The 144,179-nt window shown below is 30.8% G+C and overlaps 10 protein-coding genes and 4 long non-coding RNA genes across 21 annotated transcripts; 7 read left to right on the top strand and 7 right to left on the bottom strand.

Annotated features, from left to right (window-relative positions):
• Positions 1 to 17,555: 17,555 nt before the first annotated feature.
• On the top strand, positions 17,556 to 19,345 carry LOC112755994 (uncharacterized). Its single transcript, XR_003179113.3, has 2 exons — positions 17,556 to 18,082; positions 19,009 to 19,345. It is a non-coding gene; the product is annotated as an uncharacterized lncRNA (long non-coding RNA).
• A 3,322-nt stretch (positions 19,346 to 22,667) lies between these two features.
• On the bottom strand, positions 22,668 to 28,517 carry LOC112755993 (endo-1,4-beta-xylanase 1). Of its 3 annotated transcripts, none has more exons than XM_025804367.3 (8): positions 27,861 to 28,451; positions 27,528 to 27,741; positions 26,419 to 26,786; positions 26,173 to 26,329; positions 25,667 to 26,019; positions 25,164 to 25,341; positions 24,547 to 25,083; positions 22,668 to 23,979 (listed from the first exon to the last, which is right to left on the bottom strand). In XM_025804367.3, the coding sequence occupies exons 2-8, from the start codon at positions 27,627 to 27,629 to the stop codon at positions 22,864 to 22,866; spliced, it is 2,811 nt and encodes a 936-aa protein (XP_025660152.1). In that variant the 5' UTR covers positions 27,630 to 27,741; positions 27,861 to 28,451; the 3' UTR covers positions 22,668 to 22,863. The 3 variants fall into 3 exon arrangements, with proteins under 3 accessions (XP_025660152.1, XP_025660153.1, XP_025660154.1); XM_025804368.3 differs by having other exon boundaries at positions 27,528 to 27,650; XM_025804369.3 differs by lacking the exon at positions 27,528 to 27,741 and having other exon boundaries at positions 27,861 to 28,517.
• Positions 28,518 to 29,783: 1,266 nt separating this feature from the next.
• On the bottom strand, positions 29,784 to 36,405 carry LOC112755992 (RNA pseudouridine synthase 3, mitochondrial). 5 transcript variants are annotated; one of them, XM_025804364.3, is made up of 11 exons: positions 35,471 to 36,164; positions 34,997 to 35,123; positions 33,537 to 33,883; positions 32,707 to 32,778; positions 32,394 to 32,552; positions 32,223 to 32,270; positions 32,057 to 32,137; positions 31,415 to 31,531; positions 31,169 to 31,270; positions 30,887 to 31,045; positions 29,784 to 30,629 (listed from the first exon to the last, which is right to left on the bottom strand). In XM_025804364.3, the coding sequence occupies exons 3-11, from the start codon at positions 33,870 to 33,872 to the stop codon at positions 30,255 to 30,257; spliced, it is 1,449 nt and encodes a 482-aa protein (XP_025660149.1). In that variant the 5' UTR covers positions 33,873 to 33,883; positions 34,997 to 35,123; positions 35,471 to 36,164; the 3' UTR covers positions 29,784 to 30,254. The 5 variants fall into 5 exon arrangements, with proteins under 5 accessions (XP_025660149.1, XP_025660148.1, XP_025660150.1 ...); XM_025804363.3 differs by lacking the exon at positions 34,997 to 35,123 and having other exon boundaries at positions 35,471 to 36,405; XM_025804365.3 differs by lacking the exon at positions 34,997 to 35,123 and having other exon boundaries at positions 35,503 to 36,114.
• Positions 36,406 to 38,870: 2,465 nt separating this feature from the next.
• LOC112755991 (uncharacterized) lies at positions 38,871 to 41,670 on the top strand. Its single transcript, XM_025804362.2, has 3 exons — positions 38,871 to 39,118; positions 39,797 to 39,926; positions 40,945 to 41,670. Exons 1-3 carry the CDS (start codon positions 38,983 to 38,985, stop codon positions 41,585 to 41,587), a joined length of 909 nt encoding a protein of 302 aa, XP_025660147.1. The 5' UTR covers positions 38,871 to 38,982; the 3' UTR covers positions 41,588 to 41,670.
• Positions 41,671 to 54,034: 12,364 nt separating this feature from the next.
• Positions 54,035 to 60,441, top strand: LOC112755988 (clathrin interactor EPSIN 1). The gene is made up of 11 exons (XM_025804360.3): positions 54,035 to 54,266; positions 54,396 to 54,447; positions 55,828 to 55,907; positions 56,030 to 56,108; positions 56,220 to 56,303; positions 56,419 to 56,564; positions 56,678 to 56,914; positions 57,646 to 57,800; positions 58,388 to 58,581; positions 59,131 to 59,674; positions 59,827 to 60,441. The coding sequence occupies exons 1-11, from the start codon at positions 54,226 to 54,228 to the stop codon at positions 60,048 to 60,050; spliced, it is 1,836 nt and encodes a 611-aa protein (XP_025660145.1). The 5' UTR covers positions 54,035 to 54,225; the 3' UTR covers positions 60,051 to 60,441.
• Positions 60,442 to 60,848: 407 nt separating this feature from the next.
• On the bottom strand, positions 60,849 to 65,764 carry LOC112755989 (uncharacterized). Its single transcript, XM_025804361.3, has 9 exons — positions 65,292 to 65,764; positions 64,413 to 64,720; positions 64,254 to 64,304; positions 62,860 to 62,953; positions 62,676 to 62,722; positions 62,013 to 62,229; positions 61,513 to 61,642; positions 61,369 to 61,411; positions 60,849 to 61,114 (listed from the first exon to the last, which is right to left on the bottom strand). Exons 1-9 carry the CDS (start codon positions 65,380 to 65,382, stop codon positions 61,040 to 61,042), a joined length of 1,056 nt encoding a protein of 351 aa, XP_025660146.1. The 5' UTR covers positions 65,383 to 65,764; the 3' UTR covers positions 60,849 to 61,039.
• Positions 65,765 to 76,820: 11,056 nt separating this feature from the next.
• LOC112755987 (protein EARLY FLOWERING 3) lies at positions 76,821 to 82,036 on the top strand. The gene is made up of 4 exons (XM_025804359.3): positions 76,821 to 77,465; positions 78,263 to 78,957; positions 80,549 to 80,600; positions 80,742 to 82,036. Exons 1-4 carry the CDS (start codon positions 77,259 to 77,261, stop codon positions 81,771 to 81,773), a joined length of 1,986 nt encoding a protein of 661 aa, XP_025660144.1. The 5' UTR covers positions 76,821 to 77,258; the 3' UTR covers positions 81,774 to 82,036.
• A 3,191-nt stretch (positions 82,037 to 85,227) lies between these two features.
• LOC112757878 (protein neprosin) lies at positions 85,228 to 95,623 on the bottom strand. The gene is made up of 8 exons (XM_025806429.3): positions 95,528 to 95,623; positions 89,484 to 89,546; positions 88,970 to 89,056; positions 88,276 to 88,563; positions 87,939 to 88,100; positions 86,958 to 87,011; positions 86,535 to 86,684; positions 85,228 to 85,611 (listed from the first exon to the last, which is right to left on the bottom strand). Exons 1-8 carry the CDS (start codon positions 95,621 to 95,623, stop codon positions 85,228 to 85,230), a joined length of 1,284 nt encoding a protein of 427 aa, XP_025662214.2.
• Positions 95,624 to 96,355: 732 nt separating this feature from the next.
• LOC112755986 (uncharacterized) lies at positions 96,356 to 101,607 on the top strand. Of its 2 annotated transcripts, XM_025804357.3 has the most exons (5): positions 96,356 to 96,675; positions 96,754 to 96,861; positions 97,731 to 97,781; positions 100,474 to 100,641; positions 101,253 to 101,607. In XM_025804357.3, exons 1-5 carry the CDS (start codon positions 96,574 to 96,576, stop codon positions 101,373 to 101,375), a joined length of 552 nt encoding a protein of 183 aa, XP_025660142.1. In that variant the 5' UTR covers positions 96,356 to 96,573; the 3' UTR covers positions 101,376 to 101,607. The 2 variants fall into 2 exon arrangements, with proteins under 2 accessions (XP_025660142.1, XP_025660143.1); XM_025804358.2 differs by lacking the exon at positions 97,731 to 97,781.
• A 9,572-nt stretch (positions 101,608 to 111,179) lies between these two features.
• On the bottom strand, positions 111,180 to 112,672 carry LOC112755985 (uncharacterized). The gene is made up of 2 exons (XR_003179112.3): positions 112,323 to 112,672; positions 111,180 to 111,463 (listed from the first exon to the last, which is right to left on the bottom strand). It is a non-coding gene; the product is annotated as an uncharacterized lncRNA (long non-coding RNA).
• A 1,009-nt stretch (positions 112,673 to 113,681) lies between these two features.
• On the bottom strand, positions 113,682 to 114,784 carry LOC112755984 (uncharacterized). Its single transcript, XR_003179111.3, has 2 exons — positions 114,498 to 114,784; positions 113,682 to 114,158 (listed from the first exon to the last, which is right to left on the bottom strand). It is a non-coding gene; the product is annotated as an uncharacterized lncRNA (long non-coding RNA).
• Positions 114,785 to 116,890: 2,106 nt separating this feature from the next.
• On the top strand, positions 116,891 to 120,179 carry LOC112755983 (glycosyltransferase BC10). Its single transcript, XM_025804356.3, has 2 exons — positions 116,891 to 118,098; positions 119,310 to 120,179. The coding sequence occupies exons 1-2, from the start codon at positions 117,577 to 117,579 to the stop codon at positions 119,946 to 119,948; spliced, it is 1,161 nt and encodes a 386-aa protein (XP_025660141.1). The 5' UTR covers positions 116,891 to 117,576; the 3' UTR covers positions 119,949 to 120,179.
• A 15,545-nt stretch (positions 120,180 to 135,724) lies between these two features.
• LOC112754231 (uncharacterized) lies at positions 135,725 to 137,538 on the top strand. The gene is made up of 5 exons (XR_011862027.1): positions 135,725 to 135,836; positions 136,182 to 136,306; positions 136,551 to 136,861; positions 137,055 to 137,187; positions 137,280 to 137,538. It is a non-coding gene; the product is annotated as an uncharacterized lncRNA (long non-coding RNA).
• Positions 137,539 to 139,536: 1,998 nt separating this feature from the next.
• On the bottom strand, positions 139,537 to 143,657 carry LOC112754230 (uncharacterized). Its single transcript, XM_025801801.3, has 7 exons — positions 143,504 to 143,657; positions 143,163 to 143,308; positions 141,331 to 141,429; positions 140,412 to 140,626; positions 140,169 to 140,232; positions 139,998 to 140,096; positions 139,537 to 139,808 (listed from the first exon to the last, which is right to left on the bottom strand). The coding sequence occupies exons 2-7, from the start codon at positions 143,298 to 143,300 to the stop codon at positions 139,638 to 139,640; spliced, it is 786 nt and encodes a 261-aa protein (XP_025657586.1). The 5' UTR covers positions 143,301 to 143,308; positions 143,504 to 143,657; the 3' UTR covers positions 139,537 to 139,637.
• Positions 143,658 to 144,179: the final 522 nt, after the last annotated feature.

Below are 144,179 nucleotides of genomic sequence, written 5' to 3'. Positions count from 1 at the left end.
TACTTCTCAAAAAGCTATTCTAATGCTTGACTTCTAAACACCGAATTATTTATTTAAATAGTTTAATTTTTATCTAACTTAATATAATAAAGTATGTTTAAACCTTATTATTATTATTATTGTAAATAATTTTATAAAATGTGAAATTTTTTTAGAAGGTTTTATGAGTATTATAAAAATTTGTAAGTCAATTTATGTAAATTAATTCAAGATACTTTTTATAATACTCATGGCATCTTTTAAGGAAGTTTTATAAAAAAAAAAATTATTGTAATTATTTATTTTGTAACGAGTACAACTAAAATTTTAATAACAATAATTAAATTAAACATAGTTACGATGAGTACTATCAAAATTTATAATGTATTCGTTACTAATCCATCACATAATAAAAATTTTCAAAATTTATAAAATGCAATTTTTTTCATAGACTCGTATTATCGAACTAATTGAATTCGATTTAGCATTGACTCCATATAGATATCATTGTTGTGTATTAAAATAATTGCATGAATTATATTTATATCGTAAAATTCACCTGGTTGGCTTGATTATTCGAAGCAGCCAACTTCGAACATACTCATGCACATTTTTGAATTACATATATATAATTCAAAGGAGTCAGATTCGAACTACACTTTGAATTGCTTTCCTCATAATTCGAATATGGCTAATTCGAACTACCTGTAACTTAATGCATGCATAATCGAACGGATTAAATTCGAATTAAACTTCCCTATTAATTTAAATTGATGTGATTCGAATTACTCTTGGTTTCTTAGTTTGAATTACAGAAAAATATGCTTTTGGAGAATCTTGTAATTTTTCCTAGTTTAATATTGTAATTTGTCCTAATATTTATGCTATTTTATTTATTAATAATTTTTGTTAAGTATTGAATTTGAGAATTTTCTATTATAATTAGGGTTTAGGATTTTGACTTAGCTTATACGAGTCCTTATATAAATATATGAGTATTTTTTATTTATTATGCTTGTACAATGATATTTGATTAATAAAAGAAATATTTATCGAGTTTATTTTTTTTTTATCTTTAGAAGCATTTTATTTTTGGTTGATATATGGTCAATATGAATTTCACTACTAATATATCTTTGAACTTTTAAGTGGAATTTATTTTTAAAGTCTTGCCTTTTTTTTAGAGCCAAATAACCTTATGTATGAATAATGTATTAATGTTTTCGTTTGATTTAAAGATAATTTTAGAAATTTAATATTAATTACCATCACAATATTTATATTTATTATATCTTATTTGTTAATATTCAATCATGCCATCTATTGAATATTAATAGGTAATTTTGTATATATAATATATAACTATACACACTATTGTGTTAATTAATATTTTAAAGTTAATTTTTTGTAAAAAAATATGATATAATTCTCAAAATAATAGCTTAGTATAATATATTCGGATTAATTTTTTTTAACACACAACTAGTAATTTTATATGAACTATTTTAAAATTTATCACATATAAAAATAAAAAAAAATATTTAGTACAAGTTTAGTATCTTTTATCCTTTAATTTTAAATATCTTTATCACATTATTAAAACTATCACTTCATTATAAAATTAACTTAGAGTTTAAAATTTAAAATTTAAGATTTATAATTTAAAATGTATAGTGATGGACAACTGGTGGCTGACAATAATACTAGTGGTGGCTAAAATTGTAGTGCTGAAAATTAAAGAAGAAAAAAAAGTAAAAGAATAATTTTTAAAAAATGTGGTTCTTATTTTTTTTTATTGCATTCTTTTTGTCCAATACTGTCGACTAAATTGTTGGTTGAATCGTGGTTCTCTAATATTATTGTATTAATGGATTTGTTAGACTCATCCAATAGCTGGACTCTCTCACATTTACCTCAAGTTACTATTTATTGAGTTTCATTGATTTTTTTGTGGTAAATTATTTTTCATTTTTGGTTAGTTTATTGTTAAACTAATACTACTAGGTTAGGACTTACCCATGGGCCATGCGCTACTAATTCTTTCATTATAATAAAAAAAAAAACAAGTATTAGAATTTGAATCTCATCTTATATGTAATAATTTATTGGCCAACAACAAATCTTTAAATGAAACTCAAATATACGTCAAATTAATTTTTAACTTATCGAATTATAAGATACTATAGACAACTAAAAAAAAACCAAAAATATTAGTACATTTTTTTTTTAGTTTTGGACTAAATCCTAAACCTTTACGAAAAAATATAACCCTAAAAAAATGAGTCAAATTGTGAAAGTGCAAAATGCAAACAAAGAAAATAATAGAATATTATTTATAGAGATTAAAAATATATTTAATTTTTTTCCATATTCTGGTAGATATATTATCCTTATTAAAAAAATACAATCTACATTCCAAATATATATATGTGAATTAAATTTTATCCGAAAATAAATATAATTAAGTTCAATTTTCTTTAAATATACTCTTTGATATGAGTTCCAAATAAAGAAATATATTATTATATCTTAGATATGAAAACTTTCTTATTTTTGTATTATTTTCCATTTTTTTTAATTGTTTGCTTTATTTTCCAGCATTCAACATAGTTGTTCTAATCTATTTGGCAATTTAACATTCCAATCTTTTTAACATTCATTTTGATTGCTGTTATTTTTTTTCCTCAATCATCAATCAAATATTATCATACCTAATAATTCTTACTTGGTATTTCTAAGTTTTAATATTACAAAATCTTCACTAGATATATTTATTTATGTCTTATAGATCCTCATTGTTCTTACGTATGTATATTATATTTTTGTAGAATATATTTCAAATCGGAAAAGTGAATCTAATCCTAAAAAACTAAGCATAATACTTGTTTTAAAATATACAAAATTTTTTACTCTCCATTATATATATCTACTCTACCATAATAGTTGTCCAATGCATTCTTATTTTTTGCTTTACAATTTTTTTCTACATACTTTTTTACTTAAATATTGAATATTATTCATCATGTCTGATCAAGAGAAGAAATACAAGTGTGACCAATGTGATGAAAAATTTTCTACCCCAAAAAATTTGCGTAACCACAAGAGCAAATCTCATAATCCAGTTATTTATAATCCAAGTCACTGTAATATATGTGGCAAATACTTCGACATTCCATCATTGTTACAAGTTCATATGAATGAAGAACATGGAATTTTCTATATACTTTTGTAATCGATAAAGTCTTTGAAATATACATATAAGTCTATAAGTTATATTAGAGTTTAGGACAATAGTTAATATTTATAATATTTTATTTATTACTTTGTTATGAATTTTCTTTTACAATATAGTTTGAAAATTATTATCTTATTAATTAGGGTTTTAGAATTTTAACTTATTTTATATGGATTCTTATTATGTATAGATATGTCTTTTTTTATTTGTTAAACTTGTAGAATTATATTTGATCAATAAAAATAAAATTTGAGTTTCAGTTTTAATCTTTATAAGTATTTTTTAGCTCTTGTTGATGTATGATCAATATAAATTTTTACTTGTAATGTCTTTGAATTTTTTAAGTGGAATTTTATTTTTTAAGGTTTTGCCTTTTTTTTAGAATTATATAGTAATATAGTATATTGTATCTTATTTACCTCTATTCAAGTTTTGCCTTTTTGGGACAAATGCCTCTGTTCAAGTTTAATGCTAACCTAACCCTACTTCATACAAGTTTGGTTAATTCTGAAAGAATTTCTTTAGTTAATTGAAAAATAAAAGAACTTGACCAAAAATAATTAAAACCAAAAATGTCCCTGGACCAAAACAAAAACCGAAAAATCTCGATTAAGATCTTGGCTGATTATAGTGGGGTTTTGCGTTGATTTTGTTTATTGTTCGGCCTTAGGGCATCTTCAGTACAAAAAAGAAACGGAAAATTTTTTTTTCCAAAAGAAGTGAACAAACAAAATGTGACAAAATACTAACTAACTTCAGTTTGTTCGAGCAGTTAGTTCACTCATCCACTTAAATAAGTATTACAGATTTAAATTCTATCTATCGGGATAGAGGAATTTGCATATTGAAGAGCTAGTAGCATTCGATTTCATTATATAAGTAAAATCGATCCACCAACGATCAGGACAATTTGCATATTAAAAAGCTAATAACATTTGATTTTAGTATATAAGTAAAAGGTTTAATTACTCTGTTGATCCCTATAGTTTCGCAAAATTGTAATTAGGTCCATATACTTTTTTTCCTTTTAATTGGTCCCTGCACTATTTTTTTTTCAATTAGGTCCTTCTTGGCAATAATTGGCTTAATTTTATAGGGACGTGCAGAAATTCAAATAAAAAGAAAAAAAAGTGTAGGGACTCAATTTAAAAAAAATTAGTGTAAGGACTCAATTAAAAGACAAAAAAGTACAGGAACCTAATTAAAAATTTGTTAAACTATAAAGACTAATAGAGTAATTAAACCTAAGTAAAATAATCGATCCACCAACGATCAGATAAAAAAGCGTTACAATATTGTAAAATTTAATGATAAGACCACATTAAACCTATTTAAAATTTTTGGAATAGAAATAGAATAATGAAAATATTAAGAACCAAAATAAAATTTGACCTAAACATTAAAAACCAAAATAATACTTTACCTTTTATTTTTTCAAATATAAGATCAAAATTTTCACAAATAACATCATTTGTTCTTAATTTTAAAATTACTCTTTGGAAACACTACAAGTTAAATTAACGACAAGAGACAAAAAATAAAAAAATAGAATATTTAAAAAAAGAAACTCAAATATTCCTAAAAGATACGAAGAAAAAATTCTCCAAAAATATATGCAAACACTTACATAAATTAAAATTGACATATATATATATATATATATATTATTAATAAGGACTAAAAACATATTTAATTTTTTTTCCTGCTGCGAGATATATTATCCTTTTAAAAGAAGGTACATTCAAAATATATACAAAGTAATTTTTATACTAAAATACATATTCATGTTTAAATTTATTTAAATATACGCTTTGATATACGTTCTAAAAACATAACATATATTACTATATCTTAGATATAAAAACTTTCTTATTTTCCTATAATCTTTCCCTTTTAAAATTATTTGCTTGTCATAACATTCTTTGCATTCAATATGGTTAATTATATATATATATATATATATTTTACTAATTTTTCAGATCTTTCTAACATTCGTTTCGATTGATTGTTGTTCCCTCAATCAATTATATGTCATCATAAGTAATAATTATTGCATAATATTTCTAAATTTTAATATTGCAAACTTTTTTATTAGATTACATTTATTTATATCTTATGTTCATTGTTCTTATACACTTATATTATATTTTTGCAAAATATCCTTTAAATAAAGAAACTAAATCAAATACTAAAAAAACTAAGCGTAACACTTATTCTAAAGCCTATAACCTTCTCTTATTCACACTATATATACCCATGATACTATATACATAATAGTTGTCCAATACATTCTTATTATTTGTTCTACATATTTTATTCTATATAATCTTTTACTTGGATATTGAACATTGTTCATCATGTCTGATCAAGAAGAGAAATACGAGTGTGATCAATGTGATAAAAAGTTTTCTACTTCAAAAAAATTACGCAGTCATAAGAGCAAGTTTCACAATCCAGTTATTTATAATCCAAGTCATTGCAATATATGTGGTACATACTTCGAAATTCCATCATTGCTACAAGTTCATATGAAAGAAGAACATGGCTATTATACGTTTTTGTGATCGATAATGTATAAGTCCATGAATTATATTAGAGTTTAAGATGAGAGTTAATATTTATGTTATTTTATTTATTAGGAGTTTTTGTTAAGTATTTAATTTGAGAATTTTCTCTTATAATTAAGATTTTAACTTAGTTTATTCGGATCCTTATATATAAATATATGAGTCTTTTTTATTTGTTATGTTTGCACAATTTTTATTTGATTAATAAAATAAATATTTATAGAGTTTAATTTTTCATCTTTAGAAGTTTTTTATTTATTATTGATATATGGTCAACATAAATTTTATTATTAATATCTTTAATTTTTTAAATGAGATTTATTTTTAAGGGTTTGCCTTTTTTTTTAAGAATCAGATAACTTTATGTATGAATAATATTTTTGTTTAGTTTAAAAGTAATTTTAGAATTTTAATATTAATTATCACCACAATATTCATATTCATTATGTCTTATTTGCTAATATTCAACCATGTCGTCTATTGAATATTAATAGATAATTTTGTATATATATAATATATAACTATACAAGCTATTGTGTTAATTAATATCCTAAATTTAATTCTTTATAAAAAAATATCATGTAATTCTTAAAATAATAACTTAGAATAATATATTCTAATTATTTTTTTTAACACATAACTAGTAATTTTATAAAAATTATTTTAAAATTTATCACATAAAAATTGAAAAAAAAAATTGTTTAGTGCAAATTTAGTATCTTTTATACTTCAATTTTAAGTATCTTTATCACATGACTAAAACTATCACTTCATCCTAAACCGCTAACTAATAATACCTACCCAAATATCTATGACTTGAAAGTAGAAAATTTAAAATTCGAAACAACTATCATAATATCAGAACCATGAAGAACTGGTCTTATTTTATTTTTCCAGAAAATATTGTCCTCAACGTTTGGGGTAAATCTTATTTGTGTCCCTAACGTTTAAATCGTTCTATTTGTATCTTTAACGTTTGTAAAAGTGATTCAATGTTATCCTGCCATCAATTACACATCATGAGCGTTTTATTTTGAGTTTTAAAAATCTCTTCTTGAAGTTAGAATACAAATGTTTGGGATAGCTCCAAAAAATAGCTCATCAAATGTTGAAACTAATTCCTACAACATTTACATAATTCACTTTTTTAGGGACATAATTGAATCTAAACACAAATAGTGGGTATAATATTAAAATCGAACACATCCAAGTGAAACCTAATTGAAAATGAATACATCCAAGTAAGAATAATTGAAAAATATAATTTGATTTGTTAGTATAATTGATAGTAGGATAACATTGAATCACTTTTATAAACGTTAAGGATACAAATAGGACAATTTAAACGTTAAGGACACAAATAGAATTTACCCCAAACGTTGAAGACAAAAACGATACTTTACTCTACATAATATTAATATCATTACAACATCATCATCTTTATGTTTCATCATATAAGGTTATGTATAAAGACAATAATATTTATTTAACAAACCATATGAATGAATGACAGAATTCAAGATCATACGTTATAGTTAATTGAAGGGTTAAGTACTGTTTTTGTCCCTAAGATCTGAGGTGAAAATTAAAATCGTCTCCGATCTTTTTTTGTTATTAAAATCATCCCCAACGTTACAAAACATTATAAAATCGTCTTTTTTTATTTCAATTTTAATTTTTTTTATCAAATTACCCTTAATAATTAATAAAAATAATATTAAAAAAAAAATCCCCCTAACCCAACCGAACCCCCCTCTGCCGCGTGTATCTCTTCACTTTCTTCCCTCCCCAACCCCTCCTCCATCCCCCTCACTTTCTTCCCTGCTCTGAACAAGCTTCATCGGCCCACCATCACCGCTTGCTTCTTCTTCTTCTTCTTCTTCTTCAGTTATGGCTCCAATGCAAACTAGGATTTCCAATTTCTCTTCAATCTTGAACAATAATGGTGGATTCAATGCTGTTCATCATCCACAACAGCAAGAACATCGGAACGATGCTTCTTCAACTTTTTCTTCTTTAATTTTTATTCAATCTTGAACAATAATGTTGGATTCAGCGCGGTCATCATTTACAACAACAAGCACATTGGAATTATTGGACCAATAATGGAATTGCTAGTAGTAACAACTCTTGCTCCCTTCTTTCTTCCTTTTACTTGATTTCTTGGATTTGAATTTGTTCTTTTTTTTTTTTCTAATTTTCTTTCTTCTGTATCATCTTTCTCTGATTCGCTTTTTCTTTGTTTCTGTTGTTGTTGTTGTTGATTTTGGGCAAAGCTAAAGTTAGACTTGTGATATTTTTTTGGTAGTAGAAAAAGAAAGGGGCAAGGCAGTGGTGTGATGGAGGTGGAAGGAGTGTTGAGGGTGGGGAGTAAATGACAGAAGTAGAAAATGGAAGGAAGAGATACTACAATTTTGAGTTCTTGTTCCCATTTTCTTCCGTTGTTCTCTTTCTCTCTTCTTCTTTCTTTTTTTTTTTCATTTTTGAAGAACATATGAGTTCTTTTTTAAATTTTTTAATTTATGTTGTTGCAAATTTTGGATATGAAATTATGGTTGATGATTGCTGAATTGTTTAATTTAAAATTTTTGTTGATTTATTTTGTGATTGTTGCTGGATTGTTGGTGGTTATGGTGTAGCGATGGTGATGGTGATGATAATGCAGAGGATAATGCAGAAGGTAGTGACGAAGGTGGAGAGACTTTTTAATTTTTGTTTAAGGACAAAATTGTCCGAAAAATTTTATTTATGGACAAAAAGACGATTTTATATAACATTTTGTAACGTTGGGGATGATTTTAATAACAAAAAAAAGTTGGAAACGATTTTGATTTTCACCCCAGATCTTAGGACGAAAACAGTACTTAACCCTTAATTAAATAATGAGAATGGTTATAACTTAGAAGTGTATGGAAACCGCTATTGGAAAGTCACCATTGTCAAGGACAAAGGTCTTGGAAACTTTCTTTGTATCATTGACAATATCAACCTTGTATAGTTGTATGTTCCATGAAAGCCTCTAATATAAGATATTTTAAACCATCATCACACTCTTAACTTAGATATCATGCAAAAAAATACATAAAAAATATCCCCCTTCTTTACATCTCTCACACACACACATTATTTTTAGCAAAAATCTTCATTGTATTGTTTACCTTCCAATTTTGGACCTAAACAAATGCTTCATCTAATATAATATTTTTAGTATAAGCAGTTTTATAATATAATATTAAAAATTTTGTTATAAAAAAAATTAGAATTTGACTTCTGTTGACCTCAAAAACAAAACATAAACAAATACCATGGAAAAAGTATTGGTGTCAACATAGACATTTCAATTAATAAAGTAGTTAATAATTGATAGTAAATTTAAAAAAATATCTAAAATTTAATTTAATTGAAACATAAAAACTTCAACTAAAAAAATATTTAAAAATAAAAAAATAAAACTAACTTTTCTACTTTCCACTATATATATATATAATTTTAGAGCCAAAATATGTCGTATGTCACTTTTTCATTACAATTAGAATCAAATCTTTTCCTCCAAAATTGAGGAATTCTCCTCTTTTCCTTACTAATTTTACAATCAAAATATGCTACATGTCACTCTTTCATTGTAATTGAAATTAAATCCTTTCTTCCAAAATTGAAGAATTATTTCCTCCTCTTTACTAATTTTACAACCAAAATGTATCACACGTCACTCCCTCGTTGCAATTGAAATCAAATCATTCCTCCAAAATTAAAAAGTTCTCCCCCTCCTCTCTCTTCCTTTCTCTATTTCTCTCATTCCTTCAATCACTCTATCTATTTTATATATCATTATCAATATCAATGATTAATTACTAATTTGACAATCAAAATGAGCAACATGACATTCTTTAATTATATTAAAATTAAAATTAAAATATTAAAATTGAAATTGAAATTGAAATATACATATATTATGTATCATATATTACTATCTAATTTAATAATCAAATATGCCACATTACACTCTCTTATTAAAATTGAGAGAAAATATTTTTTTCAAAATTAATAAACTTTCTTCCTAAATTCTGTCATCTACCTCTCTCCATTTTTCTATTGCTCTCTACTTTTTTTACTCTATATATAATTTATATTTTATATTTTATATTAGTAATTTGAAAAATCAAAATATGTCATCTGATATTTTTTTACAATTAAAATAAAAATGTTTCTTCCAAAATTAACAAACTCTCACTCTCACTTTCATTCTTCATCTTTATCTTTCTCTCTTTTTTCTCTCATTCTCTATTTTTCTATTTTGTCAAGGGTCGGAAGATTCATGATGGGGCGCTTATTGCATGTGAAACGGTACAGTGGATCAGAATGAGGAAGTTGAAAGCGGCAATAATAAAGTTAGACTTCCAGAAAGCATATGACAGAGTAAAGTGGAAATCCGTTGACCTAGTGTTGCAGAAGATGGGATTTGGATAGAGATGGAGGGCGTGGGTTATGAAGTGTGTGAGTTCGTGCTCAATGTCAGTATTGATAAACGGCTCGCCTTCTAAGCCGTTCAAGATGGAAAAGAGCTTTCAACAAGATGATCCTTTATCTCTGTTCCTCTTTATACTTGTTGTAGATGTGTTACATAGAATGCTTGAAGAAGCAGTTAGGAATGGTCGATTATCACCTCTGTTGGTTGGAAGAGATCATATAGAGTTGTCGCATCTTCAGTTCGCGGATGATACGATTTTGTTCTGCCCTCCTGAAGATGAGACCATTAAGAACTACAAGAGGCTGCTTCGGTGCTTTGAGTTGATGTCAGGTTTAAGTATTAATTTTGAGAAGTCGAGTTTAATTTCTATCAACTATGACGAGCAGTGGGTACGACGTATGTGTAATGTGTTAGGCTGCAAGCAAGACTCCCTTCCAGTTAAATATTTGGGCATCTCATTAGGCGCGAACACAAGATTGGTTAAGACGTGGAAGCCAGTAATAGACAAAGTGGAAGAGAAGCTCAGCCTCTGGAAAGCCAAGGTGCTCAATAAAGCCGGTAAGTTGGTGCTTATTAAATCTGTGTTGAATAGCCTTCTGGTTTATTATTTGAGTCTATATAAGATGACAAAGGCAGTTGCAGAGAAACTGATTTCTTTACAAAGAAGATTTTTATGGAGTAGGGAGGACGGAAGGCCTGGTATGGCCTTGGTGAAGTGGGAAGTGGTACATGCTCCTAAAAGGTTAGGAGGATTGGGAGTTGGAGACGCTGTAGTACGCAATACAGCCCTTCTGTTTAAAGAGTGTCCGTTGTGGAAGAAGGTGGTTTGCTCATGTAATAACTTGAATCCAAACGAGCTTCTATCCTCGCAGAGATTACCTATTCGGGGGTCCATGGAAGGACATTTGTCAACTACAGTTCAAAAATCAAGAAGTTAGGCAGAAGATGATTACTGGTTTGGCTATGGAGGTGGGGGATGGGAGACGTACTCGATTTTGGGAGGATATTTGGATTATTGGAGGGTCTTTAAAAGATCAGTTTCTCAGGCTCTTCTGTGTTTCAAACCAAAGAGGATCAGTGATTGAGGATTGTGGGTTTTGGGATAGGTTAACTTAGATATGGAACTTCCAATGGAGGCAAAAACTGTTCTAATGGGAGTTGGATCTAGTGAACCAGTTTCACAACACTTTGAGAGTAGTCAAACTTGTACTTGGGAGAGAGGATAGAGTTGTGTAGAAATATGATAGGCAAGGTGTCTTTTCTACTAACTCATTTGTACAGGTGTTACAGGTAGATATGGCTCCAGAGGATATATCAAGTTACAGATTTACTAGGTCTATTTGGAAAGGGCTTGTCCCTCCTAGAGTGGAGTTATTTGTTTGGTTTGGATTGACTGGCAGGGTCAATACGAAGGAGAGACTGCGTCGGTTTGGGGCTATTAACCAAGAAGATTCTCTCTGTGTCTTGTGTAAAATGGGCGATGAGAATGATTACCACTTGTTTCTTGGCTGTAATTTTTTTTGGCAGGTTTGGTGTGCTTGGATATCTCATGTTAGTTTGCATTGGATATACCCGGGTACAGTAAAGGAGCATTTCCAAAGCTGGACTGAGTTCTCAATTAACAAGGAGGAGCGCAAGAGATGGATGGTATGCTTTTGTACCATTATGTGGAACATTTGGTTGGAATGTAACCGGAGAATTTTTCAGAATAAAGAAAAAGGAGCACAGGAGGTTATAAGCTTAGCTGTTCAGAGTTACACTGAGTGGTTAGGTGCTGACCCCTTTAGTTGTTGATAGCAATGCCGGAGATGACAGAGGATTTTATGGTTAGATCAGTTAGTTAGGTTTGTTCCTTTATTTTGTGTCTTTGTTCTGTACTTGCTCCACTTCTTGTGTTGAGCTCCTTCTTTCAAAAAAAAAAAAAAAACAAAGTAGACCATAGTTTTATTAAATTTATATTTCTGTAATGTTATTACGGGTAAAAATACTAATATATATATATATATAGGGCAATTCACGTTGATAAGCCAAGGGAGGAAGAAATTTACACAAATCCGCCAAACCAAAATATACTTCATGAATCAACCAAATTACGTTTATATGTAGTTCGAATAAGCTAAATTCGAACTGCATTTACACATAATTCGAACGATGTTGATTCGAATTATACTCAAACGCACACACCACTAATTCGAATGAACCTGATTCGAATTACACACAGTAATTCGAATTACACTCACACAGGTTGCACATAGTAATTCGAATTGGCCAGATTCGAATTACTCATGATTTAATTCTGCCAATTCTTTTATTAAAAAATTAATAATTGATTAAAAAATTAATAATTTAAAAATTTAAAAATATATATTTTATTTCATGCATTAAAAAAAACTAACAAAATATTTAATTACGAGACTTTTTAAAATATTAATGAGCTATCAATTCGAATTTCATACAATACTCTTTTGCCCATTTATAATAGCTCATGAATATTTTTTTATAAAATTTTTTAATAGATTTATTTAAATTATACCACAAAAAAAATATTTTATTCTATACAAAATAATTTTAAAAAATGGCTTAAAAAATGTTAGGAGTACTATAAAAATTTGTAATGTCCTAATAACTTAGCACATTAAAGAAATACTCTACATAGTCAATAATAATTTAAAAATTAAAAAAAATAGTTATAACCAGTATTTACCTAAATTACTATAATATTACAAACTTTTATAGTACTACTAACATTTTTTAAGTCTTTTTTTTTAAATTGTTTTGCATAGAAAATAGCTTAAAATGGCTTAAAATACCCTTTATTCTGTACAAAATAATTTTAAAAAAATGACTTAAAAAATATTAGGAGTACTATAAAAGTTTGTAATATTCTAGTAATTTAGGTAAATACTGGTTATAACTATATTTTTTTTTAATTTCTAAATTATTATTGACTATGTAGAGTATTTCACATTACAAATTTTTATAGTATTCCTAACATCTTTTAAGCCATTTTTAAAAATTATTTTGTATAGAATAAAGGACATTTTAAGCAATTTTAAGCCATTTTCTATGCAAAATGATAAAAAAAAGGACTTAAAAAATGTTAGAAGTACTATAAAAGTTTGTAATATTATAGTAATTTAGTTAAATACTGGTTATAACTATTTTTTTTTATTTTTAAATTATTATTGACTATGTAGAGTATTTCTTTAATGTCCTAAATTATTAGGACATTACAAATTTGTATAGTACTCCTAACATCTTTTAAGCCATTTTATAAAATTATTTTGTATAGAATAAATGGCATTTTAAGCCATTTTAAGCCATTTTTTTATGCAAAACAATTTTTAAAAAATGGCTTAAAAAATGTTAGAAGCACTATAAAAGTTTGTAATATTCTAGTAATTTAGGTAAATACTGGTTATAACTATTTTTTTAATTTCTAAATTATTATTGACGATGTAGAGTATTTCTTTAATGTCCTAAGTTATTAGGACATTACAAATTTTTATAGTACCCCTAACATCTTTTAAGCTATTTTTTTAAATTATTTTGTATAGAATAAAATATTTTTTGTGGTATAATTTAAATAAATCTATTAAAAAATTTTCTAAAAAAATATTCGTGAGCTATTATAAATGGGCAAAAGAGTATTGTATGAAATTGGAATGGATAGCTCATTAATATTTTAAAGAAGTCTCATAATTAAATATTTTGTTAGTTTTTTTTTTATTTTTAAATTATTAATTTTTTAATCAATTATTAAATTTTTAATAAAAGAATGGGCAGAATTAAATCATGAGTAATTCGAATCTGGCAAATTCGAATTACTATGTGCAGCGTGTGTGAGTTCGAATTACTGTGTGTAATTCAGGTTGATTCGAATTAGTGGGTGTGTGCGTTTGAGTATAATTCGAATTAACATCATTCGAATTATGTGTAAATGCAGTTTGAATTTAACTGATTCGAACTACATATAAACGTGATTTGGTTGATTCATGAAGCAGATTTTAGTTTGGCAGATTTGTGTAAATTTCTTCCTCCCTTGACTTATTATGATATATATATATATATATACACACACCATAATAGTTGTCCAATAGATTCTTATTATTTATTTTGTATATTTTATTTTATATAATTTTCTTATGTTTATCATGTCTAATCAAGAGAAGAAATACAAGTGTGACCAATGTGATAAAAAGTTTTCTACCTCAAAAAGTTTATGCAGTCATAAGAGTAAGTTTCATAATCCAATTACTTATAATCTAAGTCACTACAATATATATGGTACATACTTTGAAATTCTATCATTGCTACAAGTTCAGATAAAGGAAGAATATAGCTATTATACGTTGTGATCGATAATGTCTTTGAAATATACATATAAGTCCATAAATTATGTTAAAGTTTAGGATGAGAGTTAATATTTATACTATTTTATTTATTAGAAGTTTTTATTAAGTATTTAATTTAAAATTTTTTTCTTATAATTAAGATTTTAGCTTAGTTTATTCGGATCCTTATATAAATATATTTGTCTTTTTTATTTATTATGTTTGCACATTTATATTTGATTAATAAAAAAATATTTATAGAGTTTAATTTTTTATCTTTAGAGTTTAATTATAGGAATTTTATTTTTTAAGGTTTTGCCTTTTTTTAGAATTATATAGTTTTTATTTTTTTTTTTCGCCATGGGTAGTATATTGTATCTTTTTTTTTTGTCAGAGTATCTTATTTGCCTCTATTCAAGTTTTGTGTGTTTTTTTTTTTTTTTTGGGACAAATGCCTCTATTCAAGTTAATGCTAACCTAACCCTACTTCATACAAGTTTGGTCTTATCCATGGCCCAATAATTCTGAAAGAATTTCTTTACTTAATTGAAAAAAGATCTTTGACCAAAAATAACAAAAAATGTCTTCTGACCAAAACAAAATAATGAAAAATTTCGATTAAGATCTTAGCTGATTGTAGTAGGGTTTCCCGGTGATTTTGTTTCTTGGTCGGCCTTAGGGCCTCTTTAGTACAAAAAAAAATGAAAAAAAAAATTCACAAAAGAAGGGAACAAACAAAGTGTGATACCTATCCCCAAAAGAAAAAAAAAGTGTGACAAAATACTAACGAACTTGAGTTGGTCGAATAATTAACTCACTCGTCTATTTAAATAAGTATTGTGAATTTGAATTCTGTCTGTCAAGAATGGAAAAATTTGCATATTGAAGAGCTAATAGTATTCGATTTCATTATATATGTAAAATCGATCCACCAATGATCAAGAGAAAAAGTGTTATAATATTGTCAAATTTAACGATAAGATCATATTTAACCTGTTTAAAAAATTTTAGAACAAAAATAGAAGACTTAAAATATTAAGAACCAAATTAAAATTTTACTTAAATATTAAAGACTAAAATGATACTTTACCTTTTATTTTTTCTACATCTACTACCTTATAATAATCATTCAACAAACAAAATAAAGTCAAACAATAGTGTTTTTATATGTATGATATTTGATACAATGAAGATAGTTTATATTAATGGAATGAAAACTATATTAACTAGCAACCAAAAGTAATTTGTTATTAACTAAATATTTAGAAAATGAAAACAAATTTAGCAGAGATTTAAATTGTCTAAATTAAGTAGATTTAAATTTTATTGTTGTGAGCATACCAAAAACGATGTAACTTATTGATCATCTGATAATATACCAAAAGAATATTTCTTTCCATATTTTGGTAGATATACATATTATCCTTATTAAAGAAATACAATCTACAGTCCATATATATATATATATATGCGAATTAAATTTTATCCTAAAATAAATATAATCAAGTTCAATTTTCTTTAAATATACTCTTTGATATACGTTCCGAATAAAGAAATATATTATTATATCTTAGGTATGAAAACTTTCTTATTTTTTGTATGATTTTCCCATTTTTTTAAAATTGTTTGCTTTGCCAGCATTCATCATAGTTGTTCTAATATATTTGATAATTTAACATTCGAATCTTTTTAACATTCATTTTGATTGCTGTTATTTTTTTCCCCTCAATCATCAATCAAATATCATCATACCTAATAATTCTTACTTGGTATTTCTAAGTTTTAATATTACAAAATTTTTACTAGATATATTTATTTATGTCTTATATATCTTCATTGTTCTTACGTATGTATATTATATTTTTGTAGAATATATTTCAAATGGAAACTGAATCGAATCCTAAAAAACTAAGCATAATATTTATTTTAAAATATACAAAATTTTTCTACTCTCCACTATATATATCTACTATACCATAATAGTTGTCCAATGCATTCTTATTATTTGCTTTACAATTTTCTTCTACATACTTTTCTTACTTGAATATTGAATATTATTCATCATGTCTGATCAAGAGAAGAAATACAAGTGTGACCAATGTGATGAAAAATTTTCTACCCCAAAGAATTTGCGTAGCCACAAGAGCAAATCTCACAATCCAGTTATTTATAATCCAAGTCACTGTAATATATGTGGCAAATACTTCGACATTCCATCATTGTTACAAGTTCATATGAATGAAGAACATGGCTACTAATTTCCTATATACTTTTGTGATCGATAAAGTCTTTGAAATATACATATAAGTCTACAAGTTATGTTAGAGTTTAGGACAAGAGTTAATATTTATAATATTTTATTTATTATTTTGTTATGAACTTTCTTTTACAATATAGTTTGAAATTATTATCTAATTAATTAGGATTTTAGAATTTTAGCTTATCTTATATGGATTCTTATTATGTACGGATGTATTTTTTTTTTTATTTGTTAAACTTGCAAGATTATATTTGATCAATAAAAAAAAGTTTGAGTTTAAGTTTTAATCTTTATAAGTGTTTTTTAGCTCTTGTTGATGTATGATCAATATAAATTTTTACTTGTAATGTCTTTGAATTAGTTAAGTGGAATTTTATTTTTTAAGGTTTTGCCTTTTTTTAGAATTATATAGTAATATAGTATATTGTATCATTTTTTTTAGCCATGGGTAGTATATTGTATCTTATTTGCCTCTATTCAAGTTTTGCCTTTTTGGGACAAATGCCTCTATTCAAGTTTAATGCTAACCTAACCCTACTTCATACAAGTTTGGTCTTATCCATGGCCCATTAATTCTGAAAGAATTTCTTTAGTTAATTGAAAAAAAAAAAGGAACTTGACCAAAAATAATTAAAACCAAAAATGTCCTCTGACCAAAACAAAAACCGAAAAATCTCGATTAAAATCTTGGCCAATGTTTTGAAAACCGGACCAAATCGGTAGCGTTTACAGTCCGGTCAGGCATGTAAAACCGGCGAACGAGAACCGGCCGGTTTAAGCAAAAAGGGGAAGCTCCTTCGTTTCTTTCTCCCGTTCTTTCTTTCAGTTAGAGAAATCACACAAACCCAACCACAGAACCCTAGCACTGTAAGCCTACACCACCGCCACAAGGAGTGGCATACTGCCGCCGTCCGTTGCACTCAAAGTTCGCCATCCGTCATCTAGCTTTCCTCGTACTCCAAGTCTTCAACCCCTGTTCGCTCTCACCGATCGCGGCTGCTTCCTCGAGCTCGGCGTCCGTCGTCTTTGTCTGCTCAGCCGCGCTTCCGTCGCCGTTTGTTTGCCGTTCACGTTCGCGTTCTTCGTCGTTCACGTTCGCTTGGCGTTTATCGTTCGCGTTCACTCGCTGTTCACCGTTCGAGTTCGCGTTCGTCTAGAAGCCACGTTGCTCTGCTTCAAACTCTGCGACCAACCCGCGCGCTCCACTCAGCCGTCGAACTGCTCTCTTTTGTCCCCGCCGTGAGTTCCCTAAACCCGCCACCAGACAATACACTCACACAACACCAATACTCTGCTTCAAACCCTGCAACTTCTGATTTCTATTACAATAAGGAATTATTTGATTTGGTAGTGTTTTGGATTTTTTCATAGACTGAATTAAAGTTACAATAGTTATGTTCTCTTTTCTATCACATTGAAATTAAACTTTGAATTCTCGTATTTCGTTTTAATTTTACCGCACTCAACATGTTTGATGAAATGCTTTAACCATATTTCTGGTTAGTTTTATAATTTCTTGCTTTTAGAAACTCAGTAAGTTGATTGCATGTGAAATTAGAATAATTGGATCATAGTAATTAGGAAATTTTAGGTGCACAAATAGCATCTTTGCAGAAAACATATTAGCATGATGATTCCACTTGCATTAGTGTTCTTCTGCTAAATTTTAACTGTTATTGTGAACTTGTTAATTTGCTAATTGTTCTTGTGTTCTTCTATTACTTTTAATTTTTTTTTGTTTTTGTTGTGATTTTCTTTTCTTGAATTTGTTAAGTTGATAATTTGCTGAATTGTTGGGCTGCTGTTGTTTTAATTTGTCAAATTGTTAGGTTGCTGCAACTTAATTTGTTGGATTTTCTATTTAGGTCTTGTTCTTGTTTATTTGCTACATTGTTGTTCTATATTTATCGTTTATTTGCTGGATATTGGTGATCATTGTCTTTGAGATTATTTACTATGCAGGTTTAGTGTCATCACTGTTTTGGAATGTTTTATAATGTACTAATGTTTGTTGCTGTTTTGTAATTGCTGGTTGCGGGTTTAGTGTGATTATTGGTTAATGTTTTGTAATGTTTCGTGCTGATTGTTGAGTTCAGATATGGTTGTTCATTTTGACTTGGATAAAGAGATTTATGGTCATTTTTTCCTGCCTTATACCGATTCAGATGATTATTTTCAGAGGATGAGCACTTATGTATCTTGAGAAAGACAACTTGAGAAACTGTCTTTCTGTGTGTTATGAGCATTTGGTGAAGCTTGTATTGTATCTATTCAAAGCTTAGTTTTACCAAATGGTCTTCAAAGCAACTCATCACAAAATGCTACTGCACAAATCCAAGTCTATTGTCTCTTAAAGCCTGTATGCACCTTCATTTGCTGAAACCTTTCTAGCACTAGTCCACTACCAACTTTGTTATTAATAATGTTATCAAATTTATTTATCGGAGTACTATGTTTAGTTTTTTAGTTGGATTTATGATAATTCATTTGATATTCTTCCTATTCTTGTTAGATATTTCTTTTAACATTTTGTGTACGGATGAGGAATTGTACTTGCTTGGTATCATGCTTTCATGTGGCAATTTTGCATTTAATATAAAAAAAGAAAAATCCTAAGAGAGTAATTCACGACTCCATTGAAAAAACTTCATACTACTTTATACCTTCAACTTAATACTTGCATATTTATATTTTATTTACAATTCTATTCTAAAATGGTTTTTCTGGTTGAACCACAGGTTAGACCGATTAGATCAGTAAATCAGTGACTAAAGCGATTTGATAACTGGTCTTGTTCTCAAAACCTTGATCTTGGCTGATTGTAGTGGGGTTTTCCGTTGATTTTGTTTCTTGTTCGGCCTTAGGGCCTCTTTAGTACAAAAAAAAAATCTCAAAAGAAGTGAACAAACAAAGTGTGACAAAATACTAATCTACTTGAGTTAGTCGAGTAGTTAGCTTACTCATCCATTTAAGTAAGTATTGTGGATTTGAATCTTATCTGTCAGAATGGAGGAATTTGCATATTGAAGAGCTAATAGCATTCGATTTCATTATATAAGTAAAATCGATCCATCAACGATCAGGACAATTTGCATATTAAAGAGCTAATAGCATTTGATTTCAGTATATAAGTAAAATAATCGATGAAAAAAAGTGTTACAATAATAGAACGCTTGAAACATTAAGAACCAAAATAAAATTTTACCTAAACATTAAGGAGCAAAATAATATTTTACTTCTTATTTTTTCTACAACTACTACCTTATAATAATCATTCAACAAACAAAGTAAAGTAAAACAATAGTGTTTTTTATATGTATGATACTTGATACAACGAGGATAGTTTATATTAATAGAATGAAAACTATATTAACTAGCAACCAAAAGTAATTTGTTATTAACTAAATATTTAGAAAACAAAAAAAGATTTAGCGGTGAGTGATTTAAATTGTCTAAATTAAGTAGATTTAAATTTTATTGTTGTAAGCATACCAAAGCATGTAACCTATTGGATCATTTGATAAAATTTACTTAATATGAAAATTATTTATCTGATTAATAATACATTTTTAGCATTGTTTTTCGTCCCATATTTTGCTAATGCGAAATCCAATCAAACTGAATATTCCATTGTCGAAGAAAGACTTCTGAATTTTAAATATAAGATCAAAATTCTCACAAATAACATCATCTGTTCTGAATTTTAAAATTACTCTTCGAAAATACTACAAGTTAAATTAACAAGAGACAAAAAATAAAAAAATAGAATATTTAAAAAAAGAGACTCAAATATTCCTAAAAGATATGAAGAGAAAATTTTTCAAAAAATATATGGAGAGACTTAAATAAATTAAAATTGGCATATATTTATTATTAATAAGGACTAAAAATATATTTTTTTTTTTTTTGGTTTCCCACGGTATCCCCCAACCCGGCAGGTCAAGGACTAATCCGTCGCGGTACTGAGCTCCATTTAAGGGTTTGCCGCTGGCCAATGGGTTGCTGCATGCACAAGGCGGGATTCGAACCCCCGACACTTGCTTAAGCGGACTAGTGAGCTAACCACTAGACCAACCCAACTTGGTTGACTAAAAATATATTTAATTTTTTCTTTCCTGCTGCTAGATATATTATCCTTATAAAAGAATGTACATTCCAAATACAAAGTAATTTTTATACTAAAATACATATTCATGTTTAAATTTATTTAAATATACGCTCTGATATACGTTCTAATAACATAACATATATTACTATATCTTAGATATAAAAACTTTATTGTTTTCCTATAATCTTTCCCTTTTTTAATTATTTGCTTGTCATAAAATTCTTTGCATTTAATATGGTTAATTATAATTTTTTTCCTAATTTAACATTTCAGATCTTTTTAACATTTGTTTCGATTGATTGTTGTTTTTTCCCTCAATCAATTATGTGTCATCATAACTAATAATTCTTGCGCAGTATTTCTAAATTTTAATATTGCAAACTTTTTTATTAGATTACATTTATTTATATCTTATGCTCATTGTTCTTACGCCCTTATATTATATTTTTGCAAAATATCTTTTAAATAAAGAAACTAAATCAAATACTAAAAAAACCAAGCGTAACACTTGTTCCAAAACATATAACCTTCTCTTATTCACACTATATATACCCATGATATTATAATAGTTGTTCAATACATTCTTATTATTTGTTTTACATATTTTATTCTATATAATTTTTTACTTGGATATTGAACATTGTTCATCATGTCTGATCAAGAAGAGAAATACGAGTGTGATCAATGTGATAAAAAGTTTTCTACCTCAAAAAAGTTACGCAGTCATAAGAGCAAGTTTCACAATCCAGTTGTTTATAATCCAAGTCATTGCAATATATGTGGTACATACTTCGAAATTCCATCATTGCTACAAGTTCATATGAAGGAAGAACATGGCTACTATACGTTTTTGTGATCGATAATGTCTTTAAAATATACATATAAGTCCATAAATTATGTTAAAATTTAGGATGAGAGTTTATATTTATGCTATTTTATTTATTAGAAATTTTTGTTAAGTATTTAATTTGAGAATTTTCTCTTATAATTAAGATTTTAGCTTAGTTTATTTGGGTCTTTATATAAATATATAAGTCTTTTTTATTTGTTATGTTTGCATAATTATATTTGATTAATAAAAGAAATATTTATAGAGTTTAATTTTTTATCTTTAGAAGTTTTTTATTTTTTGTTGATATATGGTAAATATGAATTTTATTATTAATGTCTTTAATTTTTTAAGTGGGATTTATTTTTTAAGGTTTTGCCTTTTTTTTTTTAAGAATTAGATAACTTTATGTATGAATAATATTTTCGTTTGATTTAAAAATAATTTTAGAAATTTAATACTAATTATCACTATAATATTTATATTCATTATATCTTATTTGTTAATATTTAAACATGTCGTCTATTGAATATTAATAGGTAAATTTGTATATATAATATATAATTATACACATTATTGTGTTAATTAATATCCTAAAGTTAATTTTTTATAAAGAAGTATGATGTAATTTTCAAAATAATAGTTTAGCATAACATATTCCAATTAATTTTTTTAACACATAATTAGTAATTTTATAATAAATTATTTTAAAATTTATCACATAAAAATTGAAAAAAAATTTGTTTAGTGCAAGTTTAGTATCTTTTATCCTTCAATTTTAAGTATTCACGTTATCAAAACTATCACTTCATCATAAACCGCTAACTAATAATACCTACGCAAATATCCATGACTTGAAAAGTAGAAATTCTGAAATTCAAAACAACTATAATAATATCAGAACCATCAAGAACTGATCTTATTTTATTTTTCCAGAAAACATACATAATATTAATATCATTACATCACACAACAAGGCATGTATAAAGACAACAATATTTGTTTAACAAACCATATGAATGAGTGACATAGAATTCAAGATCATAGATTATAGTTAATTGAATAATGCAGAATGGTTATAACTTAGAAGTCTATGGAAACCACCATTGGAGAGTCACCCTTGTCAAGGACAAAGGTCTTGGAAACTTTCTTTGTATCAATGACAATATCAACCTTGTATGTTCCATGAAAGCCTCTAAAGTTGTATTGACCTTGCTGATCAACATTTCCATGGCTATGAGAAAGCCATTCTTGCTTAAGAGCAAGGAACCTTTTTCCAGCTTCATTGATTTCACCTTCTGCATTAACCAAGTGAGAGTTGTCCCGGCTCATGAACAACTCCCAAAATCCCCACAGCATTAGGCCTTCGACGGCCGGGTGAGCCATGGCTTCCCTCAACATAACTTCCAAATCGTCTGCTCTAACATATTCGTTAGTCGACGACACATCTAGCTCGGTGAACCATATAGGTAAGCCAAGAATTCCCAGTTTATCAAGGGATGAACAAACGATAGGCCCAACCGGACTATCTATATGGCCTTGAATTCCAATTCCACCAACAGGGGACCCCTGTTCTTGCAAATCAAGAATATGTTCAATGTATTTTTCCGGACATGATCTGGTGTCACATCCATCTTCCACGTGATAATCATTCACGAAAAGGGTAGCGGCCGGATCAAGTTGATTCGCAGTCTTAAACATGTTGGCCCTTATGTCCTTACCTAACCTGTCCTGGTAAAATGAACCATGCAGCATTTCATTGTTAACATCATAGTGATTGAACTTGCCTTTATACCGAGTAAGCAGGCCGTTTAATCTGTTCTGGACGGCCGCCATGAGGTCAGTTTTGTTCAGCGCTTTAATCCATTGCTGGACGGTTCCATCCACTTCCCAGAAGATACAATGGCCGCGAGTTTCTATCTTGTTCTTCTGACACAAGTTTAAGAGATCATCTGCATCCTTGTAGTTGAAATTCCCCTGTTGCGGCTCGGTCCAGTACCATTTCAACTCATTACCAAACACAGCCCAGTTAAAATGTTTCACAAAGAAGTCTACAAAATCCTCATTGTCAATGTTCATCCTGCTGATGCATGTTCCAACTGGAAAATTATTCTGAATTTGTCTGACTTGCACTGAGGTTTTCGAGTAGTTGCTTGCATCCAGTCCGGAGAATTTCAGGGTAACATCACGCTTTCGGATCTGTAATGCAGCAAGAGGATACAAAGCAAAACTTTGAATTACATGTCTTCTCAATAAAAGAATGGATATGATTAAAATCTATATATATATATATGAAGCATTCAATTTTGATCTTTGTTTGTTCATAATAGTCGTAGAATTTAGAAATCTGATGCAGGTTCTAAAACCTGAAGTAATGGTGCTATATGAAACAAATCACTTGGAAAATCACAAAGGAAACAGAATAGGATAAGACATGGTATCAGAGCTTCTACGACAGAGAAGTCTAGAGTTCAATCCTTGTTATCCCCCAAAAAAGAAAAAAATAGCATAAGACAAATAAAAAGAGAAAAAGAAGGCCTATTCAAAAATTCAAGCAAACCCAAACAAAAAACTCTTGCTTGAGGATATGTGTTTATAACCGTTCATGTGTCTCATCCTATCAGCTTAAATTTTTGGAAGAAGTGGTTTCATGACATGACATGTCTATTTCTACTTTCACTTTTTTCTTCACAAAATTTTGAAACAGAAAACGTTATAAAAGAAAACAACAATGAAAATAGAAATCAAACAGGTCCTAGATCTTACCTTGTCTGTTTGAGACTTTAGATATTTAAACCTTGCATGTCTATCAACAGGAAAAATTTGAAGTCCAGCAACCATTAAGTCAACACCTGAAGCAGGACCTTGGACATAAACCATAACCTTTGATGGCTGCTTTTCGATTCTAAACGACCCACCGATTTCATGCCATCTTTGATCGGATACCTCAGTTTGTCCTCCATTGACCCACTGGTTGTCAACACCAAGGGCAACATTCACATTCTGTGGCCCGGATGATCCTGAACCAAGCCGAACCCAAGCCGATACTTGATAAGTCACAAAGAGTTTCAATTTATCAGTGATAGTCTGAGCAGGACCCATCCATGTTTGTGTGCGGTTTGTTACAAGTATGTAGCGTCCACTTAGAAGCTCATGTGGTCCTAGAGAGTCTCTTGCCATCGGCGGCATTATATGTGGCGAGCCGGTTTTAACACTCAATGTGCAGTTACCAAGGGGATACCATCCATTAGTGCCATCAGCCAGATTGCTGTTCTCAATTACATTAACCCCAAAAGCAACACCCTGCAAAAAACAAGATGCAATTAAAGTTCTTAAAATATTAGTGTGTATCATTCGTGAAAGAACCATCCAGAAAGTTCAACCTTTATGTCCGGTGGTGTTGATGGAGGTGTCTTAGGCGCACGCTTTACAACCAAACTATTAACAAGAATGTCAGTACCCGGCGGAGGACCCTCTAAATAAATTACCACTTTTGATGGGGATCCATTTAGAAGGAACTTTCCCTGCATATCAATCCAATCTTTGTCTGTTGCCTGCACACTTTAGAACATACTATCTTGGTTCAGCACTCGAAAAGAAATTAAGCGAGCCTCAAATCTCATTGTTGCGCAATATCTTTTATTGAATCATACTATAACAAATTCTGTTCTGTTCTTGTCATCAAGAATCAAGAATAATAACTAGGAAAACGTATAGTAATAGAAAAGGATAATTAATTCTAAATTTTGATTCATGAATTTCATAAAACTTTTCATTTCCATATTTTAACTATTTGTGACTGGTTTTAAACTTTCGCACTGTTTTGGTAACTTGTTATTCAAGCTACCAAACTAGGCGTGTATAGAAAAATAAGATAGAGACTAACTTGGCAATGCCGATGTACTGGTCTCGAAGATCTGATGTTTGGACATACAAAGTAGCGCGAACATCAGCAGTAGTGACATTGTTTCCAAATATTCGAACTGAAGTAGTGACCTCGTAGGCGAGCTTGCGCTGCACTCTTCCGGTGATATCCTGCTGAATTCCATTCCAGCTTTGTGTACGTTCAGTCGCTGATGCAAAGAACTTGCCAGACTTAGGTAGAATTTTCCCATCTCCCATGGAATCATGCAATGCAATCTTACAGCCTCTTCCGGACCAATTGTTCAAGCCATCATCAAATTGCGGGTTTATTACGATATTATCTTCTCCAGTAGAAACACATCCAGTTCTTGCAATCTTTTGAAAGAAGACAAAAACAAATCACAAATTCATAAGTTAGTAACAATTACATAGATAAAGAATGAAATGCAGATACCGCAATTTCATGTTAGCCGTTGAAACAAAAACCATGCTCATGTATCACTTAAGTTCCAATATACAACAACATACATTGTTGTTCGGATTTGAACAGCCGATCTCTACTGGGCGAATGAGTATATCAACTCCAGGAGCAGGTCCTTCCAAATAAAATACAACTCGTTTTGGCATAGTTGACAATGAAAATGTCCCTTCCAGCTTTTTCCAGTTTCCCCTTGTAACAGAAGTTCTGTGGAAAAAATGGTAAACAAAGAGAGCATTCTACTCTGAAACTCTTGAACAAGGAAGGTGAAACAACAAAACTATAAAATTATGTACCTTCCAATGAACAAGTAACTAGTAGCCGAATCGTGATATTCAAGTTTCAGAGTAGCTTGGACATCATTAGATCCCTGAGACAGGCCGGATATTCCAACAAGAGCTGAAACTATGTAAGTGGAGCCAATGGAAACTCTGCTTGTGATGTCTTGCTCGAGACCTTGCCAGCATTCTTTTCGGCTGGTGATAACAGCACAATTACCATCTGTCTCCATTGATATTCCTAATTGGGAAACTTCTTCAGCTGAAACTACATAGCCGTCGCAGCAATTGACATGCCAAGAATCCAACCCTCCGGAGAAGTCATGATTCAGTAAAATGTTAGCGGCATTGCCCCCACTCGGACCAGAGATGCTTCCCGCCATGATCTGTCACATAAAGCAATATATCAGGAGACAGCTGGAGCTATATACCAAGAAGAAAATCGCTGCTCGGTTGACCCAAACGCAATGATTTCAAATGCATATTTAACAAATTTGAAGGAAGGAACTTCCCCCATCTCTGATCTTCCATAAACAGCAATCCTAAACTAAAGTATCTAAACAGTTGTACATAATAATTTATACATATCATCAAATGTAACAAAAGAAACTCAACAAAACAAAGTAGCAGTAACCTACAATCTACTTCAGTGAGGGAAAATACAATGAGCTAAAATCTGCAATGAAGCTTGAAAATTTAACAACTATGAGGCAACAAAATTGTGCACTCTTCACTACCAAGAAAACAGCAACGGAGCACAATTCATTGAGATTAATGCAAAAGGACCCTTTTTATTAACAAAAGTAAAAAGCTTATTAAGGGGAAATGAATCTTTGATCAATTTCAACACTATAAGACACACCACTCATTAGGCTCTTTTTTCTTTTTCTGAATTATCACAATATCCCAGTTGGATGGGGCGAAGACTAGTTTGTCAAGCTCCATTTAAGGTTTACTATTGGCCAATCAGTTACTGCATATACAGGACAGAATTCGAATTCCGCCACTTGCTTATGCAGACGAGTGAATTAACTAATCGACTAATCCAAGTTCTGTAATCTAGTAGGCTAAGGGAGAAGTGAAAACTATGAAATGACATTAGTACCCCCAAATGCAGCCAAAGTTACCTGAGATTGAGAATGAGAATGAGAATGGTTATGGTTCCAGTGAGAGTGGGAGTGAGAGTTGAAGACACTGCTTGTGAAGAAGCAAGCACACAAACTCTTCATTTATATATTGCCACTGAGCCACTGTGCCACCAAATTTGAGAGTGAAGACTACGGAAAATTGGGGCCAACCAAACAAATTTTCTTCCCCAATTACCACTATCCAAAGTCCAAACTTTAGGATCAAAGAAATTCATAACAAATTTTCATCAACGACCCATCATTAAAAAAAAATCCCTAACACAGAAAAATAAATCAATCAAATAGAATAAAGGGTATTATGGATTATCTTACTTTTTTGCTTTGGCTTGCAGATTAGTAATGCTTGAATTGGAATGGAAGGCTAAGTAAGGATCTTGGGTTAAGGAAGGATAATGGTTTGGTTCCTTAATTTTGCACAAAAATGTATGATCCATTTGAGAGAGACTTTGATTGTAAGGATGTTGTAGTGTTAGGTGGAGATGGCTTTTCTGTCTGTACGTATATGACATAGTTTGTTCCAATTTTCTACGTACAGAAACATTGCAAACTGGAACTGAAGAGTGAAGATAACAATTCCAGCACACAAAATCCAAGAGTAAAACTCCTTTTGATGTGTTTGGTTTCTGACTTTTATCTTCTTTAAAGATAAAAATTAAAATAATGGGATTAACTATTTTGATTATTATTGAAAATATTCAAAATACATATTTAATTCTAATTGGAGCTGATAAAAAAAAATCAAGTCTAAAATAGAAAACTAAAAGGATCAAATAAAATTAAAAAAGAATTGAAAAAATACTTCACCTTTTCAAAAGAATGTATATATAAATTGGAGGTAGATAATAAATACCATAACAACAAAACGTGTAAAGAAGGAAGGAGTTGACATTGAGAACTCATGGTAGAGAAGGGAGGAAAAGAACTAGCCTAGAAGTACACTGATGAATGTGACGTGAGAAAAAAAAGTATAGAAAGAAGTAGGAGAGGTTCAAATGTTAAATTTGGATCTTCTAAATTTTGAATTTTTATTTTAGAGGGTAAAGTGTGATCTCACTTTTTTAGAATGAAATTCAAAAATTTAGAAAATCTAAATCCTTTAACATTTATCTCAAAACTAAAAACACCTATTTTGGATTGAAAAGGTTTTCAAAAGTTAAAATTGAAAATACTAAAAACATGAAAATAACGTTTTTAATTTGTTATGTTTTTTTGAAAATGTTTTTCGTTTCAAAATATTAATGAAAACACTCAAACCAATCAGCCTCTTAAATTTTTTATATTGTTAATAAAAAAATTTTTAATTTATAAATTTAACATGTATCCTTAAAATATAAAATAGATAAATTCATTAAAATAATGGGATTAAGTATTTTGATTAGGATCCCGCTAGGAGACAATTGACTATTTGTACAATATGTACAATGGACTATTGAGTTACAAAATGAACATCCCCCATACTAACTAGTATAACCATCTTCTCAAAAGCTTAAATTGATTTTGGTGTTCATCACCAAGGATCAAACTCTTGACTTTTCGGATCTAGCGTTCTAATACCATGCATGATACCACTCATCCCAAAAGTTTCAGCTGATGGGAAAGGATAACACTAATAATTATATTTCTAATATTTCCTAAACCTCCATTGTACACATTGTATAAATATTCCATTGGCTTCTCATACTTTCTCTTTTGATTATTATTAAAAATATTCAAAATATTATCAATTTATCATTGATAGGCTAAATTTTTCTGTCAGTTTAATAATAATACGTTAAAACAATTGAATAGTTAATTCACTCATATATTTAAACAAATGTTTTGAGGGTTCAAATTGCATCTCATGTGAGCAAATATGATGGTACAAAATTTTATGCCGTGTTATTAAGTAAAATAAAAAAAAATCAATTTGACTATTTTTTAAGAAACAATTTAAAACGTTTACATTTTTAACGACAGAACTAAGCCACACCGTAAGTTGTGGAGACCCTTTTCACTATAAACCCAAAAGATTTTACATGTAAATATTATTCTAGTAAATTGATTATAGTGATCTTTGTCTTGATCCCATGAAAACAAATCATAAGTATGAACCCTAAGAATACAAGACCACTGTTAAAAACTCTTACAGTCTTACTCCTGCTATGAAACTTACATTAAATAAAACCAAATTAGTTAAATTTCAGTTAATAACATTCAAATACAGTTGGTTTTATAAATAAAAACGAAAAGAGTATGTATCTGACAAACACATTACCATTAAATTTTATAAGATATAACACTAACACGAGAGATCAAATCCAATATTACCAATCAAAAGTAGTGTATAGCAATAAAAGGACAATTACTATGCCGAAATGCGATATTATTTTGGGTCCAACAAAGATGGTTAAGTTCCTTTTTTCAGCCTAAAGGTGGTTTTGGTCACAGTGATGCTCCAGTCCAAAAATGCTAGTTGACTTCTCACTTGATAATTTAAGAATAGTGATGTTATTTGAGCATTGAAAAAGGATATCATAGTAGATATCTAGGCCAATCAGCCTGAGATTCGAACCATAACCATCGTAAGTTTCCGAACTATACTCGTGCGAATGCATTGTTGCCACAAAGTGAAGATTGAAGAACAAGCCTTTCTCTTTCTATGGATGTCCACTTTGTATGTTCAAATAACATCACTCATGAGTTAATCAATTCCATCTTGCACTCTTATCAGACTAAATATGATGACATAAGATTCCAACTAATTTTCATATGCGATGGCATTGTTGCCACAAAGCGAAGAACATCAGGTTCTGCGCTAAGCGAACGAGGCAGTTCTTCTGAACTCTTATTGAAAACACGAAGAAACTTAGCTATGTTGGGAAGTACAAGTTCTCTGCAGTGAAGATGCAATAGGGGGACCTTGGATAATACACTTCCCTTCTGAACATCTAGGCCTTCTGGTCTCCTCATCTTGTATGGTTTTCCAGTCGTTGGCTCGACATCAACTCGGGGCATTTGTTTCCAACGACTGTGTACAAACCAACCATACTTGTAGTCGCCCACTATCGGAGTGCCAAGTGCTTCAGCACAATGGACACGCAACTGCATAATTGGGAGAAGAAATAACATGAACAAAAAATACATTGCTTAACTCAGCAAGATTATAGATTCACCATAAATTAAGGAGTCTGAATAATAAAGATTGCAAATTCATTTTTGACAATGTAAAGAATTCAACATACAGTTAACATCTGAGAATTCTATAAGTAACAAAAGAAGTCCGATTGTACATTAATAAGGATCATGCAATTATCAGTAGCTTCGTAATAATCGAAATTCCATATAAGCATCCAATATACCTGATGCTTCCGGTACGTAAGTGGTCGCAGCTCCACCCAGGAGCATCCATTTATCTTTGGACCAAGGACTCGATATTCAGTTACAGCCTCTTGGCGCGGTTCCATACTTGAATGGTGAGCTAATACGACCCTCTCTGTCTTCCCATCATCCAAGAGCACCTGAAACAAGAAGACAATGGAACAAAATCAATTTCAAAGTTGGAAGATAGCACTGACATAAAACATGACATTGTTGGATTAACACATATATAAAGAAGAAATTAAGAAAGAAAGGACATGAACCTTTCTAAGGGGAGCACAAATTACACCTTCCTTCTCCTTGGGAGTCCCTATGACTAGTGCCCAATACCTCTGATATGTAGATTCACATGCATCATTCCAAACCTATTTCAATTTTCAAATGAACCATAAATTAAATGTAAATGATAGGAGGTTGTTGATGGTGGGTATAAAAAGACAATATCTACATTCGCTAATAGAACACGAGGATTGGAAACAGCAGTTCATCACTTCATGTAAATAAGGCACCTTACTAGAAGATTTTGCATTGTTTATGTTACTGAACAGCCACTGCAGGTGAGACACACTTTCTTCTTTTCTGCCAAATAAAATGATGCCACTGGTCTCCCTGTCAAGACGGTGGACCTGAATTTCAACCATCAAAACTATTATGTTGAACAATAGTTTCAATAACTATCAATAAGTTCTAAATTACGATAGAGCAGAGATGAACAATACTCAAGAATACCATTTGTCTTTTGGCATATTATCGAGAGAAAAATTTCAGTTGATGAAAGAAACCCTTAGCAGGGCAACCTTCAAATTTGAAAAGCCTTACATTACAGCAAATGTCAAAGTAGTGATCCTTAAATTTGAAGGACAACCAGGTATTTTCAGTAACATGCTAAAGGCAAAACATACGAGGACAACCTAAAATCCTATAAGAGATAAAGGTCTTCCCTTTAAAGGGAGACCAGGGTAAGAAACCAAGAAATTGGCTTAACCGAGTCACTATCTATTCCTTTTTTTTTTTTTTTCGAGATTTTCTAAAATGGGAGGTACTACCATCTATTTACAAACAGAAATTTGCTTATTACATGATGATTCATTTTACTTTCTAGTACAAACCAATTTTTTTCAGTGTAATGATGCATGGAAAGAGTATTTTACCAGTTTAGGACCCTCATCATAATCATAGGATAGTGCTGCAGCTGCTAATGCATCCATGCTGTTATGAACTGGCAGATTCCCCTAAGAAGGTCATCAGCAAGAAATGAAAATCCCACTAAACTCATACTCAATGAATTTCTGTATATCTGAAAAATGGTTTACAAACCTTAACCGGCAATTTTGGGGGTTTATTTAGCACCATGATAGCCAAGTCCTTCGAATAATACATTGAACATAATATGCAATCAATAAAATATATTACCATGCATTTGAAGAATGAGAATAGTAAAAAGAAATTGTAAAATAAAATAATTTTGACATTGGATGCAAGACATGCCTTATAAATGACAAGCCTTTGCAGATACTTAATTTCATCAGCATTGGGATATAGTGTTCCACTTGGTATAGCATCATATCTTTTGGAAATTCTAGCCTCGGCAATTGACACAGGGATATGAATTCTTGCCCCTTGCTTCATTACTTCATTAGGTCTAATCTGTAGTGAAGCTGTATTGTTGTAGTATTATTAAACCCAAAAGCAAATCATATTATCATAAGCAATTGACTCAGAAAAATAAACATACATATATGAAACTATCAAAAGCAAAGTTTGTCATACAAAATGGAAAAGTACACAGCAAAATTAATACCTTTCGCAAGGGTCTCCTTGGCTCTTCATTCTGAGATAAATTATTGTCAGAAATTGGGTCCTCCATTTGGACCTAGTATAGGAGAAGTACAAATAAAGCCTGTGAGCACATCTTTTATTTTCCATATCTATTTCCGACCATTAAAAGAACTAAGAACAAAAACAAAGTGGAGGTAATTACTTAGATTAAACAACACTATTGTGCTTTACCATAAAACATATCAAGAGACACTTCAAATTAAATCTATGCTTTCCTAAAAGTTTTGTCCACAGTTTTTATTAAAGATTATATAAATGTTAATCATCACAGAAAGCATAGATCCAACTACCTTGTAACAACTTGTAAGTAAATAGAAGAACTTTGTAAGCATTTATTCACATTCTTGTAGCACAGCATGCCAACAAAATATTTATAAATGTGAACAAATCAATAATCTTTTTGGGGTTAAAAGATGTTCAAAAGCATCATATAAACTATCCACCATTCAAATATAAATGAGAGTAGTTTTTCATATTTAGAGATTAGAATAAAAGAAGAATATTACTAATACAAAGGCAAGAATGAACAAGAAGATAGAAAAATTAAACAAAGATTAAAAAAAAAGCTATCAGTGAAGCATAGCTTTTCAATTTCTCACCATGTCTAACAGGGAAAATCCAATAAAAAGATGATAAGCATTACACCAAATCGATGTTTAAAGACAAGTAAATTAAATCTAGGGAAAATTCCAGAAATTCATTGTCCACAATAAAATAGACAGTATTGCATCAAAAACAAAATGGAACAACAAGGAATGCAAATGAAAGTGTAACAGAGCAATGAATTCTTACAAGACCCTCCCTGAAATGAGACTCAATGACAGAACCCAATATGCCCTTGAAGTAATACTTGATCCAATTAACAGCAGTGACATAACCATCATGTTGCTGCCCATCTTGAAAACTTTCATTTGAGTTCCTTCCGGGCAAAGGGTGACCAGGAAAAGGTGGCAAAGACAGTAGCTGCCTCGGCTTCGGGCCTTCTTTCCGAGAACCCAAACGAGCAACGTTGTTGGACACCCTGATCACTGATTCAACAGGGACAGGCTTTGGAGGACGAATCCTAGAGTAGTGCCTCGCCACAAACCACAGCCATGAATGGCTACTGTTATTTATGTTGTTCAACATGGTTCAAACATCTGAAAAGGAGGAAAAACACGAGGTTTCAGTGACAGGAAATGGGGATTTGTAGTATTTTGTCATTGAGACTTTTTATCAAACATGTTGTATGCAACACATAGCAATGAGCTAAGTATCAGGTGATTGATGTGATTTTTCATCAAACAGATTGCATACAAAAACATTACCAACTATAATGAAAAAATTCGTTGAGGCATTTCAGCAAACATGTTACATGCAGTCAGCAAACAAAATTTTAAAAACTCGTTAAAATAATGAAATTGTGAGAGGATAGTAAGGGAAAGAGAAACAGTTACAATGGGACGATTAAAGAGAAGAATTAGATGAAGATGAAGATGAAGTTGAAGGAGAAGCATGAACTCTTGAAAATGCCGCGACCCGCAAATGTAACTTGGAAGAACTTGAATTATTATATTTGGTACTGTTAATTGGCATTCCCCTCTTAATTGTTATTTTCAATTTTAATTATTATTTTTACATGTAGATGAAAACGTGATTCTACCTTATATTTTTTATAATTAACTACAAATTTAAAAAGAAAAAAGTCCCCCCTTATTATTCACTCCTACAATGAATAATTGTTAATAAAAAAAATAAGTATAAAAAATTAATTTTTAATAGTTAATATTAAATATTTTTTATTATAAAAAAATTATTCTTGGATAATTTAGTTTTTAAAATTTGGAGGTGAAGGTTTGAAATTTAGATTTAAGATAAAAATAAGAAAAAAGGACAAATACTTTTTGAACTTTCATATACATTAAAAATAATAGAATTAGTATTGGGCTAGCTCAATTAGAGGATTATACTATAAATAAGAGAATGATGTAATAATATAGGGATATACATGACGTAATAGAAATTCTACTTTCTCTCTTTGACCCTAATACTAGAAATTTTCTTATACTCTCTAATTATCTCTAATTTTCTCTATTCTTGATACAAATTCGTATCAAATGGTGCTTTCAACACCTTGCCAAATTTCTATGGTGATTCACCGGACTCAATTTGGGATCAGATTCAAACTAATTTACAACGCTTGAATTCAAATTATCAAAAACAGACACAGTTACTTTAAGATATTAAAGCAACTTGCGCCAGAATTGTGCAACCTTGAACACTAATCAACATCTCCAACAGCATCTAATTGTCCAGATTCAAGCCAAATCAGCAGTAGGTTTTCAATCAATCAACAATACTTTAACAAATCCAGAAACAACAACTTCAACACTTCCAGTTCTGCAATTCCAAAATTCAGATTCGGTTTATGAGAATGCATGATTAGAGAATGCAGCGACAAGAATTCCAGAATCAGCAATGCATCCAAAACACACAGACGAAAAATCAACAGAGCAACAAATGGCAGCAACATCAACGAAATTTCAAGAAAAACAAGAGGCAGGAGTCTATGCAAATTCAGATCCAACTAGCAATTCAGCGACATATAACAACTATAGAGCACAAATTCAATTTCACAGGCTCAGTTCCCAATCCAACAAGTCCAGCTTGTGCAATTTCTGAAGAACATGTAAGAACTCATAATTCCAGAAAAATTGCTAAGCTCTCAAATAGAATCAGCAACTTACCAGAAGTTGCATATGCAAAATTCGAAAAACACCTGGATCTACAATTGGCGCATTTGGAGGAAACGGCTCTGGCCGAGGAGGAAGTTGCCGTCCGGGGCGGCGGAGCAGCAGCGGCGAGGTTGAATCGCCCACCGCCAAAGCCACCTTACTCGTTTATAAAGGCGGCGGTTGGCCTGGCGACAGCGAGCGGCGCTGGCGCGGCTTCAGTCCAGCACAGCGGCAGTGGCGCCGAGGACGGCGCCCTCACGAGGGGAGAGCGGACACTCGCGAAGGCCTTGGTTGGTGGAGCAGGGAGGGGGAAAGGCTAAGATCTTCACTCTCGTGGGTTCAGTCGCGGACTTCCGATGGCGGCTAAGCCACCACCGCTCATGGCGGCATCGTTTCCCTGGGATCGTGCTGCAGTGGCGACAAGCCTCGAGTTCTCCAGCGGTGGCGATATTGATGGCGGCACACGCGGTTGTTGGCTCGTTTCGCAGTGGGTGGCGGGCGAGGAAGGAGCAAGGAAGAAGCGCGAGGTGATGACAGAAGGGGAAGAAGTCCTGGCGGCGCCGGTAACCACAACCCCTGCTCCAGTGAAGGCGTGTTTGGGCGGCGAAGGAGTGGCTCACAGTGTTGGAGGAAGGTTCTGGAAGGAGTTTGAAGGTGAAGCCTTATGTTTTAGAATTCTGGGCTTAACTATATTTGATTTGGGCCCAAACTCTAATGCAGAACAGAATTTTGCAAGTAGTGTGCATGTTTTACAAAAATTTGGTATACAAACTTACTCTAAGTGGGCTCATGGAATTTTTTTACCAAGTTGGGTTGGTTTAGTGGTTAGCTCACTAGTCCGCTTAAGCAAGTGTCGGGGGTTCGAATCCCGCCTTGTGCATGCAGCAACTCATTGGCCAGCACCAAACCCTTAAATGGAGCTCAGTACCGCGACGGATTAGTCCTTGGCATGTCGGGCTGGGGGATACCGTGGAAAACCAACAAAAAAAAATATGTTTTGTCAGCAGTGGTTATAGAAAGTATTATTTTAGGATTGTTTAGTTTCTTTTAGTAATTATAATTAGTTTTTATAATTTTTATTAGGATTTATATTTTTCTGTAATTTTGAGTACAAGATTTTTGTTTTGGTTGTCTACGGTCCCAACTCGACAGGTCAAGAATTAATCTGTCGCGGATCTGAACTCCATTTAAGGGTCTGATGATGATAAAATTAGTATTGAGCTAGTCCAATTAGAGAATTATACTATAGATATGAGTATGATGTAATAATATAGGAATCTATATAATGTAATAAGAACTCTACTTTCTCTCTTTGATTCTAATCCTAAAAATTTTTCTTCTATTCTCTCTTATTATCTCTAATTCTCTCTATTCTTGATATAAATTTGTATAACAAAAATAAGTTGAATTATACATATTTATACACAGATTACATATATATTTATACATAGTAATTTTATTAAATGAAGAATAGAAAGTGAATTAGAAAAAAAAGAGCAAATATAAGAATATGATAACTAAATAAAAGTTATTTATTATGAAAAATCACCCATTTAAAATCATTTACCTATGCCTTCATTTTCTACATAAATCTGACGATTTACTAGAAATTACTAGTAATTGTTTTTTTTTTTTTTTGGTGACTACTAGTAATAATCGTTTTAGCTCAAAAAATTTGTATATGACATATTAGTAACGAAAGTCAATTCAGAACAAACGAACGAATAATATTGGACAAAATTTATTTTAAACGGGTGATTTATCTTATTTATTATGTTAATTTTTATAATTTTATTAAATTTTAATTAGAATCTTATAGTTTAAAAATTATAATTACATCTTTATATTTGATAAAAATAATTCAATTAAGTTTCTGTTAATTATTTTTTTTAAATATAAAATATTTACTTTTTTACTTGATATAAGATGAATTGTAGAATAATATTTTAAAAGTAAATATTCTAAGATTATTATATATTTTAATCTAAGGATTTAATTAAAAAATTTAATATAAAATAAGGATCTAACTATACATTTTTAAATTATGAGTAACCAATTAAAATTTTTGTAAAATTATAAGAACTAACAAAATAATTAATTAATAACTAATAATAATAATTTTGAATACTTATTTAAATTTATATCAAATCAAGATGCTTTTTTTAATCCGTGTATAATTATAATTATATTTTGAGTATAACGGGACAATTATTTGGGAATAAAAGTAAAATTGATCATACTATTAATATAAATTAAAAGATAATATTAATTACATATAACTATAAATTAATATAAACTAATTAATTTTCATGTTATCCTCGTATATATATTACTTTATTTTCACAATCCATACCATATATATATAACATATAATAACGATACATGATTGATTAATCATAATGTTTAATAAGTTCTTGTTACTTAGCTAAAATTTATTAAAATTAAATAGTCAATGTTAATTATAAGCTCCAATAATTGATAAGAACGAATTATTTGAAAAGGAAAAAAAACGAAAAAGAAAATTTGTTCTTTTTTTTTTTTCACCACTCGATCGCTGACTTATTCAACTACTATTATACGTACTATACTTAAATATCTTTTAAAAAAAAAAATAGGAAAAGAAAAGAAAGACGAATTCCAGACCAAAAAGAAAAGATAAAATGATTCTTTAAGATTTAAAAACAATAAATTACTTTTTAACAATTATATTTACAAAAGAGTGGTTAATATTAATTCTTTTATACAAATTTCATGCATATATAAAATATTAATTTTGGGAATCTTAATTAAAAAAGTTTCTCAATGAAGAGCATTATTCATGAACATATAGCCAATTCAACCACCAACTATAACAAGAAGATTAGAATAATTAGAACCGAAATTTAATTGTACCAAGTATTAATAACTTTAGGTTTCTCGTCATATTATCTATAATCTAATAATCTAATTAAAGGTAGAAACTCAGGTGCAGTCGATTTCACGTGAAGTTGATAGTTGAGAGTCGTTAGATAAAAATTTAGTCAAATCAGTCAAATTATCTAACCGCTCTTAACTATCAACTTCACGTAAAGTCGAGTGCACCTGAGTCTTCACCTCTAATTAAATATTCAATCATACTTCTTGTATATAAAAATTAATTATCAATTACTTATCATATTTAAAAATACATATTGAGTATCTCAAAAAAACATTTCATAATATTATAAATAAATTTAATTATTCTAATAGTTAATTATTTAATTAAAAGTATTAAATTAATATATAATATACAATAATAGCTTATTTAATAGTTGATATTTATCATATTTTTTTTAGTATTATACTATTTACAATGTCCTGTCCCCAATAGTTGACTGGGTCCCCCTCTAGGGTACCACCACCAACTTTATAAGTTATAACCACCTTCACTAGATAGATAGAAGCCTCAAATCAAAGGGTCACTATATTACTATCATTATTTTATTATTACTATTATTATAAATTATTATTGTTATTTCATTTGAGAATAGTATAGTGTTGCGGCCATGGGAAGAGCTCCTTGTTGTGACAAAGCAAATGTGAAGAGAGGACCATGGTCTCCTGATGAGGATGCAACACTCAAGAACTATCTTCACACTCATGGCACTGGAGGAAATTGGATTGCATTACCAAGAAAAGCTGGTTCTTTTTCTTTTCTTTTCTTTTTCTTAAATTGTTATGTTTCTGTTTGCATAGAATTTGAGTAGATCGTATATTATAAATTAAACTTTTTTTAAGAAAAAAAAATCATGGGGTGTTGTTTTGATCATTAATAATTTTGGTGGTGATCTTCTTTCTTTCGTTCTTGAGAAAGGAAATAAGTGAATTTTTCTCCCCTATAATGAACATTATGATCAGTGGGGATTGGAAGAATTATTGCTTATTAAGTGTAATTAAGTTAAAGGTTTTCAAATCTGTATCTTTAATTTGTCTCAATATTGTGCTTTGATTGAATTCAGTGTTTTACTTTGTAAATTTCAATTCAAATTGCAGAGGTAGGTGCATTCATCTTCAAACATATTTTTAAATAAAATTAGAATAAATTTCGAACAAATTAAAGACAGATATATATATATATATCATATCAAACACTACAAGAATTCCGACAGATAATAGCAGTTTTTAAAACGGATATATAGCGACGGTTTTCGACTAACGCAAAACGGATATCACATATACATAGATGAGATTGATCATGATATGATGAAACAAATATATGCTTTAATTTGATATTTTCTTCCCCCCCCCCCCTCTTCTAATTTTGTGTTATACAAATTAAAATTTGATTAATTGATGATGTGATATAATTAATATATGTAGGTCTAAGGAGGTGTGGGAAGAGTTGCCGTCTAAGGTGGCTGAATTATCTAAGGCCAGATATAAAACATGGAGGATTTACTGAACAAGAGGATCAAATCATTTGCACTCTCTATACTCAAATGGGAAGCAGGCAAGTCTATCTATAGCTTGTAAATTATTAATTTCATTACTACCACTAGTGGTATATTTATTAGTAATACTAAGAAGACAACAAAAAATTAGTTCAAACAGCTCAATTTTCTCTTATTTAGCATGTATTTATTTTAAGGTGTATTAAATAAAATAAAAAATAAAAAATTTTGATAGTTTTTAGCTAAAATTTTGTTTTTAAAAAATTTTCATATATTTAAAGACACTAAACTTGTTTATTAATTATTTTTTCTAAATCAAAAGCGTGTATTATAATAATAAATATGAGTTCATTTAAACAGACGATTTATGATATAAAACGTGACAATAATGAGACAAAAAATTCTCTCGTTGACTTTGTTGTGTATAATTTTTGAAAGAGTATTCGTTTCAAGATATTTATTTGAGGAAGGTTAGAGAGTCAGTAGAATTTATTTTTTTATTTATTAATTAGTTAATAATATTTAAAAGTATGGACTAAAAATATATTATTAAATTACTAAACTAAAATAATTGAATTAATTTCTAAAAGTACGTGCAAAATAAAAATCAATACATTTTGCTTGCTCTTGAATATTTTTCTATTTATTTTTCTGTATATATATTATTTATGTCTTGACATAATTACCAAATCCATTGTAAAAATATTAATTACTCAACAAATAAAAGAAAAATTTTAAATTTTCATGAGTTAGTTGAATGTTCCAAAAGCTTGATACTTTTACTTTTTTCTTTCAAATGCAAGTATAGTAGTTATATATAAATTCGGAAAAATTTCAAGTGTACCGGGAATACCGATGTTCCAATTTTTTTAACAGTTGATTTCAATTAATATATATTATATATATTTTTAATAATTTAAATCAACGGTTAAAACAACTGAAACACCGGTGTTCCTAGTATACTTGAAACTCTTCTTATAAATTCATTATTGTATTATTGTATGTCTATTGATATTCAAATTAAAAAAAAAAAAAAAAACTATGGGTATTCACATGAAACTTGTGTGCTTGTCCTAGATGGTCTGCAATAGCATCTCAACTTCCTGGCAGAACAGACAATGATGTCAAAAACTATTGGAACACCAAGCTCAAGAAGAAGCTAATGGCAGGAAAAGTAATTTCCCCTAATAATAATAATAATAATAAAACATTATTGACTACTCAACAAAACTCAGATTTTCAAGATAATAAAAATTGTTCACCACCCTCATCATCATCATCATTAGTGCATCTTCCAATTTTAAGCAATGATATTAATAATTTTAGTTCTAACCTAAGTCTTGACCTAATTCATCAACAACTCTATAGTCCACAATTTATGAATTTAGAAATTGATGGTGCAAATTCAAGGAGCAACAAGAACAATAATAGTAGTAATATTGAAGGTTCAACTTCTTCTTCATCACTTGCATTATTGGACTACAAGGGTGGATCATCACTTCTAGAAGAAGAAAAACAACATGGTGTTGGTGATGATAATGATGAATCTAATAAGGAATTCTTGATGGATTTAGGGTTTGATGGAGTTCCTACTTATTATGATATTGTTAATGGTCTTAATTGTCATGAGAGAGTAGTTGGTGAGTTTTCTCAAAGTATTAGTAGTTGTTGTTACTCTGAGTGGGTTGATTTCAACTGTGCTGAAATTAAGCCACATTGAGTAATTAAATTAAAAATTAATGTTGTATTATTGGATATACTCTTCTTTCTATTTTATGTATTTATGTATTTATTTTTGACAAATTGACATATCTAGATATATTCATTTTTTAAAATATATGTTAATTTTGTCTAAAGTGATGCATGTTTTATTTGAAACAAAAAAGAATTTGACTTTGTGGAATTTGTAAAAAGAAAAAAAATTAAAAAGCACTAATTATAATTAGGGAATAATAATGGAATAACACATGTATTGAAGGAGAGAACAAGCAATAAAAGGGAACATTTTTTTTAGTAAGTAGCACTATAGGTCAAAAGAGAAAAAAAATGAAAATTTATGGGCAGAAGTTAGTTGAAAATTATTAAATAATTTGATATATTTATTTAAATTATTATTTAACGGTTCTCAACTATAATAACTTTACATAAAATTAACTGTATCTGAGTTTTTAAAAGAAAAAATTAGGTTTAATTATTTTGTTGGTCCCTATAGTTTCACAAAATTTTTAATTAGGTCCCTATACTTTTTTTTCTTTTAATTGAGTCCTTGCACCAATTTTTTTTTAATTGGGTCCCTACACTTTTTTTTCCTTTTATTTAGGTCTTTGTACCAATTTTTTTTTTATTTGGGTCCTATAAAATTAAGCTAATTACTACTAATAGGGACTTAATTGAAAAAAAATTTGGTAGAGAGACCCAATTAAAAAAAAGTATAAAGACCTAATTAAAAATTTCACGAAACTATAGGGACCATTACAGTAATTAAACAAAAAAATTATTAAAGATTATCAACATGTAATGCATGCATGATGCTTTCTTCTCTTTGTCTTTTCTAAATTAAAGGTTCATCATTGATCATACATGATTCATGCATGGTGGAATGTGGGGTCAATGAGAAAATAATTAAATTCAGCGCCTATTACATTATATATAGGGAAACAAGTTGTCATATTATTCTGTCTCATTAAATTTTTTCAAAATATAATTATTATTAATTATTTGCCTATTTAAATTATTTGTTATTTGTTCTTGTTAAAAGCTTTTTTGTCTATTAATTTATTCTTCATAGCAATATCGAAAAGAATGACTAATATTCATGAAAGTCCGTTTTGCTATCTCTTATTTTTGTGTCGCATCATGAAAATATCAAATTAAAATAACATTTTATCATTCACCTAAATTATAAGTTTATTAAAGAGAAAAATAAAAATGTAGTCACCATCAAATTTACCATTTAATTAAAGCAGATAAAGAGCTTTTCATGAACTTTTGAAAGAACATTATTTTCAATTCAACGATATATATTACATACATATATACAAAAAATTAATTATTAAATTAATTATTTGATCCATATAAAATATATTTTAAAATATAATATATTAAAAATAAATTAATATAATATAATTCTTAAAGCTTTTGTTAGTTTGAACACATGCATGCACATAGACTTGAATAATAATTTTAATATAATATAATAATTTTAATGACATAAGCATGTTTGTTTGTTTGATCATAGTGGTCACGAAAGTTGCATGGGATGGTGGCCAATTCAAACCTAATAATAATATATAAGAATTGAATAATATTTAAATCATTTTAAATATTTATGTGATTATGTCCCTCTCATTCATGAGCCATAAAAGATTCTGTGTCTTTTTCTCTCTTTCCTCGCTTCTCTCGTGAAGGAAGCATTTCTAGCTAGCAGAAGCTGAAATAATATTCATTCATGTTGTAAAAAAAATAATATTAAAATGAAAAAGAAAAAAGAATCCTAGTAAGAGTTCTCCTTCCACTCGCATATAAGGATTTTTCATACACATGGATATCGAAATAATATATAATATTTTATTAATCCTAAAAATTCTTATTTTTTTAGAAAATTTAGAGTTTAAAATTAAGAGTTTATAATTTAAAATTTAAATAAATAAAATAATTTAAAAAAATTAGTTGAAAAAAATAATTTTTTTAATATTATTCTATTTTATATAAACGGGTGATTGTGCTATTCTTTAATTAATAATATTTTATTTTTAATAAAAAAATTATGAAAAATAAAATAATGAAAATAGGAGTAATTAAAAAAATACATAATTAAAAAAAAGAGTGACATTTTTCTATTGTAGGATTTGAAAAAATTACTCTACTATCTTATGTTGATTAAAAAAACTAATATAAACATATACTTAAAATTGAAGATATCAAGCTATACATTTTTATCAAGTTAGTATTGTTTCAATCAATTTAATTTGGACATTCTAAACATTCAAATTGCTCTCCTCAATTTTTCATCTCAGAATCAAATTGATTAAAATGATTTTTCTGCCGCAACAACTTATATATAATACGTGACAATTTAGAAACTAGAGGATTAACTTAATTTACAATTTAAAATTAGAGTCTAATTTTAATTGATTTAAAAATTGAGGAACTATTTTAATCGCTACGTAAAAATATGTCATCAATGTTATACTGAAAAAACATTTTTAGATTGAAAGATATCAAGCCTCTGAGCAGTGAAGCAGAGAAAGAAGAGAAGGGAGAGAGGAAAGGGAAGAGAAGAATTGAGGTTGAGAGAAAATCTTGAGAGTAATTTTGATATTGATTGAATTGCATCAACGGGGATTAGTTACACTGAATGATATATATATATATATATATATATAAACTTTAAGCTAACTAATTGAATGCTAAGTTGCTAACTAATCTGAAGTCTAGCTTGGCTAACTGCTTAGCTGAATCCTAACAGAATTCTAAGTTCCCTGAATGAAAGCTAACCATAGTTCTAACTTCCTTTCTTAACCAGAGTTAATCATTACTCTATCATGCTCCCTGCTTTCAAGTTCTTCTAATTCTTCTGCCAGTTTTAAGTCTGTTCTGCAAGTTAATTTTGCTGCATGACTCCATCTTCTAACTCTTCTAACTTCTTTCTTGTCTCTTCACTGTTGGACCCATTTTCTACCACATTTAGCAACATTCTAAACTTTAAAAATGGAGTGCTTAGCAGTACTTTTGTCAACACATCTGCTATCTGTACTGAGCCAAGAATATGGTTGATGGTGACTATCTTCTTTGTCACATAGTCCCTGACAAAGTGAATGTCAGTTTCAAAATGTTTTGATTAGTGTAGAATGGGGTTTGCTGCCAACAGAACTGTACTAAGGTTGTCACAATACATCAAAGGAGGGGCTGAAATGACAAATTTTAACTCAATCATCAAGTTCTTGACCCATATCAATTCAGCTACCAGGTCTGCTAAGGCTATATATTCAGCCTCAGTGCTGGATCTTGCCACAACTGTTTGTTTCTTTGCACTCCAGGAAATGAGAATTTTTCCTAAGAACACACAAAAAATTTCTGTAGATTTTCTATCATCTGGGTCACCCACTCCAGTCTGAATCACTATATGCAGTGATTTTCATGGAGCTGTTCTTATGCAGGTGTAATCCATAGCTACAGGTTCCACTGACATACCTTAAAATTCTTTTCACCATTTTTCAATGTTCAAGCAGAGGGTTTTGAAGGAATTGTGAGACGTTGCTAACAGCATAGGCTAATTCAGGTCTTGTAATAGTTAAGTATTGCAGGCTTCCTACTACTGGCCGATACATTTGGGATTTTCAAAGCTGGCTCCCCCGAACGCAGAGAACCTAACTAATGAGGGAGGGGAGTTTGACAAGGCTTGCATCCAACCATTCCAGCGTTGATGAGTAGGTCCTTGACATATTTTTCTTGACTGAGTGGCAACTCATCCTTGTTAATTTTTGAGACTTGAATCCCCAAAAAATAGTGCAAGTCACCCAAGTCCTTAAGTGTAAATTTGATGTTTAGTTGGTGAATCACGTGATTGATTTCTGTGTTTGAACTTCCTGTGATGATTATATCATCCACATACACCAAAATGAAAGTGCTAGCCCCTTTTGTGAACCTTGAGAAGACCGAAACATCTGATTTGGTAGCAATGAATCCTAAGTGATTGAGCATAGTAGAGAGCTTGTGATACCAAGCACTGGGTGCTTGCTTCAACCCATACAGTGCTTTTGTAAGTTTGCAGACGAAGCTTCCATCTCCAACTTCATAGCCCTAAGGTTGCTTTATGTACACATCTTCACTCAAGTCACCATGAAGAAATGTATTGTTGACATCTAATTGGCGAATGCTCCATCCATTCGCAAGTGCTGCTGTCAGGATCACTCTTATTGAAGTTGGTTTGACTACTGGGCTGTATGTTTTGGTAAAATTAAATCCAGGTCTCTGCGAGAATCCCTGTGCTACTAACCTGGCCTTGTGTTTCTGTAAGGAGTCATCAGCATTATACTTGACTCTAAACACCCACTTGCTTCCAATGGCCTCTTTCCCTTGTGGCAATGGTACCAGCTTCCAGGTTAGATTCCTCACTAGAGCTTCATATTCATTGTCCATGGTCTTCTTCCATTCAGGATGAGCTAGTGCCTCTCTGACATTTCTTGGTTCAACTGTGGCTTGTAGTGCTCTTGGTTTGAAGAGTCCGTGTTTATTTCTTGTGATCATTGGATGCATGTTGGTGGTGCTTGGCTAAGGTGGAGCTGTATCTAATATTACAGGTATCTCAATTTTTAGATTAGAGATAGGCATTGGAATTGGAATGCTGGATGGAGCTACAGGTATTGGTGATGTATGTAGTGGTAGAATGTCTAGTGAAGTAGTTTGCTGTGACATTGGTAACAAATGTTGATGGTGAGGTTGCTGAGTGCTAGGTTGTGGTGTAGGTGATGATATTTGGCTAGGTAAGATTGAGGGATTTGAGCATTGTGTGAGGGAGTTAGGCTGTAAGGCTGAATTGTTAGAAGATGTAGTTGGGTTTCGGTTGGTACCTGATGAAGGTTGGTGCTCTTGGGATAAGACTCTTGGTAGAAGAGGTATTCTTGGTGGAACATGGTTGTTGGTTTCTGAGTGATCTTTCTCTGATAGAGTGATAAGGAATTTTCCTTCTTTAAATGGGAATCTATTTTCATAAAAAATTACATCTCTAGTCAGCACTACTTTGCCACTTTGAGTAAGGCATTTGTACCTTTTATGAGCTGAACTATAGCCAATGAATACGGAAGGGGCAGAACCAAACTCTTGTTTATGCTTATTGTAGGGTCTTAGATGAGGGAAACAGAGGCAACCAAAGACTTTTAGGCTATCATAATTCGGCTTCTTTCCAAAAAGCTTCTCCATGGGTGAACAGTTTCCAAGAGTTGGTGTAGGGAGTTGGTTGATCAAGTTTGCTGCTGATGCAAAAGCTTCTGCCTAGTACTTAGTAGACATACCAGCTCCAGCAAACATTGCAAGTCTCTTTTCTACTACATGTCTGTTCTTTCTCTCCACTGTGCTGTTTTGTTGATGCACATAAGGGCAGGAGAATCTATGTACAACTCCCTGTACCTGCAATTCTTTGGACAAACTAGTGTATTCAGCAGCATTATCAGTTTGTAACATTTTCAATTTTGCATTTAGTTGCAGCTCAACCATACGTTGGAAAGAATTAAATACTGATTTAAGCTGAGATCTTGCTTTTATAAGGTATAGCCAGGTAAATTTTGAATATGCATCAATGAACAAAACAAAGTAGTGATTTTCATTAGTGTCAGAGGTGGGGGCAAGACCCCAAATATCAGAATACACTAATTGCAATGGTGCTATGTATGAAGAATCAGATACAGAAAAAGGTAGCTGGTGTGACTTTCCTATACAACATACTTTACAGGCTAATTTATTTGAATCAAGATGAATATTATAAGACTTTAGAACAGTTGACACTACACTATCGAAGGCATGCCCCAACCTATTGTGCCAGAGCAAGAAGCTGTCCTTGCTACACATTGTTGAAGCATATGCAGACTTGACGGAAGATTTGAAATTAAGGAATTTGTACATTCCATTTTCAACTTCTCCCTGGATAACTACTTCACTAGTTTCCAAAGATTTGACACAGCATTTATTAGAGTGAAACTCAAAGAACACAGCATTGTCACAGCAGAATTGATAGACACTCAACAAGTTTTTAGTGATATCGGGTACATGAAGCAATTTTTGTAGAATAAACTCTCTATTACTTAAATCAGATTTAAAGATAGATTTTTCAACAAGGTTAATTTGCAAACCTAAACCATTTCCTACAATTACTTGATCTGATCCATCATAGGCTTCTCCTTCTATCAGATTATGTTGGTCTGGTGTTATATAATGGGTTGCTCCTGAATCCAGGTACCAATTTGGGTCATGGATGGTGGATGGAGTTGCAAGCAGTGCCTGAGGTGGTTGAGGGGATTGACTTGCTTGTGCGTTTTGTGAATTTTGCATCATACCAGATCTTGAGCCAGCTCCATAGTTGTTGTCCCTTTCGTACCTATACCAGTAGTTCTTGGCAATATGGCCAATCTTGTCATAGAATTGGCACACAGATTTTTCATTGTTCACCATTCTTCCATTATTTGTCTCATCATTTTGACAAATCTTGGATTTTCATTGTAGTCCTTCTGTATGAATCTTGAGTTGTCATTGTACTGTGTAGCTGATTTTGGTGCATTGGTGTAGTAATGGCTTGATCTTGAGTAGTTTTAAAAATTGCCATTCTAAAAGTTGTCATTCTGAAAATTACTGTTTTGAAAATTTCCATTTGCATATCCTCCATGTGACCTTCCATATTGTTCATTAGTTTGAAACTGTGTTAGAGTCAAACCTGCTATTGTCATTATGGGAGAATCTTCCTCCTCTACTTGATCTGCCACCTCGATTTCAGAAGTCTCCACCTCTGAATCCTCCTCTAAATCCTCCTCGCATATGAGCAAGATTAGCTTGGACGAACGATTTTGGTTTCCTGAATCTTTCAAGCATGCTTTCGTGTGTCAAGAGTAAAGCTTCAAGTTCTCCAACTGTAATGCTTACCGGTCTTGCAACTACTGATGTGATTACAGATCCATACTCCTCCGTTAGCCCGTTCAGAATTGTGTTCATGTGATCGCTCTCTCTCATTGGTTCTCCAACAGACGCCAATGCATCTATGGTTCCTTTCAACGCAAGTACATATTCGTTTACCGAATTTCCAATCTTGATAGTGCTTAATTTGTGTTTCAATTGTATGATCTTTGCTCTAATTTGAGAAGTGAAATAATCATCTAAACTTTTTCATACCTCATATGCGTATACACACCTTACCATTTCTGGTGGTGAATGGCTTTCTCATCGAGGCCAGAAGCCATGATTTTAGCAAAGCGTCCTGTCACTTTCATATTGCAAATTCTGGATTCACTTCGCCATTTGCTTTGAATCCTACTAGTATTTTTTCTCTGGTTATGTGATGCAGCAAGTTGTGTCCTTCAATTGTAGATTCAGCTTGGTCTTTCCATTGCAGAAAATTATCATTATCGAGTTTCATTGAGATCGAAGATGTTGTGAAATTTGGTTGTTGCGGAGCTTGTTCTTCAGCCATGGTTATCGATGCAAGCTCTGATACCATGAAAGATATCAGACCTCTGAGCAGTGAAGCAGAAAAAAGAAGAGAAGGGAGAGAGAAAAGAAAAGAGAAAAGTTGAGGTTGAGAGAAAATTTTGAGAATAATTCTGGTATTGATTGAATTGCATCAACGGGAATTAGTTACACTGAATGATATATATAAACTTTAAGCTAACTAATCTGAAGTCTAACTTGACTAACTGCTTAATTGAATCCTAACAGAATTTTAAATTTTTTGAGTAAAAACTAACCAGAATTTTAACTTTCTTTCTTAACTAAAGTTAATCCTTACTCTATCATAGATGATAGAAAATCTCCCAATATAAATTTGTCCACAAACAGACTTTAACTATAAGGATTTTGTTATATAGCTTATGATGTATATATGTAGCCGCCATTTCATATATAAACTATGAACTTTAATTTTAATAGCTACTTAGGATTGTTATTAACAAAATCATATTTTTATTGTTAGCTATTAAAATTTTGTTGATAAACTATATTTGATTTTCTTTCATAAAACTTTTAATTCAATTGTTTAATAGCTAACAATAAAAATAGGTTTTTGTTAATAACAAGCTAATAATAGTTATTAAAATTCTAATTAATAAGTGACTAATTATTAAAAGACAGATATCTTACATATTAGTTAATTCATTAAAAAAAATAATTTGGGTTCATCAAATATTTAACTCACTCATTTATTTAAGTAAGCGTGGTCAGAAATTTAAATTTTGTCTTGTGTAAACAGTAATTTATTAATCAATAATAGATCTTTAAGTAAAACTCAGATCTATGATAAATTAATTTTTAGTCTATCGAATTAATAAATATTATAGACAACAAAAAAGAGTTAATTCATTAAAAAAATACGATTATAATATAAGTTCATATTAATATCTCATCATTCCTATCCCACTATATGTTGTTGTTTTTGCTCCTAGTCAAGACCACAGTTTATGACTTATGATCACTACATACATAGTTAATTATTAAATTAGTATTAAGTTTTTGGAATCTTATCTATAAATGGAGAAAATCACTCATAGTGGTAATTGTTCATGTGCCAACCAATATAATTGGCAGCCAAAGCTTACTAATTGACCATTTTCTTTATTCCTAGTCTTACTTTGATTACACTCTTGACCCATATTAAGGGGGTCATTGTTTACAAAATGGATAAAAATCAAAAGTTGAATTTGGAACTGACTTGTTTAAATTAAATTTATTATGAATTTTTTTTTATATAAAAAAAAAGATGCTTCCAAAGATGGCCAAAACATTTTGTTTGTTCTAATGTTTGGTTATGTCTATTTTGATAAAAGATTTGCTAGTCTTTTAATTTATTATTGTCCTACACTATCTTCTTCCTTTTGGCATTTTATGCATATGAAATTATGGATGAATATTCCTTCACAAATAGCTTTGATAAAAAAGAGACATATTCTTATTTGTTCTCAATAGGGTACACTTGTACATTTTTGCTCACTAAAGAATGCCTAAAGCATGCTTGTACTTTAATTTCATATAAAAAATGGGAAACAATATTTAATTAATAACCAAAATAAAAATTATATTATCTCATTGTTCTCAACTTTTATTATTATTATTATTATTATTATTATTATTATTATTATTATTATTATTATTATTATTATTATTATTATTATTCCATGTCCTTGATAAAAAAAGTACATACCTTGATCAGAAGTAAACTATTGTTTGCTCCTAGTCTCCTACCCCACAAACCTTGACAATTTGGTTGGGACAAAAGGTTATTATAGACCAAAAATATTGTCATTTTTATAATAGCTTTCTATAATAAATAAAGTTTGAATGCTTTTTAATTTTACCATGATCACATGCTAGAATAAGACATGGTTTTTATTTTTTATTTTCCATATATGAAGAAGACAAACTATTTGCTTGACTTCAAAGGAATTAAGAACTCTGGGAATCATGAGATAATGGGACATGACACGGATTGCAATACTTTTTTTTTTTTTTTGTTGACAAGGGATTATAAATTTATAATATTATTTTTTTTGGACGGGGGATTATAATATTCTTTCTTTTTTGTCCACCGGATTATAATATTCTCAAAAAATAGAAAATGTGAATCAATGGGCTTACACTCATGGCATCAGTTTTGGGCTAGTGATCTGTTCAATCATTATTGGGCCTAATTTTTTGTTTTTCCATCCAATAGATATTTGGACAAATTTTGGAGCATCTTTACATTAACTTCAAAGGACCAAGAGATGTCTTGACCAAAAAAAAAAAAAAAGGACCAAGAGATGCAACTGAAGTTTAGCTCAGATGGTAAATTATGTGTCTTTTAATATTCTGTATCCGGATTCGAACTTTGGTATATGCACCAAGTTGAAAATGAATCCTGTGTCACTGTAGTGTCTTGTCATGTCCTTTTCTTAAAAACAAACGCAGCCTTAGTGTTGTGTGGGTGAGGGGTGGCAAAATGGGTCGATCCTGTTGGGCCGATCCGCTAAACCCGCTAAAAAGGCGGGTCGGGCTAGAAATTGGAGCCCGCCCAAATTAAAAAAAACGCCAAACCCGCACCGCCAAATTGGCGGGGCGGGCCGGTCTGCCGGTCGAAGATTTTTATTTTTCTTTTTTTTAATTAAATAAAAGAGTGATTACTATTATAAAATTAATAATTATAGAATTTTTAAACATTTTTTTTTCATTTTTTGTTTTTATTATTTTTTGAGTTATTAACTTTATTTATTTTATTTTACAATTTCGTATATATGCTCAAATTATGTGACTTATTTTTTAAAATAAAGATGATTCTATTGATAAATATTATTTTGAACAATTTTATTGAAGTTAAAAATAAAAAAAATAATAAAAAATTATATTATAATTTGACTATTTTTCATTTGTATTTGATTTTTTAATTATTATTTTTGGTTAATTTTAATGAATTTTATTTTTCAAAAAAAAAAAGAGTCAAGCGTGCTAGCCTGCCAACCCGCCAATCTGCCATAAAACAGGACGGGTTAGCATTTTGAACCTATTTTAGTTGGCGGGGCGGGCTGGTCCGCCCCGTTTATGTGGCGGGCCTAGGCGGGGCAGGACGGGTTGAGGCGGGCCGGCCCGCTTTGCCACCCCTAAGTGAGTGTGTAATGTGAGTGTGGTTGTTCAATCTAACCAAAAAAAAAAAAAAAAGAAAGAGAATCTTATATTGAGTTTTGATTGTAAAGGGAGGATCTTAAAAAAAAAAAACTTAAATTAAACAATAAACTTTCCAGAACTTAATAGGAGTCAGTCAAAGCAAATAACGAAACACACTGAGCTAAGTATCATTGACATGTTTTTAACAATTGCCTACTATATATAATAAGAACTGAGAAGAGATGTAGTACACAAAATTTTATTCTCCAAATAACTTTTATCATGTATTTAGTATAATACATATGAAAATATATGAATACATGAACTTCTTTAGGCATAGAATTAAACATACAATAATATCCATTTTGGAAAAACTAATCTACTCTTAAATTGATAATACTATTTATTCAGTAAATTTTACACAAATAATTATTCTTATATTATCATATCAATGAAAATAACAAATTTTTTAATTTATTATTTAAAAAATCATTTAAATACATAAATTTAATTGGATAATTATATAAGATTATTTACACTATTAGGTTGTTAAAATTAAACTCATCAAAATGAATCATATTGATAATAAAATTTTATCAAATTAAAATAACATTATTACGGTCAGAGTGAGAATATTCATTATTTTTTTTATTTAACATAATAAAAAAAAAGGAAAATTGGCATGGTAGTGTGACCATATTAGGAGCTTGTTTGGGTGAGTTTCTAAAAAAAAAAATCTTTTTTCGAATTAATTTTTTTAAAAGATCTTATAAAAAAGTAAAAGTAATTTTATGTTTAGTTATCTTATGTAAAAAATCTTTTTATCTATCAATTATGTTTGGATATAACGATATAAAAGTACTTTTTGTTTATTTATTACATAAAAAGTATCTTTTTTTAAAGAAAAAACATCTTTTAAAAAAAAGATGTAAATTACAGCTTTTTAAAAAAAGATATTTTTTTATTTTTTTATACTTTTATTTTTACTACTAAAAATTTACCAAACACTCTAAAAAAAAATATTTTTTTATTAAATTTTTTTTTTATCAAAATAATGGGACTAAACAACCACTGGATTTAGGGCTTGTTTGGGTGAGCTTATAAGAAAAGATCTTTTTTCGAGTTATCTTTTTTAAAAGATCTTATAGAGAAGTAAAAGTAATTTTATGTTTGGATATCTCATGTAAAAATGTCTTTTTATCAATCAATTATGTTTGGGTATAACAATATAAAAGTACTTTTTTGTTTATTTATTACATGAAAAACATTTTTTTTTTAAGAAAAAAAGATCTTTTAAAAAAAGATGTAAATTACAGCTTCTCAAAAAATATCTTTTTTTAATTTTACTAGTGCTTTTACTTTAAATATTAAAAATTTGCCAAACACGTTAAAAAATAAAAAAAAATCTTTTTTTCATTGAAAAAAGATCTCTTTTTTTTTTTAACAAAATAATGACACCCAAACATGCACTTAAAGGGCTTGTTTGGGTGAGCTTTTGAGAAAAGATTTTTTTTCGAGTTATCTTTTTTTAAAAGATCTTACAGAGAAGTAAAAGTAATTTTATGTTTGGATATCTCATGTAAAAAGGTCTTTTTATCTATTAATTATGTTTGGGTATAACAATATAAAAGTACTTTTTTGTTCATTTATTACACGAAAAACATCTTTTTTTTAAGGAAAAAAGATCTTTTAAAAAAAGATGTAAATTACAGCTTCTCAAAAAAGATCTTTTTTTGATTTTACTAGTGCTTTTACTTTTACTACTAGAAATTTGCCAAACACATTAAAAAATAAAAAAAAAATCTTTTTTTTAATAAAATAATGGCGCCCAAACATGCACAAAAATTAATATGAATAAAAAAATTTGTTGCTACTCAAAGAACCTAAGCCATCGAAATTTTGCTGCAATTATATACAATAAGATATGATTTTTCATTCGTAACTTTCTTCTCTTCCTTTTTTTCTTTGTTTATTTATAAAATCACGCTGCGCTTAGATCAGATCCGATCTGCAACTTTCTTCGCCATGGATTTCATGAAGGTCTTCGATCAAACCGTTCGAGAAATGTGAGCAATCTGTTATATTTTTTTAAAATCTTCTTGTTATGCGAATTAATTCATGTGTTAATCTCTAATCCACGACGTTGTGATTGATTTTTTTTTCTTTTTTTTCCCTGATGTGTGTGTGGAAATCAGAAAGAGAGAGGTGAATCTGAAGGTGCTAAAGGTTCCCGAGATCGAACAGAAGGTAAAGTTAAATTCTAATTGCTGCTGTTTTGCTTGTTATTTGCGTTGATTTGATTGGAATGTTCATGAGATTGCTGTTTGATTTGTTCTTTTGTTTATCAGAAATATTTTTTCCCCTTCCTGAATTGAATGTGAATTGCGAGAGTGTGTGAATTGAATTGTGTTGTGTTGTTCTAGATTTGATTTGTATGTAAAATGCATATGTGAATGTGAATTGTCTCTGTTTATCTTTGTGTTCATGGGAAGATGGGGCAGAATTGTTGCATAAGTCTCGCATAGACTGTATAAAAAGTAGTGTTGATGAAATGCACGTTTTTGTTTAAAAACTCATAATTTTATGTAAGATGCTTGACAAAAATGTACTAGAGAAGCCAATTTTCTGTTTTCATATCATATTTCAGACTTTAAATAAGAAGTTGCCACTTCATTTTTTTCCCCAACTTTGTTAATTATAGAAGTCATGGACCAAGCAGCAACATTTTGAGGAATGTTTTTTTTTTTCATGTTAAAACTTGAAAGTAGAAACAGGCAACATAAAAACCAATGATGTTGCTTTTATTTATGGAATTTGTATCTCCTCGTTGCATAATCTGATCTGTTTAACATAGTAAGATGCTGGACTTTATTAAACCAAACTACAAGTCTACAGCCTTCTGGGAAACCAACTCAGGGAGTGCATACAGAGAACGAGAGGAATGAAAGTTATCAACATATACACCAATATGCCATATCAAAGTTAATTGCCTATCCGTTTGCATTTCATTGCTTTTCACATCTTGTTGGATATACAAATAGTTCCTGGTGGCTGGCTTTCACCAAATAGATCATTTACATAGTATGAAATTTGTAAACTGTCATTGGGCCTTCACTGAATAACTTCAACTTCCGGAAGAGTTGCCATTGGAGTTCTTACCTGACCCAATTTATGGAGAGTATGTAGTCTATATTCGTTTTCTCCACTTTGGGCATACCCAACCCAGCAATTCTATACCATTATTGGAACTTGAATTTTTTTAGTTGTAAGCCTCATTCATCTTGTGCAAATACACCAGCCTGGCGCCTTTTGTCGAGAAGATGGAAGATATCAGATATTACATAGCAACACTATATAAGAAAATTCTTGTATGGTATAAATTTGATAGGTAGTTATAAATTGTTCTAAGTTATGGTCATTCTTTCAGTTTCAAACTTAACAAATAACTTTTAACCTTAAAAAGATGGTGTTATAAGTTGAATTAAGCAAGTGATATGTTGTTGGTTTGTGGCCCTGCTCTGTAGATGTGTATGGTAGATTTGATGTATGGCTCCAACATTTGAATTATATGATTAATAAATCTGCTGGTTTTATTTATTGGAGTTCTTACCATTATTTATGATTTAGGTGTTGGATGCAACTGATAATGAACCTTGGGGTCCTCATGGTTCTGCACTGGCAGAGATTGCACTGGCTACCAAAAAATTGTAATCATCTATCTATTTCTGTTCTAGTTATATTATACTACTTTTAGAAGTTCTATTTTTCCTTCTTATTTAGAGGAAATTTAGTGTTATTCTTAAATTATTGCTTCTGCTATACTTTTCAGTACTGAATGTCAAATGGTCATGAATGTCCTTTGGACAAGATTGGCTGAAACTGGAAAAGATTGGCGCTATGTTTACAAGGTAACACTTTCTGCATAACCATGTTATTTTAAAATTTAAGTTACAAAGGGAAGGCCTTGCATTTTATTTCTTGTTACATCACACCCAATAACTCAAGTACTTTTACGTCAGGCATTAGCTGTTATAGAGTATTTGGTAGCACATGGGTCTGAACGTGCAGTTGATGACATTATAGAGCATACATTTCAAATCTCAGTAAGGATCCTTCTCATGTATTTGCTATTTTGAACTTGCAATATTTAAACAGACTGGCAATAAGAATGAACGATAAATTTTCTTACATATAATCCTTTACTTTGGATTGGTGAAGGCACTTTCTAGCTTTGAATATGTTGAGCCTAGTGGTAAGGATTCGGGACTAAATGTCAGGAAGAAGGCAGAAACCATTGTGGCCCTTTTAAATAATAGAGAAAAGATACAGGAAGTGAGAAATAAAGCTGCTGCAAACCGTGACAAGTAGGTCGAATATGTCACTACCTTAATCCCAGAATTGATTTTAATTAAACTATGATATAGATTGTGTTGTTAGTAAATAATATTCTTGTTTTTCTTTTGGATGAGTACTTTAGATACGTCGGAGTTTCTTCTAGTGGAATCACGTACAAGTCTGGGTCAACCTCATTTAGTAGTGGCAGCTATCAGAGCAGTGGTAAATATTCGGGCTTTGGTTCAAATGATGGTGATAGGTTTAGGGATAGCTACAGAGACAAGGGAGACTATGAAGAAGACAAATACACTAGAAGATCACGAAACATCGGTGACGATGAAGAGAACTCCTTCAAAAAGGGTACTGCACACTCTGTCAGGTGAGGCATATCTTACTGCTATTCTCGTCTGTAAATTACTTGTAACTGTACTTTATGTTTATGCCATATTATTGTCTCTACACATTGGCATAACCCTAGGTACTAGTTAGAATTTGGGGGAAATACTGAACTTAGTTTGTAAATTCAGTCATTATGGCATATATTTTGTTGTACTTTGTTTTCTGATGCTTCATATTTAGTTATTATATGTTAAGTTGCTGCCTGAAATATCTAGAATTGTTTAAGTTCCTTGCACTAAGGAATTTGTATGGTTTTGACTATTTTCCTTCAATGTTTTTGTTTTTCTTATTTTATTTTTTTTGCAGTTCTTTAGAAGTGTTCTAATAGAAATTTTGCCAGATAATATCCCAAAGGAATATTAAATCCCATCAAACTAAACTTGTTGGTTTGTATTAGATGTGTTCGGAAAATTTTATCACCTTTTACCTTTAATAATACAGGTTATGACTCAAATACTTCCATTGTAAAACAAATAAATAAGTTTGTGTATCAAAGCCAGACTCAAGCCTTTGACCTTGCATTTCTATTCCCAGTTTAACGAACTTGTTCTGACTTTTGAGAAATGAGAACTCTCTTAAATGGGACTCTTGGTCAATGGTTGAGATGCTCATCCCATTTCCCTTCTCTTACATGCATCAATTGCTCAGTTTTTTGGTTGCGTAGGGACATGCTATTTCCTCTATTCTAATTCCAGAATCTCTATCTTGCAGCAAAAGTCAGGAGAATGCACCATCCAGAGTATCTAAGTCATCTACTACTAATGCCCAAGATAATTACAGTTCAGTTGCTTCTCAAAGTTCAAGTGCACCTGCAAATAATACCGAGGATGACTTTGACGACTTTGATCCAAGAGGAACTTCTGCTAGTAAGTATTCCCATAAAGTCTAGTGCATCCCAGTTGCTGATTTTGTTCATTTAATTTAAATAGTGATATTAACCTGTTCCTTCAATTTAGATTTAGGATGAAACTAAAATTATGCACATTTTTCTGTTATGTATATGATAATACAAGCTTTCCAAGTAAAATGACTGGTCCGGTAGAGTGATTATCTCTATAGGTGAAGCTTGTTAGATTGGAAAAATGACAGTTCTAGTCCTACCCCATTTTGACGTAGTTTTCTTACTGCCTCTCCTGTTTTTGTTTCCTTTTAACTGGTCGCGGGGTTGGGGAGGATGGAGAGTGTGTGCTGGAGTCTGTTTCTTGCTTGTTTGATTTTCATAAAAGGGAAATGATGTAAAAATGGTGCAGTAAAAGTTCTATTCAAATAATCCCTATTTTTTCATTATGATCTGTTTATTCTTGAACTGTGTACCCAGTCCCAGAGCAGCTAGTGGCAGAAAATACGATAATCAATTTAACTATCCATTTGATGACAAGATCTGCCACAATAATAGTCATTTAATTATTCTTCTTCTCAATCTGTCAATGATATTGGGTTTTCATTCCAACAGAGCCTTCGGCTGGAAGCTCTAATCAAGTTGATCTCTTTGGACAAGATTTAATCAGTGACTTCATGGATGCTCCAACATCTGTTTCTACAGAAAAGGCTGCTGCTAATAGTGTTTCAGAGGTTGATCTATTTGCAGATGCTTCATTTGTATCGGCACCACCTAATGTGGACAAGGGAGCTAGTTCTCAACCTCAGGTTAGATTTCTTCACTCTTTACAACTGCAGTTGGTTTTCTCATGCCTGCACCAGCAGTTGCCTGCAGATTCAAAGGCAGGAACCTCTACTAATTAGTGGTCCTAAGCTCAGAACCTCTCTTCCATTATCAACTAGGATTGTTTGACTGAATAGTATTTAACTGAAATAAACATTATTGACCTGTTCTTTATTATGAATTACAATATCAATTTCATCTTCCGAAGTAGTATGTTAATGATATTCAACTGTACAAGTTATCTTGCTGAAATGATCAGGTAGGGGGAACCAATAATGAGTGGGATATGCCATCATTAACACTGATGCACAATTTTTGACATTATTCTGAATGTTCTTATTCATATCTAGATAAATTGCACTCCTTAAAAGCTTTAATGTGTGATTGTGAAGAACTGATGAGAGAGAATAATGTGTGCCTTGCCTTCTTTTTTGCACATTTTACTTCAATGTGCTGAAAATTTTTTTCTTTATTACTTTTGGCACATAGTTAATAATTTCTATTTTTTCATATCCGTGTTGACTTATGTATAGGAAGAAGTGGATCTATTTGCATCACAGCCAGCCATTCCTTCAGTTACACCAACAGTTGACTTGTTTTCCATTCCTAAACCAGTTGCACAGCCAGACAAGAAGTCAGGAAATTCTGCTTCAGCGAATAGTAGCACTTTTGATCCCTTTGCTGTTTCTGAACCAGTTGTGCATACAGATGCAGGAAATTCTGCTCCTGTGAATAATAGCACTTTTGATCCCTTTGCCATTCCTGAACCAGTTGCGCAGCCTGACAATAAGTCAGGAAATTCTGCTCCTGTGAACAATAGCACTTTCGACCCCTTTGCTGCTATTCCACTTAATAATTTTGATGGATCTGATGTTTTTGGTGATTTTACTTCTCAACCTGATTCAGCATCTTCACAGACCTCCAATAATGTTGCCAGTGACATCAGCCATGATAAGATGAGTGGTAAAACTTCAGTAGACTCTAAAGTTTCACCTAAAAAGGATCCATTCCAGGTGAAATCTGGCATCTGGGCAGATTCACTTAGCCGTGGACTGATTGATCTCAATATATCTGGCCGTAAGTTTATCATCTCAATATATTATTGTTTTTTATCTTCCTGTTTGTGCAACATTGTGAATACACATTTTGGTTTTCTTTCTGTAATATACCAATTGGTTGAGCAATTGAGTAGTTTCCATAATTTTATTTGTCTACCATTGTTTTTGCAGCCAAGAAAGTAAATCTTGCAGATGTTGGGATTGTGGGTGGATTAAGTGATGGATCAGATGAAGTGGTGAAAGGCCCTCCACCTTCATTTTACATGGGTAGAGCTATGGGTTCAGGTTCTGGTCTTGGTAGATCTGGATTCACTCCTTCACAGACAGAAACCGGAAATGACATGTTCTCAAGCCTTAGCAGCCAACAATATCAATTTGGTGGATTCCAGAAGTAAAATTCTCTGATTATATACTCATTCTTTGTGTGCCGGCATTACCTAGACTGTTGAGCTTCTTGCCATTGTGGGTTTTTGTATTTTGTTTATGTATATTTCTCACACTGCTGTGATTACTAAAGGGTAAGAATTTACTATTGTGTTTTTCACCCACGCTGATCGGATGCAACATCATCGTGCAGTGCCCAAAGATTTGGTGGTATTGCTTTGAGTTGTAAAATATTATCTTCCGACTTTAGGTTACTGTTTTTTTTTTAGTCCTTAAATTCGTGAAGATCAACTTAACAATTCCTCCCCTCCCTTTCTCTCTTTCCCCATGTCCTTTTTTTTTCTGTTCGTTTATGTTACATTGTAGCAAACTACAGTTGTGTAAGGGGTGTTTTTCTTCTAATTTCTGGTAATCGTCTGAGCTAAAACGGATGCTATCATTAAAATTAGAGACCAGTTGAATTGGCTTCGGCTTTCCACTACAACCAAAAAAGTATTATTATTATTATTATTCTATATATATATATAGGGGGTGCTTTTGTGTTTAGAATCAGTTTTTAGAAAAGTCAATTTTATTATGTTTTGAAGTTAGTAATTCTTAGCTTCGAATGAAGTAGAAATTTATTTGAGTATTTCTATATAAAGTCTATTGAAAGTTTATAAGAGTGTTATAAGAATTCTTCTTTCTTAAAACAAGTTTTTTTTTTTTTTTTTTTGAAATTAATGTTCGAAGCTCTTTAGAATATACTATATTAATGCTAAGTAGAGCTGTCAAACAGTAGTTTGAATCTGGTGAAACGAGAAGAGAAATGAAACAATTTTTGGCAGTTCTGTGATTGAAAAAATTTCAAAATGTTTGTATCCTTTCTCCCCGGCAGATGAAGGGGACAGGGGGTCGAAGGTATTTGATCAACTCCAACCCCCGAAATTCAATCCAAGACGCACTATAGGCTAAAAATTGTATGTATCAGAATTGAGATGCAGCCATAGCATTTTCCTCACTATATATCTATGATTCTACCCCTAATCAATGCCGCAGCTTTCAACACCTGCTTCACTGGTCCAATGATGAAGACCTACATAATAAAACACCAAACAACATTGAAAATTGGTAATATAATTTTTAATTTGTCATTAAAAAAATCAGCTGCAAAACAACAGCAGGTACGTACGTAACAAAACTCAAAAACCGTCTACATCTCGGCAAATATCATGTTCATCATTCATAAAAATAAGAGATAGACTATGAATAAATCAACAACCCCTGGATTGAAAAAAGCCAGGCACTGGGGAACTGGAGTTTAAGAATTGTAATGGCGAGTATACTAACCTTGTCAGGTGGGCCCTTCGAACCTCCAATGACAATTTCCGCACTGCAAGAACAAATGCATTTAAAATCAAAGTATTTAGTAATTCACCCACAAAAATTATTTGCTAAACCAAGGAAATGGAAAGCGCTCAGAAAAATTCGTACTTGCATCCCTCCTTAATTGTCAAGATTGTAGCCCCCCTTCTACCAATAACTCGTCCCATCATTCCTCGGGGAATGTCTACTACTGAAAGAATTTCTTCCTCCAGATCATTTCCATCAACTTTCAGCGTATCTAAAAGGGAATAAAAAACTGTGTTGCTTAGCAGTCAATATCATTAACAAATCATACAAGCATTCCAGACATTATATGTCTATATCCAATAAATTGACCTAAAGCATCACTAAACAATAATCCACTTGCATCAACATGTTTGTGTAGATGATGCAACAGAAAGTCCTCCATAATGGGAAGTGCAATATTCACCTATCATGGTTATTTCAACGGGCAAATTATTCCATCAACAGTAAGTAAAATTTAAATAGCATCAATGATATCATGTTTGAAATTAAGGTTGGCAATGTCAGGAAATAAAAGGCAACTGGGAATATCATGCATCCATGTAGTTTTTGTCATAGAAGGTTCTTGTCAACATTATCTAGACCTGGGATAGGAGGCAGAGATGGCCAATCAGCATAATCATTATTGTTCACACAAAAACATCGGCAATACAGGGCACCACGAACCGCAAGATGCCATAAGGACCGCTCATTCAAGTTCACCATCATTCGGTGATAAACATACAGAAGAAAACGGACATCATCAGTAGCTGTGCGGACCATACGTTCAGAAAAAGGTCTATATCTCCAAAACTTGGGGTCCTGAGAACACAACACATTGAGAAATAATATCACATGATAGATTAGTTCAATGACCCATACATAAATATTTTATAGGTGTAACATGCACATAAAGGAAATTCAAATATTGTCAAAAAGTTGTATCTCAAGTCAATCAAGTGACACCTCCCTTGATCAATGAGCCAGGGGTTGCTGGCATTGGGATTTGGCACAAGGGTTTAATCCCCAGATGCTCATCACTTCCTTCATCCCACTAGCCCTCCGAACAAATAAAAATCACATAATGATATGAATAATTATAATATAACTAAATATATTCATGATGCTTTACAGTTTCTTACTTTCTATAGTACAACTTTAAGAATAATATGATGAATTAAAACATTCACGCTGGACCAACAATTTAAACTTTGAAGTAGAAATGTGTAAATTGGATATGTCTGCACAACCAAGATTCTAAAACCAACCTGTCGAAGGAGAACCCGAACCTCTTCCTTCTCATCATATGATATGCCTGGATGCAAACACTCAAAGTGAATATGGAGGAATTAATTATAATTAAGAATTTATTAAGACAAATTGAATCATATCCATCCAGAGTAATATGGTCAACAATATATAGAAACGTGGATACCACGATATATATACTACCACAAAAACGTGGATCAGCTAGGAGGTCAACAAAAGAAATGTTGTCATCTCTTTTCCGCTTCCCTTCTTGCTCGTCGATCAGTGCATATGCAATCTGAACCAATAGAATAGGATAAAAAATTCAATATGTATAAATATATACCACATCAGCGTAAGTATCCTATGAAATCGAAAGCAAACACAAAGAATAAAGATCAAAGACTTCTAAGGATATATATCTGCAATATGATATGATTTCCATTTCCTGTTTCCAACTGAGAATTCATAAATTAAAATGGATCACCCTTTGATCACCCAAGGAAAGGGGCAATAAAAAAGAAGTCTGTGTTCAGTAGGGTGACAGAATCATGTGTTTCAACTTCAATGATGATTTAAGTCTGAGTTATAACTTGTAATATGATTTATCTTATGATTGTAGGTTATTTTTTTTATCTGTAAAGATTATGATAAATTATGTGTATCTTTTTTTTTTTTTTTTTTGTGATTGAATTGGACAGATAGACCCAATAGATTATGTGTATATTTGGGTGTTTGGTTATTATCCCACAACAATAGAGATAGGGAAGAGAAACAAAAGGTATTTGATTGTTGAGATAATAAACACTTGGAGACAAAAACCAGATGAAAAGGAACACAAAATTTGTATTCTTCCACTGGGTGAACAACATGGATTGAGAGGCAGAAACTAGGTTGATTAATAAAATTGCATTCCTAATACACACACACACACACACACACAATAATTTACCTCTTTACATCTTTTATGTTCTATCCACTTTAACCAAACATGATACAGATATGTACATAGTAGATATCCAATTCACTAACTGTAATCTCTGCCTAGGTGCCACCATCCAGTTAACATTGATGCCTAATGTATTCATAGTATGTATACAATAAGATGACAAGACGATTATTATCATCATGAAGCAAATTACTCACAAAAGTTACAAGAACCAAACAAACACAATTGACCAAATGATACTATTCTAATCATAAATGGCAATATTCTAACATGTTACAAAAAAGGACAGTGATTAGCAAACGAGTGATATGTAAATCTTAAGTTGATGTACAAACACTATCACACATGAGAGCAGACAATAAAAGTCAAGTGAAAATGATATAAACCTCATAAATTGAATGTTTTAATAATCATATTGTTGAAAGTGATCAAAGAGCATGAGAAGCTAAGACAGTTTAAATTAGATTTATTTGATTAAAGTTCAACTAGATTTATGATCACATTCAAATGAATCATATATAAAATAATAATAAGAAGTCATACACAAACCGTATATTTATAAAGCATTTGGGAAAGCATGCTAACGTTGAAGCAATTACACTGCCAAATTAACAAGACCTAATACATTGGCTGGGTCTGGAGAGTTCACCTGGGTATCCATCACGTTGTTCAGCTTGATGTCAAACTGGAAGTACAATGCCTAGAATGCAAACATTACCATTAAAGTTTGTTCTTACTTGATCAAAAGCATCTAAACTTCAACAAATAAAAAATAAAAAGCAATAAAGAAAAAAAGCAAGAAATCGACCTCACTATCCCTTTTGCAATCATGAATCACTTTTGTGATGAAATTGGACTCGAGCGCAGGCTTACAGGCTTTGATCAGCGCTTCCCCACCTTCTATTGCGTCAACCAAGTAAATGGCATCTGGGAATGCAAGCTGTATTAGACATAGAGCTCCAGTTCGACACAAGTCTTCGCCCTCACAATCAAAACCAATGATGAACTGGTGCTGCGGCGATGGTTCCAGAAACTCAGTTGGGAGTTGAGATGCAGTTGTCACAATATGGATAGGAACCAGAGCTGAATTAGATTCAACATTAGGAGGGCTGTCACCTAATTAGAAATCAGCGTTTGCAAAATCCAAGTCAATGATCTCGAATAACATCAAGAAGAGGAAAGAAAATGGAAAAGAAAATCACAGCAGCTCGATCAAAATAGTAGATTCGTGCAGGAATCAAGTAAAAATATTCGTGCAGAAAAGTAGTTACAAACAAACAGCAGCTCTATCAAACGGTAACCGGCCATTGTCTAAGTAAACAAACATCAAGAATATTAAAAGATAAAAAGAAAAATGCTAAAGACAAAAAAAAAAGGAAAAAAGGAAAAAACTCCAAGCAACTCGATCAAATAGTAAGTTAGAACAGAACGCAATCAAGCAAGAACGTTACAAAAGTACGAACAAGTAAACGCACATTCTGACCTGTAAATAAGCGGCAAAACGAATAAATATGAAAGATTAAAAAGAAAACACCAAATTGAAATTCGATAAGCACTCGGCACATTTTATCGGGGAAGAAAAGGCGTAATGAAGGAAAATCGGAGCCCTAGATCGATCGAAAAGGAGGAAAGTAGAGTAGAAGCTAAACAAAAGAGAATAAAGATAGGTTTAGTGGAGAAGACGAACCTGAAGGAGGAAGGGGAATGCGAGCGGTGAAGGAGGGAGAAGGAGTTGTAGGCGCGGAAGAAGAAGAAGAAGAAGAAGAAGAAGAAGCCATTGGTGAATGTGGTCGTCACATGAGAGGTTTCTCTCGTGAAATGAAATGGAAATGAAAACGAAATGAACGTTGTGTTCTCTGATCTCTCTTTCTGGCTTTTATAGGAGTCTTCAGAGTTGAGAGTAAATGAAAGGAAATGCGAGCTGAGTTCTCACTTCTCACTTCTCAGTCACTGCTTTGTGTTCTTCCAAGTCGTTTTGTTCTTTGAGAGGGCTCCGCAACTGTTTTCAAGGAAGAAAAAGAGATATTAATTATTAGGAATGCTTGTAGGAAAAACCAAAAAATATCTCATATTAGATTTACGGCTCATTTTTTTCCGTTTGGAAAAAAATTTGGTGTAGTTCATTGAAATAGGAGTGTGTTGGTGACTTGGTGTTTTCCACTCCTATTGGGTCAGGGCAAATTGCACATTTCATTAACCTTTTTTCTTTTTTGTGAAAAAATAACCAAATGTAGGTTACGTTTAGCATTTAATTTTTTTTTTTAAAATTTTCGTTCAGCCCAAAGTTTTATGCTTTTCTAATTTCTGAAATTTTTTATTTTTTTTGGCCCAAATGCAGCCTGCGTTTTGGATGGACAACGGCACAAAATTTTTTTAGGTCTCCAAAACGCAATTTGCGTTTCTGTGTCAGAATTCTTTTTTTTTTTTTAATTTCAAAACGTTGGGTGCGTTTTGTATAGGAAATAATATTTTATTCGAAAACCTTGCTTATAAATACGAAACACAACCCATCTCAAGTTGCTCATTTTCATTCTACTCCCATTCCTCTTGTTTTCATATATCTCAAACCTGAATTTTTTGGGCAATTAGTAGTGTCAACAAAATCGGATTAGGTGAGGTTGAGAGTATGGAATGTATTGCAAATATTCGAATGTATTATGACGGTGAGATTATACCAAACACACACGAATGAGTGATTTTTATTTGTGAATGTCCGTCTTCATTTGCTATTTCATGTACCATGAGTTTTGTGGAGTTACAAAATGATCTTTGTGAGAACATACAGAGTCACATTTTTAAAAGGGTGAGCAACATTTTGTACAGAAATCATGTACAAGTATTTGGTGGGCTGATGCAGTTTCAACTGATGTCCATCACCGACAACGCATGCATGTAGCGGATGTTCTTTATTTATCAACAAACCCGAGGTCACGTGCCGATTATAGAGCTGTACGTTGAGTTTGAACAGCATACGGGGATGGATGCGGTTGGCGACGATGTCAACGTTGATGTTGTGGAGTTAGATTGGGGAGAAGATAACAACGACAGTGAAGAGGAGTTTGAAGCCAACTATGAAGTCGATGACGAAAACGATGACGGAGACTTGGCAGGCAATCTGGCGGCACATGATGAGGCACATGCGATTGTAAGTCAGCACCCCTTTGGCGTTCCGTCTTTTATGCGGACTCTCGACCTCGAAGCCATGCGTGCCCCGGAATTTCCTGAGTATGCGAATATCGGTATGTTATCTTATGGTTATTAATTAAAGTTACAACTACTATTTATTTTATTTGCCTTGTCCGACTGGCTGTGGTTTGCATGTCATAGGTGGAGGCAATGCTGCGGCGGAAGATGGTGAATTTAGTGTCGGAATGGAATTTGGTTCCAGGGAGTCGATGATATTTGCAATCAAAAGCTACACCATCTATAGAAGAGTTGATTACACTGTGTATGAGTCCGAGCCACAGACATTCTATGCGAAATGCAAGGGTTATGGTGCATGGTGTGATTGGCTTATCCGAGCTAGTTTGATTCGAAAGAAGGGTTGTTGGGAGATCAGAAGATACAATGGCAAACACACGTGCACCATGGGCACGATTTCACAAGATCATGCCAAGTTGGACTCAGACACAATTGCAGAGGCTATTAGGCTGTTGGTCGAAGCAGATCTGTCGATAAAGATGAAGTCTATTATTGCAGAAGTTCAATCCAGGTGACCGCAAGGCTTGGTTGGCAAAGCAAAAATCTGTCACAAAAATTTTCGGTGATTAGGAAGTTTCCTACCAGACTCTGCCAGTATGGTTGAAAGCAATGACTGTGAAGATGCAAATGTCTCGTGTTCAAATTAAAACACTCCCCGTTTACCGTGAGAGTGAGGAGGTTCAAGGTGTAAGAGTACTGCACTGCGTTTTTTGGAGTTTCTATCCATGTATTGTAGCATTCAGACACTGTAAGCCTCTGGTGCAGGTTGATGGCACGCACCTGTACAGAAAATATAAAGGTGCACTTCTGGTTGCAGTTGCACAAGATGGGAAACAAAACATTGTGCCCATTCCATTTGCGATAGTCGAGGGCAAAATGGCTGACGCATGGGAGTTTTTCCTAACCAATTTGTGGAGATATATTGTTACCATCAATGGCGTGGGAATTATTCTGACCGTCATACCTCCATCGACGCTGCAGTAGCTCACAATAACAGTGCATGGTCACCACCAAGAGCGTGGCACATGTACTGCATCAGGCACATCAGTTCCAACTTCTTAAGGAGGTTCAAGACTCCGTATTTGCATAAATTTTTGGTTAACACAGGTATTTTATTTCGCTGTTATGGTTCTATTCAAAGTAATTTTGTAGTATCTGCTTATGATTAAATGAATTGTTGAACAGGCTATTCTAGGACGGAAAAGGAGTACAACAACAACTACCAGAGGCTAAAAGAGCGGGGTGAGGCATATACTCGATGGTTTGATGACATCGGTATTCAGAGGTGGGTGTTGGCATTCGACGGGGGTCATCGTTGGGGACATATGACGACAAACTTGGTAGAGTGTACAAATTCTGTCCTGAAGGGTGCACACAACCTTCCTGTGACTGCCATTGTTATGTCTACTTTCTATTGGCTGAACGAATTGTTTACTCGGAAGAGCACCGATGCTCATGAGCGTGTCCGCAATGGATTCATGTATTCGGAATTTGCAACGAAGAGAGTTGAAGAAAGCTTTCGACGTGCAGGAAACATTGTGGTCAACCGGTTCGACAGGCGCAATGAGATGTTTGAGGTTCACGAAATGCAAGATGGTTCCATTTACACTGTTAACCTTGTGCAACGACACTGCGACTGTGGCCATTTCCAAGTCGAGAGACTCCCATGTCGCCACGTTCTTGCATGTTGCACTAACCAGCGTCTTGATTAGCAAGTATATGTGCCCGACGTGTACAAGATGTTTGAAATTTACAAGGTGTACAGAGGCGAGTTTGTTCCGATGGGTGACTCATCTACGTGGGATAGATATAAATGAGCGAAGGTGATTGCCAACTGGATATTGAGGCGCGCGACGAAAGGAAGACCAAAGTCAACCCGCTACTTGAATGAGATGGATTCGCGGGATATGCGTGGTCCTCGCTAGTGTACTATATGTGGACGCGAGGGACATAGCCACAGCCGATGTCCTCAGTGCGCAGGTCCAAGCTCCGCTGGAGGTCATTAGTGGTTAAGCTTTTTAATATAACTTTGTTATGACCTACTTCACAATTATATGTTACTTTTTATGTAACCTTGTTATATAACTCTTTCATAAATACACATTTCGTTACAAAAGTGCAATATAATAATCTCAAACAGAGCTATACGAGAACAAAGCTAAATATATAATAATAGTAATACTAAACATAATCATCTAAATATAAGATACAACACTGAATACAACTTTAAATACAACTCTGAACACAACATAGATATTCAATAATGTGCTCTTCAGGTAAAGTAAAATTGCGAGACATTTTTACTTCTTCACTAAATAAAAACCCAAACCTTCACTGGTTCTTCCTCCCACCACTTACCCCCTTTCACCCTCAACCCCAACCCTTTCACTCTCTAAACTATATCACTCACAGCAAGTGAAAATTTGAAACAAGTATAAGTGAAACGGTGAAACACTCATGGCTTACGTTTTGTTTTTAAACATCGGCTCCACCACTCTCCCATACACGTGTCATACATGCAGGTTGCATTTTGGGACTTCGAGGATAGTCAAAGCTGGGAGACATGTCAGCATGCAGAGGACAGGAACACGTTTCGAGATTTCGTTCTCCTTCCCTGTCAAACGCAAGCTGCGTTTTGCAGCTATGTCACTTTTTCGTCTCAGTCAAAACATAACCTGCGTTTTGCAAGTTACTGACTTCATCAGTCCACATTTGTGGATTACACAACATGCCACAATATACTTACACATCACTATTTTTATTTCCATTAATAAATTAATTTCTGTAGATTTACAATCATATTAGAGAAAAATATATTTTTGAAAAAAAAAATTAATTTTAACGATGACAAAAATATAATATTTTAAATATTAAAAATAAAATTAATCATACACAAAAAATAACAATAATAACGAAAAGTAATATATTAATACTAAAGAAATAAAAATAGAAAATATAACGTGTAACACAGTTGACTTATTAATTATACAAAACTTGTTTCAGGACAACAAAATAAAAATTATTATTTTCAATAAATAATAAAGGATAAAACATAAATCTAAACTCCTAAAACAAAATTATACCAATAAAATCCTAAAACACTACGTTGTAAAATTCAAAATCCGATACACTAAATCATGAAAACAAACTATAAAATCATAAACCGAAACCCTTGAATTCTAAAATCTAAATCATATATATAAATCTTAAATCTTAAATATATAAATACTAAAGTAATATTGAAGTATATTAAAAAATATTCATGAAGCAAATGAGTTATCTAAAAAATATTGAATGAATAATATTTATATTATGAAAATTGAATTTAGTGATTTAGTTACAAAATTAATTAAATAATATTGACAACACAAATAATTTATCTACAAAATTAATAATATAATAAAATTATTATAAATTAATAAAAATTATTTATAATTTTTCAAACCGAAAAATTAAAATTAAAATTGTATAATTATATAATAATAAATATTTTTGAATGATGCATTTTAGTATATTAAACCATATATCTTAATAAATAAAAAGACTAATTATTTATAGTCATATAGTAAATTATATAGAAAGTAATAAAAAAATGATACAGATACTTGTTTTTAAATGGTGAACCTTATTTGAGTTTTCATCGCTAAGCTAATTACCGTAAACAATAATCAAGGATTTAGGAATAATTAAAAATTAAAATCATAACTTGTGAAAGATATAGGTTTCAATTAGTTTCTTATATATATATATTTTTTATATTGAGTCCTTATGCTATATCAATTTTTGTGATTAAACCTTTATTAACAATAAACATTAAAAAAAAATATTAATTTACTAATTTGTCTATACCTTCTGCATTATAAGATTCTTTTGGGTTCAGTGGTTGGGAGATGGCGGTATGATGTCATTGGAGCAACAGCAACAACATCATCAAGATCTCATATTTTCACTATATAAACATAAAATTGCTACTTATTATTTGAGATCAACAAGAAAAATTTCTAAAATCTGAATTAAAAAACCTTAGCATCATAGAAAAAAAATATAAAACAAACAAACTAACAATGACAATATTATGAGTCTATTCCAACACTTACAATAACAATAAGGGTTATACTATAGTGCTAAAAAGATAATTTTTCAGTTGGTGCTAAAAGTATGTGTCATAAAGAGAAAAGCAACACGTGTTTACCTTGTTGGTAAAGTTCCAGACAATTCTGCAGGGTGCCAAAAAAGTACTATATGAAGGAATTAGTTAGTTAATATCCAATTCATGCATTAATAAAGATGATTATGATCTTGAACTTTTTTAATGATCTAACAACAATTGGGTAAAATAATTTGACTGACACTATAGTTTGAAATGGGCAATCCTAAATGAAAGAGTCGAAGCTAGAAGGAACCAAACCAACTTGGGTTGGTCGAGTGGTCAACTCATTCGTCCGCTTAAGCAAGTGTCGGGAGTTCGAACCCCGCATTGTGCATGCAGCAACTCATTGGTCAGCGGCAAACCCTTAAATGGAGCTTAGATCCGCGACGGATTAGTCCTTAACCTGTCGGGTTGGGAGATACCGTTTGGGTAAACCAAAAAAAAAAAAAACTAGAAGAAACCAAGAGGGAAAAAAAAGGCCAGAAGAAACGAAAGCTCAAAGAAAAAAGTGGCTTCTTCAAAATTCTAAATTTCTAGTCTTACGCCACAAAAATAATAAGCAAGAAGTTATGATGGACGTTTAGGGTTTTAAAATTAATTAATTAACAAGTTCTGATGGATGTTTAGCGTTTTAAACTGTTTTATACAGTTTACAAACTATTTTCTTAAAAAAACTTAATACACGTCATTAAATCCTAAACTCTTACTAATAACACTAAACAATATACATCACTATTTTTTTTATAATTTTTACTAATAATACTAAACAAATATCCCTTAAACCTTAGGAGTCCGTTTCTTTAATTAAAATTACTTACTTTAAAATTTATTGTTTAATTTGGTATGCATGATTTGTTTTAATAAAATATCTTACGTAAGTAAAGTTAAATTATATCTAAAAATTAAAAAAAATATATATTTTTGCTAGTATTTTGTAATTTAAATTTTTTGATATTTTTTTATAAAAATATTGAAGATATATAATAAATGCAAAGTAGTTAATGAATCCTTCAAAGTTTAAAAGAATAATTAATTTTTAAAAAAATAAAACAAAAAGAAGAATATATATATATATATAATATTTAAAAACAACGATAATTTATATTAATAAATTAATTGAAGGCTAAAATTATACACATGTTCTGAATAAAAATTGGTTATATGTTTATTATGTGTTAATGTGTGTCAGTCTATTTACATAATTCAATTTATATGGCCCAAAAAAAATGTAATTTATGAAAATTATAGGTATATATCTATAAATAATTTTATAACTACTAAATGATACAAGAAGATTTTGGGCTAACTTCAATATTATTTAATAAACCCTTTGAACCAAAATTATCCTTGCATAAAAATTAGAGACTCGTTTACTCATTACAATATTAGATTTCACATTTTGAAATATTAGGTTCCAGTAGAAATTTTTTAATTTATAGGATTGTATACAACAAATGTTAAAGTTTTGGCATTTTTAATTAGAAAAGTGATACAAAATATCTTTATTAGTATTTTACTGTGTATGATATTATTTAGGATTAGAGTTAAGAAATTAGTATTTAGAATTTATAGATTAAAAAGTCCGATTTATGATGTAGGACTTGTGAGTTAGCATTCATAGTTAAGGGTTATTTTGGTGCAAGGACTCAATTAAAAAAAAAAAAAGTATAAAGACCTAATTGAAAATTTTGCAAAACTATAGGGACCAATAGAATAATTAAATCTAAATATTTTTTAGCAAAGCTTCTTAATATATTAAATCGTATATCTTAATAAATAAAAAAACTAATTATAGTCATATCCTAAATTATATAAAAAGTAATAAAAAAAAAGATACAAACCATTGTTTTCAAATGGTGAACCCTTGAGTTTTCATCACTAAACTAACCACCTGTAAAGGCTAATCAATGATTTAGGAATAACTAAAAATTAAATGTGTAACTTGTGAAAAATATATTACAGCCAAAGATTGCATGAGTTGAAAAAATCATAAATATATGAAGCAATAAAATAATTATACAAATCTATGCTCTCAAGTGGTGAAGCCTAAAATTTATATGCTAAGCTAACCACCATAAACAGTAATAAAACCTACTTCTTAGTATATTTAATTATTAATTATATATTTCAATAGAAAAAAATTAACATTGTATACTTATATATTAAGTTAATATACCGAAAAATTAATCTATACAATGTTTGTAAAAAAATTATAAATATTAAGTGCACCATGAAAACTGAATTCGATGACTTAGTTAAATAATATTGATGAAACAAATGATTTATCTAAAAAATATTGAGTGAATAATATTTACACTAAGAAAATTAGATTTAGTGATTTAGTTAAAAAAAATAGTTCAATCATATTGACAACATAAATAATTTATCTACAAAATTATTAATATAATAAAAATATTATAAATTAATATAATTCATCTATAACTTTTCAGTCAGAGGAATTAAAATTGAAATTATATAATTATGTAATAATAAATATTTTTTAGTGAAGCTTCTTAATATATTAAATCCTATATCTTAATAAATAAAAAGACTAATTATTTTTAGTCATATCCTAAAGTATATAGAAAATAATAATATTACAACCAGCTAAAATATGAAATGCTAACTTTATAATCTTAGAAAAAAATTTCGAAAACTACTCTCTTAGAAGCTTAGGAAGAAAAGATCATTGCAAGCTATATATAAATTTTGGATATTAATTTTTTCATCCTTGTGTTTCAATCTTTAAAATTTTTTGCAACTTAAATTAAATGTTATATAAATTTTGCTATTTAAAACTGAATTTAAAATGAACTTTTTAAATTATTTCGAATTCTCAAAATCAAAATAAATTGTTCCAAACTAGATAAATATTAAAGGAGTCAGAAGATATTAAAAAAATAAATTGACATGAAGGCAGCATAAATTTTCATTTGAGGCTCCATTGCTACTACTTATTGCTGAACATGGCTACTTCTCTTCTTCTTCTTTTTTTTTTTTTTCTATTAACAAAATCTAAACATTTAAGGTCTAATTCATTATTTGGGATACCCAATCCAATGCTGTCACAACCCAATCCAATTCATTATTTGAGATTTTTATATAAGCTCAACCTTACCCTATGTTGAGAATATCCCAATCCTAACCCTAACTCAACCTATTTTTAATCCGCGGGTTACAAAAAAGATGCAACATTATTATATAACTTGATAATAATTTAAAATAGAACTGACTTTTATGTAAAATAAAAAACATTAAATTATCAATTAATTACCTTTTTTTAGTGGTTAAAGATCTTTTACATTTAGCGAGATGTCTTTAGTTCAACATCCACTTGAAACATATGTTTATATAAGTATATAACATATACGTATATAGGGTGCAGGTTGGTCGAGTAGGGCTGAGGTTCAACCCGCACCCTACCCAACCGAGTGGGGTCGGATTGGGTACCCTTGGGTAGGGTGCATGTTGCCACCCCTATATGGAAGGTCGAGAAAGTTTTCTCTAACATGTCATTATCAGTCATCTTTTTTCCGACATAATTTCATTCGTGAGGTAATTCGGAACATTGTTGAATTGTATTCATTTATGAATTTAAAATCCCGTATACGCAAGTGTGTCCACTCGTATCGGGTTTGAGGAAGTATCACTGTCTTTTGATAATTATACATTTTTTCAAAGTTCTTCCACAAATCTATAGGATCTTTTAGTGTGAGATATTTATTATGATGACGAAGGAAGATCATGGCTTTAATTTTATCCTTTTACGATGTATTATTTTCAACCCTAATGGTATCTCCAATGTCTATTGAATCAAGATGAATTTCGGCATCTAATATCTATAATGAGTAGTTGTTTCGCCATCTAATATCTATGATAAGTAATTGTTTCTAAATGTATTATTTATTACCTGAGTCTTCCTAAATTTTAATCAAGAGTCTTGTGCTGATAACATATTGTAAAATAAATAAATAAAGAAGAAGAAATAAATATAAAATAATAAAATATAAATAGAAGACTCTAGAATTAATATCCACTAATATTATTATCTCAATATATATATATATAAAGAGAGAAAAAAGTGTTTGTTGTTGTTGTTAGGTATTATTAAGAATTAACTGAGACTTAACCTCCTATTTATATACTAACGAAAGATTACATTTTCAAATTTTATTAAATTCATTATATCTTGAGAATACCGAACTGTTTATCATAAATAGACATCCACATAATCATTTTTATCACAACATTACACATGTTTTTTGCTTTTTTTGTTTGTGTGCACTCTGGTAAATATATATGTAGGCTAAAATTAAGTACATTTGGAAAATAGATTCTCTCCGGTTTTTTTTAACATTTGAGAGAATAAAGTGTGATCTCTCACCTTTAATTCTATAAGTGAGACCTAAAATAAATAGAAGAAAAAAAGCAATGAAGGATGAGATTAAACACGGAATACCATCTATTTTTTTTTTTCACTGAAAAGGATCTACTCCCGATACATTTGAGATGTTTATACCAAGTTAAATTTCATATTTGTTTATATATTTTTTAAAATTATTTATATTTTATAATTTATTAATTATATCATTGGCACCATACATCTAAACACCCAAATATATTTATTGCAAATGTATATTGATAAAACATGTTAAAATTAATATCTTGTGTTTACATGACTATTAAATTAGGACGGATATAAAAAAAAAAAAATCTAATACAGTTTAGATTGATTTAAAACGTCTACGACTCTACGCAACTTAAACCGCAATCTAATAAAAAAATTAGAATTAAATTAATTTAATTTTATAATTTCTAATGTCATCTAAATCTAAATAATATAAAGTAAATTTTTTTTATGAAAATATCTTTACAATTGTGGTTGTTAGTTATGAAAAAAGAATAATATAATTTTATGATTTTATTTAAAATTTAAAATTATATCTATTAGTTAGACTTGATTTAAGGTTTATACATCAACACATATTATATTTTAACATTAAACAAATATAAGTTTTAAATTATATTTAATTGGATCTATAAGTATTATATAAAACAATTTATAGATAATTTAAGTTATATTTTTATCATTTTTACATTAATTTAATAAATTATTTTAATTGAAAATAAAAAATTCATAATGATAAATTAAAAAAAGTTGCAAATTTTATTGTTCGGAATTTTGATTGAAATTCATAATAACACAATAACAAAAACATTAATTTATAAATTTTTAATTAAATAATTAAAATTAAAATTATATAATTCTGCAATTAATATTTTTGAGACTTTTTTTTAAAATAATGAGTTATATATAATAATAAAAAGTTAATCTTTTATACTTAGATTTTAAATTTTTAATACCGTAAACGCTAATTTATATAATATTTATAAAAAAATATACATATATTTGTTAGACCATAAAAACTAAATTTAGTGGCTTAGTTAAAATTATATTGACAAAGAAATTGAAAATTCAATACATCAAAATTAAGTTTAAACTCTAAAATAATCAGCGAAAATTAAAAAATAAAAGAGAAAATGATAAATAGGTCCTTGACTTTTTGTTCTGCGAACATTTTTGTTTCTGACTATTGAAAAATACTTTTAAGTTCCTGACCTTTACAAAATTTGGACAGATCAATCCCTGACGGAGGTATTTGGACGGAGAGACTGATCTGTCCAAGTTTTATGAAGGTCAGGGACTTAAAAATATTTTTTAATAGTCAAAGACGAAAATGTCCACGGATCCTTTTCCCAAAAATAAAAACAGAGAACATTCTCGAATACGAAAATCCAGTAAAAAAAAAAAATTGTGGGAAGGGATAGTCTAGTTGGATACTAGTGGACCCCACAACACCGCACTTTTTTTTTTTTTCTACCCTTTTTATCGGACACATGATGTTCTTGTTTCTCATCTTCTGTATCCCTAAATAGCCTCTCACACCTCTCAAAATTTCTTCTTTCTTCTTTCTTCTTTCTTCACACCCACAAATTTCCACAAGAAACCCATTCACTTCCACATCTTCATTCTCTTTTCTAATTTCAATCACATAACTTCATGTGTGTCTCAATTAGTTCCCAACTTCCAGATTCACACAATTTAAAGACTCCAGTTTTTTCCTTTTGTGTTTGTAGGGTATTATTGAGCTATTGAGCTATCAGTCGCTTTGATTTGGGTCTCTGAGGTTGTAATTGTTGTTATGCCTTGTTTCGGGGGTGTTTTTTTGTGCTGTGGGGTGTTAAGCACTTAAGGTGTTTGTGTTATTGTCTCTGAGGATTTTAGGTTAGAAGAAGAGGAGGATGAAGAGAGGGAAAGAGGAAGAGAAGATTGCTGGGGAAGCAATGTTTCCAAGGCTTCATGTGAATGATACAGAGAAAGGAGGGCCAAGAGCACCACCTAGGAACAAGATGGCACTTTATGAACAGTTTAGTGTTCCTTCTCAAAGGTTCAACAACCAGCGTCTTCTACCAATCAATCATCCAAGTACCCCATCATCCTCAAGCCAGGTATAATTATTGCTTCGATTTTGTGTTGTGGTTATTGTGATCCACTTTTTATAGTTCTCATGAGATTGTTTGTTTAGTTGATTTTAGCATGAGACTATGACTAGTTGTGTATCAATCAATTTTGGGGGCAATCCTCACTTTTTTATGTAATTCCTAGGATCTTGGGAATTATTGTCTTTTGTGTGTATGTCTGTGTGAACTGAGATTTGAGATATAAAAATCTTATGTGTGTATGGTTCTACTTCTTTAGAACTGATTGTAGGTAGAGTTAATTCTGACAGAATTGGTTTAGTTAAAATTGATTTTTATGTGAAATCATTTATGTTTCGTAATTTACTTCTCTAACAGTGATTTTGTGCGAGGAAAATATTTGCAGTTCTTCTAAAGTCAATTTTAGAAGTAAGAACTTATTCTAGTTGAGAAAAACCAAACTTGATATTAAATGGCCAAAATCAGTTGTGGTGGAAATTGACACTCCTCCCTCCAACAGCTCGTCCAAACATGTAGGAACGTATAACAATTTTATGTTTGGCGTATTTCAATTGTTATACATTCTTATGTGGCCTCTGTATTTATGGATTTGTTGTAGATGCTTTTATATCCAATTATTAATATTGCATGTTTTAAATTCAACTTCTGTTTTGAAAGTAGAAGAATGGGACAACCGTACTTGGCCATGAAAAGACTTTGATTTTTGTGACGAACTAACCATGTCAACAGTATAAGCTGCTCGTTGAAGGTTCATGAATGACTTCTTTTATGTATTGCAAACATAAGTTGATTTAACTTGCTTGCAGGGGACTGGTCCTGAGAGGAGCTATGCATTCCCAGTTCATAAACCTTCTCAAGCATCTACTCGTCGAGAAAGTTATAGTTCTCGCCAATATGATGGAGCGAACCTGAACACTCCGTCCACACAAGTTGAACAGGGGAGAAAGGTAGATGATGATGACTTCATGGTTCCTGTATATGTTCACTCAAGGAATGGTCAATCAAATGATGAAACAGTTCAAAGTTCCAATGGGAGACATCTCACTCCAATGGTGAGGAGTGAAAGACATCCATCAATAATTTCCAATGGACAACAGCCAGTAATGTCTTGTAGAGACATATCATCGAGGGAAACCGTTAATGGTCTAAGTCAAACAAAGACAATTCCTAATCAAAATTGTTTTGTGTCAAATATTAGTAGATCACATCATGCTGATGCTTGCTTATGGCCAGTGTCTGTTGCTGGCTCACAAAGCAATGATGATGAACACGATGATATCTTGACAGAAAACCAAACTAGTCCACAGGAGGATAACAATGATCCCGAATGTCAGGATACACAGATTGGTGGCCCAATGCAAGGGGAGAATTTAGATGACAGTGATGACATTTCCAAAATCTCCAGTATAGAAAATTCGTCAACCTTGAGAGTTAGTACTGATGATGTTGTAGGGATACTGGGTCAAAAACATTTCTTTAAAGCAAGACGAGAAATTGCCAAGTAAGTCTCATGTTAAATTATTAGTAGCATCTGCCCCTCTGGTGGTTTTTAACCATATCTTTGTGAAACCGTGTTACATGATAAATGCATATTATTATATGCTCAAGTCTGATAGTGTCTTGTTAATTCTTGAGTTTTGTGAATTTTATAAGTCTGATTTTTCATAAAAGAAGTGATAATTTAATTTCTATGTCTGCCAGGATTTCAAAATAAACAAACCCCCCCCCCCCCCACCCCCCCCACAAAAAAAAAGTAACAAGTCCTAGGTTAGATTTGGTGGAAGTTTGATTTCTGATGTATGATGAGATTTTCTCTCCCTTCGCTTATTCTTTTGCATGCATATTTAAGATATTTGGTATAATTTTGGAATGTGAAAGTTTTACCCTTGGAGGGTAGATAGAAAGGTGAATTTCCAGGCTTCTAATTAAAGATACCTGTGTTTTAGTTATGAGTTCTAACTCTGCTTTTTTTATTTAATTTTTTTTATTCTACACATTCTCTCAAATTTCTCTTTTCTCTCCTTTTTCAGAAGTCACACACCTTTTAAACTAATTTACAAATTGGTTATAGCATAAAAGAAAATGTGACTCTGAAAAAAGGGAATTTAAATATTCTTGGGGTCCCTTCTAGATTGATTTTTCTGTTTGTTCAAAGTCTTACTAATGTTTCTATGGTGGGTACTGGATCATCTTTATAACAGGGCATTGAGCAATCTTAAATATTGTACTATGTCGGAGAGGGACCCTTGTGACAGCCGATCATCTCATGATTCACTGTTTGGATATTCCTGTCTTGGTTTCCTCTTACTTTGGTTCTCAATGTGACCATTGGGGCAAGTCCCCTTACTACACTTGCCCTTAATTACACTGACGGACTTGGGCTAAGAAGGGGACCAAGTATATGCAGGATGATCCCAGGGAGTATGGTAGGGACGCTTCGAGAGTTTTGTGATGACTTGAGGGTCTAGATTAATCATAATATTGGGTTTTCTGTTATCGATCAGATGCCTTTTTTATTATCTGCTGTATATGTGCTTCCTTCTTCCTGAACGAAAGTTAACCATAAAGCTTTAGATTTCAAAGGGTTGGATGGGTGCTTTTTATTGTGAGATCTTTATATTTTGATTTAGAAATGCTGAAGATGAGTGGACAGATATTACGTTCGTATATTATAATTTGTTGTCCGATATTAGCTATATTTTGTTAATTTGTATTAGATTTTTAAACTGAAGCAATCTATGAGTAAAGAATAGGAATATTGAATTTGGAAACAAATATGGTTATAAATGTGTGGTTAATATATTTTAATCTCTGTGGAATAGTCCTCTTAAGATTTCTATGAACATATGAAATATTTTGAGTACATGAATGGTAGATTTTTTGGCTTAATTGATTAGCTAAGACTAGAGATCCTCTGATTTTAGTGGTTACTTGTTGATGAAATGGAGTGTCACATGAGAATTTCACATTATTTTGACTGCTAGAATTTTCACTTCTTGTCCATTCTATTTTATTTTGATGTTGTGTCTAATGTTCCACACCGGACGAGTTTTGTGCAATTGTCTTGATTGAACTCCCATTCCTCTGTACAGTCAACAGAGAATATTTGCAGTCCAAGTGTTTGAATTGCACAGACTGATCAAGGTATCATCATAATCTCCAACACTAAGTGCCTTGCACTATTCTAAATTGGAAGCTTGTTCGCCTATCTTGCTCGCTTGCACAAGCACACAGTTTTGCCCTTCCACTTGGTTTATGCTGATTGGTTCTCTTTTATTTAAACAGGTCCAACAGCTGATTGCCGGATCGCCTGAACTTCTGATTGAAGATGCTGCTTTCATTGGAAAGATCCCTTTGAAGGGGTCTACTACCAAAAACCTCTCACTGGAAGAACTCGTGGAACCTAAGCGACAAAATCTAAAGCGCAAGGATGATTCCCAAAAGTTAAACCATAAGATGGAATGTTCAGCTGAGAATGCAGTCGGGAGAGCATCTTTTTCGTCCCAAAAAAGTGGTAGCCACCATTTGAATTACTCTTCTACTCCAGGAGATCCACACCAAGCCAGTGGTGCCGCCGATAATAGAATGGCTCCCATGTGTTTCAATCCGTCACCTGGGCATCAATGGTTGATTCCTGTTATGACTCCTTCTGAAGGGCTTGTCTACAAGCCATATCCCGGACCGGGATTTACTGGGTCATTTTGTGGAGGATTTGGACCCCTTGGGCCGGTTCCTATGAGCAATACTTACATGAATCCCGTCTATGGACTCCCGGCTTCGCACGAAGCAATTGGGGTCCCGCCTTACATTCCTCCAGGAAGTCATGCCTACTTCCCTCCTTATGGGATGCCATTTATGAACAATCAAGCAATGTCAGGGTCGGCCGTTGAACAGGCAAACCAGTTCATGGCACAAGGCTCTCATCTTCAAAATGGTCATTCGTCAGCTGACAGAATCGATTTCCCTGCTCATAATCAAGGCTCCTCTAATCAGCCGGTACAGAGAACCGGATCTGCGTCGCTTGCTGGGAAATCTCGTACACCAAAGGATAGCGAGTTCCAAGGAAGCTCCACGAATAGCCCTAATGAAACGGCACAAGAGACTAGAACAACGCAACAAGTTGCTGAAGGAAGAGAAGCAAATTCACCTTCCCTTGTGGATCCTGTGGTGGTAATAGATGGAGCCAATCAGTCTCATGAAACTAGATCGGAGACTAGGGTGATCAAAGTTGTGCCTCACAACCGAAGATCTGCAACAGAATCAGCTGCTAGAATCTTTTTATCAATTCAAGAAGAGAGAAAAAGGTATGATTCCTAATAATCAGCATATGGAATTCCATCGGTTTCTGTAAGTCTTTTTTATGGTCGGATATATATGATGTAACAAATGAATGTAACAGGCTAAGTATACTATAGGTTTCGCTGTTGACCAAATTACAAAGCATATTTATATCATATGTAGATATAATATGTTTATGGAATATCAAAACTGGTCAAAATGTAACACTAATATATGTTGTCTACTTATATACTTGTTTTTTCATTTTATCGTTTATATTAGATTTTACCTTGGTGATCCAATCGTGTATGTGATTTTGTAAACTTTTACCAATAGACATTTAGGGAGGATTTTGTTGGAGAATAAAGTTTTAGGATATCTCATTTGATTTATTAGGATTTAATTTAAATGGGTTCCTTCTTCTAGATTTACTGATTTACTGAATGAGTTATCGAAAGTATAAAAGGCCAATATAAACAAGGCAATAATTTGATTTGCATAATCATAACTACCATAATTTTCATATTCTAGAAACTAGAAAAAGAACAAGGGCTATTTTATTTTACTACATTTCCAATTTTCACATGGTGCTAATCCTCCATGGCTACTTTCCAAACATTTATGTCTGCTTCCATGCCATTATATCTTCCTTTAGCGTTTAGAGTAAAGAGGGCATCCTAAATAAATATCATGCAAAACAAAGTATATAGAAGCATAATTAATTATTACACTCTCTTGAGAAGATATAAATTAAATTATATATTGCTTTATTATTTTTATTGACTGCTAAATTTATTGAATAATACTTTAAATAAGTTCTTAACAATTTTTTTTCTACTAGATAAATAAATAAATAAATTAGTTTTTAATAAAATTAAAGAATAAAATAGTTCCTAACATTTAAGAAAAAGTAATAAATTGATTCTTAATTTTATAAATTATAATATAGCTAATTGATTAAATTATATCAAATTTTAAAGATAAAAAATAATTTGTTTAATATTCTAAGAAATCAAGTGTTTAGTTTACCTTTACGCCAGGGTTGGATAATGCGAAAGTAGTGGTAGCATTAGGTATACCAAATAATAGTAAGCTATATTAATAAGTGCCAAATTAAATGGAACAAGTGATTAAATAAAAATTTATAAAATTTACAAAAGACTCATTTAAAGAAGAATAAATTTGTGGATGTATATTATGATAGAAAATATCTAATATTGTTCTTTTATAATAATGTTAAATAAATTAATATGTAAAAAAAATATTCTCAAAGCTAAAACAAGGAACAAGACCTTAATTTTTTTTTATTCTTGGGAAAGTGCAAGAAAAACAAACAGCGATTATTAGGAGAAGACTAATTAATAACGGGATAATATATCATATTTATTTACACAATAATAAGAACAAGTTCTAACCTCTGTACAATTTGTTGAGAATTTTCTTATTCCTTCAACAGAGTCACATACCGAAAAGTAAGAGATTATGAAAAATATGATGATTTTGATGCATATTTTCACCTATCAACCTACTCGAATATTTCTTTACTTGGATAATCTGATAAAAATGTTTTGAGAGATCATGACCAATTTGTCAAAATTATATATGTAGCACTCTTTTTAAATAATAATAAGTTTAATTGGTTTGTTTATATCTAAAATTTACTAAGATTTTAATTAATTTTGAGAAAAGGACAAATTGATCCTTAACTTTTTAGTTCGCAGACATTTAAGTTCTTGATGATTTAAAAATACATTTAATTCGTGACCTCTTCAAAATCTGGATATATCGATCCTTGATTCTAATTTGTCCAATTTTAAAAACCCTCTCATGTGCATCCGTATCAACCAGGTCTGTACAACGAGAGTCACGTTTGATTTTTTCGTTGAGTCTGACAGACCCAAGTGAACATGAGGGATCGATATGTCAAAGTTGTAAAAAGGTCAGAAACTTAAATATATTTTCAAATCCTCAAAAACTTAAATGTCTGCGGATCAAAAGGTCAATAGGTCAATGACCTATTTATCTATTTCTTATTAATTTTTATCGTTTAAAAATTTGTAATCGAGATTTTGTATTAAAAAACATTCTTACTAATTTTAGTTTTTTTTTAGAATAAAATACAATGATACTAGAATATTTATGTTTAGAAAATTCTTAAGTCATTCTATATCGAATACAAAACAAATATTTCAAAAGATGTATTTTTAATAAAATATAATTAAAAAGGATCTAATTAATTTTTTATCTAATACAAATTTCTAAACTATAAGGTCATAAGGATTTAATTAAAACTTTTTTGAGACTATAAATATTTACTGATGAATTAAACCAAAAAAATATTAATATAATCAATTTATGCCGGGTTCATCATGTCAAGTTTGAACTTTTTCTTTTTCCTTTTCTTTCCGTTCTTTTTTACAGCAATTTTTTTCAGTAATGTCATATATATTAAGTCCCCGTCAAACTTGAAAGAACCAAAGAAAGTAAAATGTTATTAAGAATGAGTATATAAATTTGCTTAATTTTAAAATATAACATTAAAGGAGGATAACATATATAGCTTGCAATCATGTACTTTTTCTTTTCTTTTTTTTTTTTACCAAAGATAGGAGATTCGAACCCGCAATCTCTTAATTGAGTATGGGGAGACTATGCCATTTGAGTTATAACTCATTGGCACCTAATCATGTACTTTTACCCACTTGAATAGTATTTAATTTAATTATTGGACATACATCAATATAAATATAGTAATGCCAAAATATTAATAAGGAGTAAAGTATCGTTTTTATCTCTAACGTTTGGGGTAAATCTTATTTGTGTCCCTAACGTTTAAATCATCCTATTTGTATTCATAACGTTTGTAAGAGTGATTCAATATTATCCTGTCGTCAATTACACATAATGAGCGTTTTAGTTTGAGTTTTAAAAATCTCTTCTTGAAGTTAGAATACAAATGTCTGGGATAGAATCGATGATCTACTCCGAAAAATAGCTTTGAAACTAATTCCTACAATATTTACATAATTCATTTTTCTAGGGATATAATTGAATCTAAACACAAATAGTGGGTATAATATTAAAATTGACCACATCCAGGTGAGACCTAATTGAGAATGAATACATTCAAGTGAAAATAATTGAAAAATATAATATGATTTGTTAGTATAATTGATAATAGGATAACATTGAATCACTTTTAAAAACATTAAAAATACAAATAGAACGATTTAAATGTTAGAAATACAAATAGGACTTATCCCAAACGTTGGGACAGAAATGATACTTTACTCTATTAATAAGTAAAAACTATCAAAACAAACAACAAAAAGCAACATAAGCTTAGATATAATTAAAGTATAAACCTTAAAAAATAATAAATAATGCAAATTAAAGAAGTGTATTCTTAGAAGCCCTATAACCTAGAATATGCTTCATATCATTAATTAACTCTAACATCATAGTAAATGCCAACAACTATATGAAAAACAAATTAAAGGCACATATAATTATAGTCACTTGAGCCAGGACCACCATAATATAACTCAGGATCTTCAACATAATCCCCAAGAAACCTAACATCATAGCAATTATATTCATCAGAGTAGCGATCAACATATTCAGGAAACTTCAAGGACTCAGAGTTATCATGAATTCTCATCCTTTTGAAGTAGGCAGAGTAGGGTTGTGAGCCAAATTTACCATTGCCCATGTTTGTTTTAGTGTGAGGATAGTGTAAAATCTTAGAGCTATAAACTTCACCACCCCATTCCACAGAATCAGCATTGTAACATAATGTTTCAAATAGCTCTGCTGGCCAATACCCTATGTTTGTCTTCTCTCCATATTGCACCCACCAATTGTTAGTTAAAATGTCCTAAATAAATAAGGAAATTAAATTAATTAAGTGGATTAAATAAATAAGAGCAATTTCAGATAATTAACTTTTTTTTTTGAGTTAACATCAACTAATTTTTTAAAATTATTTTGTTTGTTTTAAATTATAGACTCTAAAACAAAGACTTTTAACTGTAAATTCTAAATTATAAACTTAAATATTAAAGTTAGATAATATCGACTAGGGGTGTTTAAGATTCGGTCTGCCCCCACCCCTCCCCGCTCTTCTTCCCCTTTCGGGTGGGGGCAGGTTATGCTTCGGGCCGTCCGGCCCGACCCAAGACCGCTTTTTATAATTTAGAATGAAATTAGTAATGTTATATTATTTTTTTTACTTTAATTAATATTTTTATATTATACGATATTGTTTTTGCTTTAAAATATTTTTTTTTGTATAAATAGGATATAACATTTGTTAAATTTAATTTTTAAAAATAAAATTTTATTACTTTAGTATATAAAATTTATAAATTTGTATATACTCTTTAGTATTGGATCCAAAGTCTAATTAAATTCAGACCAAAAATATGCGTGACGATTTTTTAGGGCTAGATATGGAGTCTAATTAAATCCAATTCGACCCATGAACACACCCCTAATGTCGACTAACTAACCATTGATTTTCTATATCTTTTCAATAAATAATATAAAAAAGTAAACGAAACTAATTTTTAGTTAGTCAATATTAACTAACTTTAGATTTTATGATTTATAATTTAGGATTTATGGTTAAAAATTTATAATTTATGGTCTATATTTAGGATAAATAAAATAATTTTAAAAATTTTGAACGATATTAGCCAAAAAAAATTAATGCCCTAACATTACTGAAACAATATATAATAGGGATAATAACAAATTAAATTAAAAGTAGGGTTTTATTTTGATATAAAGTATTCTGACCTTATAGATGTAAATATTTATATCGTATGGAAGGTCACCGGGAACTGGAATGATTGGATAAATTGCAGCACCTAATGCAATTTCTTTACTAGTTTGAACAAAACCAGGACAAGTTAGATCAAAGCAACCCGTTTTGTTTGAACCATCAGCCTGCATTATTATCATCAATATCACCATAAAATTAAAGGGAATTAATCCATATTATCTCAGATTATTGGCCACCAAATTTGTATCGAAGTAAAGAATTCAAATGATCATTTTTAGTTAATTCAGTTGAACCGACTAATCCTATTTAGTTCTCCGAATAATGGGAAAAAAAACCATAAACACTGTAATATGCAAAATTTCTATGTATCTATTTTTTAATTAACATTTATTTATTCTTATATAGAACCCAATAATTAATTAAAATGAAATACTTACCGTCCAATATACGAACACACGAGTTTGTCTATCACCATATACACGCGGATTGACCTGTTTTCATTAAAGACAAATAAAAGGATTGAAATTTATTGCTAAAAATGGTGTATATAACTTCAAATTGACGGATGAGGCAGTTAGCATGTTTAACAAAAAATGGCACTTTAGTTGGTGACCATTTATCATGCAAAATTTATTATTCGAACTTTATACGTACAAGTAATAAGAGAATTAATTAATTGATGTTTTCTTTTAATGTTTCCTATACCAATAATATAAAAAATGTTTGGGTGGAATAAATGCAGATATTTCCCATGAAGGGAAGTGGATTATTTGTCCACGGGCATAACTAGAGCATTTTATTGGAGAAGGCCAATATATAAAAAAAAAAAATCAGTATATAAAAGAAGAAAGGAATTAAAATTAGGGGACTAATAAAAATTAAAAAAATTTATACATTAAAAATTTTAATTTGGGAAGTCATTATTCCCCCCTTACTATATAATAAATAACTACCGCCCCTGAATTTGTCCAGACTCATTACTTATGTAAAAAAATTTAAATTAATAAAAAAAATATTGTTACCTTCTCTTTCATAAAACTCTTTTTGGGTTTCAAATAATTGTGAATTGTGCATATACTGTAAGCCTCTTTTTTCATATATATCTTTTTGGTAACAAATATTAACTTTATGTTATAGAATTATACTGATACATATTATCTCATGAAACTACTTATTTCAACGATTTAAATTAGAATTAGTTAAAAAAATTATTTATTTCAATAAAAAAATATTATTTATATATTAAAATTAATCATTATATATTTATATAAATATATATGTATATTATTTAACTTATTTTAATATGTATTTTAACTATTTTATATTATAACATTTTTTTTATATTAGTGACTGATTTTGATAACAAATTTTGGTGCACACGGATAATATGTTTGTGTTATGAATGAATAATGAATTACCGCCCATCCAGATTGAACAGATTCAAAGTGAAGATAAGAGCCAGTGAGGAGAGAAATCTGCGCAGTGCTGAATTCATCATCTTTCTCAACAAATGGCCAGCATACATTTATGTCTGCTTTTGCTCCCAAGTACCTGAACCCTACTGCGAACAATATTGCCTTCTGTATATATGCATCATATGTTTTTTCGTTTGTTATATATTAGGTACATGCTATTGTGTCTATGCATGATTATATATATAATTTAAATTTAATTAAACAACTATATAAAATATTTTACACTAATATTGTCAATATATTAAAATTAAAATGTATGTAGTATTTGTAATAGACTCACAGAGTGGTTTCTTAGCGGTACATAGGAGTCAAGATTCTCATGAACTTGTCTAGAGGGAGAGAAGCTAGGTTTCTTCCTTCCATATTCTTCAATTGAAGGAGCCTTAAGCATGTCATTCTTTCTTATTCTTCTAATAGGTATTGTTCCCTCTGGACATGTTCCACTTTTCTTCCATATTTGGGAAGTTAACACCCTCAATGATAATGAATCTTCAGCATCCTTTGTTTTGCTTCTACTTTTGGTCCATTCAATAGGTTCCTTCTTTGCTGAATTTTTAGTGGGAGCCATCTGATTAATATGTAAATAAATGTACTAATTAGTAGGTAATGTAATGCACCAAGGATGTGATTATTTCAAAAAAAAAAAATTATAACTAAAAATCACATTCATTTCCATTGAGAAAAAAAAAAAATCTTGTATGTTTGGATGAATTTAAAAAAATAAAAAATTAAAGAAAAATAAGTTTTTCTTAGACGTTTTCTTTAATTATATAAAAGATTTTAACTACATAAAAGTCATTGAAAGATTTAATTATTCTATCAGTTTTTATAATTTTATCAAATTTTTAATTAAATTCTTAATTCGTAATCAAATTTCTATACTATATCAAAATTTTCAGTTATTAGAACCTTACTAATATTTTTTTTTAAATAACTAATCATAAACAAATTATATATTATATATATAATCTCACCTGGATTTTGTGATTTTTCAAAGCAGGGTGATCAAAAGCTGGCTGCTTATTAAGGTCAATACAATCAATAATATCCCCATCTTCACTCTACAATTATTAGTCATGCAATACATGTTAGTGAGATTAGCACCAAACAGAAATGTTTAGTAATAAAAAAAAATAGCCAAAAACAGCCATAACTTACTTTATTTAGCATTAATTGTTACAACAATTAATGAATGTTAAATAAGGTAAATTCTGCCTGTTTTCTTTTGTCTTCCTAGCATTATCAGCACCAAATATTAGTAATAAGCACCTTGCCTAAAAACAACTTAAAAATGTTGAGAAACTTAACAAAGTAACTAATTACCTATTTTTTAATGTAAATGTTATAGAGGATTTGATTAATCATGACTAACATATGAAAAGCATGTACTAGTTTTTCTTCTAACGAACACATGCAATATATAATTAAATAATTAATTTGAAGAGTATAAAAATAATTATTATTAATTAGTAAATACTGTTTTTTCACCTTGATGGTTTTCAAGGAGTGCCTTCTAAGATGTCTCAATTTGTTCTCAACTTCCAAAACCTTCTGTTTGGAGAATGAACCACCATGGTTTACAAAACTTTGAGCTATGATTGCTAGGCCCAACAATAAAAAGATGAAAATTATTTTGGAATAATCCATCAAGATTTAATTTGATAGAAGATTATCTATATATATTATTTATTGGTGATTATATTATTTGAGACAATATAATTGAAATGGAAGACAAGGATATGATTTGGGGTTTGAAAACATATGTGTTATGTGCCATTAATTATTATTATTTATTGGAAACATATATATAGATATGAACTAACTAGAAAATAAGACATTATTGCTTAACAATATAATGAGTGAGTAGTCAGTGATGATTGCATGATTTACCATCTAAATATGTCATTCAACTTTTGTTTTTATGATGATTTTAATTGGATCTTTGGCATGAAAAGCATGCTTCATTTATCGGGTACCTCCTTATTAGTCTTTACTCATTTGTCAAGTTAAAAGAAAAATGCAAATATTTAAATTAGATATAATGGATAATTTAAAAAATATTTTTATTTTTCATCATACGTTGGGAATTCAAACTCCGCCTATGTTATACTTGTGGTACATAGCCGGTCCCAAGTCCGGATAAAGGAGGATGGTTGTGTTAGGTCTTCGACAACCAATATAAAAACATAGTCGAATCCCCATGACATGAATCAAAGATATTATTGCGCTAAAACTATATCGTTGCCCGAAAGCAACGTGCTGTATGGCTTGAATGCAGTGTCAAATGAGCAAGAGCCGCTGCATTGGTGCCCGAATGTAGTGTTAAATGAGTAAGGGTTCTCACGTTTTCGTGAACGGACGTGGGTAAATAAGCTAGTTCACAAAGTAAAAGGTAAAGGTTGGAGCGACAGAAGGTTGAGATTTGGGACATGGAACATCGGTACTCTAATAGAAAAATTCATGGAAGTGGTGGACACCATGACAAGGAGGAAGATTAACATTATGTGCCTACAAGAAACAAAATGGGTTGGTGCAACTGTTAGGGAGTTGGATACTTCCAGTTTCAAACTTTGGTATACAGAAAAGGTGAAGAATAGGAATGAGATTGGTATTATTGTGGATAAGCAGTGGAAGAAGGACGTAGTGGATGTCAAGAGGGTGGGAGATCGGATCATCTCTATCAAACTTGTATTGGAGGGAGGTGTTTTTCATGTGATTAGCGCCTACGCACGGCAAGTGGGTTTGGACGAACAACATAAGATAAGGTTTTGGGAGGATCTAGAGAGTTTAGTCCAAGACATACATTCGGGAGATAAGATTTTCTTAGAATGAGATTTAAATGGCCATATTGGAAGAGAAGTGACTGAGTATGGAAGTATTCACGGAGGCCATGGTTTCGGGATGATCAACGTCGAGGCTAAAACTATTTTGGATTTTTCCTCAACCTTTGACCTTCTCATCGCAAATACATGTTTTAAAAAGAGAGACGAACATCTTATAACATATAAGAGTGGCATGACAAGCTCTCAAATCGACTTTTTCTTATTGAGGATAGTCGACCAAAAAATTTGCATTAATTGTAAAATTATCCCGGGAGAGAGTTTGACAACACAACATAGGATGCTCGTCATGGATTTTCGCGTTGAGTAAAAGTTGAGAAAAAGACATCATACGAAGAACCCAAGGACGAGGTTGTGGCGGATGAAATGTGAGAAACAAAGAAGTTTCCTAAGACGGGTAGGAGAAGAGGTAAGGTGGGATGGGAATGAAAGCACAGAAGAGATGTGGAGGGAGATGGCAGAAGTTATTAGAAGAATAGCAAAAGAAAGTTTTGGTGAATCTAAAGGAATAGAACCAAGAGATAAGGAGTCCTGGTGATGGAATGCGAATGTACAAGAAAAGATAAAGATAAAAAAGGAGTGCTTTAAAGAGTGATCTTTATGCCGCAATGCAGATAATTGAGAAAAATATAAGACGGCTAAGAAAGAGACAAAAATGGCTGTGAGTGAAGCAAGAACAATAGCATATGAGGGTCTCTACCAGTCTTTGGGTACGAAAGAAGGAGAAAAAGGTATATATAGAATCGCAAAGAGCCGCATAAAGGATAAGGATAAGTGCATAAAGGATAAGAAGAACGAGAGATTTGGATCAAGTTAAGTGCATAAAGGATAAGGATGGAGATGTGCTGGCTCAAGAGGAGAATATTAATGAAAGGTGGAAGAGCTACTTCTACGAGTTATTTAATGAAGGACATAAGATTTTTCCGAGCCTTGGTCGGTTATGCACAAGGGAAGAAGATCAAAACTTTGACTACTATCGAAGGATTCGAGACTTTGAGGTAAAAGAGGCTCTAAAGCAGATGAAAAATGGCAGGGCAGTAGGTCCTGATAATATCCCGATTGAGGTTTGGAAGGGCTTTAGAGGAAAAGGCATCAACTGGTTAACCAAGTTTTTTAATGAGATTTTAAGGTCAAAGAAGATTCTTGATGAGTGGAGAAAGAGCACCTTAGTACCTATCTACAAGAATAAGGGAGGCATACAAAGTTGCGAAAACTATAGAGGGATAAAGCTCATGAGCCATACAATGAAGTTATGGGAAAGGGTGATAGAACGGAGATTGAGAGAGACACAAGTAACAGAGAACCAATTTGGATTTATGCCAGGCAGATCCACCACCGAAGCGATATACCTGCTAAGAAGGATGATGGAGAGGTATCATAGTAATAAAAGGGATCTACATATGATGTTTATTGATTTGGAAGAAGCGTATGATAGGGTGCCAAGGGAGGCCTTATGGAAGGTTTTAGAAAAGAGGAGAGTAAAAATCGCATATATTCGTGCAATTAAAGACATGTATGATGGGGGTACAACTAGTGTGAAGACTCAAGATGGTGTGACAGAGGAATTTTCTATTGGTATTGGATTACACAAGGGATCATCCTTAAGTCCATATCTTTTCACATTAGTCTTAGAAGTACTCACAGAGCACATTCAAGAGCCTGTGCCATGGTGTATGATTTTTGCTGATGATATCATCCTTATAGGAGGGTCAAGGGAAGACCTAAATAAGAAGTTGGACTTATGGAAAGAAGCTCTAGAAGTGTATAGTCTGCACATAAATCGTAGCAAGACGGAATATATGGAATGTAAGTTCGGTATGAGAAGGGAAAACCCTAACATAGAGGTGAAAATTGGAGAAAACATCCTATGAAAAGTTAAAAGTTTTAAGTATCTTGGGTGCATCATATAGGATAATGGAGAGATTGAACAAGATGTAAATCATAGGATCTAAGCAGGTTGCTCAAAATGGCGGAGTGCATTTGGTTTTATATGCAACAAAAAAGTGTCTTTAAAACTTAAAGGTAAATTCTATCGCACTGCTATAAGACCGGCTATGCTTTATGGTACGAAGTGTTGGACGGTCAAAGAGGAGCACGAACATAAGCTAAGTGTGGCAGAGATGAAGATGTTGAGATGGATGAGTGGTCATACGTGATTGGATAAAATAAGAAACGAATATATAAGGGAGAAAGTTGGAATAGCACCCATTGTGGAAAAGATAGTAGAATCGCATCTCAGGTGGTTTGGATATATGAGAAGAAGACCGATGGAACACTCAATCAGGAGGGTGGATGAGATGAAAGATGGATAAGGGGTGAAAGGCAGAGGAAGACCTAAGAATACAATTCATGAGGTGGTCAAACGAGATCTACATGTAAACGGTCTCTCTATAGACATGATATATGACAGAGTTCAATGACGTCGTTTGATTCATGTAGTCGATCCCACCTAGTGGGACAAGACTTTATTATTATTTGTTGTTATATATTTTAGGAATCCAATATCTTTATAAATAATATGATTTAAGAAGATTGAATATCAATTCATTAATATATAGAAAGATATATATTATTCTTTTTTTCATTATTCATAATTTCAACATGTACATGAAGTTGAAATCATGGTAATGGAAGGAATAAACAGATATCTAACTGAACTTACGTGGACAAAAGCCATCATCATTGCAATGTATACAAACATGTTCATAGTTGTAGAGTTTTACCTCGTCTAAAGATAATTAACTAGCTAAGTATATGACATATTTATTTAGTTATGGATTAAATTATTTCATAGCTCTTTATAGTTTTCGAATTTTGAATTAGGTTTCTATTTTTTTTATTTTTAATTAGGTTTTATACTAAATCAAATTTTGTAAGTAAAATTCTATCGTAATAAAAACATTAAAACTAATAAAATATTATTTTTTATTTTTAATTAGGTTTTATACCAAATCAAATTTTGTAAGTAAAATTCTATCGTAATAAAAACATTAAAACTAATAAAATATTATTTTTTATTTTTAATTAGGTTTTATACCAAATCAAATTTTGTAAGTAAGATTCTACCGTAATAAGTCAAGTGTTTAGACATATTCGTTTTGTTTAATGAAATATTCCGTTAATTTTAATGTTTTTGTCAATAAAGACTTAATTACAAAATTTCATATGGTATAGAAACTCAATAAAAAAAATATAAAGACCTAATTAAAAATTCAATAAAATTATAAAAATTAATAGAGTAATTAAACCTTTATTTATTTATTTTTCTTTATGTGTTACCTATTCGTTAAACCCACTCAATTTAAAGAACAAGGATATATACAAATCTTTTCATTTTTTGATTAATAGGACAAATATTTTTTAAAAGAATTTTATAATAGATTTATATCTTTTATTTTAAGAAAAATTAAATACTAAGTAAATTTTTTATAAAATTTTGTAGATCCTCTATATTTTTAAGTAGTTAATTGTTCATATTAAATCTAATGATAGAATAATACTGAGTCTAGCCACTTAAAATTTTATTTGTCTCGAGTACTACTAAATTAAACTTTAGAGACCAAATAGTACATATATATCAATAAATTAATATACATATTTAATAAGTATTATACTATCAATTAATTTTTATTTAATATTGATTTAAGAAATAATCTTAACTAAGGGTCTTTTTAAAGAATTTTCATTTGTGTAAAAAAGTTTTACACACAAAACATTATCTTATATTATCACATTATTAGTATAATTAATTTTAAAATTTACTATTTAAAAAAGTCATCTAAATACTTGATTAACTATATAAAACTAATTTTAAAGTAAAAATAAAAAAAGTAAAATTTCATTCCAATCCTAATTAGTTTGATATGTGACAATTTACCTCGTAACAAAATCAAATATCATGCCGATTATTACTGATCATTTATTCCGTTGGACATCCTAAATTTAGTAATGCGTGTCTAGAATAAATTTGGTATTTATTTTATTTAATAAAAAAATATAATATACACTAAAAATAAATTAAATAACAATATATTTATAGTTTTATACCAAAAATATTGGAGACTAATAAAATTGATTATTTTTTGTCATCACTTAATTATGAATTTAATTCCTTTAATCTAATAATTTAACGATATACTTTATTTCATATTTTTAAATATTGATAATCTAATAATCCTCAAGTATTTTTTGTCTTACAAATTTTAGAGTATATATCCATTTTGGTTCTCAAAAAACTTCAGACTGGACATTTTAGTCTCCAACTAAAATTAATTACTCGATTGGTTCTTAATAATTAACTCCGTCAGTCACTTAGGTCCTTTACTCCGTTAATTCTAACGGAGGACAAAATAGTCCCTGACAACTCTAACAGAGGACAAAATGGTTCCTGATCTCTTCTGTTCGAAAACGATACTGTTCTCTCCCAATTTCCATCATATCTCGCATAACACTAACAGTTTAACACTGTAACTTCAAACTAGACAATGCACACTCTATAAATTTAATGTTCACAAGAAAAAAAAATCCTCAACTTGTTCTCAACTAATTCATACTCAGGAAACTAATGCCTATGTCTCTCAACTAGTTGTCGTCTTCGATGGATCTCATGAATCTAGACAACAAGTCTGATTTGTTAAGACTCGTCGTCGTCGTTGCCATCTCCCTCCTCCTCTGCCCTAACATCTCCATGACCACATTGTCCACTACTCCGATCGCTTCCTTCGACTTCTTCTCCGAACCAATGTTCAGTAATCGCTTCAGTTTCCATATGAGCGGCAACGGCGACATTGCTCGTTGTAATAGTTTGGATGCAAGGTCGAAGCTGTCTGCCAACTTGGACTCCGGAAAAGAAGGAATGAAGCACTCGGTGTCTATTTCAAATGAGAATTTGCATATGATGTCGAAGGAGAATCTTCTCATGATGTCCTAATGTCCAACAATCTATATTGCTTACCGGAGAATAGAGAAATGTGTGCCTTTGGAGTAGTTATGGAACTTGGTCTTGAGGATGTCGTGAACGTTGTTGGGGTTGGAGGTGATGTTATCAAAGACGTAGAAGTGGATGCTTTTGGTTGGTGAAGTGCAGAAGAGGTGGATATACCAGTCACAAAGATTTAGAAAGTGTGTAGTCTATGACCTGTTGAGGTAGGTACCACACGTGTGACAATTACACCATAGCTTAATCTTGGAGTTAAAGAGGAGGAAGGAAAAGATAGAAAAGAAGACTGTAAATGTGAAGAAGAAGAGTATGAATGTTAGGGTTATGCGAGATATGATAAAAATTGGGAAAAAACAGTGTCGTTTTCGAATAAAGGGATCATGGATCATTTTGTCCTTTGTTAGAGTTGTCAGGGACTATTTTATTTTCCCTTAGAATTAACGGAATAAAGGACCTAAGTAACTTACGGAGTTAATTGTTTAGGACTAATCGAGTAATTAATTTTAGTTGGAGACTAAAATATCCGGTCCGAAATTCTTTGAGGACCAAAATGGGTATATAATCCAAATTTTATTTTGGGGGGGTACAAATGCCATTTTCTTAAAAGAAACGGATGCTCTAGATTCTAGAATCATCGAATCCTTTAATTCAATATTCCAATATATAAATTTGTAACACGAAACCGAAATGAGAGTGAGAAAGTGTTACAAATCGAGGGAGCGAGCTTAGAGAGAAGAAAACTCGCTTGTGATTGACGCCAAAGGAAAAAAAGAAAGAAAGAAAGAAGAAAGAAACGAAAATGGTGCTCCTCATGCTGATGATCACCGCCGATCTCGAAAACCTAACCAATCTTCAACCTCAATTTGGTTGCAATGACCCTGACTTCTCCTATATGTTCAAGGTCTTTCTCGTCATTTCCCCTAATTCCATTCTTCCATGCTTCTCTCTTCTTATCACTTCCCATTTTCTATCTCTGTAGGTCAAATGTGGAAACTGCGGTGAGCTCAGCCAGAAAGAGACTTGTGTTTCTTTGAAGGAGACCATTTCTATTCCCAGGAGTAGAGGTATCGCTCATCTCTTTCAGAAGGTACAATTCAATTTCAATCGCTTCTTCTTTTTGTTCACTGTGTTTTCAGATGTTTTGATTCAAGAAAAATGGATCAATTGTGTTTCGTTGCAGTTATTTGATGTTATTTGTTTTTCTTCCATTTGAATTTCTAAATCTTGCAGCATATATATGTGTTAACGTCATAGATTCTTCATTCGAATAGGCTTAAATCTTGATATCTCGAGGGTAGAGGGAGAAGTAGAAAGAAAGAACTATAATTAGAAGCCAACCCGTTCGGTTCAGACTTCAGACTCCATAGGGTTTTTGTTTCGGGGTTAGTTAGTTTTATTAGCACTGGATATAAGGGTGTTAGCGTTGTCGTAAATAAGATTGTGAATAGTGAAGTTGAGTTCAGCGAATTCCTAATGGAGTTAGCTGTTGATGTGAAAAGCTTGAATGGTTTATGTTACAATGGTTTTAACATAGACAGGATTTATTATGACTGACAATGATGTCATCTAGTCCTTTTAGTCGACCCTGCGGAGTGAGACAAGACTGTTGGTGACGATGATGGTAATTTGTTAATATGTTATTAGGAAACTCGCAAGTCGCAAGGTGATGTTATCCGGTATATTATTTTCAGTTTTAATGGATATAGCTTTCGTGGAATTCTTTCAATAAGGGTGAATGCTGCGCTCTGGAACACGAAGAATATGCAACTCTGGTGTCTGTGAAGTTATCTATCTAAATAGTTTCTTGCATGTGGTTGTAGACTGGATGAGTACTGGAATTTTCGTTTTTATTGACTTGACAACTTCGAAGTATATATATATATATATATATATATATATATATAAGCTCGTTTTTAGTTTAAGAGTTAAGACTGAGAGGAATTTTGTTTCATTTAGCCTTATCACAGAAAGTTTCCTTGGACTAGGATCCTCAGTTACATTCAGAAGGTACAATTAATCACTCTTCAGCTCTTGTTATTTTTGTTAACTGTGTTTTTAGATGATTCAATTCAACAAAAATAGATCAACTCTTGTTATTTTTGCATGGCCAAATTTGTAACCTGTGCTACCCAGCAATTACTTTGGTTGTAATCTTCCATTAAATGAGCTAATACAGTTTGCCCCTATTTACGGTATAATTTTATTCATGCATTCTGTTTGATTAAATGGGTAGAAGACATGTGAGAGGCCCCATTAAGGAGGGTTACCGGATAGATGATAGTCTTAATAGCTAGAGATAGAGGGGGAACTGTGACTAGAAGGCCAGAGCCCATTAGCCCAGTAGTTTTAGGCTAATTAAGGGTTGTTAGGGATTTATTTATTTAGTTAGTAATTAGCAATATAAATAAGGGCATCAGTGAACTAACAAATTATGAATTCTATGAATTCCTATGGAGTTGGCATGGTACTTGACTCAAAAATGTTGTATCACTCTGATCGTAATGGTTTTAATATCGACAAGATTTGACTAGCACTGATGTCATCTAGTAGAACAAAACTTTGCTGTTGATTTTTTATGGCTATAGTCTCCATTAATTCATTTCAATAAGATTGATTTGAATGAGTGCACCACTGGAGAACAAATGATATGTATTTCTGGTATTTTTGAACCGTGAAGTTATGCTGCGCTCTGGAACACGAAGAATATGCAACTCTGGTGTCTGTGAAGTTATCTATCTAAATAGTTTCTTGCATGTGGTTGTAGACTGGATGAGTACTGGAATTTCCGTTTTTATTGACTTGACAACTTCGAAGTATATATATATATATATATATATAAGCTCGTTTTTAGTTTAAGAGTTAAGACTGAGAGGAATTTTGTTTCATTTAGCCTTCTCCCAGCAAGTTTCCTTGCCCTAGGATCATCAATTACGTTCGGAAGGTACAATTAATCACTCTTCAGCTCGTTATTTTTGTTAACTGTGTTTTTAGATGATTCAATTCAACAAGATAGATCAACTCTTGTTATTTTTGCATGGCCAAATTTGTAACCTGTGCTACCCAGCAATTACTTTGGTTGTAATCTTCCATTAAATGAGCTAATACAGTTTGCCCCTATTTACCGTATAATTTTATTCATGCATTCTGTTTGATTAAATGGGTAGAAGACATGTGAGAGGCGCCATTAAGGAGGGTTACCGGATAGATGATAGTCTTAATAGCTAGAGATAGAGGGGGAACTGTGACTAGAAGGCCAGAGCCCATTAGCCCAGTAGTTTTAGGCCAATTAAGGGTTGTTAGGGATTTATTTATTTATTTAGTAATTAGCAATATAAATAAGGGCATCAGTGAACTAACAAATTATGAATTCTATGAATTCCTATGGAGTTGGCATGGTACTTGACTCAAAAATGTTGTATCACTCTGATCGTAATGGTTTTAATATCGACAAGATTTGACTAGCACTGATGTCATCTAGTAGAACAAAACTTTGCTGTTGATTTTTTTATGGCTATAGTCTCCATTGAATTCATTTCAATAAGATTGATTTGAATGAGTGCACCACTGGAGAACAAATGATATGTAGCTCTGGTATTTTTGAACCGTGAAGTTATGCTGCGCTCTGGAACACGAAGAATATGCAACTCTGGTGTCTGTGAAGTTATCTATCTAAATAGTTTCTTGCATGTGGTTGTAGACTGAATGAGTACTGGAATTTTCGTTTTTATTGACTTGACAACTTCGAAGTATATATATATAAGCTCGTTTTTAGTTTAAGAGTTAAGACTGAGAGGAATTTTGTTTCATTTAGCCTTATCACAGAATTTTTCCTTGCCCTAGGATCATCAATTACGTTCGGAAGGTACAATTAATCACTCTTCAGCTCGTTATTTTTGTTAACTGTGTTTTTAGATGATTCAATTCAACAAAATAGATCAACTCTTGTTATTTTTGCATGGCCAAATTTGTAACCTGTGCTACCCAGCAATTACTTTGGTTGTAATCTTCCATTAAATGAGCTAATACAGTTTGCCCCTATTTACCGTATAATTTTATTCATGCATTCTGTTTGATTAAATGTGTAGAAGACATGTGAGAGGCCCCATTAAGGAGGTTTACAGGATAGACAATAGTCTTAATAGCTAGAGATAGAGGGGGAACTTTGACTAGAAGGCCAGAGCCCATTAGCCCAGTAGTTTTAGGCCAATTAAGGGTTGTTAGGGATTTATTTATTTAGTTAGTAATTAGCAATATAAATAAGGGCAGTAATGAACTAACAAATTATGAATTCCTATGGAGTTGGCATGGTACTTGACTCAAAAATGTTGTATCACTCTGATCGTAATGGTTTTAATATCGACAAGATTTAACTAGCACTGATGTCATCTAGTAGGACAAAACTTTGCTGTTGATTTTTGATGGCTATAGTCTCCATTGAATTCATTTCAATAAGATTGATTTGAATGAGTGCACCACTGGAGAACAAATGATATGTAGCTCTGGTATTTTTGAACTGTGAAATTATCTATCTGAAATAATTTCTGCATGTGTTTGTAGATTGGATGAGTTCTGAAATTTACAATTTTATTAATGTGACAACTTAGAAGTTATATATATATATATATAAAAGCTCATTGCTAGTTGCAACTGAGTGGAATTCTATTTCATTTAGCACCTCTAACTTTTACTTGGCATGCAGTGCAAATTCTGTGGCAGGGATGGTACAGTGGCAATGATTGAAGGAAGAGGCCAACCTCTTACTCATTCACAAAGTCAGTCAGGAAAGTATGCTCCATTGATGTTGTTTGACTGTAGGGGATATGAGCCGGTGGATTTTTTATTTGCTGATGGATGGACAGCTGAGTCGGTGAGTCTCCTTATTGTTGCTCATTGCTTTCTAAGTGTGGTATACTATGTGTGATTTCATATTATAGTTCAGTGTTGCTGATATATCAACTAAATACTGTAATTAGCTCATACAGCTTTTCTCTAAGGTGGTAAAAGTGAACATTATCAGAGTTTATGTTTACTGTTGAAAACTAGATATACGTTATCCCTTATGCTTGAAAATTACTTAAGAACTCAAAACTTGCATGAATATTAATTTTTGTGCTGAAACAAAAGTAATAATTATAAGCAATAATGAGTAGGTTCAAAATAAATTTATAGTGAGAGCCAGACCCCCTTTCATGCAAAGTTGTACTAGTTGATCATTTTCCCCTGATGCGGAAATATCTATCTTCACTTCCTTAGGTATTGGCTTTGTCATCTTGTTTTTTCTTCCAAATCATTTTGGATATGTTATTTCTGATTTCATGATTGTTGAGATTATCAGCAAATTCTGTAATCCTTCATCTGATTTTCATTGTTTACTTGAGGTTTTGACTTTTGACATGCTTCATATTTTTTGACAACATAAATTTTCCACGTTTGTGCCTATTTTGTATTTTCCGAATAATGCAAGTTGTACCTTTGTAGCTGGAGGGAACCACATTTGGAAATATTGACTTGTCAAGTGGAGACTTCGCCGATTATGATGAGAAAGGAGAGTGCCCTGTCACGATATCCAATCTTCGCTCCACTTTTGAGGTGGTGAAGTAGAGTAAACTAGTTTGCTGTTTGCTCATTTCCGGGTACATAAAATCGACCGTTCCATGTTTTACCTTTTAAGCTCACGTTAGGTTGTAATTAGGCACTGTATTCGTGAGAACCTTAAAACTATACATGTTAACCATGATGTATTTGGAGGGGGGAGAAACAGCTTCCTATTTCCAAGTGATCGATGTGAAGCACATTTTATTTCATATTTGGTAAGTTGCGTTATGTTGATTGATGTCTTTGTCTAATCTGAATTACCTTCTTAATGATGAGAACCTCTCAGACACCTCTTATGCCATAACCCCTGTGGTGGTTGATAATTAAAAGTATCTGCATGTTTTCCACTCCCATTTTGACACACAGAAATCAAATGTGGTGCGTTTTCTGTCTTAATGAATAAAAATCTTTGATGGGTCCCAAGTGAAGATCTCATTATTGTCTTGCTATCTTCTAATATTCATAGACTAGGTATTCTATTCTGAATTTTTCCCTTATCTCCCACTTTCCCTTTTCCTGTTTCTAATACTCCACATTTTTTATTATAGCTTTATATTGCTGGAATAAATTGTGAAAATATTAACAAATCAATTTCAATGCTTTTAACATTTTTAATTGATATTAACTTTGGAGGATAAGTCTGACTGCTATCATTTTAAAAAATCCAGAAGAATAAGTTGACGGCAGAGTGAAAAATACTAATTAATTTGATGATATTAACAAAAATTTAAAATAAATTTAACTCTGTTTGATTTCTAGGTTCTAACGCGCTCATGTTTTTTTGGTGGTAGTCTTTTTAATTTTAGGTGAAATAAAGCGCTCAATGTAATGATTCACTTGTGTTTTTGTAGTATGATGCTGCATTCTTTATTTAAATGTTTTTTGTGTTACAATATGAATGTCTACTTAGTATTTATTCAGCATGACTTGTTCCTCTAATCAAATGCTTTTGGGAGGTATAAACATGTTCCTCCAATCATTAAATGGAAGACGGTGCAAAATTTTTAAGATTTAAAATTTGAAAAAGTTAATATTATACATGTATAAATCGGAGAATGTATAAATAGGAGTATAAGTTGAAATAATGGGAACACATTACAAATATAAAAATTTTCTTTTTTTTTTTTGTCTCTGCCTGTTGTAATATATATATATATATATATTAGGATATTAATATTGGTGAATATTAACACTAGAGTTAAATATTTATATTTTTTTACTTTATATTTATTTTCTCTTTATTATTTATTAATTTTACAACGCGATCACCACGAGACTCTAATCAAAATATAAAAAGACTTAGATAATAAATTTTTATTATGTCAGTTTTTTCATGTTGAATTTAATACTCTTGATATATTTAGAAACAACTACTTATCATAGATACTAGATGCTGAAATCCATCTTGATAATGAATCTTGGAGATATCATTAAGGTTGAAAATAATGCATTCCAAAAAGATAAAACCAAAGCCATGATCTTCCTTCTTTTTCATCTTGACGAAGGATTGAAAAATGAATATCTTATGTTAAAAAATTTTGTAGATCTGTGGAAAAACCTTGAAGAAAGGTATAATCATCAAAATACAGTGATACTTTCTCAAGTCCGATATGAGTGAACGCACTTGTGTTTACAGGATTTTAAATCCATAAATAAGTTTAATTCACCAATGTTCCGAATTATTTCACGAATAAAATTATGTAGGAAAAAGATAACTGATAGTAATATGTTAGAGAAAACTTTCTCCACCTTCCATGCCTCGAATGTTCTCCTATAGCAGCAGTATCGAGAAAAAGAATTTTAAAAATATTTCGAGCTTATTTCCTGCCTTCTTGTTGCTGAACGCAACAATGACTTGCTTTTAAAAAATCATGAAGCATGCCCAGCTGGCGCCACCCCATTTCCTGAAACAAATGCGGCAAATCATTATCCCAAAAGAGATAAATGACAAGATTTTAGTAACAAGAAAAATTATGGAAGGAAGAAAAAATATGTTCACAAGAAAGGATCTCACCAGAAGTAGGATAAAGAAAGGAATAATGGGCAAAATAAATTAACAGATGATGGTAATCAGCCGCTAAGAGAAGAGGGGGTTGAATCTTAGCCCCTTTTTGCTGAGTGTTACTTTCTGCCCTTTGAAATAGCTTCAGGAGATTTCTTCTTTTTGTCTCGTAACTAGTCAAGAGACATTTTTTTTATGTCTCGTAACCAGTTAGGAGATATTTTTCAATTTTGTCTCCTACGCAACAGAAACAGAAATGGAGTAGAAGAGAGAGAGAGAGAGAATCACACCAAGAAGTATCCTGATTCAGCTGCTAAGTGCAATGCAGCCTACATCCAGTCTCTATCACAACAATGATGGAATTTCACTATAATCATCTTGATTACAAACACCAATTTTTCCTAGGAACTACCCTTCCTATCCGGGACAAGTCCAGAATCTATCCCCAAAATTGAACTTGACTTGGTCACCTACTAAGCTTTCAACTGCAAAGTGCTAACCCAACTTGCAAGGGGATTCCCACAGAATCATGATACACAACACATATGTACAAAGAAACTCTCAGACATTTATGCCTTTTTCTTTAATTTTGCACTCTCTGTCTTTTTCCTCTCACTGGCTCTTTCTTACAAACCTCACTCTGTTTGTCTTTTACCATGAGACTCAGACAGACAAAACTAAAGAAAAGAATACAAAATAAAACCCATTGAAGGAGAAGAACTCTGTAAGCTTAGGGCAGCTATGAGAACTCTGTGATTTCTCTCCTTGTCTCAAGCCTTGGCCGTTCGCCTTTATTATAGAAGGGGAAGCTTCCAAGGTTAAAACGGTTCAACCGAGCCAACTTCTTCTTCTTCAACACCAAAACCGATTCGGACAGAGAGAAGAGAGAGGGAAAACCGAAAGCAAATCAACATGCATGTACCTCTCTCTCATCCCTTCTCATCAAGCTCCATCAATCTGAGCCTTCCATCTTGATTTGGTCTCCAGGAAGACTTTCTGACCCTTGATGAACTCTTGATCATTGACAGCTCCATCTGTTCTATTTTTGTTTCTTCCTCCACGTAGCTACAGTAGCTACCTTCTGTGATGGATGAACAAAAAGTAGAAACGAGCTTCACCTCAGAGATCTTTTTCTCTGACCGAAACGGATTGCTACTACTTTAGGCATGGAGATCTTGAAGCTTCTTTTCCACATCTTGCCATTAGTAGCAAAAATCCTAGCCACGCCATATTGTAGATCTTCTTTTTGCAAGGGCCATCATCACCTTAGCCGCTTGCTTCTTCCTAGCTTCTCTGCTTCTTCCTCTGATAGCTTGCATCTTCTTCTTTCCTGACAGATGAAGTGACCGAAACATAGAGAGAGAAGGTAGAAAAGCTTTCAATTGAAGTAAATAAAGAAATTAAAATGAGTTAAATTTCAACTTTTCATTCTCCTATGCATAGTAATGTGTGAACTCTTAATTGCTATCAAATCAATTTCATCTTTTTCTTTTCTGTTACCAATGCATTTAAACCAAGTCAATTAAATTTGAATTCTATTAAAGAGGGGAGTAGGTATCCGTGGAAAGCATGCACCATTGCTTTCTTTCTTCTTCCAATTTCGGACCCATGATAATATTGGGCCAGGACAATTATATCTTGGGCTTTGTATCAGTTTTCATAGCCCAATCAACACAAAAAATAATTCAGCCATAGTACTTGAATATTTTTGTACCACATACTGAATATTTTCCCAATTTATTGGGCCTTTTGTTGCATATGCCCATTGATCAAAATACTACACATAAAACAGAAATTATTAATCAAATAATCTGAAGCTTTAAATCAAATTAATAATTTCTAATTAATATTTTTATCAATGTTTGATCATCACAATAATTTGAAGTTTTTCAAACTCATCAACAGAACATAAATATTTTCGTTGTGGTGGAAAGAACCATTGGTCGCGTACTTGTCGTATCCCAAGGCACCTAGTTGATCTTTATCAAGCATCATTGAAAAAGGACGACAAAAGAAAGGAGACGAATTTTGTTTCGAATGATGCTGCTAAAAATTACACCACTCATTATGAAGTATCTGATTTCTTTGAGGATCCTAAAGAAAATATTAGTCATTTGATTAATGATGAATGTTTGATATTTGGGTTCAGTACTTATGTAAATAAATAATTAATTTTTTTTTTTAAGTTTTATTCCCTATGTATTTGAATTTCAAGTGTGATGTATATAAATAACGTTTAATAAAATATTTATGTTTATGAATTTTAAAATTATTAAATGTGTCAAATTCTAAAATAATAATAAAATTTTTAGTACATGTACATTACTTCTTAGAAAAACAATCAAGAAAATAATTTTACTACGCATATACTTTTACTCACTTTATTATTATTATTATTTGTCTTTGAAGAAAATGGCAAGAGCATATAGTGAAGATGTTTGCCTTGCGGATGGTGCAAATTCGCATACCATTCTCAAAAGTAATATATATTTTACTCATCTTGTACCAAAAGAAGAATGTGTTAATACCATTATTGGCTCAAGCAATGTGATAGAATGCTCCGAAAGAGCTATAATCTTTTTTCTCGGAAGAACAAAATTCATAATAAATAATGCACTATTGTCTATTAAGTCTCTAAGGAACTTGTTAAGTTTTAAAGATATTCACCGAAATAGATATCATATTGAAACAATGAATGAGGAAAATCATGAGTACTTATGTATCACAACTCATGATTCAAATAAAAAGGTTATATTAGAAAAGTTATTCTCACTTTCATGTTGGTTATATTATATTAAAATTAGTGCAATCGAATCACATGTCATTGTAAACCAGAAGTTTACTAGCTCAAATGAATTCATAATTTGGCATGATCGATTGGGTCATCCGAGAATAACCATGATGCGAAGAATTATTGAAAACTCCTATGAACATTCACTAAAAAATCACAAAATTTTTAAATCTAGTGAATTTGGTTGTACTGCATATTCTCAATAAAAGCTAATTTTAAGGCCATCACCAGTAAAGATTGGATTTGAATCCCCTGAATTCCTAAAAAAGATTCAAGGCGATATATATGGACCTATTCATCCACCATCTTAGATATTTTATGGTCCTATTAGACGCATCTTCGAGATGGTCACATGTGTGCTTATTGTCTTCTCGCAACCTGACGTTTGCGAGATTACTTGTTCAAATTATTTGATTAAAAGCACAATTTCTAAAAAATCCAATCAAAGCAATTCGTCTTGATAATGCTGGTGAATTCACTTCCCAAGCCTTTGATGCTTACTGTATGGTATGACTAATGGAATAAGCGTTGAACATCCAATAGCTCATATTTACATACAAAATGGGTTCGCAGAATAACTTATTAAACGCCTCCAATTAATTGCTAGACCCTTACTTATGAGAACAAATCTCCCAACCTCGACTTGGGGGCATGCTATTTTATATGACGCAACACTTATTCATTTGAGGCTAACCAGTTACCATCAGTTCTCTCCTATGCAATTAGCTTTTGGCCAGCCAAATATTTCTCATTTAAGAATATTCGGGTGTGCAATATATGTTCCCATTGCACTACCTTCTCACACCAAAATGGGACTCCAAAGAAAATTAGGGATATATGTTGGATATGATTCTCTCTCTATAATGAGGTATCTTGAGATATAAACTGAAGATGTATTTAAAGTCTGATTTGCGGATTGTCATTTTGATGAATCAAAATTTTCAATATTAGGGGGAGAGAATAAGTTTTCTGAAAAGGAACTTAATTGGAATGCATCATCCTTGATGCATTTAGATCCTCGATTAGGGTAATGTGAACTAGAAGTTTAAAAGATTATACATTTGCAAAAAATAGTAAATGAATTATTTGATGCATTTTCTGATATGAAAAGGATAACTAAATCCTATATATCAGCTGAAAATGCTCCAATTCGAATTGATGTCCCAGTCGAACAAATGGCCATTGAAAAAAATTTACATCAGAAACGTGGTAGGCATGTCGATTCCAAAAACAAAAATCCTAAAAAAAGAAAAGAGATAAATACTATTCTTGTTAAAAAAGATAAAGATATAGTAAAGTTACCTGCAGTTGTCCAAAATTTTGATATAGTTTTAACGCCAGAAAACGTTCAAGTACCTGAAAATTATAAAAATGACGAGATCTCGATAAATTATGTATTTACATGAGAAAAATGAGACCGAAATAAGACAATTGTTAATAAAATATTTGCATATAATGTGGCATTAAATATCATACATGAAAGTAAGAATCTTGAGTCAAGAACAGTCGAAGAATGTCGACAAAGGAATGATTGGCCAAAATGGGAAGAAGTTATGAATGCTGAGTTAGACTCACTTGCAAAACGTGAAGTCTTTGCAACCGTAGTCTATACATCAGAAGACATATCATTTGTGGTGAATTTACTTGCAAGGTATAGTTTCTCTCCAACCAAAAGACATTAGAATGGAATCAAACAAATTTTTCGATATCTTCATGGAACAGTTGAATGGATTTGTTTTATCCATATAAATCCAAGTCACAATTAGTTGGCTATACAGATGCTGGATACTTATATGATCCATACAAAGGAAGATCTCAAATAGGATACCTATTTACATATGGTAATACATCTATATCATGGAGGTCCATGAAACAGACGATAGCATCAATATCTTCTAATCATGCTGAAATATTAGCGATAAATAAAGCAAGTCGCGAGTGTTTCTGGCTCAGGAGTTTGATCCAATATATTCTGTCATCATGTGGACTGATTAATCATAAAATAGCTCAAACTGTCTTGTTTGAAGATAATACAGCATGCATTGCTCAACTTAAGGGTGGATACATTAAAGGTGATAAAACAAAACATATTTCTCCCAAATTTTTCTTTACTCATGACCTTCAAAATCAAGGAACAATTGATGTCCAACAGATCCGCTCAAGCGATAATCTAGCATATTTATTTATAAAATCACTTCTAAAATCCTCATTTGAAATATTGGTACATCAGATTGGGATGCACCGATTTTGAGATATTAAATAATGTCGACAAGAGGAGGAAGCTGTACTCTTTTTTTATTGGTCAGGTTTTTGTTCCTAATGGATTTTTCTTAGACCAGATTTTTAATGAAACAGTATTCATTACAAAGGATATTGTACTCTTTCTCCTTCACTAAAAATTTTTTTTTCATTGGGTATTTCTCTAATAAAATTTTAATGAGACATATTTCTAATAAACATCCAATGGGGAGTGTGGTTACAATATGGATGTCTACTTAGTAATGACTTGTCCCTCCAATCAAATACTTTTGGGAGATATAAACATTTAATGGAAGATTTTTAAAATTTAAAAAAGTTAATATTACACATATATAAATAGGAATATAGTATAAAGCAATGAAAATACACTACAAATATAAAAATACTTTTCTTTTTTTTGTCTCTATATCCATTGCAATATATATATATAAATCATCTCTATTATATTGAGATATTCATATCGGTGAATATCAATATTAGAGTTATATCTATATTTTTTTTATTTTATATTTATTTCCTCTTTATTATTTATTTATTTCACAATATTTTATAGTTTTAGGTCAAACTACTATTAGTTGTGAATAATACATCTCTTTTTTTTAATTAAAAAAATGATTAGTAAAATGCCAAAATCAATTTTATTTTAGAGTTTTGCTAACATATATTTTAAGTTATACATTATTATATTAAATATATTATCTATTTTTTTCACCAGAAATATATATAATAAATACATTAAAAAAAAATTAAATTCTATCTAATAGACAGCAGGCAACAATAATGGAATTGTTGCCATGGGCCACGACAGCTTCTGCAGTCAAGCATGTTTGTCTTTGCCTTGGTAAAATAAAGAACACTATTCACACTTAAATAAGGAAAAGTTGGTGTATTTTGCATTAATTATGAAAACTAATTTGATTCATAGAGACATAGAGTTATGATATTACTTGAACACACTCCTCTTCATGCTTCATTTGGTCCTAGGATCAAGGATTACCCTTTTAAAAGGGTTCCTAAGGTTGCATTCATGTTCCTTACCAAGGGACCATTGCCATTAGCACCCCTTTAGGAGAGGTTTTTCAAAGGAAATGAGAGGCTTTATTCGATATATGTCCATTCGCTGCCATCGTTTCAGCCTCAGTTCAGTCATTCTTTTTTAGATAAATAATTACTTAAAAGGACATGATTTTAAATTATAATATTATTTTTTTATACATGTTTAATTTTTTTTATACCTTTTTCTTATATATTTTTTATATAGTATATTTTTAATACTCTTAGTACTCTTTTTTAGTACATTATAATTTTTAACTATTATTATTATTTATGATTAATTTTTTTATTTAATTTATTTTACTTAATGGGATCAATAAATTCTATTATAAAAAGATAATAATAAATATATCACACAAAAATTATAACTATAAAAATATATAATGTCAAATAAAAAAATTAATAAAAAATATAAATAATAAATAATAAAAAAAGAACTCATATAGAGAAGAATAATAAGAATTCTATAAATAATGCAATAACATGTATAAAGGATAAAGTTGGTAAAAGAAAAATAAATATTGAAGGTATTGGCTAAAAGCACGTTAGTGCAACGGAGAAGCTAGAAATTATTGCTTCTTGTAAACGTGATTTTATGAACAAAATCACTTCTGCCTTTATAAAGAAAAAATTTAGCCAAACAAAAAAGTGAAACTTTCAAGAAGCTCTAACGTGCTTTTCTTCTTCAAACGTGGTTACCAAACACACCCTTGGAAGATTGGATTCGGCCTAATTCAAATCCAATCCACAATATGAGCGACAAAGAATTGCTTTGGAGAGCTTCATTTGGTCCTAGGATCAAGGATTACCCTTTTAAAAGGGTTCCTAAGGTTGCATTCATGTTCCTTACCAAGGGACCATTGCCATTAGCACCCCTTTGGGAGAGGTTTTTCAAAGGAAATGAGAGGCTTTATTCGATATATGTCCATTCGCTGCCATCGTTTCAGCCTCAGTTCAGTCATTCTTCTGTTTTTTATAACAGGCAAATCCCTAGCAAGGTATGCTGATATTGATTGATCCTCTTATGGTACACATAGTTTGTTGATTTAAATTTCATTTGTGGATTACTTAATTTATCCCTTAATCCTTAATTGATACCAGTTTGGTTGTTTAGATTGTTTGTTCATCAATTACATGCTTGAAGAGAATTTAGTGTTTTCGTAATCCTGGCTTCTGGTGTTAGTACTGTTTTGCTTTTCGTTTTTGCTATGTTGTAGATTTAGGTGCAACAGAGTTGAGTAACAAAAATCAGCAGTTTCTTGATGAAAATGCAGCAATTTTTTTCTTCTTCAAAATTATTTTAGGTAGCCTTTGCACACAACGGTGACGATTCAGAGTGTGTATTAATGATTAGTCTTGAAGATGAGTTCGAGGGGAGGTGCGACCGTAATCTGCAATTACTTATTCTCTGTTTCCTTTCGTAGTTCTTATAAGAGATATTTGTTGCCATGATTAAGATAGACATGTGTTAGATTCTTCTGATGCATATTCTTAATGAGGAGTTTTTAAGGACAAAAGGTTTGAGTTTAAGTTGCTATATATAAGATAATAAGAACAAGATTGGTTCTGTAGTACTTTGGGCTCGAAACATGGACAATATCTAGGCTTACTTGATCTTATGCTAAAATCTAGTTTATTATAAAGAATGAAGGTAGCAAAGATTGTACTCTAATCGAAGCTATAAAAATTCTAATACCGTCAAACCTTTAGTCAACCGGTTCGACCGTAGTTGACTGAAAAAACCGTTTTATAATAATTAAAAAAATTACAATAGAACCCTAATAGAAGTTATTTTCTTCTAATAACTAAATATAACTACATATACTTCTCACCAATTGTAACCTCTGCATGAGAGTACACATTATAATTTTAGAGTACATAAATTGTAACTTCTGTAAGATATGTAACTGACACTTTTGTTGAGCATATTATTCAACAAGTCTTCATGATTTCTTCAACCATTACATGTCGAATTTCAACCAACTTTCTCTCCATTAGTGCATGGTCAGTTTTACATACAGATAGAAGAAGAAGCTTCATTATAAAGTGTGTTCAAGAACATGGGCAAAGCAATCGCACAAAAATCTATCTTTTTAATATATATGCATGATAAATCAAGATTATGACCCTAAATCCGACTTCCATCCAGATAACATGATATATAAGCAGGGCTGGACTTGCAAAATTAACATTATATAACCTAGTTATGTTTGTTTTATAAATACGATTACACAAATACATGATATTTTAAAATAAACCAAACAAACACGCATTCCAGAAAAATTCTGAAACTTTGAAGCATACTACTGTTAAATTATTTCCACTCCTAGTGATCAAAACCACTTTGATTATTCAAAGAACTATCAGCAGCAACACACAATGGTTAATGCAGAATGCCTTCACATATGGTGAAAACATAACAATTGTTCCCCAGAACAATGGCTCGTTGATTTTTAGAACAGACTTTTCTTACTAGATGAAGTCAAAGTTAATACTGCAATGATGCACTACAACTCATAAAAGATTATAGGAAACGACATATCCAGAATTTCACCACCAATACAAACCGTTTCTGTGTTTCATAATTTACTGATCATAGAGTAGAAAATATCATTCTGATTTGATTTTCCATGTCACCATTTTCATGCATATATTCACCAAGAAATTAAATAAAATACAACAGATAAAAGAGGGGGGTTGGAGGGGAAAAAACAGCAAAGTTCACAGATTAATTAAGAACAATTATTCAACCTAGTAATTCACAAATTAATTAACAACTATTCAACCCATAACAAGTTCATAGATTATTCAACAATAATTATTCAACAATTATTGTTAAAAAAAATACCTAGAAGCTAGAAGCAACGAATCATAGAACAGAGCTGGCGACGGAGGCAGGAACAGAGCTTGCGACGGAGGAACAGAGATGGCGCCGACGACGATGGAAGAGAGCTTCGCGATGGAGGCAGGAGGCGAGCCCGGCGACTGTGTTTCCACTGCTGAGAGTCTGAGACGTTAGCTGCATGAGCAGGAGTGAGGGACCGACTGAGCTTTGAAGCTCCAACTTGCGACGGCGTCAAGATCAGTCCGGCGGCTGAACGAAAGGGAGGGACTGAGCTCACCAGCGTTGAGAGGAACGACTAGCTCGAGGGTGATGGAAGGGACGAGGGAGAGAGTGTGTGCTGTTGCTGCTGCACCGTTGGAGTCCTGGAGTGAGTTAGGATTGGTAAGGGTCGGGAGGGTTACTGGTTAGGTATCATAATGCTAAACGGCTGCGTTTTGCGTTGTTTGGGCAAAATAAAAAAACCGGCCGGATTTCGGTTCGGTTCGACTGACCGATTACCAGCCGGTTTAGCGGTTCAACTCCAATTCTTAATTTTTACGGTTTTGACATCTAATCGAACCGTAATTCTCATCGATTCACGGTTTAATCGATTCGATCGGCCGATTCGAACCAATTTTCAGAACATTGATTGAGACAGAAACACGAGCAAGGCTCACAAGTAATGTGCTCCATTATTGTTTTTGCATTCTTTGAGAAAAAAGTGCATATTATTATGGAAAATCAGGTGCTAATCACAACTACCATAGACTTGGTTTTGGGACCCTCCAATAAATTGAGAAAGACCATTATGGACAACGCTAGTGAGCATTGGTTTCAACTCAGCGAACTCAACCAATCATAAATCATTTGTTATTTGTATACACTAGTTTGTGTTATTTGAAAATAGTCTTCAAATTATTTAGTTGCAATTCAGGTTATTTGACACTAGTTTTTTTGCCTATTTCATGTAGTTGTTTCACAATAAATATGAAATGAGGATCTCTAGACCTAAGAGATTCACTTAAGACCTCTTTGTTTTGTTACTGGTGTTAAATCCTGCAACCAAATTGCTGTCACAAGTATTGCTATATTTCTTTATTTATTTCTTTCTTTGTTTTATTTATTTATTTGACCAAGCTGCTTCCATTAAAAGTTTAGTACGCACTTTTGTACTATCACTGTATGGTTTTTACTTACTTTGGCATCATCAATGCCTAAAACTGGTTCATTCCTATGATTAAGGAGCTTCATAGTGCATATTATTCAAATTATTAACAGCAGATGCCGCAATGAATTGGATCTTCATAATCAATGTTAATCTAATAGCCGTATTAGCATTACCTTTCAGAATTACTCCAACGAGGACTTCAGAAATACAAGACATTGATGCAAATTAGCTCTTACAGTTGTCATTTTATTTCTCATTAAAACCTGGGATCAAAATATCTTACATCACGAGTATACTTAGAAGAACTAGAGTGAACATTAACCCTTCCTCAGCATTTCAACAATGAAATACTTCTAATGTAATAGTTCTCTGGTTTTATAATGATGATCACTTTTGCTTCTCTACATTACTTTTTGACTATATCTGAGTAAGCAATGGTGACAAAGGAAAAACAGATTAAACATTCTAATTGCCCTCAAAATCACTGTAGTGTTGAGATTTGGCTACATCAATATGGAACGAAAATTTGAAATCTGAGGAGATGTATGCTCATTTGCGTTATTAACTTTTCAAAAGTGGAGCTGCAGTTTGGGCTGCCACCAAGATTAAGCAAGACAACTTGTCGATGCATGATAGGCAGATTCTCAATGGTACAGATCATCATTATACAATTAATACAAGAGGCATAACCCCTGAAATTGAAATCAGAATCAGAAAAATAAATACCAAATTTGAATAGAAACATAAACCCAGAAATTGAAATCATGATCAGAAATCAAACAACAATAGCAAATAAAAAATAAAATATCATGAAAAGAGACATAAACCCAGAAATTGAAATCAAAATCATAAAACAAATACCAAAATTTTTTAACCCTAACTCAGAAATTTTAAACAACCAAGTAAATCGAACAAAACCACTAATTGAATGAAATAAGATAAAAAAAATAATTGAATGACTTTAACGAAACAGATTCATGCAGCAGAACATAAAGGGATAAAAAAATGAGCTAAATGAAACAGGTTCGTACCTGAGGCTGAGGCTCCATTGAAACTCTTGAAGTGTAGCGATGAATGGGAGACGGCACTGAGGAGTGAGGACGACAGAAAGACACGATGCACGATGAAAGCAGAAAGAACGATGACACTCTGAAACTCAAAAGGGAATTCTCAAATAAATTGGCAGTAGACGTGGGTTATGTGAAAAGGGAAGAGAAAGAGAGGCTGATGGCAGTGGGTAGGGATTGTTGATGGTAGTGGGTTCTGTGAAAAGGAAAGAGAAAGAGAGTAGAGAGTGTGTTAGTGGGTTTAGTCACTCAGTGAAGGTAATAAACTTAGGATTACTTAAATGAATTTTAAAAATATTTGTGGTAAAAGTAAAAGTTTAATAATTATTATTAAATCCCATTTAGGTTATATTTATAAATTATTTATTGTGCTTATCACAAAAATTCAAAACACTTGAGCTTACTAAAAATTCTATATAAATTATCTCTATTATATTGATTCATATTGGTAAATATCAATATTAGAGTTATATATATATATATATACTTCTTTATTTTATATTTATTTCTTCTTTATTATTTATTTATTTCACAACATTTTATAGTTTTAGGTCAAACTACTATTATTTGTGAATAATACATCTCTTGTTTTTTTAATTAAAAAAATGATTAGTAAAATACCAAAATCGATTTGATTTTATGCTTTGTTTGGATGTTTGATGGAAAATAAGAGGAAAGAAAATGGGAGGAAAGAAAATGAAAGAAAAGAAAATGAAAGGAAAAATGGATTTTTTTGTATGTTGTTTTGATGTAGAGAAAATAGATAGAAAGAAAAGAAGAGAGAAAATTATAATAGAATAAAATTACTTTATTATCCTTATATATATTATATATAAATTATAATTTATTAATGTATTTAAATTATTTTTTTAATAAAAAAATCTTTCAAATTATTTTTCAAAATTTTAAATATTATAAACAAAAGGTTGTATATTTATTTTTCAAACAAATATATATAATAAAACACCATTTAAAAGAAAAAATTAAAGTGAGTTAAGAATTTTATTTTTTGTTATTGAAAGGGCAAATATGAAATTTAACATTGTTTTTCATCCCTTTGCAATTTTCATCACAGGAATGAGATGAAAAATTTTATATGGGCCCTACACTTACTTTTTTGTTTTCCATCCATTTTCCACTCTAAACCAAACAAAGAAAAATGGGCTTTTCTATCCATTTTCTCCCCTTTCATTTTCCTTCCTTCCAAAATCTGCTGTTCCAAACAAAGTGTTAGAGTTTTGCTAACATATATTTTAAGTTATACAGTATTATATTAAATATATTATCCATTTTTTTCACCAAATATATATATAATAAATGCATTAAAAAAATTAAATTCTATATTTTTCGTAATAATTTCGTGAGCCAAACCCTTGTGTTTTATAGCGTCCCCACAGCCCACTCCAAACTGGGGGAAAGAAGAATTGATATAGACATGGGCCACGGCAGCTTCTGCAGTCAAGCATGTTTGTCTTTTCCTTGGTAAATTAAAGAACACTATTCACACTTAAATAAGGAAAAGTTGGTGTATTTTGCATTAAGCCATTAAGCATTTCACTTTTTATGAAAACTAATTTGATTCATAGAGTTATGACTTGTGATATTACTTGAAGACTCACTTTGGACAAATTAAGTTTCCCCTTACCCGTGCTAAGTGCTAACATTTTTGTTGGTTCTGGCTAATCTATCAATCACTAATTCAATTAATCTCCTAACTTATTTAATAATGAGTACGTTTCTTAACACATTTTTATCATATGTAGTATTATCATTCAGCGACAAAATGCTAACAATATGTGAAATTACAACTAATTAAAAGGTATAGCTAGAATAATATGATTAGTAATTTTAGCATTAAAAGAAGTATATATATTGTTTTATTATCTCATTTTTTTTAGACCGTTCAAATGGGTTTATGGACTGTGTTGATAAATAAACTCTTGATAGAGTCCAAACTACACACAAAATTAGAGACTACAAATAAATAAATAAGGTGAATGCTATGGTGCCTAAAAGGTGGTACCTATTTACTAAAAAGAGTTATAAATTAATATTTAATTTAAAAGATATAAAAATAAATAATTTTTAAAAATTCAAAACTTACTACAAAAAGAAAGTTAGGCAAAATTTAGGCACCAAGTAATAGGCACCATAGAATTGGCCAATAAATAAATAGGATCCTTCTAGAATTAATTCACATTCAAAGGGATTTAATTCAATAAATATAAGCATTTAAAATTTCTAGGAATTTTCATGCTTTAAGAATCCCACATTATACGGCAGCCATCTAAGATGAAAAATGGAATGTGAAAAGTACAGTGTCTTACTTTAATAAAGGTTGGCCATTTGGGTTTGACAAATAACAACGTGACACATTTCATTCATTTGTGCCAAACTCCAAAATAACACACTCCTCTTCATGCTTCATACCCAACAACCTTTGACTCTGTTTGTGTGCATACCAAACACAAATGCATTCATCATAGATATCTCTCCAAAACCCCATGCATAGATTGCTTTACATCATTGTTAGTTACTCGCGCCACTACTACTTCTTCTTATTTCAAAGTCCTTTTTAATTTCAGTTTCCAGTTTTCTGCATAACCCCTTAATTCTGTTTGATCCCAATTATACAATTAGTAATAAAATAGTAAAAATCCCTAATTTTGGCTTCAATCATTGATAAAGTTCATGTTTTTATAACTACCCATGTGCCCATATTGATGATCTTCACTCTTCACAACATCACATGTTCAAGGCTTGATTTTTGGCGCAGTCTATGGTATTGGTACTCCCTATTAGATAGATCTATAGCGGTTTTATTATAGCTCATGGTGATTATTGTTGTGCCATAACCTTTCAATTCAAGCTTTGAAAATAACAACCATATCATAGATTTTTTTTTTTTCTCCCCTTCATTTTGATGCCTTTATTTATATTCAGTGATGATGCTGTGTTCAGAGTTGACTTCCTTACAAGAGAAGAAGAGTTTTGTAATTGAAATATTAGATTCTTAGTGGTTTTGTTTTGCCTTTTGGGAAAGATGGAATCTAGGGCTATGGTTCTTGAAGAAGGGAAAGAGAGAACAACAAACCAAGTAAAAGGGTTACCTATAACGTTGTTGAGGGTGCTTATTTTGTTTGTTACAATCTGTGCTGTTTTCTCAGTTATTAGCATATACACACTCAAGCATTTTGGGATTGAGAGTGTTGTCACAACAACAGTGATGAAATCTAGTTTTCAGCCATGTCGTGGGGAACAGGATAGGTTGTTAGACTTGGAAGATTGGATTCGGCCTAATTCAAATCCAATCCACAATATGAGCGACAAAGAATTGCTTTGGAGAGCTTCATTTGGTCCTAGGATCAAGGATTACCCTTTTAAAAGAGTTCCTAAGGTTGCATTCATGTTCCTTACCAAGGGACCATTGCCATTAGCACCCCTTTGGGAGAGGTTTTTCAAAGGAAATGAGAGGCTTTATTCGATATATGTCCATTCGCTGCCATCGTTTCAGCCTCAGTTCAGTCGTTCTTCTGTTTTTTATAACAGGCAAATCCCTAGCAAGGTATGCTGATATTGATCCTCTTATGGTACACATAGTTTGTTGATTTAAATTTCATTGTGGTTACTTAATTTATCCCTTAATCCTTAATTGATACCAGTTTGGTTGTTTAGATTGTTTGTTCATCAATTACATGCTTGAAGAGAATTTAGTGTTTTCATAATCCTGGCTTCTGGTGTTAGTACTGTTTTGCTTTTCGTTTTCGCTATGTTGTAGATTTAGGTGCAACAGAGCTGAGTAACAAAAATCAGCAGTTTCTTGATGAAAATGCAGCAATTTTTTTCTTCTTCAAAATTATTTTAGGTAGCCTTTGCACACAACGGTGACGATTCAGAGTGTGTGTTAGTGATTAGTCTTGAAGATGAGTTCGAGGGGAGGTGCGGCCGTAATCTGCAATTACTTATTCTCTGTTGCCATGATTAAGATAGACATGTGTTAGATTCTTCTGATGCATATTCTTAATGAGGAGTTTTTAAAGACAAATGGTTTTAGAGTTTAAGTTGCTATGTATAAGATAATAAGAAAAAGATTGGTTCTGTAGTACTTTGGGCTCGAAGCATGGACATTATCTAAGCTTACTTGATCATATGCTAAAATCTAGTTTATGATCGTACTCCAATCGAAAGCTATAAAAATTCTAATACCATTATATATCAGCCGTCTAAACGACGCAAACCTTTAGTCAAAAGTATGAGGTTGGTTCTTTGTCTCTCCAACAAGGTTGAAGGGTTTCTGTATTTGATCATATTATGGATAAATGTTCCCCTGAATCTAAGACTACGAACTATGGATTAGTTTAGCAAATTGGTAATCATGATCTGTGCTCTCTTTAGGAAGTAAGAGGTGGTTGCATCAATCAGTTTTCCTAAGGTTTTTAACCATAGATTAAGGTTGTGTGAATTTACATAATTTGTGCTCAGCCATATTATAAGGATCATTCTTAGAGTATGTTTGGCCAGGAGGTAAAAATCGGATTGAAATTTTCATGGACGAGCTTTATGTGTAATTTTAGTTGTTTTACACATTTGAGTCATCCATGAAAAGTTTTCGCCCTCTTTTAACCTCCGGCCAAACACACCCTTACAAAAGAAATGATTATGCCTTATAAACTGGAGACTTGGCTGCATTTCAGAGTTGAGGTTATTCCTGTGTCGCTTTTGTGCTTAAACTCGTTCGAATATTGAAAATACATGAATTTCTCTTTTCTCCTGCAGGTTGCTGAGTGGGGAAGGATGAGCATGTGTGACGCCGAAAGAAGACTACTCGCCAATGCATTGCTCGACATCTACAATGAGCGGTTTATTCTTCTATCCGAATCATGCATTCCTCTCTACAATTTCAGTTTCGTCTACAATTACATGATGGAATCCAAGCATAGCTTCATGAGTGTGTTTGATGATCCTGGACCTTATGGAAGGGGACGCTACCATAATGAAATGGCCCCTCTTGTGAACATAACACAGTGGCGTAAAGGCTCTCAATGGTTTGAAGTGAATCGAAAGATTGCCACCAGAATTGTAGAAGACACGAGATATTATCCGATTTTTGAAAAGTATTGTAGACCAGCTTGTTATGTTGATGAGCATTATTTTCCAACCATGCTGAGCATTGAAGCAGGGAATGCATTGGCTAATCGGAGCTTAACCTGGGTGGACTGGTCCCGGGGTGGCGCGCACCCGGCTAGTTTTGGAAAATCAGACATCAGAGAAGAGTTCATCGATAGAGTTCGCAGTCGTCACCAATGCAAATACAATGAAAGAAACTCCACAGTTTGTGTTCTTTTTGCAAGAAAATTTTCCCCTAGTTCTTTGAAACCTTTGTTGGATATGGATTCAAGGGTCTTAGGCTTCTAACACTTGATATTTTTCACTTTCAATTGAAACTATAGGAAAGATATACATGTAGAATAATAATAACAATAATATAAAGTCTTTTGAAGCTTAGCTTATAGCTTAGTAAATCATATGGCTATGGTGATTGGTGGGTTTCTTGTTCACCATTTTAGACATTTTTTGATGTACAAAGTATATGATTAGCCCTTGTCTTTAAAAATTTACATAATGATTGAATCTTGATCTTCATAATTTGTTTGTGAATTTGCAACTCTTTACATACACTAATCTCTTCAAATGTAGCCTCTATGACACTCAACCACTTTGTAATTTAAAAAAAAAAAAATTAAGGGAATTAATAGTAGCTTCCAAGGCTTTTTATATGTTCTAGAAGCATCCTACTTCTTCAACAAAAAGGACCAAACAAAAAATCATCATATTATATGTATAAAAAAAATTCAGTTATCAATTACTACACGTAGGGCTGTCAAACGGGCTAACCTGGCCCATTTAAACCCGTTCCGTTAAACCCGTGGGTTAAATGGGTTGGATCGTTTAAACCCGCTTTATTCACGTGTCATAATTTTTCAGACCAGACCGTTTATAGTCAGTCCGTCTTTTATTTTATTTTTTAAAAAATATTTTGACAAAAAATATTACTTTTATATCAAAAACCTTTAAAAAAAAAACTTTTTTAGTTGATGGGTCGGATTTTCGAGTCAGATAGAGGAAAATATAGACTAAAAGTGCTACTTTTTTAAAAAAATGTAAAAAAAAAAAATTAAACGAGCCACCCGTTTAGCTCGCGGGCTAACCCGTTTAACCCGTCATTTTTTCGGGTTAATCGAACTCAACCCGTTTAGCCCGAAATTTAAACGGACTTAATTTTGGAGGCAAAGCCCGCCCATTTTGACGGCCCTAACTACACGTATAAAATATATGTTAAAAAATATAAAATATACATTAAAAATGTACGAAACAACACATGTAAATATATACATATATATAATGAAATGACTGGTTTTGTGGATTTTTTTATTAACGCAGAGTATTTTTGAATAAGAAACTAAAAGGTGCAGATAATGTTTTTATGAAGAAACCACACTGTGATATAAACATCCAAGAAAAAAAATTGAAAGGAAGAAGAATGGCCAAGAGAAAATGGATAGCAAGGACACTGAATACCATATACTCATCTATCTCTATCTAGTTTTTGTTTCTTTCTTTTACTTTGATAATTAATTTTAGAACATCTCAAGAATATGAATAGAATTTTGAAATGTTACATTTTCTAGAACTACTTTGGCTATAAAATAAACTTGTGATAATAAGGCTAGAATATCAATTTAGACCTAAGAAAAATAAATAGTGCATTTGAATACTTGTGATATCAAACAAGTCTTCAAAGATTTGAAGGTATCATAGAACATTAAAAATAAAACAAACTAGGAGTTCAACCATCTTAATTTATTTCAAGTTGACCCATCTAAGCTAACATTATGAACTTAGTCCTGTATATGTTTTTAAAAAAAAAAAAAAAACTTTGGCCAAATTTATAGATTCATAATAATGAAAGGGTAATGATATATTATCTTAAAAATATTCTTGCGTGTCCTCTAATTAATAAGCTTATCAATATGTTGGTAGGTTTATGCTCAACTTGATGGGACACCTAACAATAACATTGTTGCAGAAATCTAGCCAACAATGTTGGATGCAATTAAGAATGTCATTAGTTTGCGTTTTTATTTTTTATTTTTTTTTAGTATTTTTAGTTTTTAAAACTTATGTAAAGAAAAAAAAATGTAAACATGAAATAAAAATATAAGTTTGAATTTTTTTTTATATAAAATCCTGAAATAAAAAAAAAGACTAAAAAAGAGAATTTTTATTATTTTGCTTAATTATTTATTTATCAATTCATTAATGTGACAGATTTTTCTGATTTCAATAACCTGACTATTAGCCATGTCCATTAGAACAAGTTGAATTGAACAATTTCCCCTATTTCAAAGAGCTTAAAGAGTTTCTTTCTTCCTCTTTTTGAATTATCAGAGAAAGAGATTAAGCTGTTTAGTGAGTCAGCTATATTTTTCTAACAAAAATATTTGTTAACATGAAAAAAATAAGTAAAAATAGCTCAAATTTACTTTATTTGATATTTATTAATTATTATAATAATTAATAATTGTTAAATAATATAAATTTTGACTTTTTTTGTCTCTTTAGTATTATCATTTTTTAATTAGTATTCTTTATGGGAATACCTCTTTGGATCTATGCTAACGTTTATTGTTACATGCACTAATGGTGCATTGAAATCAAATCAATAATATAATTTAGAACATTTGAAAATTTCTTTTGTTTTTTTTCTCTTGGCTTCCGATAATTTCTAAAACAAAGCCAATTATGTTCCTTTGGACTCATTGATAGACATAACCTTGAATTTGCAATTTCATTGGAAACCACGGTCTTATTAGAAGTTAGTTGAATTTTTCTTTGGTCTTATTATGCGATAGCACTATTTTCTTACTATGCTGATTGATGAATCATTCAACTTAGCAATTAGTAAGAACTATACAAGGATTTCCAAATATAATAGTTCTTGAATGCATGACCACCAATTTATTTCCATTAAAAATTGCTATGCAAACTTTGTAGCATATGGATTCAAAGGTTATGTATGAGGATTTGACAAATACTATTACTTTTCGTTGTGATTACAAGGAAAATGTATGTGTAGAATAAAGGGTTTCAATTATTTTACTTATATAAAAAAATCAGTTATTAAATTAGTTATTTATATATAATATATATTAAAATATAAAATATACATTTAATAATATATTTAGTGACTGATTTTTCATATACACATAATTTTTCTGTAAAATTTTAGGAACTAGCTTAATAAATTATATGGTAATTTTCATTCATCTTCCTTGAAGAAAAAGTGAAAAACCCCTATTTTGAGAAAATTGATGTGAAGCAAAAGTAACCATATGGTAATTTCTATTCATCTTCCTTAAAGGGAAAAAAAAAAAAAACCCTTATTTTAAGAAAATTGATGTGAAGCAAAAGTAACCATATATATACGCCATAGGCCTATGGCCTTTGTCTTTGACCTTAAAATATGATGAGAATATTAACAAGATTAATTAAAGGTGGATATGTGTATATTGATGAACATTTTTAAGTTTTTAACCATTTTCAGAAAGGCAATTTTGATCCGTGGAGAATGGTTCATAGACCTACCCTTCTTTGGTCAACTACTCATGCCAACCAAATTTGATAATCCATTATTCACTATTCCATTTTAATATGTGTTCATTATTTATTCGGAGAAAAAAAAAACTTAAATATAGTCTCAACCAAATTTATTAAAAGAAATATGTAGATATGGGTGGAAATAGGTAAAGTTAGGCCAGACGTTGCTCTTAATAGGCCTGTTATGTAGTTAATTGACTTGAGTATGGGTTGCAGTTTGTTATAGATTCTTTTTAAAGTATTAAGTCTGACTTGTTATTCAGTCTGGTTTGGTGTGAAGTCTGTTAAAAGGTCTGTTAATTTTTTTTTTATAAAAATAAAAATATTATTTAAAAAATAATTTTTAATAAAAAAATTTATATATAATATGTCATATTTAATATTTATAAGAATTTTTAAAATATTTAATATATACAAAAGTATTTACAATAAAATATAATAAATTTAAAATATTTTATAATTTTATTAATAATAAAAAAATTATTTATATATTTAATTATGTTTTAACAGGTCCAAACAGGCTTGACAGACCAATAAAACTAATTAATAGGATATCTTTATGTTTTAATGAGTTCTTCATTTTTTTTCATTCATAATATTTGTCTTTTGATCATTTGAAGAGTTAGAAACCAAAAATGAAGAACTCATTACATAACTATTTATCAAATTAGACTTATTTAATAACTAGGTTATGAAATAAATACTTTGTGTATATTGTACTTAATACTATGTAGATCAGAGGATATAAATAAAGAATATTTAGCAAATATTAAATAAAAATGACAGATATACTAAGCTAAAAAGTTTCCTCAAAATAATAGGCACTACGAAGAAAATGCAGTATTATTTTTCTTGAAAATTCTTACAGTAAGTTAGCTAAGATAATCTTTGAATTGTTGACAATTCTTCAAGAACATTCATACTTACCCCTACCTAAATTTGTATGTGATTGTAAGGTGACAATAAAAAAGGTGTTAATCAATCTGAATAGTGGTTTTCAGAAACTTAATCAGTGAAGATAGAAATTGATATCATTGTTCAACATCATTGATGTAATTAGCCAATAGGGTAACTTCAGGTGGAATCAATGTTTTTGTTAATACTATTTAGAAGAAGTTATTCTCTATTTTGACTTTTGTCGCATCCTTGGCTTGGATGCCAGGCCCGTTGACTAATGACCCAACTTACAATCAAACGTGTCCTAATCAAAATTAAACAAGGATTATTTGAACATACGAATATATATAATTTTAAATATATTGTATATTATATTTTTTTTTATGGTATTTTCCAATCCGGTAAGTCAATGATTAATCTGCCGTGGATCTAAAATTCATTTAAGGGTTTGTCGCTGACTAATAAGTTGGTGCATGCACAAGGTGGGATTCAAATTCCCAACATTTATACAGATTAGTGAGCTAACCACTAAACTAACAATTGTATTATATTATATTAGTTGAAAATAAATCACTAACGTGAGATTGTACTAATTAGAAAATACTTGTAAATTTGATGCACATATAAATAAATTAATACACCAATTTAAATCTAAATGTGAGAAAGAGTGAACATACTGTATACAATAAAATTAAGTAAAACCGTCTCACATAAAAGGTTTTAGTTATACACAGTTAAAATAAAACATTTGATTATTTCAATGTTGTAAATCAATCATATTAAGTGTATACTAAGATTAATTATTAAAATAAATTATTAATATAAAATACAAATAAAAATATAAAATTTATTAAAAATAAATTAAATTATGTATATTTTTATACACAAATATATATTAATCAATTTAATGGTTGATTTTTTATATAAATATAATATTTTTTATTATCAATACATTCAATAAATTTAAACCAAAAGAATAAAAATTATACTTTCTAGTAAAAATTTTCTATTTGTGACGCCATTAACATTTTTTTTTTATTGTCTACCGTGATTTTTAACTCAAATAAGTATACATCTATATTTTTATTATTTTTAATTTGTGCCCTAAAATCTCAATATGAATTACAGTATATTGAAAAGGGAATACTAATTTAGTAATTTTACAAACTACAAATACAAAAGAGAAGGTTCTAGAAAGGAAGACACAAAATAAAAATCTTAGACAGAAAGTGCCACTTGTTGCAACAATATTGGTGTTTGCCAAGGACCATGAATTCCATGGTCCCAACATTGCTCATTACTCATTATTCATTACTTAATTCATTAATAATCCTTAATTAGTATCAAAACACCTCATAAAATATTCTCTACATCTTTACTTTCTGCTCCTACTTTTTACCCTCCTCACTAGTCTCTATAAAATTAATGAGCAATGTTAGAGATCAGTAACTTTTGTGATTGGTAACTATTTAATAACTATTAATGATGATTTATTAGTGTGAGATTTTATCTAATGATTCACATTTTTTTGTTAATTTTATGCTGGTCAAAATTCAATAAAATTACTGGTCCCCTAAATTTTTCCATAAGAAATAACTAAATTACGGATAGTTAGTTTTTGTTAATAAGAAGTATTTTATTAAGAATATTTGTTCAAGTTACCTGATTTTGTGGCTATCAAATTAATTACAACCTTTTGTAGTTACAATTAATTTCTCTTTTGTGCCATGCTAGATCCTATTTTAAATCAAATATCTATTTAGACACGAAAAAATCAAATATGTTTTTGTCAATGCATTAATATTAAGCACATGCGCAAGAGTCCAAATGCGTTATGAACTCTGTGTCTTCTTCTATGATTACAATGAAAATAACCTTGCTAAGTCTTCCGTACTTGATTAACAAACCAATTTCTTAATCAGTGTCTTAAAAGTACAGCTTAGCAAATAAGCAAGAAAAAGTATTTATCATTCATATCAACAGACTATATTAAAAATATTTAGATTCAGCAAATATAATTATAATTAGGTATAAACATATTTGTATTTGGAGTACTTTTACCACTATCAAAAGACTACTTCTAAACAATTTTATTTTTTATTTTTATACCAATATAAAATAATTAAATAAAAATAACTTATTTACTTATATTAGTATAACAAAAAATATATGTTGAAATATAAAATACACATTAAAAAAAGTCAAACAAATACAATGATTGATTTTAATGTACAAATAGAATTTTTATAAAATCAAATATAACAATTTAGTTGGTCTAGTAGTTAGCTCAATAGTTTGCTTAAACAAGTATGAGAGTTCGAATCTCGTCTTGTGCATGGAGTAACTTATTGGCCAATAACAAATTTTCAAATAAAGTTTCGATCCACCATAAATTAGTTATTGACCCGTCGAAATGGAAGTATATAGGAAACCAAAAAAATAAATTATACTACGTTTACACTAAAATCAATTACCAAAGTTAGCTATCAGTATAAAATACATATTGAAATATAAATATATATTGAAAATAAATTAAACTACATATGTACGAGGAATGCTAGAGGGTCAGCAAGTTTTGTAATTTGTAATCATCAAGTAGTCATTATTAATATTTTTAATAGTGTGAGATTTCATCAAATGGTGTGGGATTACTCACTTTTTTTTTTTGCTAGTTAAGTACTGGTTAGATTTTAATAAAAGTGCTGATCCTTTAGACCTTTTTTTATATATATATTTATACACAAATATATTATTGGATGATTTTAATGTATGAATAGTATTATTGAAAAAAAATATATAAAAAATTATGTAAAGTAAAAAAAACTTAACTGGTTAAGAAAAGGCGCGTGAGATGAAGCGCGCGAAAATGGTAGTTAATTTGCAACGACGTCGTTGATGATTGCTGTTAAGAAGGAGCCATGTGAAACTGGATTCGGTTGAAGATACAACAGAACCAGATCCAGCTGGCAAAACTACCCTATCACCAGCCTGTAATTCGGGCACCTACCCGAACTGCCCGTAACTTCTTCCCGCTCCCCTTCTATATAAACCCCCATTCCTCTAGAATCTTTCCGTCATTCCCCGCAAAATCTCAAACCCTACACCATCAACAAATACAGCAGCAAGAAGAAGCACCAATGGCTTTCTCTAAAGCAATGATTCTTACCGCATTGTCGATGCTTGTCATCGCCGCCGTGGTTTCCGTCGCTACCGCCGCCGAAGCTCCTGCTCCGAGCCCTACTTCTCCGGCTACCGCCGTCTCACCGTCTTTCGCCGCCGTTTTTGTCGCCGCCGTCGCTGCTCTCGCCTTCGGATCTGGTCTCAGGATCTGAGCACGTGAGTCTGGCGTGGTTCCATGGATTTTCGTCTGCTATTTTCCGGTGTGGATTCATAGTAGAGTTTGATGAGTGACTATAGTAGTATATAGACATATCTATATAATATATATATTTTTTTTCTTTTTCTGACTCTGGCTCTCTCTCTCTCTCTCTCTCTCTCATTTCTATACATATTGCTGTGTAGAGATTAATGCTATGTTAAAGTATATGGATCTGTGATGATTTATGATTGTGACGATTGTTTTTAGTATATAATTGAGCTACTATTTTGTATTCAAATTTGTGCCTCTTTTCTCCCCGATTCAAATGTAGTTTGAGGTAGCTCTAGTGCTCTACTCTCACTCACTGAGTCACTGTGTGTAGCTAGCTACAAAAGCAACTGGTTCTACTTCGTTAATTTTTTTTATTGAATTATTTCTTAGTATTATGTAATTGAACTATAGAAATTTAATTATAAATAAATTACAAAATCTATTGGAAAACCGGTGACACTATAGAAATAAATAAATTGATTTAAAGTTTAATACGACAATGGCAAGCTAAAGTTTAGTATGCTTAATTGATTATTGTATTATACGTATTATAGTTTTCGTATAAATTACTAGTTCAATTTATTTAGCAAACAACTTAATAGCCTTGGTGCTGCTAATATTAACGCAGAGTTTGCCACGGTGAATGAAAATTTTGTTACGTGTTAGCATAATATAATAACAGAGCATGAATATTTTAGAAGTTCAAGAATTTAAATTTGAGTATGTAAAATTTAATTTTTAGTATAAGTGTACAACTAAATAGCTAAGGTCAACAAACATAATTTTGGCTACTTGGCTTTCGATTTAAGAGATTTAAGAATTTACGTCTCATGACTTAAAAAAAAAAAGTGAATGCTATGGTTTCTATTAATTTGTACTTAAGTTATTAAAAAAATAAATAAATAATATTTAATAAATTTTATATGATTTATTTTTTATTTTAAATATTTTATTTTTTATTTTAAAAATGAAGTTAGACAATTTAGACACTATAACAAAGATATTATAGAATTTACCTAAAAAAAATTAATGAGTAATAAGCTCGGTGGTGGCCATTCGCAAAAACACAAGTGCGCACAGCTGAAAAGTAAACTCCTTTATTTTATTGAAAACTGAAAATGGTGTAGTTACACGTATTGACGCACAAAGAACAGAACAGAACATGAATTAGCGGCTGCTTTCTTATGATGCCTTATCAAAAGACAAAGGTGCTTTCAAATTGCGTCCTTACCTTTTTCTATGGGGCAAATTGCGTACGTGCCGGGTTCCGTAAATTGAAGAACAAATATTGTCAATTAAGTGTCATTTGGTCCTCAATTTTCTTGCTTGACTAAGAAATAGTAAAGTAAACATTGATGTGGTCATTTAGACCCCTTTGTGGACGCCACTTGCATTGCCACTCTGATTGTGGAGTCACTAAGCACACCATGTCATTTTCCACGTAAGCCTTATATTACATAGAAAAACAACACAAATAACAATAAGAATGAATGAATAACGAAATAATAATAAATTGAGTTATGCTATGTGTATATAAAATATATGTTGGAATACAAATACACGTTAAAAATAAATTAAATTACACATTTATTTATACATAAATATAATAGTGGCTGATTTTGGTGTACAAATAGCATTTTTGTAATAAATTATACCAATTTTTCTCAAATTTACACTACAAATAATATTTTTTCTACTTATGAAAATATATATTAACATTGTTTTTCGATGTTTTTCGATGTTAAAATATAGAATAAATGACACTCCATTACGAGCCACATATGTTGGCGAGTGCTTAATAACTTAAATCTAGAAAGAAAAAAAAGTGTCAAATTTTTGTAACTAAAAAAGTTTCGCGTGTAATATTATCTAGTATAAACAAAAATACAAAAATACTTGCGATGTTCTCTCTATGCTAAATCCTAATATTTGGGCCATTGGAAAATTGAAAGTTGTAGCAAAGCTGGCCTCAAATTGCTTTCTTCTAACTTCAAAGCGAAGTAACCAAGTTGTTTTCAATTAGAAAAGAAACTCCTTTCACCAAAGTTGCTAAAAGAATAATAGAATATATTTTTTAAACAATCTTATAATCACCTTTCTTTCTTGTTGCATGTCACACAATAAAGTGATCCATTTTTTTTTTGGTAAAGTATAGAATATAGATAAATAATTCTTAACTAACCAACTTTAAACAACGGTCATTAATAATTATTAATTTTATATTTTTATAACAATTTAAAAAAATAGAATTATCAATTAAAGACAAATTGGCTAGTTGGGTGTTAGTTATTTAGCAATGCACGGATCTTTAAGAATGACAAAACGAGTATTGAGATAATTCACACACGGTCAGAGTTGAGCTACACAACATGGCGTGGTTGTGATCCTATGGGGGATGATGGCATTGATGGAGAAGCCAGGGGTTGTGTGAGTTATGTTGGTAGTTTCTATATTTTTATGTTTCTTTGTATGCTCTACTGTCATGTGTTAAGCTTTCTTCGTTTCAAAAAAAAGTTATTTAGTAAAATTCTTTTTTTTTTTGTTTTGCACACAGTACCTCCAATCCGACTTGTTCACTTTGCGGACAGGAGAAGTATTGATTCATTTTTTTGGAATAACATACACAATAAAGGACGAATCAAAAAAAAAAAAAAAAACATACACAATAAAGGCGTAGAATAATTTTAGGGACACATTCTTAAGCACTTATTCTACTTCTTGTGGTTTCCGTTTTCAATTAAATAATCCCTTGTGTAATGAAGCTATGTAACAATGCTCCTGAACAAATTCTTAAAAATAGAAGGAATGGGAGGTAATTTTAGTTATGAAATGCAAACCTGAATTTACCTAAATTACAAAGGACTTTTTTTAATTGTTATGCACATGTTGAGGGACCATGTTTCAAATAAGATTAGTGTCACATTTCACAAACAAAAACAATACCAACTTTTTGGACAAAAATCATAAGGTGTTTGCTACGATACGATGATAAATTCATACGTACCGATATATTTAAAATATGGACAAGTAATAATAAGACATGTGGAATTTATTTTTCACATCAACATTTAATTTTTTCTTTTTTAAATATATATTATATCATCACTTTTACTAAAACATCTTTTTAATTAAATAAAAATAAAAAATATTTATTTATTTAATTTTATAAAAAGACTTAAATATCATTTTTTATATATATTAGACAAAAATTATTCTTTTAAATTAATTAAATTGTTTAATTTTATAATTTTAAAATTTAAATAATCTAAAAAACAAAAATAAAAACAAAAATATATTTAACAAAATCATTTATCTCTTCATAAATTTTAATCAATTATTCATACCAAAAAAATTAAATAAATTTAAAAGATACTAAACAAAATCACTTTGTTTTTTGTTTGCTGGTTCTCACACAAGTTACACAACCTTCATCTCTAATTGTTCGTACAAATAACAACTAGTTTATATACGCAATACAAATAACAACTACCAATATTATTTTAGTATACACTCTTATATACTTACCGCAAAAGTTGTGGGTAAAATTATTTTAGTATACACTCCTATATTATTTTAGTATGCACTATATTTTTTGTTGACTCTTTTTGAAAATTAATGTTTCTGTCTTTAGTTCAATTATAGTTGAATTTGGGTGAAGCTTAATTTTCACTCTAGCATTTCGATTTCTTGAACCATTTCTGTGTTGTAAGCTGGACAAGTAATGGTTTTAATCAATGTTTTGAGAATCGGTTCGAATCGGCCGGTCGAACCGGTTGAAAAGTGATCCGCTGCGAAAATGACTCGGGCAGATGCCAAAACCAGCATTTTGAAAAACCATATAAGACTGTCGAACCGAACCGGGACCCAGCCGGTTTTTTGAATTTTCGCAAAAAGCCAAAAACGGCGCCGCTAGGATTGAAAAAGACTTCATATAGGCATTTTTAACAAGGTTCTGAAAATCGATTCAAACCGGACAGTCGAACCATGAACCGGTGAGCAAGACGGTTCGGTTAGAAACTATAATCACTAAATTAAAAAATCGTTATTGAACCGTCAAACCGGCCAGGCACCGGTCAGTCGAACCTATTCGGAACCCGACCGATTTCCAAAAATTCTTCACCAAGCGGCGCCATTTCGTTCATTGTAGAAACCATGGTTCTAAAAACCGGACCGAATCGGCCGGTCGAACTAAAAACCGTCACTAAAAACGGTTCAATCCGCTACTAATAACCGCTAAAAAAATCGTTTAAAAACCGTCGAACCAGCCGAAAACCAATCGGTTGGACTGGACCGATAATCGGCCGATTCGAATAAAACAATGCCGTTTTGTTATTTAAAAAAAAAACTGAAGCAGGCCCAAGTCTTCATGAGCCTAATAATTATTATTCTCTTTCCTATTATTATTATTATTATTATTATTATTATTATTATTATTATTATTGAAATTACCCGATTAATAATGAAAAAAGTAGATTATTATTGTTGAAATTACCCGATTAATAATTATTATTATTGTAAGTATTATTGTAGTTATTTCAATCTTTTATTATTATTATTGTAATTATTATTTTTTAATAATAAATAAGAATTAGAATTATATCAATATTTTTAAAATTAATATAATTAAAATAACTAAAAATATTTAAAATCAATATGCGTTATTAATATTATAAGATTTGATCATTTTATGATTAGAATTAAATAATTTTATCATGATTACCACGGTGCCATTATCATATTATTATTATTATTATTATTATTATTATTATTATTATTATTATTAAAATAATTAAAAGTATTTTTAATTGATAATTGATAAGTAATTTAATAATGCATTAAATATTGATTAGATATAATTATAATGAAGATATGTTCCTAAATTAGTAATCTTATAGGATGGACAAAACTAACCCTGTAAAAGATTCTACCTGTTATTATATAATATAAGCTAAAACCCTAATTTCCTACCCGATCATCACTTTTCCGATAATCAGTTCCAAAGCGGTTTCCGTCTTTTCTCTCGCATCAATCGTCGTTCGCATCAATCGACTTTCTATATTTTCTTCGACTGTGGAAAAGATATAGAATCAAAGGGCCACGTTCAGCTTACCTGCGATTGAAAAGAGAGAATCGCAATCTCAAAGAACGGATCCGCGACCTCCGGGGAGAGGAAACGACAGAGACAGACGGAGAAAGCAATGGTAGCAGGGAAGAGAGAGCGACGGAAACTGAAGGAGAAGAGGCATAGTCTACAATGCTCCAAAAGGTGATCGGGTCAATGTTAGTGTGTAGGGGATTAGCTTTTTTTTTTCGATCAATTCTGTAAAAATGTGGATTTTTTTTGTTGTTTTTCAACAAAAAATTTAAATAAATAAAAATATAATTCTTTCATCCTTTTCTCTCCCTCTTCTTCAATTTTTGTTCCATTTTTAGTGACTGTTTTTAATTTTTGATCTTCTTCTTCGGTCTTCTTCTTTTTTACTGATGCCTCGTTCCCTCTGTTAGTTTGTTATTCTGTTTGTGTGACTATTTTTTAATTGCTCAATGACTCGATTACTCTGTTAGTTTATTGATGGCTCTGTTAGTTTATTACTCAATGTTATCCTGCCGTCATATTAATTTTATTGCCTACGTTTCATGTATAATTCTAGTATTATTCGCTTTAAACAATGAATTGCTTTTACCAAGTTTGGTAATAATAATAATAATATACATATTTAAGGAAAATTTTAAATATACATGAAATATTGAGTAGTTTTAATTTATGATTTTAATTAATATATATTATATATATTTTTTATAATTAAAATTAATAGTTAAAATAATTAAAATATTATGATCATCTCTTTATAAAATCATGTGCAAAAAGGTTATAATTTTTAAATAAAATTGAAAAAAGATACAAAAACTACTCATACAATAATTGCACACAAAAAAAGGGTCGACTAAAATTTTTTGACTTTTTATATATTTTTATATTACAATCTTTTTTATTATCCAAATAAAAAAATAATGTTTTATTTAAAAACAAATTCAACACTAAACTAAAGCACAATCATTTAAAGAAAATCTATCAAGAAAACAGACTCATGTCTTTTTCACATATGAATAAGCTATTTATTATTTCTAATAAGCTTAATTTAAACTTGATAAACTAGATATAATAAAAATATTAATATTAACATGTATTATGATCCAATTTGAATAAATAATTTAAACAAATTTTTTTAGAAAAAATTTAAAGTACAAGGACTCTTATTGATAATAGCTTATATACAAATTATTTTGTGTTTGAATTTTTAGTTATAGAAATATGTATTTTAAAGTTGTAGTATTTGAATAAATAAATAAAAAAATACAATTTTTTTCACAAGAAAATAGATATTAAAATAACGATAATAATAAATGCTTGCCACTTTTATAAATTTGTTGGCAAAGAACATAAAAAAAGAAATCAAACAAACATTTCGTACACGAAGAGATACATAAAAGTTGGAGAGATATTACAAAATAAGAAAATGACTCTACAATTGTTACAAGTGAATAAGGGTGTTTTTGTATGTGGTGTTCTTGTATTGTGCATGATATGGTAGGTGAAAATAAAAAACAAAAATAAAATGTGTGTCCATGTATATTTTGTTGGATTTTTTATTTATATAAATTAAATAATTATATTAATTACCGATTTGCGTAATTTGTAGCGTTTTTACGAAAATGCTTACATGTCATATTTCGTTTATATAGTAAACGAATTGAATTTACACGTATTTTGTTCACACTGTAAACCACATGTATACGTGTAAATTCAATTCGTTTACTGTGTAAACGAAACACATGGTTTACTGTGTAAACAAAATATAATAGGACAAATTTGCAACAGCTATAAAAAGGGTGTGCAACTACAACCCATTATATTCTTCACAACAAGTTCACCACCTCTGTCTAAACCTTCTCCAAACCAATCATAATGTCTACTAGTGTATATTTGGTTGTGTGTATCCCAATTAACGGAGCCATGTTTGAGTGTGAGAATTCGGTGCTCCTCGATCAAGGTGGGAGTAAAGAGATTGGGAGGATAGGGTATAAGATGTCAGTTCCAATAGGAAATGGAGTATTTTGATTTCGTCTGTTTTGGCTGCGTGACAACGATCATGTGCGACTGATGTTTGACGTTCATGGTAAAATCAAGTGTGAACAAGTGATAGAATTTTTCGCAGAGGTTGGTGACGTGAGTGGTAGTGGATCTGAGCAGTCCAATTTTGTGCAGGATGATCAGCCCCTCGCACTACCGTCTATCTATGTTGTTCATTCGATTTATGAGATGGACATTGACGACGAAGAATCCGACGAAGATTATGTTACTAATAGCAACGATAGCGATTTCTCACAAGATGATGACGAAGAGGAACTTTTTTTCGAGACTCCAATGCAGACAAAATACACCTAAATTTAACATTTTAATAATACGATAAAAATTTAGTTACTGTAACTCTTTTAAATCACGTACACACATACAAAAGGTATAAAAGTACTCAGCAGTTGCAAAAGTTAGAAAAAATATCCATTGCCTTAAAATTAATTTTGTCCATTGGTTAAAAGACATTAAAATTTTATCCTTTTTTTTATTTTTTTAAATGAATCAATTAGAAATTAGCAAGCTTTTGCTCTTTTCATCAACGTTGAGTTATTCTCTTTGTTATGAAACTTGATTACTTAAAAAGATTGGATCTTTCCTATCTTTATTTTGTAGAGACTGATTGGTTTGATTGAAAATATTTTCAACGAAAACTTTTTTAAAATTATAGAACAAAGTGAAAAATTCTATTAAAATATTTTCAACTCAAAATACAATACTTTTTTATCTTAGAATAAACGTTGAATCTCTCCTGTTCTTTTCTTTACATTTTTTTCTTAAGAATTAAGATACATTCACTGCTGTACTTTCATGCAGCCAGGCTTGATTTTTGTATTTTTGGCCTATATAATTAAGAAACAATATGAAATTTTAATTAAAATTAAATATATATTTGTTAAGTTTTTTTTATTTTATTTTAGAGTAAAGTATCGTTTTTGTCCTCAACGTTTGGGATATTTGTGTCCCTAACGTTTAAATCGTGCTATTTATTTCCCTAACGTTTGTAAGAGTAATTTAATGTTATCCTGCCGTCAATTATTTATTTAATTTTTGTAAGAGTGGTTCAATGTTTCCTAAATTTTTTTGTTCAAATTTTATTCATTTATTTTTCGGTTTGATGCGATTTTGCTATTTATTCATTATTTATTTAATTTTGCCATTTTTCTGCCCCTATGAACAGTGGCACAAGAAGGGTATGCCAACAATGGAAATGCTACTGGGGATTTAAATTCCGATGATAGAGGTAAGTGGTTTATGTTTCCATGTGATTGTGATGTTAATTTTTTGCATGTGGATACAATACGGGAAATGATTATGGGAAAATGCATAACTGCAATTACTGTAATAGCATGACGCTAATTTAAGTCATTTGAGCATTCTTTTTTGTTTTTGTCCGGGCGGAAAAGAGAAGAGCTTGTTAGTGTGTCATATTTGGTTTTTTTACTGTATAGAACATTTTAGTGTTTTGGAATGTTTCATAATGTGCTAGATGCTTAATGCTGTAGGCAGATTTTAGTGTTTTGTAGTTGTTGGTTTTGCTTGTTTTGGAATGCTGAATGCTGGTTTTGCTGAAATGTTTTGGGTGAAGCTTTTTTTGTTACTCTGTTTTGGACTTTTGGTCTGTTCCACTGCCTCAGCCCCACCGTCGTGCTCCTTGTCCCGCTCTGTGCTCTGTCTTGAAGGATCTAGTTCATTCCTTAATTGATTGAGCAGGTAAGTACATTCATCTTCCCCCTTGACTAAGCCTGGTCGAGTTGGATTTTTCACAACGATACTACAATCTCTGCTCTCTTTAAAAGTTTATTATTATTTTTTTTTAACTGTAATTGTTGTTTTAAACTTTTAATTGGTTAGTTAATCTATAAATTTTTATCTTGCTTCTTCAATTGTTGTTTTACTGTGATTTAAGATTGTTAATGATCTTGAATATTGATCCTGATATGCTCTGATATGCAAGGGTTCTGAGAATGGTGACACTGTGAACTATGCAACTGTGGTCAGGGAAGTGAAAGCATATTTGAAGAAAGGTGTTGCAGCAAAGGAATTGCAGTCACATATTGCTGCATTTCCTGTATCTGCTCAGGAGAAGATGAATGCACTTCTTGAAGGATTATTTGATGGCGTAGAAAAAGCCTTTGGAAAAGAAGCTATCAAGAGGAAGAATCACCTTGCTGCTGCAGTTGCTGGAGATGACGAGGGATCGCAGCTGTTATTGCTCAATGCTGTGATGGCAATAGATGGATGAGATGAAATTCAGAACAGTTTCATGTATGCGAACTAAGTTTCAGATGAAAAACTTATTAGGGCCTGGCTTCGTAATAAATATCATGTATTAGGATTAAAAATACATTTTTTCCCCAAAAAAAGGGAACTAAACTAAGAAAATACTATTAGGGTTCATTGATTCATGCATGTACATTGTCTGCATCTTGTCTTAACTGCTCATGCTTCTCTTTTTCAGCCAATTGTCAGCCTCGCCTTTGCTGGAAAGTCTGAGTATCTCTTGTTTGTTTCGCATGGTTTAAAACCACAACTGTCTGTTTGGAGTATGTCAAAGTTAGCTATGGCTTGGTCATACCGGCTTCAAATAGAAGGTTTTCTTTTAGACTTATTATTTTTACCTCCAATAATGTTAATGTGCATCCTAATGATTTTGTTATGTCTCTTGTAACTTCATTTTCTGCAGTGTATCATAAATATTTTTTTCATCAAGAGACATAACACTGATGTAGAAAATAAATTCTACATGCCTTATTATTACTTGTCCATATTTTAAATGTATCGGTACGTATGAATTTATTATCGTATCGTAGCAAACACCTTTAATTTTCTGTCTTTGTAGAAGAGTTTTGTATAGATAATCATTTATGTTTTGTCATACTAACAGAGAGAGGGGGGAAGAGATAATCCTATATGTCTTGGATTAATTTTATGTGCTTAATTAGAACACATTTTGGCAAACTATATTAGGGAAATTAACCATTTTTCAATCTGATATCATATTTGCAACCTGTCCTTGCCACAACTATCATCCAAAAATCTAGATAATAAAAAGGAACAACCCAGTTGTTTATAAAGTAAAATACTATAGCTCAATAAATAATGCACAAGAACAAGAATAAATTCAAAATGAATATTTTAATATTATACAACAATTGTACCAAATACATTGCTCTAAAAATAATTCTACAAAGGGATGTCAATTCCCTGGCAAATTGCCAAGGGAAGAGAACCTATCTGCCTAATTTGCCTATGGAATAAAAATATACACATTATATTATGGCATATGCATTCATGATCTTGTGCCCTATATCAATCATATTGGATATTCCAATTGGCCAAAGCAATTAGGTCCTTCCTTCATCCCTTGTAACTTCTTTTTCTTACAATGATCCAACCCTATAAATGCATCATTTATAATTCTTGCATCTATTTGCATCATTACAATAATCTACTAATATGCCCCATTTTGTATTTACAAAGAGGGATCAGGAAATTAATAGTAATGGCTAGCATAAAAGATATGATCATGTAAAACACTAATAATAGATTAATCTTCATTAGTGCATTATCTTATGAATTATGCACTAAAACCCATGTCATTTTCCACGTAAGCCTTATATTACATAGAAAAACAACACAAATAAAAATGAATGAATGAATAAAGAAATAATAATAAATTATACCAATTTTTCTCAAATTTACACTACAAATAATATTTTTTCTACTTATGAAAATATATATTAACATTGTTTTTCGATGTTTAAGTTCGGTTATATTTCATATTCTTATGGGTAGTAAAAGAAAAATATTAGACAATAAATTTAATTTTAATACACTAATACTACAAAAAATTTTATGCAATTATTCAATTAAATTAATGTATTTTGGATAATTTTACTAATGTGTAATGTATAATTAGCTATAGTTTAAAAATGACGTAGTCTCTCCATATTCATCTAAAATGTCACGGGTTCGAGTCTCTCTATCCTTGGTTAAAAAAAAAAAACTCAAAAATAAATTTTACACAATTAGAGTTTGTGTCTAACCAACCTTGAGAACAAATAAGTGAATTCCATGCTTTTATCATTTTGTATAATCTAATGACCTTTCAAGTGAATGTTGAACAAACATCTCTCACTAAATGCAAAAAATCCTTAGCCATTACAAGAAGATTATTAATTAATAATTTAGTATCTTTTTTTTATACATAAAAGTTAGTTCTATTATAAATTATCATCAAATTATATAATAATATTGCATTTTTTTGTAAGCCGCCGGTAGAATTTGGATGTTTGTGGGTTAAAAACGGATAGAGGATTAGGATATTCTCAACGCGCGAGTAGGATTAAGAAAGTAGGATTAAGATTGGCTCCAAAACCTACCCTACCCTATCCTACCCATTGTCACTCTTATAACACATTCACACACACTATAACAGACATATAGATATGCTATTTGTACTTGGCCGCCTCTGCAAATTCAATTCTTCTATGTACGTCTATGTACAGAATCATGATTGACACACTATTTCTAGAGACTCATACTACCATTATTATGTTGTTTGTAGGTTCAAATTAATTAAACCCAAAACATAAACTCTCTTTACTAAGCAGGAAAAGAATTAGAGACGCACAAAATTTACAGCATCAAAGACATTACTGCCGGAACCAAGAAGGAAGTTAGGCTTCGTTGAATTATTCCTATGTGAACTATTCTCAGCCGGCCAATATATTACCAATTTACTTTTACTTTGTTGATTGAAATCGACAAAGTTTGTCGATTAGGAGGTAGTTTTTAAAGCAATTTGGAATTTATGTTTATTAGAGAATGCAATGCAATTAGATTGATATTTTATCTAGCCGTACTATTTGAACTTGGAAACTCTAAGAAAATAAATGGTCATCACTTAGAAAAGTTATTGAGAAACAAGACACTTAAAATATACCAAAAAAACATGTTCATTATTGTCTGTTAAATCTATAATCAATTTAAATATAAAAATAGCAAGAGCATTATTCATAAAACAGTGTATTTTGATAGATTAATCCATGGCATCTGAAGATATATCAGTGTATATATCAGTGTCAGTATCAGTGGAACTAAAGCTGCTGGTATCGCTAGATACTTCATCGGATCCCTCATTCGGAGTGATGGGAATCCATTTGCGAAATTCCTCAATAAGATCGGGATGGCCCCGCAAAAGTGTAGCAACCTGCATGTATAAACTTAAGTACAGTTAACTTCATGTGAAGTTTGATACGTGAGAGTCGTTAAATGATTTGACAAGTTTAACTATATTGTCATCTAATAACGCTCGGCTATTAACTTTACATTAAGTTGACTGTACTTGAATTTTCACCAATAATCACAATACAATAGGAATAAGGGACACATCACTAACGTCCGAACTTAGTTGGATGATAGACTTTCTTCCATCTTTGTACTTGTCCACCTTATTTCTTAGCGACTCGCAAATCTCCATATCGCACTTAAACCGATCCTATATGCATCATCAACACACAAATGTTATTTATACAATTCAATTAAACACAGGATTTGACTTCGGAGTTACCTTGATCTTTTTCCAAATTTTCCAAACTTTATAGGGGTCTGTACATCCACCAAGCTTAGTCGACCTTCATTAATAAGAAAATATTTTATAAAGTATTACGAGCAATATATATTGGATAATTTTATACACTATAAATAAAAAAGAGGTATATGACTATGACGTGACTAATTAAAACAAAACTAAGACATCACTAACTCCTTACTACTTGAATGATGTTTAAAGAAAAAAAAAATAGAGAATAACCTTTTCAACCAGTCCCAATCTTCAGTATCACGATCCGTATCAGTATCCGTATCCGTAGATACTTCATCATCGCCCTCATCCTGTAGATCACGGTTCTCCAAATGTGTTGCTGCCAAGTGGTGGGAGAGTAACGTGCATGAATCTTGACGAGTACGGGGAATCCATTTGTTAAACTGGTCAATAAGATCTGGATGGCCCCGCATAAGTATAGCAGCCTACATTCGAAAAAATATTATTTGTTCACCAAATATTTTTTATTTTTTATTTTTTTTATTTTACCAAAGATAGGAGACTCGAACCCGCAACTTTTTAATTGAGTATGGAGAGACTATGCCATTTGAGCTATTACTCATTGGCAAAATTTGGAAAGATAGGAGACTTGAACCCGCAACCTCTTAATTGAGTATGGGGAGTCTATGTCATTTGAGTTATTACTCATTGGCCACCAAATATTTTTTATATTCATATAAAAATACAATTATTAATTAATTATATGTTTAAATTAATATCTTGCAACTTTAAATTTCAAATATTCATGCAAAATACAACAAAATAAACGAATTATGATCATATAATTAACAAAGAGTATATCATTTTTAACTTGATAAAAGATATTTAAGATGAACCGGTTAGTAATAATTCTTTTTTATAAGTAGTAGAACATGTTTTAATAAAAACAGTTTAATTTAATTTAATTTAATTAATTTAAATATAATAAATTTATACCAAAATTCGATGGATTCAACCGATTTTTCCACTCCAGAAAAAATGAATTAAGGTATATAGTTTTTTTGGGAGATAATAGTTTTTTTATGATTTATTTGGAAAATTTTCCTTCCCATAACAATAATGTATGTATGCATTGTTGAAACCAAACAATCAAGACAGAAACAATAAGAACAATAGAGACATCACTAACATCTGAACTCAGTTGGGTGATAGACTTTCTTCCAGTCATGTACTTTACTACTTTGTTTAGAAGCGAGCTGTAAATATCCAAATTGTATTTGAATCGGGCCTGCAAGAATGATGAATAAACCCCAATTGAAATTAATTAGAAAAAAAAATCTATATTCTGTCGACTTTACATAGATGGATATATTTAAATTATAAAACTTTTAAACTTTAACATTTGGATAGGATATAATTCAATGTTTGAAAAAATTAATTATAAGAAATTTTTAAATTATAAAATTTAGATAGAATATAAATCAATTCTATCAAAATTACAATGGTTTGAATCTGATTGGATTAAAAAATGAAGGAAAAATTATAGTAAAGAACCGTTAGGAAGATTTAATTACTAAAAAGGATCTTTAATATTAAAATTATTAAGAAAGACCAAATCTTTTTATAATATTTAAGAAGAAGAATCAAATCTTTCTATAAAGAGACAAATATATTTTTAATTATTTTTTATAATTTTTCCTTAAATAATAAAAATTACTAAAATAATAATAAAAAATAAATTTTTAATAACAGTTTTACTAAATATTATTTTCTAAAATTGGTCATCTAAAATTTTAAATTAATAATTATTCTTTAGATACTTATACAATAATACTTATTTCGTGTTATGTATTATAGTAAATCGAGTTTATGAACTGATTCAATTCATCATGTATTTTCTATAATAATAAATTGAATTGGATTTATTAAAGAATTTAGTGCAGATATAATTTTTCGCTTGTTTTAATAAATTGAAATGGCCTAATTCGATTTATTTAGATATTTTATCTTATTAATAAATTAAATTTATCTAATTTAATTTATATAGATATATTTAAAACAGATGTGTAATCAAATAATTTTATGTAGAACATCTGTATAATTTTAATCTCTATTTATTAACGTAAATTAACATGAATGCTTTTTTTTTTATCAAAGATAGGAGACTAGAACCCGCGACCTCTTAATTGAGTATGAGGAGACCTCTTAAAAAAATTAACATGAATACTATACCCCAAAGAAAATATAAAATGCAGGGTCTCTAAAAGTTATAATCTTTATGTTGATAAATTTTATTTTTCTTAAAATTTTAATAATTTTTATTAATAATTTTTATTTATTTTTTTATTTTTGTAATCTTTACCCAACGATAAAAATAAAGCTAAAAGACCAGAAAAGTAAAAAAATAAATAAATAAATAATAAAAATTACTAAAATTTTAGAAAAAAATTGTTAATATAAAAATTATAAAAAATAAATAAAAAATCATTAAAGATATATTTGTCTCTTTATAGAAAGATTTGGTTCTTTTTTTTAAATATTATAAAAAGATTTGGTCCTTCTTAATAATTTTAATATTAAAGATCCTTTTTAATAATTAAATCTTCCTAACGGTCCTTTATAATAATTTTTCCAAAAATGAATTCAAATCGATGTAGTACATATGCAATTTAAAATAAGAGTTAAACCGATATGATTCAAATAGTAACAGATTATATTGCCATTTATACAAACTAGAGTGCAAAATATTATCTTATCTTATTGGGAGTGCAATATCTTGTTTGCAAATATACGTTTAAAGTTAGAAACTTATCAAGTGAGCAAACGAGATAACAATGTGAAAAAATATTAGATTTATTTTATTTATATAAAAAAATTTCCAATTTAAATATATGAAGACATAAAACAACCATAAATATCTAATTTCTAAATAAAAATAATCATATATTAAATGAATTCAAATACTATGAAGGAGGTGACCGGGATTTTGGTTTAGGGTTTAGGATTTTGATATTTAGTTACCTTGATGTTTTTCAAAAGTTTAAGGCGTTGTATAACCGCATCAAGCTTGCTTTTGTTGCATGGACGTTTATTGGATTTAAATCTGGGTTTAAATCTTGGCCGTACTACACCCGGACATGGTGCACGTTCCTTCTTCATTATTAACCCTATTGAAAAAAATTAAAAATTATCACATGATTAAAAGAAATAGAAACAAACCTGTAACGAAACAACTCACTAAGCCAAATTAAAAGCAACTATATCCTATTGTTACATGAATCGGAAAAAACTGATGAAGTGCAAGAATTCAGTTTTAACAAGGGGGATTCAAGGAAACAAAGAAGGAAAGAAAAAACTCATACTTGAGTTATCGGTAGAAATTCTGGCTTAGCTTTTTCCGATTGTGAAAAGATGCTATTTAATAGTATTTATAGTCCTCCTTTAGCAATGAAACTTTTGAGAGGAGAGAACTTTCTATAAACACTCGAAACAAAATTCTTCTTTGAACTTTCTAACAACAAATAAATTGAACAAAAAAAATAAAAAGAATATATCAACGCTAAAAGAATATATTCTTTCAGTGTTTCCTTTTTTTTCTTTTTCTTTTTCTTTTGAACTTTCTATATTTTTTCACAAATATACCTCCTTAACAATATTCTATATCTATATCAAGTATTTTAAATTATACTTCTCATTAATAAATTTATATTGTTAGTTTATCCTTTAATATGAATTATTTTTTACGATATATCTATGTTACTAGACTCTTAGTATTCTTTGAATGTACCCTTAAATTATCAAATTACATTATTTTCATCTTAATAATGAATTTTTTACTCACAATAACACCGGAGTTGGTTCAAGTAATATACCAAACGATCCAAATATGGATAGGAATCCTATATTTATATTTATTTAATTAATAATAATTTATTTTTCCTTAAATTTTGATTCAATAAATCTTTTATTATTGGCCTAAATAATATTATTATATTATCTTAAATGTACTTTACATCATTATAATCTCAATTATTAAAT

Source organism: Arachis hypogaea, chromosome 6, assembly GCF_003086295.3.
Source record: "Arachis hypogaea cultivar Tifrunner chromosome 6, arahy.Tifrunner.gnm2.J5K5, whole genome shotgun sequence".
NCBI lineage: Eukaryota > Viridiplantae > Streptophyta > Magnoliopsida > Fabales > Fabaceae > Arachis > Arachis hypogaea.
Note: the sequence above shows the minus strand (reverse complement) of the source record. Positions and strands in the feature narration are given on the sequence as shown.

Coding starts and splice junctions, on each gene's coding strand:
- LOC112755983 (XM_025804356.3), top strand. CDS start 117,577: ATGGAATCTAGGGCTATGGTTCTTGAAGAAGGGAAAGAGAGAACAACA. Junction 118,099..119,309: donor ACAGGCAAATCCCTAGCAAG/GTATGCTGATAT, acceptor TTTCTCCTGCAG/GTTGCTGAGTGGGGAAGGAT.
- LOC112755989 (XM_025804361.3), bottom strand. CDS start 65,382: ATGGCTTCTTCTTCTTCTTCTTCTTCTTCTTCTTCCGCGCCTACAACT. Junction 62,954..64,253: donor ACAACGTGATGGATACCCAG/GTGAACTCTCCA, acceptor CTATTGGTTCAG/ATTGCATATGCACTGATCGA. Junction 61,643..62,012: donor ATCTCTGCCTCCTATCCCAG/GTCTAGATAATG, acceptor ATTCCCTTTTAG/ATACGCTGAAAGTTGATGGA.
- LOC112755986 (XM_025804357.3), top strand. CDS start 96,574: ATGGTGCTCCTCATGCTGATGATCACCGCCGATCTCGAAAACCTAACC. Junction 96,676..96,753: donor ACTTCTCCTATATGTTCAAG/GTCTTTCTCGTC, acceptor CTATCTCTGTAG/GTCAAATGTGGAAACTGCGG. Junction 97,782..100,473: donor TCCTCAGTTACATTCAGAAG/GTACAATTAATC, acceptor CTTGGCATGCAG/TGCAAATTCTGTGGCAGGGA.
- LOC112754230 (XM_025801801.3), bottom strand. CDS start 143,300: ATGAAGAAGGAACGTGCACCATGTCCGGGTGTAGTACGGCCAAGATTT. Junction 141,430..143,162: donor AACTTTTGAAAAACATCAAG/GTAACTAAATAT, acceptor TCATTCTTGCAG/GCCCGATTCAAATACAATTT. Junction 139,809..139,997: donor TCATCCAACTAAGTTCGGAC/GTTAGTGATGTG, acceptor TTATACATGCAG/GTTGCTACACTTTTGCGGGG.
- LOC112755993 (XM_025804367.3), bottom strand. CDS start 27,629: ATGAAGAGTTTGTGTGCTTGCTTCTTCACAAGCAGTGTCTTCAACTCT. Junction 25,342..25,666: donor CAGTACATCGGCATTGCCAA/GTTAGTCTCTAT, acceptor TATGTTCTAAAG/TGTGCAGGCAACAGACAAAG. Junction 25,084..25,163: donor CAACACCACCGGACATAAAG/GTTGAACTTTCT, acceptor TGTTTTTTGCAG/GGTGTTGCTTTTGGGGTTAA.
- LOC112755992 (XM_025804363.3), bottom strand. CDS start 33,872: ATGTTGAACAACATAAATAACAGTAGCCATTCATGGCTGTGGTTTGTG. Junction 31,271..31,414: donor ATGCAAAATCTTCTAGTAAG/GTGCCTTATTTA, acceptor AAATTGAAATAG/GTTTGGAATGATGCATGTGA. Junction 31,046..31,168: donor TTTGTGCTCCCCTTAGAAAG/GTTCATGTCCTT, acceptor TTCTTGTTTCAG/GTGCTCTTGGATGATGGGAA.
- LOC112757878 (XM_025806429.3), bottom strand. CDS start 95,623: ATGTCGCCGTTGCCGCTCATATGGAAACTGAAGCGATTACTGAACATT. Junction 89,547..95,527: donor TCGGAGTAGTGGACAATGTG/GTCATGGAGATG, acceptor TTCTCCAAACAG/AAGGTTTTGGAAGTTGAGAA. Junction 87,012..87,938: donor CTGTTCAATCTGGATGGGCG/GTAATTCATTAT, acceptor TAATGAAAACAG/GTCAATCCGCGTGTATATGG.
- LOC112755991 (XM_025804362.2), top strand. CDS start 38,983: ATGGGAAGAGCTCCTTGTTGTGACAAAGCAAATGTGAAGAGAGGACCA. Junction 39,119..39,796: donor TGCATTACCAAGAAAAGCTG/GTTCTTTTTCTT, acceptor TAATATATGTAG/GTCTAAGGAGGTGTGGGAAG. Junction 39,927..40,944: donor TATACTCAAATGGGAAGCAG/GCAAGTCTATCT, acceptor TGCTTGTCCTAG/ATGGTCTGCAATAGCATCTC.
- LOC112755987 (XM_025804359.3), top strand. CDS start 77,259: ATGAAGAGAGGGAAAGAGGAAGAGAAGATTGCTGGGGAAGCAATGTTT. Junction 77,466..78,262: donor CCCCATCATCCTCAAGCCAG/GTATAATTATTG, acceptor ACTTGCTTGCAG/GGGACTGGTCCTGAGAGGAG. Junction 80,601..80,741: donor AATTGCACAGACTGATCAAG/GTATCATCATAA, acceptor TTATTTAAACAG/GTCCAACAGCTGATTGCCGG.
- LOC112755988 (XM_025804360.3), top strand. CDS start 54,226: ATGGATTTCATGAAGGTCTTCGATCAAACCGTTCGAGAAAT. Junction 54,448..55,827: donor TTCCCGAGATCGAACAGAAG/GTAAAGTTAAAT, acceptor TTTATGATTTAG/GTGTTGGATGCAACTGATAA. Junction 55,908..56,029: donor GCACTGGCTACCAAAAAATT/GTAATCATCTAT, acceptor TATACTTTTCAG/TACTGAATGTCAAATGGTCA.